General features: G+C 34.2%; 3 protein-coding genes across 7 annotated transcripts in view; all 3 read right to left on the bottom strand.

Annotated features, from left to right (window-relative positions):
• Window positions 1-644: 644 nt before the first annotated feature.
• On the bottom strand, window positions 645-62,341 carry LOC118196525 (uncharacterized). Of its 3 annotated transcripts, none has more exons than XM_035367988.2 (13): window positions 62,239-62,341; window positions 57,340-57,372; window positions 53,504-53,665; window positions 47,458-47,635; window positions 44,171-44,253; window positions 39,996-40,097; window positions 36,534-36,902; window positions 32,704-33,072; window positions 27,130-27,216; window positions 21,100-21,210; window positions 13,045-13,170; window positions 7,178-7,217; window positions 645-2,023 (listed from the first exon to the last, which is right to left on the bottom strand). In XM_035367988.2, the coding sequence occupies exons 2-13, from the start codon at window positions 57,364-57,366 to the stop codon at window positions 1,977-1,979; spliced, it is 1,701 nt and encodes a 566-aa protein (XP_035223879.2). In that variant the 5' UTR covers window positions 57,367-57,372; window positions 62,239-62,341; the 3' UTR covers window positions 645-1,976. The 3 variants fall into 3 exon arrangements, with proteins under 3 accessions (XP_035223879.2, XP_035223880.2, XP_035223878.2); XM_035367989.2 differs by lacking the exon at window positions 62,239-62,341 and adding an exon at window positions 57,830-57,974 and having other exon boundaries at window positions 645-2,020; XM_035367987.2 differs by lacking the exon at window positions 62,239-62,341 and adding an exon at window positions 57,830-57,972.
• Window positions 62,342-84,068: 21,727 nt separating this feature from the next.
• LOC118196529 (uncharacterized) lies at window positions 84,069-93,684 on the bottom strand. Of its 2 annotated transcripts, none has more exons than XM_035367994.2 (2): window positions 93,484-93,684; window positions 84,069-84,928 (listed from the first exon to the last, which is right to left on the bottom strand). In XM_035367994.2, exons 1-2 carry the CDS (start codon window positions 93,509-93,511, stop codon window positions 84,543-84,545), a joined length of 414 nt encoding a protein of 137 aa, XP_035223885.1. In that variant the 5' UTR covers window positions 93,512-93,684; the 3' UTR covers window positions 84,069-84,542. The 2 variants fall into 2 exon arrangements, with proteins under 2 accessions (XP_035223885.1, XP_035223884.1); XM_035367993.2 differs by lacking the exon at window positions 93,484-93,684 and adding an exon at window positions 93,231-93,427.
• Window positions 93,685-102,260: 8,576 nt separating this feature from the next.
• Window positions 102,261-114,592, bottom strand: part of LOC118196527 (uncharacterized) — a 19,002-nt gene continuing 6,670 nt past the window's right edge. For both annotated transcript variants that reach the window (XM_085812097.1, XM_085812096.1), the window contains exon 2: window positions 102,261-103,165. In XM_085812097.1, the coding sequence (XP_085668223.1) occupies window positions 102,528-103,165 (638 nt within the window). In that variant the 3' untranslated portion in view covers window positions 102,261-102,527. The remainder of the gene's footprint in view (window positions 103,166-114,592) is intronic.

Raw genomic sequence — 114,592 nt, 5'->3', positions numbered from 1 at the left:
TATATAGTGTGTAATCTGAGTAACAAATATTTATGGCTAAAACTTGCATCATCATCAAAGTCTAAAGCTCTAAATCCTAAAATAATTGTTATTTAGTTAAAAACATTCACAGCACATATATTCACTGAAATGTACCAGTATATAAAGAACATAGGCTGTAGCATTAGCAAAACCTATTATTTTACATTTTTTCCTCGTGTTTCAAATATTACAAGAAATACTAGACATTAACTACAATTTTAGGATTTAAACTGTCACATTTACATTACCTAACAGGTTTCGTATATTTTGCATTTTACATTTTTAAAAGTCTCTACCTTAATTAATTTTAATTGTTTCTAGCTTTTTAATCTCTTTGATTTCTTATCTTTCCTATAATCATTGCAATTCCATTCAATGTAAAATCTTGTTTTAGTCTTTATTTTGTGATAGTACTGGAATCTTCAATTTGTAACAGTACATTTATCACTCTAGCAAATTTATATATTTAAAACATTGCCCGTGTTCATGTAATCTGAATAGATAATAAAAACTATTTCTAGCATTTTCTAGAATCTGAATGTACAAATGTTTTGAACGCGGCTTCATAAGTAAATGGAAATTAATTACAGAAATATGAATTAAAGAAGAAAAGACTCCTAAAATTTTCTTTTTACAGAAATTTTTATTGTGAACAAATTATGTCACTTGCATTACATTTTGAAATTGCAACATTTTTCTCATTTTTACTTCGTTGTACGAAGTAAAGGAAGTATTGTAATCGCAAAATATTTATATGACATTTAAATTTTGATTTAAAATAAATAAACTCTGTATGAAACAAGTTCATTCAAATATTTCATTTAATTAGGTAAACAACGTACAAGAAAACCGTTTGAAATTACAAAGCATATGCATAAAATAAAATCAATCAAATTTAACATAGTAACTTTAAAACATTATAGTCATAATTTCCAATACTCTATTATAATTTACAATTATAATTTACAATGCTCTGTCATAATTTACAATGCTCTGTTATAATTTAAAATGCTCTGTTATAATTTAAAATTATAATTTACAATGCTGTGTTATAATTTACAATGTTCTGTTATAATTTACAATGCTTTGTTATAATTTACAATTATAGTTTACAAACCTCTGTTATAATTTACAATGTTCTGTTATAAGTTGATCACTCGCATTTGCAATTTTAATTATAAGGTTATACAGTAAAAACTGAACAAAATTAAACTATTCTAAGATACATGAGCAAGTCATAAAACGTAATAAAAACTTAAAATTAATGACACATTGTTACATAACATAATCAGCAAATTACCAATTTCTAAGAAACGCATTTGGTGTGTGTGATTATGGCAAAGCCTCGAGGGCTATCTGCCTAAGGGAAAGGATGCCTTCGTGGAGGACTTTCTAAGGGAAACTGGCTCGTATACACGTTATACATGGGGAAAACTACGAAAACGCACATGCAGCCAGCCCGTTCGTGGGATTCGAACCGAACTACCAGTGTTCAGCGACTTTACCGCTCGGCCGCTGGTGGGCACCAATTTCTGAGAAAAATCAGTACAAAATCTGTTTATATGAAATGTAAGCTTTTCTGTGATTATTTAATTTAATTATATAAAATTATTCACATTTTAAAAGTTACTTTGTGTATAACAGGAAAGTGACAATTTCAGTAAATTTATCGAATCTTATAAAAATCAAGACATATGACTTCTTCAATATGACCCTACAAACTTGAAACAAAATTTGGCAAGAAAATGCACACATCAATGTTTTACTAACATTTTCATATAACGCAAAATTTTAAATTCTAAATCTCTTTTTTTGCTGAGGTATTTTTCATTAGTTTGAACTTCAGAGTACATGGTCTTCTAGCAGGCTAATCTTTCATGCGCACATCTTGCTTTTTATAAAATGAATCTTTTACTTGGCAACTTTTCGAATCTTCATGTGTTATGAGTTAACTTTTATGTACCATCACAATTTTCCCGCTCCATGATTTCAAGTAAATCTTCTGAAAAACACATTTCTTTAAATATTATATTAAAGTTTGATTGCATACATTTTTTTAAATAAAAAAGTCAAGAAAGATTGTACATTGTTAAAAAAATTATTTTTCATTGACATTAAAGTAATTACTATTTCAAGTGATTAACGAGTGAAACGGAAAAGTACCTCCAAAACGAATTACTAAAATTAAAATCGCTTATTTTACATCTCTTAAGATGCTTGCTTACGAATTTTCGCAACAATCTGCGTCAAGTTCGGCGAATTTTACGAGAAAAAAGAAAGAATAATCACTTATGGTTATAAAAATTATTTATTATATGCATACATATTTTACGTTTAAACTAGGACTTAATTCACAAGAGAAAAAAATAATCAAACTACTTATTTATAAGAAGGTTCTTTTTTTCTTTTGTTTTAGTCGAAATTCCCTGCTGATCGCTTGAATCGCGAGAAGAGACTCGAAGTGTTGTTCTTTTAGCGATTTTCTTGCAAAGTACTGCTTTCCTATAGAAACTTCATTTTTTCTTTTCCCACATATTATAGCCTAATCCCACAAGCACAAATTTAAAAATCGAGTTTAAGACTTAAAATAAGCAAACGTTTTCTATAGAAACTGCTGAAACGCAAAAACAAAAACTTTCAAAATGGCGACATTAGTTGATGAAACTGAGGAAATGTTATGCACGTGGTTGCCAGAATTTGGAACATTCTAAGACTCTAGTGATTTCTGCTAAGGCGATTGCGATAATACGTAAGTACCGTATACTCCTGCGTATAACGTACAGTTTTAATACAAAATATAAATTTACGGGTATGCGTTATATGATATAAATTTGATAGATTTAAAAATAAGGAGAAGATGAGCATACAATAGTTATATTTCCGACACGAGTTTGTTTAAAAGAAATGGCATTCCTTAGGAACTTAAAAAAATTCCTTATCTTATAACATGAAAAGTTTTGTATTATTCGTCTTCCATTATAACTTCAGGCACATCATCGAATTCTGTTTCATCTTTATCATCAATGTTATTCTCATCCATACATAAATAACCATCTTCCATTCCAACTAGGTTGTTAGATAGACTACATTTTGAATGACTTTTGATTTATATCAGGTTTAATTTCCTTCCATGCTTTTAATATCCACTCAGACACTATTTCTAGACTGGCTATACTGGCATGGCTCGCTCGGCTTCCTTTACCTTCCTTGTTCCTTCTCTATATTCGATGTTCACTTCAAATGACTGCAGAAAGAGGAAACATTTAACTCCTAATTCTAAGCATTCATTTATGTCGGAAGTATATTCTTACTGCAAATAATATCCCCCTTTCTCGGAATTCTAGAAGAGCATTCTTGTGCACAGCTGCATTGAATACAAAGTCCCCTCTTTGCAGGATTATTTACTTCCTCAAGCCTTTCTCTCCCCACACCCTTATCGCTTGTCAATTCCGTATACAATTGTTCGAAAGCCCCTCGAAAAATCTCGAAATGGTGACTTAGGATATATATTAGACCTATACATAGCATTGTTTTAGCATGGGTATTTTGACACAAAATCTGACTTTTCAGAAATAACATACAAATTGTTTTCCACATTTCGATTGTACGACTCAAATTGTTCCTAAGTATTAAATTTTGTAAAATTTGGTGCGAAATTTACTGAGAAATCCAAAACTTTATCTTGGCGATTTTTTTCAGTTTGTGCCAAGAATAATTCACTTGGCGAACTTCTTAATATATGGCAACCCAATTTCCTTTTCCTTCCATTGTGAAGGAAAGGAAAAATATTCATATCGAGGCCTATTTTTTTACAATGTACATGAACCAGAAAAAAGTCACATCGTTCGTACTTTGAAAAAAATTTACCACAAAAGTGCGTAAACCACATTTAATGTAATTATCGCTTTCAACAAATACGCCAAATTTCAAAACGCGCCAATATATAAATAAACGTATATCTTCGGAAATAAGATTATGGTAAAAATTTTATACATTATAATTCAAATTGTTTTTCGAAATATTTATAAAAATCATTTAAAAACACAAATTTTAAAAATAAATCGTAAAAATGAGCGAATTTTATTTGGAATGAACCTAAATTTCGAAATGTGAAAGAGAAAATGATATAAGTTCAATAAAAAAGAGGTATTAATAAATATATACCAATCTCAACTAACATGGAGGAGCTAAAATTTTCAGAGCTAATATTTTAAAAACTACTCGTACGATTGTTACAGAGCTTGACAGTTTGGCATAATTTGAATTGTAGAATTAAAATATGGAAAAAAATGGAATGTAATTTCAGAAAAAATCCGATTTTGTGTCAAAATACCTACATTAGAACAATGCTATATATAAAACTAATACATATCCTAAGTCGGGCTTTCTAGACATGATAAATGCAAGTTGAATCTCGTCAATCCGCCCAGTATAAGGGGAGATATAGAACTGCCTCCTCCCCCCCCCACCTTTTTTTTTTTTTTTTTTCCTCTGCGCAGTGTACTTGTTTTCCCTAACATATATCTCCTGTAAAGTGCTTTTTCCAGGTTTGCACTTTCATCAGGAAAAAGCCAACTTTAAGTAAAAATGCTTTGTTTCCGCCGTAAGTAAAAATTATCTTAAATTAGTAAATGTAATTCTGAAAACAGTTTTGTCTGCGGATTTGAATTCATGTAATCAATTTGATTACAAAATATGCTTATTTTTGGTCACAGTATGGCATGAAAATGAAACTGGTAACTGGTAATTGGTTAAAGTGTACACTTCCGTAAAATTTATTATTTAGTTTATTTCTAACAAGAGGATCATTCTGATAAGGATTATTTAAGGCAAAAAGCTGCCTTAAATAATCATGCAAATTAGGAAATCATGGACGTTTTATTTCTCTTAACCAGCTCTCATTTAAGTTATATTTCCCACCGCTTCACTCAAATAGCTTTAGAAATTTCACCCTACCAAATAAAATAATAAGTTATTAAAGATATGTTAGGTTAGGTTATTTAATAACGGCAAAGCCTCGAGGGCTATCTGCCTAAGGGGAGGAATGCTTTCGTGGAGGACTTTCTAAGGGAAACTGGCTCGTATACACGTTATACATGGGGAAAACTACGAAAACACCCATGCAGCCAGCCCGTTCGCGGGATTCGAACCTCGTACCGAACTACCAGTGTTCAACGACTTTTACCGCTCGGCAGCTGGTGGGCTCTAAGGTACTAAAGAATGGAAGTAGTAATTATGAACTGAGTTGTAATAATGATACACTTTAGAGATTAACTTTTATCATATTCTAGTTACCGCGTGGAATATTTATTTTGCATCTTAAATTCCTGATAGAATTTTTAGAAGTCTAAATTAATATGTTAGACATTATTGCAGAAATGTTTGGGGGTAAAACAGCAAGAGAATAACAGAAATGTTGCAAAAAGAAACTTGTGACATCATACATTCCTGAGCCCACGTGATCTCCGACACTGCCGCAGTCTCCGTGGGTCCCGAATGTTGCGGACTGTAATTCGATGTTTCCTCGTTTTGTATAATTTTGACATCATCTTAAAACTATTATGATAACTTTCCATGTTTAAATTTCCATTTTTTTTGAATAGTTCTTAGTTAATTTAAGTTATTATTTTTCAATTACATTGTTCATTTTGATTGTTAGGTGCTTTCTGGCGCTACGATCGTTACCATTACTGAACTAATCCTTTTTAGGTTATTTTAATTTTTTTATATTTACACTTCTTACCTTACGTATGTTCTTTCATTACAGCTTTTGCCTTATATACCTTTATTCTTTGTAATCTGGTCTCAAATATGTGTATTTCAAGCCAATTATTTTGAAAAAAAGAGCTAAATGTTTTTCATGTTACTCATAATTCATGCTTTAATTAGGGCAGCATCGCAATCTGACTTTGGAATGTTACTCTTACAGCACCAAAATTTGAAACAAAGCAATCAATGAAAACACAGGAAATGCGTACACAACTAGTGCTGGAAACAAACTGCGCATGCGCTAGTGAGTTACGATTGAAGGAGTGCCAGTTATTTACTTTTATTTAAATCTAAATAACTTATTACATTTTATTATAAATTAATTTTAATAACTACAAAAAATTACTGAAAAAAATCTGAAAGTTTTCAGATTTAAATTGCGTCCAAAGGGGAGTTTTTTTAACGTTTTGTGTTAAACTTTATTTATTAAATATCATGTTCTTTGCACTTAAACCGTAAAATTCAGTTCAGTAGCAATGTCGCAAAATAATTTTTAAATGAGCCTATCTTTAGAATATCCGATACACAATTCCGCACCCGCTGGAGATAAAATGTCCCCCCCCCCACCGCAGAGTGTTGCCATTGCTCGCTTTTAAATCGTTGAGTTTGTTACTCAAAAATTCGTTAAAGTTTTACAAAATATGAAATCGATCATAAACAAATTTCAAATTTGGTCTTGCACATGACCATATTCGTAACAGGATTACGTCATTCAAAATTCGATGGCTCTATGTACCGTTGTTTTATCACAATGCGAGAAATAGACATACATTTATGCAGATTTTTCATTATTTAATTTCTTCAAATATAATGCAGGACTCTAACATTGAGTTTGAGTTTGAAAAGTGAAACGGACATTTGTAGTGATTCAACGCAAAATCGCAAAACGAAAACAGTAATCCTTCAGGGACAAAGCCCCTTTGGACTAATTATATCAGAATATGTGCATTTTATGATACATTAATTTTTTTCAATTAAAATTTTTAAGGTAGCATAAAAAATGAGGGTGTTGTAAAAAAATTAGCAAAAACACATATACATAAATTTTAGTAACAGAGGTCAAAAGTAGGATATTTTCGAAACATCGCGTGATCTGGCAACACCGATGTTATTAGAATAAGTGTTAAACTAAATAGTTAGCTTAAGTTTGTTTCCAAATCGATTCATGATTTTTGTTGATATTCAGAGAACGTAAATATATGCTTCGGCTGAAATTATTTTAAATGCAAAATGTCTTTTCTCGAATTTTGATAGAGAAACCAAATTAAAAATTTCACTATTTGACCGGTTTTAATTCCAAACATTTTTCATTTTAACTTGTTTTAAAGCAGCATATGAAAAACAGAAAATATATACAATATCATAAAAGCAAAAGGTATGAACTTACTAAAATCTTCGCACTTTGGTGAATCTGGCAAATGTATCTCCTGAAATAAAATAAAACCTAGTGTTAAGAAGTATATTTCTGTATGTATATTATATATATATGTATATGTATACATAATATATGTATGTAATATTCTGTGCATAATTATTATGAATATATGAAGCATATGAAAAGTAATTTCAGTGCAAGGATTTTAAAAACATTATTTCGCTAATTAACATACCTACGGGTGAAACGCATTAATGGAAGCAAAAGTAATAAAAATAATATGCAGAGCAAGTTCATTTTTTTACAAATTAAATTCTTCCCCGTAATTACATTTTTAAAATCATTATGTCAATATCCTTTTAAAAAGTAACAAACTATATTATAATTTATGGAATATCATTTAAGTTTCTATCGAGTTATTTTACGTAAATGTGCTACCCTATCACCACCCTAATTTCTATATCCCTGCCAGAATGTAAATTTCCAGCGCAAACGATATTCAAATTAGGCAGAAGGCAGGAAGTATTTTAAAAAACCTTTTGTAAATCAGAGCGTGTTCTGCTTGCTTGAAGACCACGTTGCTAACTTTGATTCTTTAGTGATCAGTATTCTGCGGCGTTGAGTTGCTCTTGTCATTAGGGTTTTTTACGCCGGCTTCGGCCACAGCCATCTTGCGCGCTAGTTATACTGTGAAGCATTATATATAGGCTATACTTAAATTTCATTAATTGTATTTCATCCATTATTTTTGATTTAAAATCCAAAGTTATTGGCTTCTCTAAGCACAAATTGGTGCCATTTGTTAAACTTTATTTGTATTAATAAAGAGCCTTTTACTTTTTTCCCCTGTGTTGTGATATTTATACTGAAATCTCACAAGGTGGCTTGTTTTAGTCTAATTGTATACTACCTAAGCAGGCTAGATCTTATAAATTACAATATTTATTATTAAATGTGCATGCATTAAAATTAAAAGGGAAAAATAAATTCAATTCAAACTAAATCGAGCAGCAGAGACTTTTTTTCTTATTCATTTCCACAGGAGAAAGGTTTCTTTGGGCGATTGAGAGACAAGGTATTAAGTGAAGATTTCATTATATGTTCCCAAAGGAAAAATGTGTACCTCCTTTTTACTTTGCGAACAATTTTTGTAGCACAAGAACAACGATTTTTCACACAATAAGTAAATAAATTGGTGCTACTTTGGTAGACGGTTGCACGGATTTTGGCGATTTTGGGCAATTTTTTTGGCGAGCACTACGACTTATGGTAAACCATTGCTGGACAAGTTATTTATGGTAACCGATACTTTGTTGTCGTTTTATTTAAAAAAATAATGCGTTTTATTATTCATAAATTCCGTGTTTTAAATATTATTTATGACTCCTAAGTAATAAAAATGAATTTAATTTTGGATTTTTATTTTAAATAAAAATTTTATTGTTTATGATATTTTATGGAATTTTATACTGTGAATGAAGTAATGAATGACGTAACATTATTTTAAAAGTAATTGGTTTTATTATCTATAAATTTAATCTAATGTTTTAAACATTATGTATGGCTGTTAAATATTAAAACACAATTTAATTTTGCATTTTTTTGTTTTGAAAAATGGTTTTATTATGAATGATTATTTGAATAATTTTAATTTTATGCGTGATGTAATCAGCTCCCTGATTGGTTACTGAATATTTGTGCATTACCGCGCCATTTTAAAATTTTATTATTCATCTCTTCGAATTCCTCAGATTTCAAATGGAATGGATATGTCCGTTTCGAAGATGAATGTTGTTATTGGTAATTACCAAGAATTATTGGTATCGGAATAAAAAAAATTGCCCTTTGAAACCTTATTTTGGAGAACCTGGCTTTCCTAATCAAATATTTACTTATAAATTGTTAATAGCGTCAGAGCAAATTTATTTTAAATTTTTGGAAAAAACCTCGCTAATTGCTTCTTCAATGAAGTGCGAGAGATGTGGATCACAGATGAAGATCGTTTTTTTTTTTTTTTTTTTTTGGTACTTATCAATATACGACAGGTAAAATACTTAAAAAAATTCAAGTATATATTTTTCTTTTACTTTATAATTGTATACTTGAATTTTTATTAAAAAATTAATACACTGTTTTCAAAAATTCCTGAGATATTTATTGCAACATATGTTTTAATGTTAAATAATTATATCCTATACAACTTATTTTAAAGGATTTAAATTTATGTAATTAAAAAATATTAATTCTTTTAAACGTTAGTATGATGTTTTTAATTCGATATTCAATTTACGTAATATTTTATTCCAATTAAATGTTGTCTCAATGTTTTTATAGCGATGTTTTTATTCTATTATATGAAAGTAATAATTTAACGTTACTTTAGCATTTTATTCTCTTAGTAAATGTATTTATTTACATTTGCGAGCCATCTTAAAAAATAACGTTTTCAACAAAAAATTAATCCATTATTTTTAAAGATATTTATTTTTTTAAAGTTTCGAATACTTTATTATGCGTGAAATACGTAAAAACAGCTTTTTTCAAGATGGCTGACGATTGTAAAAACCGCTCCAACAATTGCGCCAACGTAAATTGCCAAAAATCCGTGCAACCGTCTACAAAAGTAGCACGAATAAATTAAATGTTAATAGGGATAATATTATTTAAGTAACACGCCGAATAATGATTATTGGAGGAGTTAAAGCAACAAGATTCAACGTAGTATTCATAAATTCACAGAAATAGTTTCGAAGGTTTAAATAAGAGAGCCTGCTTCTTGAGCTAAAGACGTGCGAAACGAACTTGTGCAGTACTGTAGATGAAGCTTTGATTCTTCTGCAGTGCTTCTCTTGCACTACTGTCGTAGAGACATCAGGTTATTTCGAAACAGGAGAGATAAACATGAGCAATGCCCTCGTCGGGTCTCGAACCACAGATCTCTAGAATACGCGTCGAGCGTTTTAACCAGTACACCACGAAGGCACGCTAAGAAGGTGGGAGAGATACCTCATACTGTAGATGAAGCTTTGGTTCTTCTGCAGCATTTCTTTTGAACTTCTGCATTTCTTTTGCGCTTCTGCTGCTGAAGAAGAAGGTTCTATATTTAAACCTTCGAAACGAGTTCTGCAAATTTATTAACATCACCCTGATTTTAGTTGCTTTAACACCTCCAGTGAGATATAAGATTAACCTGAAGCACTAGGATTGTTTGCTTTGATAAGGGGTCTTTGGATAATTTTACTCATTTTCATAAACCTTAATACTCCTATTACAAAAACTTAAAACAGAAAACTATTTATTCATGTTAGAGAGAGTTTAAACTGTTTTTTAAAAATATGTTTCAAATTATTATATAAAAGCAAAATAAATATACTCTCAAGAGAATCATAGTTTATTACTACAAAGTAAGGAGTTCTAGCAGGAGAGAATCTAGGCATTGATTACATGCATTTTAAATTCTCAGATTTGATACTTCATGTAATAGTATTTGGTGCCTCCGATTGCAACCACAATACAAGGTGCACATCTGCATGTTATAGCAGTCCTCCTATATACAAAATTTCAACGTTCTGAGGCTACTCGTTTTTGAGTTATGCGAGATACATACATACGTACATACAGACACCCAAAAACATTCTCTTCAGAATTCATTTTAAAGCAGTTTTATAATTTTTTTGGAGGAAACGAGGCTTTCATTCTGTCCTTACGTACAGATGTTACGCAAAAACATTATTAAATTGCATTCGATAGCGGTCAAAATGAATATTTTCGTTGAAATATGATACCTGAAACTTTTCGCGATTACAATACTTCCTTTTTACTTCGTTCAAGGAAGTAAAAAGGGATAGGAAAATAGGTTGCTATAAATTAAGATGTCCACAAAGTACATATTCTTGGCGCAAACTGAAAAAATTCCGTCAAGATAAATTTCTAAATTTCTCACCAAAAATTACAAAATTTAATATCTAGGCATAGTTTGAGCGTAGAATCGAAATATGGAACAAAATAGGGATGCTATTTCAGAAAAAGTCCCATTTTGTGTCAAAATACCTAAGTTAGAATAATGATATATATAAATCTAATGTATATCATAAGTCGTGCTTTTTCAAACAATAGAAAACGCAAGTTAAACTTCGACAATCGGCCCAGTGGAACGGGAGATATAGAACAGTCCCTTTATTTTTGAATTTTTTTTTTTTTTTTTTTTCGTGTGTGCGTGTATGTGCAAGGTTATGTACAGAAGCATAGGATTCATTCTTTTATTTAGATTTTAGATTTTATAAAATATTTAGCATGATTTGATAGGTTTCTTTTAAATATGAAAAAGATTAAAATACATATCAATATGAATTACTGGTAACATCTTTGCTGTTCATCATTTTGGCTTACGAAACAATTCGTAAGAAAGCAGTACAATTCGTAAGCAATTCGTAGGAGAAACAATTCGTAAGAGAGCAATTCGCAGGAGCGAAACAATTCGTAAGAGAGCTCCTGGTTTGATTAAACGGAGAAAGCTTGTTGTAAAACAAACTTAACACTTACATTAGCTTGCTCTTGCAAAAGCCTTTTATGTTTTTTAAGTAATTTTTCAATTTTTGATATGTTCTAAAGGGTTACAGCCGAAAACATCGCGGCAAAAACATCGCGGACGATAACGTCGCGGAGAAAACAACGCAAAGCGAAAACGTCGTGCTACAAAACATCGTGGGAGAAAACATCGCAAAGAGAAAACATCGCAGTTCTAAAACATCGTGGTACAAAACATCGTCGTCGAAAATAAAGCGGTTCAAAAACTTCGCAATTTAAAAACATCGTCGTCGAAAATATCGTGGTAAAAAATAAAGTATCTACAAATCATCGCTTGACGATAACATCGCAGACATGCTTTTTTCATACATGCTTTTTGCAAACATGCGTTAATAACTGTAAATGGATATTCCCATAATGATTTGTGAGCGCAAAATGGAAAGAAGAATAATTTTTACTTTCACATTTTTTTATTAACTAATAAATTTTTTCTGAAAAAGTAAGAAGGAAACTTAAGCATAGCAAATTAATGCAACTTATAGCAATTAATATAATTTTAAACCGACATAGTTAACTAACAAAGGCCATTAATAAATAATTTTTTATAAAGTTTTTACTGGTAATTTTTCGTGAAAAGTATAATCTATAAGTTGCATTTAATTTTCTATGCTTAAGTTTCCTTCTTACTTTTTCAGAAAAAATTTATTAGTTAATAAAAAATGTGAAAGTAAAAATTATCCTTCTTTACATTTTGCGCTCACAAATCTTTATGGGAATATTCATTTACAGTTATTAAAGCATGTATGGAAAAAGCATGTCTGCTATGTTATCGTCATGCGATGATTTGTAGACACTTTATTTTTTACCACGATATTTTCGACGACGATGTTTTTAAACTGCGAAGATTTTGAACCGCTTTATTTTCGACGACGATGTTTTGTACCACGATGTTTTAGGACTGCGATGCTTTCTCTTTGCGATGGTTTCTCCCACGATGTTTTGTAGCACGATGTTTTCGCCTTGCGTTGTTTTCTCCGCGACGTTTTCGTCCGCGATGTTTTTGCCGCGATGTTATCGGCGGACACCGTTCTAAAGAACTGTGATTGTGTTAGTATTTACAAGCCAAGTAACTCTGCGCAGAAATGCTATGAATGCTTAATGTGATACATTATCTTCGCAGCACGCGTTTGAAGACAACGTTTCTACGCTTGATCTGGCAATCGATAAAAACTGTAAATAGATATTTCTTCATTGTATTCCTGCTTTGAAATTGACATCTGTATCATTTCTGGCATACATAGAAACTGCTACATATTTCTTAATACGGTTAAATAATAAGAAACGAAACTCACTCCAAATAATTCCATTCCAAAATCAGCAAGAGGAGACAAAGCAGAGTTTTCCCTTTCTAGATCTGATAAGGGCTGAGTTTCTGATGGTCTAATTGCAGTAGGCATAGAAAGGTTACTAAATAAATCCTGAGGAGAGAAGACAGGGAACCTTTAGTCATTATTCAACTTATAAATAATTGCAATAATAAGTAAGCTGGATAAAGAAAATTATTCTAGTTCTAGATTTCAACTTAAGGAGTAGCTGAAAAACAAAGGAGTAGTTGAAACTTTAGTACCTGAATAAAGAATTCTTAAGAATATCTGATAAATAAAAACGCTAACTTCTTCTGTTTCTGAGGGTTACAGACGAAAACATCGCGGAAGAAAACGTCGCGGAGAAAACAACGCAAGGCGAGAACATCGTGCTACAAAACATCGTGGGAGAAAACATCGCAAAGAGAAAACATCGCAGTTCTAAAACATCTTTGTAAAAAACATCGTCGTCGAAAATAAAGCGGTTCAAAAACTTCGCAGTTTAAAAACATCGTCACCGAAAATATCGTGATAAAAAATAAAGTATCTATAAATCATCGCATGACGATAACATCGCAGACATGCTTTTTTTCAGGTTTAAATAATTATAAGTGGATATTCCCATAATGATTCGTGAGCGCAAGATGGAAAGAAGGATAATTTTTACTTTCATATTTTTTTATTAATTAATACATTTTTGATGAGAAAATAAAAAGGAAACTTAAACATAGAAAATTAATGCAACTTATAGCACTTAATAGAATTTTAAACCGACATAGTTAATTAACAAAGGCCATTAATAAATCATTTTTATTAAGTTTTTACTGGTAATTTTTCATGAAAAATATAATCTATAAGTTGCATTTAATTTTCTATGCTTAAGTTTCCTTCTTACTTTTTCAGCAAAAATTTATTAGTTAATAAAAAAATGTGAAAGTAAAAATTATCCTTCTTTACACCTTTTGCTCACAAATCATTATGGGAATATCCATTTATAATTATTAAAACCTGAAAAAAAAGCATGTCTGCGATGTTATCATTATGCGATGATTTATAGATACTTTATTTTTTATCACGATATTTTCGGCGACGATGTTTTTAAACTGCGAAGTTTTTTAACCGCTTTATTTTCGACGACGATGTTTTATACCACGATGTTTTAAAACTGCGATGTTTTCTCTCACGATGTTTTGTAGCACGACGTTTTCGCCTTGCGTTGTTTTCTCCGCGACGTTTTCGTCCGCAATGTTTTTGCCGCGATTTTATCGACGGACACCGTTTCTGAGGTATCATTTTATTACTGTATGCAAATATCCCTATTTAATTTGGGCAGAAGAGAAAATATTCTTCCAAAATCCCTCAAAATGAGCCGATTTGATGGTAAATACCATATAAACATTAAGACTAATTCCATATTTATTTGTGAAATATATATCATTAGATTATTTATTTCGAAAAGCTTTCATATTACCTTCAGAGAGATATAATTACTTTTAAGAAGCTACTCTTGGAAAATAACTCCTTTAATATTAAATTTAGTTTAAATACAGGGCTTAATTTCTAAGATTAGAAATGACAGGAGCCCTATGGAAGACCGACAGCAAAGAGGAACAGGAGTAAATAAATAAATAAAATGACTATTCAACTCATTAGTAATTTAAAAATTAAATAGTTAATTATTATCAAATTAATTAAAAGTTATTTAATTAATATTTATAAATTGTTATTTAATCACTAATTATTATATAATTAATTAATTATTTTTGATAATTATTAGATAATTAATTAATTATTTTTGATAATTATTAGATAATTAATTATTATTTATTGAAATAATTAAAGATTGATGTAATTAAATAGTTAAAATTAAATAAAATGTAAAGAGATAAATTGAAATTTAATATAATTTTATTGTTAAAATAAAATTTTCGAGATAAAATTTCTACTGAAATTGTTATTCAGTTACATAAAAGAAGTTCCGCAGCCTTCTTATTCCGGTGCGTTCCGGCTAGAATTATGATTTATTACTAAAACTAAGAAGCACCGGAGCCGATATCCCGTGGGCTCCGGCCCAATATAAGCTTTGATCGTAGGGGGAGGGTAGTTCTTTTATCATCACAAAAATTAAATATACTTAAAGTATAGCTGTTGAAAATTCCAGGGAGAAACAGAATAAGGTATGAATGGGTGGAAACAAAAAATGAGGGGAATCTTGGTGAGAGAGAACGTTCTCTTTGACCGCGCCTCTCTGCTGATATAATTACAGCCAACAAGCAGATGTGTATCAGCGGTAAAGTGAGTCCTGAATCTGACTCCTAAGGACGAATTTAAAATTGCTGGTTACTCTTCCCCCCCCCATTAGCGGATACTGTGGGAAGACGATGTATAGGACATGATTGAGCAGTTTATCTCAGTAAACACTCTTATTGTACTCGCTGTCACTTAACGCACATTTCAGAACACAAATTTTCCTTCTTCCGATGGTAACTAACTGTAAGCATCGATAACAAAACACTAGATACGATATCACTGGCGAGAAATTTACGAGTCCCTAAACAAACTCCCCCAAATTTATTGCCTTTCTTAAAGGGAAAGATTTCCGCATGTGAGTGAGGCGACTTGACTTGAACGTCTCATGTTCTCATGAGTTCGTATTTCTAGGAAAATAGAGTATTGCAAAGTCTGCTTATTGTTAAACCAAAACGTTAGGAATTCTAAATTTTTTTCCCTTAAAGTCGTGGTTCAGTTTTATAAAAAGATGTAACGGAGCTCATCTCATTTAGGCCTCCGATGTGCTCCGGCTAGAATTGTAATTTATCTTAAAATTGAGAAGTACCGGCGCAAGCCATAATTTATTACTGAAATTATGGCAGGGAAGCCTAATGATTTTAAAATTCCATAAATGGGATAATAAAATAATCAATTTGTTTATAAAAAGTTATATTATATTTAAAAAATATCTCTATGTTAAATTAGCAACTTTGTAGCTGTCATTAGGTTAATTGGAAGCAGAAAATATGAAAAATATGCAACCGCCTTTGCCGGGAATCGAACCACGGACCTCTGGAATACCGGCTCAGCGTGCTACCGTTACACCACGAAGGCACGCTAGGGAAGTGGGAGAAATACCTTATATACTACCCTCTTAAAGGGCGACTAGGGTTTTAGGGGACCTAGTCGCCAAATCCTGGGTGCGGAGAATCATCATCTACAACCGTTTTAATTGGGCGCCACTTGAAGCTGTCATTGGGTTAATTTGGAAGCAGAAAAGATGAACAATATGCAACCGCCTTTTCCGGGAATCGAACCACGGACCTCTGGAATACCGGCTCAGCGTGCTACCGTTACACCACGAAGGCACGCTAGGCAGGTGGGAGAAATACCTTATAACTTAACAACGCCTTAAGCTCTAAATCCCATCAGCGGCCGAGCGGTAAAATATCTGAACACTGGCAGTTCCGACCTAGGTTCGATTCCAGGCGAATGGGCTGGATTTTGCCCATGTGTAATCTATGGATTTAAATGGGGACTGAACCCCCACATACAAAAGGTGCTGTATTCCACAGTGGTAGAAAGAATAGTCACGTATGCTGCTGCAGTATGGGCCTACCCAATGCAAGGGAGAAAGGTTAAACACCTTAATGCCATTCAACGACCCTTTGCATTGGGTATTACCCGGGCCTATCGCACCACTTCAAGCGACGCCATTAATGTGCTGGCAGGCTTACTCCATCTTCACATCCGTGCTGAGGAGGAGGCGGCACGACAGCAAGTATTACAACTCAAAAAAGTGGTCACATTTGATGAAGAAATTTACTCCCCTAAGGAGTATGAGGAAAGCTGCAACCCGTTGGATGTACACCCAGCGGCTAAAGGAAGAGGGGTATACGTCTCGGTGAAGCCTAAGGATAATAACCAGCCACTTGGCCTGACAGTTTACACGGACGGGTCAAAGTTGGAGGAGAAAGAGGGCTGTGCCTACGCTGCCATGAGGCAGGGGATCATCATAGAAAAATGGAAGGGCCGGCTCAGACAAAACAACAGCGTTTTCCAAAGTGAAGCCTTGGCCATATTGCAAGCAATCCATTATGTACATTCCATAAGATGCAGGCAGGCCACAGTAAAAACTGACAGCTTGTCAACATTACATGCGATTTGGAACCCCGACCATCCCTCTAAAATTATTCAAGAGATACAGAAGGCCCTTAGAAATAATCCAAATTTTAAGATTACATTAGAATGGATAAAAGCACACGCGGGCCATGAAGGGAATGAAATGGCAGATCAGCTTGCCAAGGAGGCCACCACAGAAACAGCAATAGCAGAGACAGTTATACCATGGCCGCGTTCTTACTTCAAGCGTACGCTGAGATTAAAAGCCATGGGGAAGTGGCAATGTGAATGGGACGAGAGCAACACAGGGAGGAGGACCTATTACTTCTGTGGTTATGTGGACACAGACAGAAATATAGCAAACACGCAGCTCGCAAGGTTTATCTCAGGGCATGGTCCCTTTCCTGACTATTTCTACAAACGTGGTTTCTGCAATACAAGTCAGTGCGCATGTGGAGGACCGGGCTCGCCAGAGCATTACTTGGAGACATGCCCGCTGACTGAGGGTCTCCACATTAGACTACCAGCCAATAACAGACAGCCGTTCTGTAAATATCTGATAAAGCAACGGCACCTAACTAAAAAGATTGTGCAATTAATGGACAAATTAGCGGAATTCAATCTGGATTTGTGCCAAATTTAGCTCCGTAACATAAAGCGTATGTTATCCTCAAAATAAAATACCCTATGCAACTATAAGATTTAATGTCAGCAGCAAAAATTATAGACCCAGAATCAATGAGAGTATTAAGAAAGTAAATATGTAAATAAATATAATAAGCTCGCGAGTAATACTATATAAATGTGCATGAGTCATACCTTCAACAAGCAATGCAAACAGAAATGTAGAGTGGTGCAAGCAAGCAATGTACAGTGCATCCCCCTCAAAGTACAACGCTATATACATGTAAATATGCTCAGTGCAAATGTGTTTATTAAGCAAGCGTGTTAATCAAGTGTGTTTCCAAGTGTACTCCAATTTACTGGCACACAGCATTATCACATATGTACCCGAAAATGTGCACTGTATACTCGAAAATGTGCATATAGTGCACATAGGCCATCCTTAATATAAGAAATCTTATGCAATCATAAGACCCAATGGTATCAGTAAAGATTATAAATCTAGTATTTAAGAGAATACTCAAGAATGTAAATATGTAAATAGATTTCATAAGCATCGCTTGTAATATGTAATATGCTCCGCGTATGTAAATATGTAAATATGATTGATGCAAAAGTATTAATCGAGTGCGTCGCAAATTGATTTCAGCATAAATAGTGCAAATATGTAATTAAGCCTCCTCAGTCTAGCAAGCAACATTACAAGTGATACCTCAATGTGGAAAGAAAGTTATGTAATGGTGTAAATATGTAAATAAGTTTCTATTGATAGCAAGCACCATTACAGGTGCAAAAGCAAACGTTCACAACAGGATATGAATATAATACTGCAGCAAATAAGGGATGTGAATATAAACTGCAGCAAATAAGTTTAGCAGGAACCCGAGGATGGACGACACTATGAATGTCTCAAAGCTTATAACACATGAACTACTACCAATGAACCGAACTAATAAACAGAAATCCAATGACTGTACTATATGTATCAGTAATTACAGACACTCATATGTAATAATCGAATAACAATGTAACAAACAGAATTATAATGTACTAGAAAGCAATATAATGTGCCAGAAAGCAAAATCTGTATGTAAAACCAGAAAATGCATGTAATCATATGAGTAGCCCTTGTAAGGCCATCTTTATATTAATTCTATGATTTAATAAATACTGGGCCCGGGCGGTAGGATGGAGTGAACTCCCGGGGGCAGTTTTGGTCAGTAGGCCGGGGTGAATTAGGCGTTGGGTTTGGGCGCCAGGTGTGGGGCCCTTGTGTGGCTTCAGGGGTTGTTTTAGATAAAGGTGGACGTGGTGCTACACCAATTAACCTATGGTAGAGGGGTGGTGCCCACGTCCTCCGTCGCATGTCGCATGTATACGTGGCAATTTATCTTAGAAAGTCCTCCCCAAAGGTATTCCTCCCTTTAGGCTGGTAGCCCTAGTGTGCTTGTCACAACCTACCAAACCAAATTTTAATTCTAGACGCTGTGTAATACTTTGCTTGTCATTCATCTCTGATAAACAATAAATCGATTCTCTCTACTTGTTTTACTTAAATAGAACTAGTCGTTATTCTTTTTATAATCCTGCGAATTGAAAATGTTCTTTGGACTACCTTTCTCTTATCCCCTAGAAAGCCTTTTTTCTGGTATGTTACATCTAGTAGACTTATACATTTAAAAGCATTTAATTATAATTCATACATTTTTGTGTTGTAGTTAATAGAAAAAAATTTATGTTTCATTTTAATAGTTCAAGATTATTAGAGTTGGAATAATCTGTGGCTTTTTAAATAAAAAATTATATAAAGATTGATGCACGCAATCTTAAGATGGATGAATCTGCTGATTCTTGCATAGTTTTTCTATGACTGGATGTATTGGATGCATGCTAGTTAGAAGCACTACATTCAGAGTGCTTTAAATCCCTCTTTTATTGCTGAAACTAAACCGAGAAATCCGTGTGTAGTTTCATAAAATAGCAGTCTTTGAGGAAACGTGAAAGATGATTGCCATATAAAATTTCCAAATAAAAAAGCCTCGAAGACCACTTATGGTCTTCGAACACAAACCTTGCATACTAATAATATGTTGCCTAGATATTTTTTGTTTTAAAATTTACTTCAGAACTATTATTACGTAATAAGCACTTATATAAACCATATAACTTTGTTTTACATAAAATTTCTATGCATATTAAATGTGCAAAATAGCTCAATTAAAACTAACAACACCTCTTAAATGTTTTGTAGCTGCATTAACTTATTGAAACAGAGTGAGATACCCATTGCCCAGATTAGAGCCATTGCATATGAAACTATTGAGAGAAGATATTCCAGTAATCTCTGGATCCATGATTGAGCGAGGTACTGGAGCTGGTGCAGGAACCTCTTGTAATCATTTTGCATTTTATAAGGCAGTGGGAAGAGATACTACCAATTTTGATGGTGAAGTTGAATCTGTAGTTATTGTTCTGAATAAATTAAGCTCTCGGAAGAGGAATTTCTTTGGGGCTGTTATTTTGTCCGATAGCGAAGCCGCCTTGCAAGCTATCTCCAACAATACATTTTGCACTTCTGCAAGAATTTACGAATGTAGGAAGATTCTCAACATTTTGGCTGACTCAATTGTCTTGTAGTGGATTCCTGAACACTGGGAATTGTGCAAGGTTCGAGGGAAATGAAAGAGCCGATTTTCTGGCAAAGAAAGGAACGACTATTCTACAAACCGCTAATAACCATACAACTTTTAATTTTGCACAACTCCTAATTAAATTAGAATTTAAGAGGAAGTTTGCCTCCTACCTATCGAATGAAGCTAAGGGAATGGCCTGCGAATGTCTGACTAATTCAAAGCCAGTTATTCCCGATTTTCCTCGTTATTTCGTCTTTGGACTGGGCAGGACTGCTTGCATGCGCATCTTTTTAAAATTCGTCCTAAGGACACTTCAGTAAGCACACTTTGTAACTGTGGACAGTCCATGGATAAGGATCTTATTGACGAATGCACTGCACCTATTATCTTTCAATTCTATTGTTCTTAAGTATTGGGAAGCAAGATCAAGATTAATGGCCTAGTGGTCAAATGCCTGGCATTTGTATAAATAACATGTTGAAACACGTGTTTGTAGGCAAAGATATTCCGAGTTTGATACGTCAAGCGATAAAACTGATTACTGATTTATACCAAAATTATAATTTCATCGATATATCTCTATCGAATTCTAAATTAGCATTTTTATAGTCTATCAAGTATTTCAGAAATTCACACACATTTAATTCAGATGCGCTTAAGAAATGAAACTGACCTTGAAGGTTTCCATTTGATTATCACCTAATGGTGAGCCGGCGGAATTTTCGATTTCTGCATTTGGTATGCATTGCGTCTCAGGAGGCAAATGAAGATTACTCCCTAAGTTCTGAAAAGAAAAGGAGGCAGCTAAGTAATTTCCAAATGGCAAAATATACATATTATATAGAAAGCAGAAAGCCAAATAAAAGTAATATTTTAGTATTACATTTAAACTTTAAAGTTTTGAACATAAAGAACTGAAAGTGTTACCTTTATGTATTAAATATCATGTTTTTTAAACTTTAAACCATAAAATTCAATTCAACAGCAATATCTCAAAATAATTTTTTAATGAGCAAAGCATTAGGATTTCCGATACACAGTCTCGCGCGCTGGAGTCAAAAATGTCTTTTTTTTTCGTACAATGTTGCCATTGCTCGCTTTGAAATCGTTGAGTTTGCTAATCAAAAACTCGTTAAAGTGTTAAAAAATATGATATCGATAATAAAACAAATTTCAAATTCCGAATTAGGGCTTCCAGATGACCATGTTCGGTAGAGGATTACGTTATTCAAAATTGGATGGCTTTAGGTACCGTTATTTTATCCCAATGCTAGAAACACACATACATTTAACGGAGATTCTTCATTATTCAATTTCTTTAAATATAACAGAAGGCCATAATATTTGGTGGCAATAATTTGCAAAAGTGAACCGATAGTTAGAATGAACCAACGCAAAATGCCAAAACGAAATTATAGGGAAAATTTCCCCTTTGTACTAAAAATTTTCTTCCATTTCTATAAATCATTGTATTTGTAAGAATTTAATGTTATTGTGTTCCGTTATTAATAAATAAATTTTAAATATACAAATTTGTAAATTACGAACAGTAATTAATTTTTTATTAACTGAGAATTAACGTTTTAATTTAAAGTTCTCCTTTCTAGCAACCAGCTTAATATATCTCGTATAGAAAGAGAATAAATAAAGAATAGATTATAATATATATGTTACGGTGAAACACCGAAATCTGGAGAATGTCGACTTTCACCGGTGAATGTCAACATTCACATAGTCGCTTGGTGTATGCCCGAAATATTTTCCAAATACTCCTATTTCTGACTTACACTGGTCAATGTCGACATTCACCATGTACTAATGGTGAATGTTGAACATATAACAATATTATATTTTCTTCTCCGCAATTCATTCGCGAAAAAACGCACTTGAGACTCGAAATAAGAACTTAAGAACATGAGAACCTAAAACACACAATACATTCAAAATGAGAAAGGAAAATAATATAAGTTAAAAACTTACTTAATTATACAGTACGTTCTAAGTGAGAAAATAAAATAACAGTCATGAAAAACTTACTAAATTATGTGATTCAAATCTTATTTATTGCAACAACTTAAACTTTTATGGCACTTTATGACCTCTCTTTTCGACTTTCACCAGAGCATATCTGTGATTGTCGACATACACCGGTGAGGGTCCGAATATACAAGAATGTAGTGAAATATTCGGTCTTTTCACCGACGCATTTGGTGAATGTTGATATTCTCCGGTGAAAGTCGACATTCTCCAATTTCGGTCTTTCACGGTAACATATACAAATAGAACGCAGAACCAAATATAGATTTTTTAAGGTACATTAATAATTCACACATAACTGTAATAAATTATATTTATTGGCTTGTAACATTTATTTCTAATTTTATTTGAAATATTATAATGCTTCATTATATGTACGCTTTGCACAAAAAATGGGGCTTAGTTCTATATCTCTTGTTCTACTGGGCCGATTGAAGAATTTAACTTGCATTTTTCATGTCTCGAAGGCGCGACTTATTATATATATAAGATTAGACTTAAGATTTAGCATTGTTCTGACGTAGGTACTTTGACAGAAAAATCGGACTTTTTCTTAAAATGACACACAGATTTTCTTCAATATTTCGATTCTATAACTCAAATTATGCCAAAGTGCCAAGTTCTGTAAAAAGTCGCACGATAAGTTCCTGAAACATCAGCTCTCAAATTTTGAGCTCCTCAGTATCAATTGAATTTTGGTATATATTAATTAATATATCCTCTTTTATTAAATTTACTCGATTCTTTCTTTCACACTTCTAAATTTAGATTCGATACAAATAAAATTTGTGAATTTTTATGATTTAATTTTGAAATTTGCACTTTTTAGTTATTTTTGTAAATTTCTCGAAACGTTTTTCAATTATAGCCTACAAAAGGTTTGCCATCACCATAAAGCAGATGCATTTCTAGGCCAAAAAAAATCACAATTTTTTATTCAAAATTAAAAAAGATACACTTGAATTCCTATTTTGGCGAGTTTCTAAGTTTGGCATATTTGTTATACGCGATAATAACGCCAAATGTGGTTAAAGCTTTTTATTAAAAAATATTTGAAAGAATGAATGATGCACCTTTTTTTTCCGTTCGTGCACAACGAAAGAGAAAGGAAAAATAGATTGCCATAAATTTAGAATTTCGTCAAGTGAATTATTCTCGGCGCAAACTGTAAAATGTGGGCCATGATAAATTTTCAAATTTCTCGAGAAATTTCTTACCAAAATTTATAAAATTTTATATTTAGGCATAATAAAAATCTTAGAATCGAAATATGGAAAATATCGGATGTCCCACAGAGGGACTTTTGAGATGACAAGAGCAATAAACTATATATAGTATATATATCCTAAGTTCGGGACTTGAAAACGCAAATTAAATTTCGTTAATCTGCCCGGTGGAAAGGAAGATTTAGAACTGACCCATTTTTTTGGGGGGGGAAGAGGAGAAGCACAGTGTACATATGATTGTACACAGAGGGACTTTTGAGATGACAAGAGCAATAAACTATATATAGTATATATATCCTAAGTTCGGGACTTGAAAAAGCAAATTAAATTTCGTTAATCTGCCCGGTGGAAAGGGATATTTAGAACTGACCCATTTTTTGGGGAGGAAGAGGAGAAGCTCAGTGTACATATGATTGTACACAGAGGGACTTTTGAGATGACAAGAGCAATAAACTATATATAGTATATATATCCTAAGTTCGGGACTTGTAAACGCAAATTAAATTTCGTTAATCTGCCCGGTGGAAAGGGAGATTTAGAACTGACCCATTTTTTGGGGGGAAGAGGAGAAGCACAGTGTATATATGATTGTACACAGAGGGACTTTTGAGATGACAAGAGCAATAAACTATATATAGTATATATATCCTAAGTTCGGGACTTGAAAACGCAAATTAAATTTCGTTAATCTGCCCGGTGGAACGGTAGATTTAGACTTGATCCATTTTTTGGGGGGCGGAGAGGAGAAGCACAGTGTACATATGATTGTACACAGAGGGACTTTTGAGATGACAAGAGCAATCATGAAAAGAAATGGTAATCTATGTGGTAATGAAGAGAATTCAGTATTTTAGCTTTTTTCTGTGTCTACGTTTAACACAGTAAGAATCATAATAAGTCTTAATTTGACACATAATTTCATTTTTTAAACAAAAGTGTATTTTAATTAATTTTACTTTGCCTTATAATTTAATTTTAAACCGTTAACAGAAATTTATAAATTTTCACTAAATCTGTAAACAAAATGCACAAAAAGTTAATCTTTTAATTTATGTATATGTATGCAATGCGTCTACAAATTTTTAGAATTAATCACTTCACCAAATCAAAGCAAGCTTCCCAGACAATAACTGACTGCATTTATGACTACCCAAACGATTGAGAATATGAAATTCGTTTCACACTAGTTGTCGATAAATCGTTACATGTCTCTTCGAATGATGAGAGACGAGCTTAACAGCGATAAAGGCACTGCTTATAAAAGTCTTGGGAAATAAACTCTCGAAAAAAAAATGTTTCCGTTTGATGTCTCACGCATAGACCACATAATATAAAGAAGACCGACTTTCTGTCAAATTTTAATCCAAAAACGCAATTATTAATCCTGACATTCATCAAAATAAAAGTATGATTGGAAAAGAATTTTGCTCCTTTGATCCTGATACAAAACGGCGGTAATTTGCTGCATAGGTTGGAGAAGACCTATGCAGCAGATACGACCGCAGAAACTTTGGTTTCAGAGATTTAGAGTTCAAGTAACAGTTACGTTGGTGACCTTTCGCTATTTCAAAACAAATGAGAAAATGGAAATTCAGGAGGAATTTTTTCCTAGGGAATAGGCGGTGACTCCATGTTTCATAAGGCATAATAGACAGACTTCTAAAGAGAATTCAACGAGTTATATCTCAGAAACTGATCTAAATAACTGCTTTCTGTTTCAAGGCCAATAGACAGTAGTACAAGTCTGTTATCTCGCCCCTTCAGCTATTATTCAGATTTGGCAAGCGCAACCAACTTTCTCTTCTGCAAAGTTAGAAGGTATTTCTCCCGCCTTCTTAACATGTCTTCGTAGTGCAGTGATCTGCACGTTGGGCGCGTATTACAGAGGTTCGTAGTTCGATTCCCGGGGAAGACGTTGCTCATTTTTCACTTCTTCCTCTTTCAAGAATAACCTAATATCTCTACAAAGTGAAATCTCATTTCTAAGATCATTAAACAATGAACCAGAGACTTAAACACTAAACTTAACAATGAACTAGAGACTTAAAAAATACAATCAGGGATTTAAACTATATTCTAAAAAATGAGTTTCCGAAGGAATCAACAGCTGAATGAAAGTTTCAAAAATAACCTGATGTCTCTAAAAAGTGAAATCTCATTCCCAAGATCAAGTTATTTTTCCTGTTTCAAAAATAACCTAATGTCTCTACAAAGTGAAATCTAATTTCTAAGATCATTCAACAATGAACCAGAGACTTAAACAATAAACTTAACAATGAAGTAGAGATTTAAAAAACACAATCAGGGATTTAAACGATATTCTAAAAGATGAATTTCCGAAGGAATCAATAGATGTATGAACGTTTCAAAAATAACCTGATGTCTCTACAAGGTGAAATCTCATTTCTAAGATCAAATTATTTTTTTCTGTTTCAAAAATAACCTAATGTCTCTACAACGTGAAATCTCATTTCTAAGATCATTAAACAATGAACCAGAGACTTAACAATGAACAAATAAACTTAACAGTGAACTTGACAATGAACTAGAGACTTAAAAAATACAATCAGTGATTTAAACGATATTCTAAAAGATGAGTTTTCGAAGGAATCAATAGCTGTATGAACGTTTCAAAAATAACCTGATGTCTCTACAAAGTGAAATCTCATTTCTGAGATCATCAAACAATGAACCAGAGACTTAAACAATAAACTTAACAATGAACTAGAGACTTAAAAAATACAATCAGGGATTTAAACGATATTCTAAAAGATGAGTTTTCGAAGAAATCAATAGCTGTATGAACGTTTCAAAAATAACCTGATGTCTCTACAAAGTGAAATCTCATTTCTAAGATCATCAAACAATGAACCAGAGACTTACAATAAACTTAAGAATGAACTAGAGACTTAAAAAATACAATCAGTGATTTAACCGATATTCTAAAAAATGAGTGTCCGAAGGATTCGGTAGCTATATGAACGTGAGAAGCGTTGTGTTAGATTATACGGCTTGCATATTGAGCACTAAAAAAAAATAATAATGCTTTTTTTAATTTCTAATTTTGTGTAAGCCAAGTCTTAAAATTTGTGGACGCATTGTGTACATACGTAAGGATACATGCTTTTAGAGATACAAATTTTTAGTTGCATTTATATGAATATATTAAAATCATTTAACTAAAATAGACATTAAAAATATTTGTATTAAATGAAATAGACATTAAAAATATTTGTATTTAACTAAAATAGACATTAAAAATATTTGTATTTAACTAAAATAGACATTAAAAATATTTGTATTTAACTAAAATAGACATTAAAAATATTTGTATTTAACTAAAATAGACATTAAAAATATTTGTATTTAACTAAAATAGACATTAAAAATATTTGTATTAAATATTTGTATTAAATGAAATAAACTTTTCCCTTTTTTACTTGGTTTCCTGCACTTGGAATTTCATGAACACTACAGTCCCATGTGTTCGTTTCGAACAGCGAACCATCTGGGGTAACATTAAGCAGCTAAGAATAAAGAAAAAGTTTCAGAAATGTATATAGAAACTAAATTCCATCTCTTCAGAACTATATGAATATTTATCAGTTTTAAAATAAAACATTTTTCTAAAATGTAGATATAAACTATAAAAATTTATCATTCATGCAGAATATATTATTTAACCAAAAAAAAACAAAAAAAAAGAAGTTTACAGAGTATTTTAATTCTCTATTATTTAAATGTTTGCGAACGATATTTAAATAACTTTTGCCTATTCTTAAAAGATGTTCATTAATTGTTTTGAAATGTTTTGAAGCAAAACAAATCTATCAGTTTAAAAATTTATAAAAAAAAATGCTTATCTGTTATAACTCAGTAAATCACAGGATTCACAGAATTGATAAATATTAATTAAAACTAGTAAAACTCAGCGTAAAAATGCTACATTTTCTCTATCTTCCTTTCTTTTTTTTTTAGCTCAAAACAGGCGTTAGTTCCGAATGGGATGTTAGTCTCAAAGCGGCCTTTTGTACTGAATCATTATAAACGGCGTATCTCTTTTCAAATTGTTGCCACCAAATATTATCACCGTATATTATACTTAAAGAAATTAAAAGAGAAAAGAGACATTAAGGAACAATTAAAAAATAAGGCAGGTTTTGTAGCGGCTGATGATGAATAATTGTTTTCATATGAATGCAGTAATTTATTTGATTGCAGAAACAGTAATTCGTATTCTTATTTTTTTTTTTTGGTATATATTTATTATTAGTCCAAAGTGGCTTTGTCCCTGAAGGACTATTGTTTTCGTTTTGCGATTTTGTGTCGAATCACTATAAATGTCCGTTTCACTTTTCAAACTGTTGCCACCAAATGTTAGAGTCCTGCATTATATTTGAAGAAATTAAATAATGAAGAATCTGCATGAATGTTTGCATGTTTCTCGCATTGTAAAAAGACAGCGGTAGCTAGCGCCATCAAATTCTGAATAACGTAGTCCGTAGTCCAGAACATGGGCACCTGCAAGCCCAAATTTTGAATCTAAAATTCGCTTTATTATCTATTTCATATTCTGTAAAAATTAAGCGAATTTTCGATTAACAACTCAACGATTTCAAAGCGAGCAGTGGCAACCCTGTACGGATTAAAACATTGGTATCTCCAGACCGCGAGACTGTGTATTGGAAATTCTTAAGGGTATGCTGTTTTTAAATATTTTATAATTTTGCCATTGAATCTATTTTTTCCCGACGTCAGCTCTAAGAACATTATAGTTAATAAATACAGTAAACACACGGAACTTTAATAATAAAAAAACAAAAACATTCTTTGCAAAGCCATTTTTGTAAGGAAACTGAACACTGAAATTATGAACAGAAAAACAACTGGAGAAGAAACAGAAAATGTATACCAACCACCAAACGCTAGAAAGGCAAAACAAAATGTGTTAGCAAGAGTGAGTGTAACAGCAGCGAAAGAGTAAAAAACCATAACAAACCCTTCTGAGCGACCATCAAAATCTGAAAACTTTCAGACTTTTTTCAAACTAAATTAACTACTTTCTGTCTTGAAACCATTAATTTTTGTTCTATACTGATATGGATTATAAGCTAACTGCACAAAAATTTTTATTAACTTTTATACGGTTTCTGTAATATACACTTGCCCACATTATTATGCAACTTCATTTACACTGGTTATCATAAATTAAGGAAAAATCACAAAAATAGCGATAACTTCCTCAAAAAAAAAAGCCAAACCGTGTAAAATTTGAATATGTTGCCAAGTAAGAGTAGCTGAGTAAAACTCCAATATGCAAATTAGGAATACGTCATCTGCGAGGAGCATAAATGCCCATGTTTGAGAGCAAGTCCACATGTTTCACTGTGATACTGACATCAGAAATCTGAGATAGCCGATTCGTAACAATGATCTCCAGGCATCATTAGTCTGGAGATCATTGTTACGAATCGGTTATCTCAGATGCCGATGATCATCATTAGTCTGCAGAACTACGATAGAAAGCCATTGGAAGATAGAAAGCCATTGGAAGACTAAATGCAGGACAAAGTCAAACAGAAGTGGCCAGATGGCTAAATGTGAGTTCTTCTGTGGTTCATAGACTTTGCAGGTAATTTCAAATCACAGAATCGGCACCTAGGAGGTTCATCCAAGGACGTCCAACTGCTACGATGAGCATTGATGACCGATAGTTGACATTATGGGCACTCAGGAATAGAACCGCTACTCCGACTCTTCTTAGATCCTCCCTTACTGCAGTCACCAGAAGGTTGGTGTGAACGTCAACTGTGCGTAGAAGGCTTCCCGAAGTTGGTCTGTATGCGAGGCGAACAACCATTTGCGTGCCGCTCAAGTCACGCCATAGCAGGGACCGTTTACAGTGGGCATGACAACGTGTCCACTGGACGCCTGAGCAATGGAGGGCTATTCTCTTTACGAATGAGTCCAGGTTTAGTCTAGAACGCGGTAATAGGCGTTATTTGATATGGAGAGAACCTGGCACCCGTTATCATCTGCCAATCATCCGAGAAAGAGATGCATTCGGAAGAAGCAGTGTCTGTGTTTGGGGTGGCATCTCTTTGGGTGGACGCACTGACCTCCATGTTTTTCCAAGGGGGACCGTGAATGCTGATGTTTATAGAGATGACATCCTTGATGCTTATGTGCGCCCATACGCCGGGGCAATAGGTGATGCTTTCCTGTTACAGGACGACAATGCAAGACCACACAGGAACCACACGTCGTATATGGTTATCTTCAACAGGAAACAATTATGCGCATGGAGTGGCCAGACCAATCCTATCGAGCACGTTTCGGATGCTTTAGGGAGACGTCTAGCTGCTCTCAATCCGCCCCTTTAGACCCTTGCCGCGCTTGCAACTGCTTTGCAAGAGCAATGGCTCTCGCTTCCTATGGAATTGATAGACCGTATAATTGAAAGCATCACACATCGCTGAATGTGCTGTATTGCTTCATCGCTGAATGTGCTGTAGAGGTGATTATATTCCATATTTTAGGTACTTTTACTATAGCAAAATGACATCTTCGATTTGTTCATTTTATACATGGGCTAATTTCTATACTACCATAATTGTCTGGTAATTTCTTTTTATGTTATTTGATACCTTTCTATGTGTTGTATATTGTGGGTAAGTTTCATAAAATTCTACATGTAACTTTTTCAGTAATCGTGATTTTTGTGATTTTTCCTTAATTTATGATAACCAGTGTATAAGCCAGAACTACACCAGACCGGTTTAATAAATAATGCATTTGGAAATTCTTTACGAAAATATAAATAATTCCAAAACTCAGCATTGGAGGAATGCATTGCGAGATAAAGAAAAGGACTGAGATTCTCATTCATCATGAAAATAACTCTGAAAGCAAAGGCAAATTTAATTTTTTGCCCAACCACAGACAGCAGAAAATGTTAATTAATTGCATACGAAGAATTATTACGCAACCGTAAAACCAAACTGGTTGTCTGTTGATGCATCGGGTATTATACCATATGACATGATTTTGGGGAATGAAAATTTTCTTTCGATTCCAGAATGTTCAGCTGCAGAATAGAGTATTTTTCAGGAATATTTCTCTTACACTAAATTAGGATTGCTCTTTAAACGGCCATTTTAAGAATTTGCTACGATAAACGTTTACTTGAAGTTCAAATAGCCTTAGAACAAATAATTGCATGGAATGAGTTATAGTAAACGAGGATCCTTTTTCGGATAATTTTTTTGCATGATTAAACTCTCCATCGTATTGCACGTTTCTACTAGATTTGGATGATTCTCAGAAAGACTTATTCAAAAACCGAATTTACTCTGATTCCATAAAATGGAGTTATAGCTCCTTTACAGTTTACGGGCTAGTGATGTTGGAAGCGTGCTAAGAATAACGATTTGCTATTCGCTCATGAACTTACTCACTTTGAGCTAACAAACGCCTGCTTTGCGAGAAAAAACGGAAGCTGTTGTTGGAAGCGGGTCAGTAAAGTTATATTCTTATTTTGAGGGAGAAAAGGATGTTTATTCGCCCATGTCAAATATGAGTCCAAATTTTATCATTTCCAAAAATTGGTGAAATTTTTTTATTATTAGTTCTGTGTAGAAGGAAAATTTTAGGGAACCTCAAAACTATAATTGAAAGAAACTAGTTCAGGGAATTACCCTTCGTATGAGTTCATTCTTCTGATTCCACTATTGGCTCGATTTTTTTGCTATTGTCTCATTTTTTCTAATCGCTCATTATTCACCCCTAGTTCCGGAATTATTCATTAGGTTATTATTAGTAAGCGGTGTGTCATAAAAAGAAACCCATTCATTTCAGTGAGCGAACTGTTCTGAGAAGAGGATTTTGTCCACCTCTAGTTTAAATTTTCTTAACTACCTAGTGCACCTATTATTAATCCATATGGCTTTGTAATGTGTTGATAGATCAAAGCAATGTTTGTTACATCAATAGTATTTCTAATTCTTCAAATACATGCAGTTTCTGATACAATTAGGCAATTAATTTGAATATTGTTTTCCGAACACTTGTCCAAGTGTCGCACTTTTCAATGCGGAAACACGGCTTATTGTGATCAACAGTTCGGTTAATAGGATCCAAATTATTGCAGAAGAATTTTTTAAACCAAAGAAAAGTCATTAGTAAAGTTTAAAATGCATTATAAAATTCTCAAATTACAGAGAAATGTTCCCAAATAAAGTGGCCAATCATCTTGGTTCCGATTCCATTCAAAAGTTTAAAATTAGGCGATACTCTAATCTTTGTTTTACGTAGATTTTCAATAAGTCTATCCCTTTTGAGGGTATCACACACTTTTGAGGTCCCTCTTTTTCAAGGGGGGAAACGTCGGTAGAATTCTTTTTCCCTGAAGCTATCAAAGCCAAAGTAATACCAAAGTTATTGTTTGTTTGTTTGTTTTTTGGCCTAATTTTTTATTTTGCATCGGCAAATTCTCTTCCAACTAAGTATGCCCTCCGATTATAGTGGTATAGCATCGGTCATATAATTTCCAGAAACTTTGTTAATAGTTCATAAGCAAATTTTTGCATTTCCCTACTAACATGCTGTGAAAATGCTTATGTATATGTTTCTAGTTATATTTACATTACATTAGTTATATTCCATTGCTGATTTCAGCGATATTTTTTCTCAGCTTTTAATGTTATCGCTCGGTAAAGATTATCAAAATAGCCGTGGACGAACATGATCACATTAAGCGGCGCATACTAAATTTCCATTTACAATTAAATGATTAAATAAATTTAAAAAACAAATTTACTATTAAAGAGATGCAAAAAAAAACTAAATTTATAATGAAATTAAAGTTTCGTGTGTAATACTGCTGTTACTTTGAAATGTTACCTATCATATATTAGCCCAAAACATTTTTACAAATAAAGACAACAGCTGGTACGATTTCGCAAAGTAAATAAAATGAAAGCCTTTTAGTTATGTTTAGTTAAAATATATCTTACGTTATTAGGTATTTCTTCCGGCTGCGTTTGAACTTCCCGGTCCGCTTCAGAGCAAACTGTAGAACTACTTAATGGTCTTTCTAAGTGTACCATACCGCTGGGCAATTGTGTTTCGTTTCTCATATTGCCTATCGCATACACAACGCTGTCGGAACCATTTGCGTTCAGACGATTGCTTGGCAATTTGTTTGAGTATATACTTGCATCAATTAATCCATTTCCATACATAATATTTTTTCTTAATTTATTGTCGTAGCTATCGTTGGTTTTGGTGCCGTTTGTGTGACTAGTACATCTACTATTAGTGTAAAATTCGTTCCTTTTCCCATTGTAGCTTGTAACTCCATTTATGGATGCATCCAAGAGACACTATGGAAAAATTAAAAGTAGAATTAACATAAAATTGAAATTGTAAAACATATATTAAACACACTTATCAAATAAAGTAATTGCATTTAGATATTTTTTTTATTTCCAATGGTAGAGAATAAGACAAATATTATACAAACAGAACAGAATTCTATGAAGATGTAACGTAAAAAGTGAAGCTTTCCATCTCGGAGGCTCCGCTCAACCCCGGGCACCCTCTGATGTGGGTCCCGTCCATTTCTTCATCTAAGCCGTAAAGTGGGTAGTTTGGGCTGGTAAGAACACCAGCACGATAGAGATGGTTCGCTAAACATTCGTGACTAGCATCGAACCTGAAACTAGACATAGCCATTCTCAGTGATTTGGTTGGTTATTTCCTTCCCAAGATATCCTTACATACGACTTAAATTGAACTCTCCATTCTTTTTCAAACATTTACAGCTGTTTTATTTTGAAGAATAGTAAGAGCAATTTGTAGATATTTAACAATTTATGTACCTTTTTTATAAGTTACTAGGCCCGATAAACGCTACAATAACCGATGATCCATCGCAATACAACCTCTTTACCACAGGTTTTAGTCACAGTTTCTATAAACGAATTTGGCATTCAAGAAGTTTCTCGGAGATAGAGTAGGTCTCTAATCCAATAGCCTGGAGTCCGAGTGGATATCACGTTTTCATAGCTGAAATTTGGGGTATTAATCGGTCTTAGGGTTGCACCAATTCGTAGTCGGTTGCAATAGTAGGCCTAGCTGCTCACGAAACACCTCGGAAACGTTTCTTAAAACAGATAAAAGGTCTATTACATTGGCATGCGGCAACTAATTGTAATTAGATCGAACGGGAACCGGTATTTCCAGCATGGTATGGCCGTTAAAAAATGTAATTAGATATACACACAGAGATGTTAATTTAATTTAATATTTTGAAGAGCAGTATAATGAAAACTCAGAATGTTATTCGCAAATGATAAGAGTACGAAGTTTACTAACAGCTACTAATTTATTCAGTGTTTTAAATACATAAAGGAAAGAATTTAAAAACGTTTTTCCTATCCTTGTTTATATGATGTTGTAGTTTCTTCTAATTTTGTTTATATGGAGTTGTAGGTCTTTACAGTTCATGGACAAATTCTCTTTGGAAGAGTGCCAGGAATAAAGATCTGCTTTTAGTTCACTAACAGTTGTAGCTCTTTTACAGTTCATGGACAATACTCTTTGGAAGAGTGCCAGGAATAAAGATCTGCTTTTAGTTCACTAACAGTTGTAGCTCTTTTACAGTTCATGGACAATACTCTTTGGAAGAGTTCCAGGAATAAAGATCTGCTTTTAGTTCACTAACAGTTGTAGCTCTTTTACAGTTCATGGACAATACTCTTTGGAAGAGTGCCAGGAATAAAGATCTGCTTTTAGTTCACTAACAGTTTTAGCTCTTTTACAGTTCATGGACAATACTCTTTGGAAGAGTACCAGGAATAAAGATCTGCTTTTAGTTCACTAACTGTTGTAGCTCTTTTACAGTTCATGGAGAATACTCTTTGGAAGAGTACCAGGAATAAAGATCTGCTTTTAGTTCACTAACTGATTCACATTGCTAAGCGAGCAAACGCCTACTTCGCAAAAAAAGAGCGCAGCTCTTCTTAGAGCTGTTCACTCTAAAAGCGTATAAGTGACTAAATACGAAAAAATTCCTTTCACGTGCACTCTGTTTTCTCTAAAGCTCAGACAGTAGACACCGTTTGATTGTACTCGAGGTTAATGTTATCTTCCCGATACTTTCTGAGTTGTTGTCCAAGTGGCACACTTTTCTATGCGAAAACATGGCTTATTGTGATAAAAAGTTCGGTTAATAGGATCAAAATATTACAGAATAATTTTTTAAACCCAAGTAAAATTAAGTAAGTAAGTAAGTTTAAAATGTACTAGGGCATCTCGAAAAGTAAAGATACACCGTACGCCAGAGGAAAATAAAAGTTTTGGTGAGCAAGTTGGCAACACAGGTGTTAACCTTGAACCGTTAGTTTTCTCCTCGCGGTCGTTCGACATTTCAACGTTGATTCTGGTTGGAGTAGGTCGTGTTTAAAATGGCTGCGCCGATTCAGAATCCCGCCAACTGCGAAGTGCGCTCCATCATACGTTTTCTTCATGCAAAAGGTCAACGACCAGCGGATATTCACAAAGAAATTGTTTCTGTGTATGGGAACATAAAGAATCGACAAAGTGTAACGAAATGGTGTCGTCATTTCTCTAACGGTAGAACCGATGTTCATGATGAACAAAGAACAGGTCGGCTATCTGTGATCTCTGATGCCCTTCTTCAGAGAACAGAGGAAGCAATTCGTGCGAATAGACGTCTCAAATAGAAATAATTGCATCAGATCATACCGGAAGTATCAATGACAACTCTTTATGAAGTTGTGACTGTCAAGTTAGGGTACAGGAAATTGTGTGCGCGCTGGGTTCCAACAGGCTGCAACCTTCTATGACTGTGGGACACAAAAACTTGTCCACCGACTTGACAAATGTTTGGATAACGGAGGTGATTATGTCGAAAAATAATAAATAATCTAGTTAATAAGATGTAACTGACGTTTTCTAAATAAATATTTTTAAGGAATGCGAGCCATTGTATTACACTTTTTGAAATGCCCTCGTATTAAAAAAATTGCTAAGTTACACAGAAATGCTCCGAAATAAAGTGGCCAAGCATCTTTTTCAATTCTACTCAATCGTTTAAAATTAGGCAATTCTCTAGTTTTAGTTTGACGTAGATTTTCAATAACTCTATAATATACAATTCCGTTTTGAGGGCATCACGCACAGGTCCCTCTTTCTCAGGAACAAAAAAGTCGGCAGAATTCTTTTCATTAAAGGCAAAATAAAACTAAGGTTTTTTTTTCCTAATTTTTAATTTTGTTTTGGCAAGCTCTCTTCCAATAAGGTCTCTTGCAGCTCTTAAACCTCTCCTCCGGAGATTAGTGGTATAGAATCGGTCAAATAAGTTCCAAAAACGTTTTGAACACTTCATAAATAAACTTCTTTAATTCCTTATTAAAATGTTGTGAAAGTGTTTATGTATATGTTTCTAGGTATATTTATATTCAATTAGTTACATTCCATTGCTGATTTGAGGGCTATTTTTTCTCATTGTATAATGTTATCATTCGGTTAGGGTTATTAAAATAGCCGTGGACAAATATGATCACATTAAACGGCACATACCAAATTTCCATTTACAAATAGAGATTTTTTGAAGATGGATAAATGAACTTAAAAAGCAAATTTACTATAACGGAGATGCGAAAAACTAAATTTATAATGCAATTAAAGTTCCGTATGCAATACTGATATTGCACCTATCATATATTGGGACAAAACATTTCTGCAAATAAAGACAACAATTCGTACGATTTGCAAAGTAAATAAAGTAAAAGACTTTTAGTTATAAAATGTATCTTACGTTATTCTGTATTCCTTCTGGCTTCGTTTGAACTTCCCGGTCCTCTTGACAGTAAAGTGGATCACTATTTAATGATTCTTCTAAGTGAGCCACACTTCTGGGCAATTTTGTTTCGTATCTCATATCGCCGTTCGCATTAACAACGCTGCTGGAACCATTTGCGTCCATACGATTGTTTGGCAATTTGTTTGAGTATATCCTTGCATCAGAAAATCCATTTCCATACATAGTATTTTTTATAATTTTATTGTCGTAAGTATCGTTTGCTTTCGAGCCATTTCCGTGACTAGTACTGCCACTATTAGCAGAAAAATCGTTCCTTTTCTCCTTGTTGCTTGTACCTCCATTTACAGAAGTAACCAGGAAACACTATGGAAAAATCAAAAATAGAATTACATAAACATGAAGTTGTAAAGCATACATTAAATACATTTATTAAATAATGTAACTGCAGTTAGATATTTTTTTTATTTCCAATAGTAGAGAATAAGACAAATATTATACAAGCAGAACAGAACTCTGGGAAGATATACCGTAAAAAGTCAAACTCTCCATCTCGAAGACTCCGCTCAGCCCCAGGCACCCTCTGATGTGGATCCTGTCCATTTCTTCATTTAATCCGCAAAGTGGACATTTTGGACTCGTAAGAACACTAACACGATAAAGGTGGTTGGCCGAACTGTCGTGACTAGCATCAAGCTTGAAACTAGCCACAGCTGTTCTTCGTGATTTGTTTGATAATGTCCTTACACGCCATTTAAGTTAAAATCCCCATTTTTATTTTAAACATTTATTGATGTATAATTTTGTAGAATATCAAGAGCAATTACTAGGTATTTCTTGAACAATTTCTGTATCTTTTTTTGCAAGCTTGTCGGCCTGATAGAGGCCACAATGACATCAAATACAACCTCTTTACCCTCTAGTCTGTTTCTCCAAACGAATTTGACATTGAAGGATTTTCTCGGAGATAGGACAGGTCTTTGATCCAGTTGCCTGTAAAGCCGGCATGGACTCCGAGAGGATGACGACTTTGTCATAGCTGAAATTTGGGGTGCACAAGTGCGTAGTCGCTTGCAATAGTAGACCTACGCCCTCACGGTGCACCTTGGAAGCACGATAAAAAGTTAAAACATTGATATGCGGCAACTAATTGTAATTAGGTATACGGCTAAAAAGTCTACTACATTGATATGCGGCAACTAATTGTAATTAGGTATACACGCACAGATATTAATTTAGTTTACTATTTTGAAGAGTAGAAAAATGAAAACTCACAATATTATTAGGAAAAGATTAGAATATGGATCATATTAATGGCTAGTAAATTGTTAAGTCTTTTAAATACATGATGAAAAGATATTCGTTCCGTAGATATTCGAGAAAAAAGAATTTGGCACGTAGCCAAATCCCTCTAATGGGAAAACCCAAGAAAGAAAGTGGAAAACGTAGGCAAAACGTAGCGGAAAATTAGTTTTTAATTAATATCTCGGCTAATTAAAGTCCTAAGAAGACGCGAATGGTCACAATGGCGTGGCACGGACCTGCGGAATCCAACGGTGTGCTTCGCTAAGCCTGGGAGCCAGCCGCTTCGGAGGAGATAATGTTGCTCCTCCCATATATATAGGCGGCTTAAGTCGCCGATAGTTTATTGGTTTGCTTGCGTAACTGTACTAGCCAAAGGGGTGAAGTTGCCACGGCACAGGGTTGCCGTTTCAATTGAGACGTAGACAATTTCCTGTAAAACTTGCCTTTGCTATCACCATCCATAAGTCTCAGGGCCAAACGCTTAAGCGTGTTGGCATCTTTTTACCTGAGCCTGCATTTGGACACGGTCAACTTTATGTTACCTGTTCAAGAGTTCGCGAAAGAACGGACGTAAAATTAAAAATAATGGACGGTCCTCTGCAAGGCGAGCTTAAAAATGATGGAAAGATCTACACAAGAAATGTTGTGTACAAAGTGATCTTTGACATGTGAATTAACATTTCATTATTTAAATCACCTTGATTGATTGAGCTAGCGGTGGCTGTTAAGAAATGTACCGCCAGTAGTTTCCTTCATTGCACTCTACTTTAAGCAATTAAGCAAGTAGAAGAGGGATAACCTGTGGGGCAGTAAACAAAGGGGTGTCCTCGCCGCCTGCCTTGGATAATTCAGTTTAAATTAGCAGACACCTTTGCACAAATCATTTTAATTACAATTTATAATGTCTAGAACAGCGGTCATTTCGTATGACCGCCGGGCTTTCTGGTTGTATAATATCCACACAAACTATTTATTGCGTAAGTAATAACTATGCCGCCCGGGTTGCAGCCGAAAACGTCGCGGACGAGATCGTCGCGGAGAAAACAACGCAAGGCGAAAACGTCGTGGTACAAAACATCATGGGAGGGTAAAAGCAAAGAGAAAACATCGCAGATCTAGAACATCGTGGTACACAATATCGTAGTCGAAAAAAAAAAGCAATACAAAAACTTCGTTGTTTAAAAACATAGTCGTCGAAAGTATCATGGTAAAAAATAAATTATCTACAAATCATCGCATGACGATAATATCGTAAATATGCGTCACATAATGATTTGGAAGCGCAAGAAGGAGAGAGGGTAAAAGTACAAGCGATACTTCAATAATAAAAGGAAACAAAACAAGATATAATTTTCACTAAAACAAGTAACGGATTAACAAACGTGAAAAAAAAATTAATAGGTAACCTCATGCAGCTATTTGTTTTCCTTTTTCTAAATATTTTTAGACTATATTTTTCATGAAAAGCTATGAGCAAAACATTAAAGAAAAGAATAATTTATTAATAACCTTTGTTAATTAACTATAAATTCAAAAATTCTATTAAGTGCTGCAAGTTGCATTAAATCTCTGCTAATTTTCAATTTTTAAATGCTTAATTTTCCTTCTTACATGTTCAGCAAAAATTTATTAGTTCACTCAAAAATACGAAATATGGATGTAAAGTTATCCCTCTTTCCTTCACCCCCTCCCAAATCATTACGAAAAAATGCACTTACAACATTTAAAACCTGAAAAACGCATACGTGCGATGTTATCGTCATGCGATGATTTGTAGGTACTTTATTTTTTACCGCGATATGTTCGAAGACGATGTTTTTAAACCGCGAAGTTTTTGAATCGCTTTATTTTCGATATTCAACCACGATATTTTGTACCACGATGTTTTAGAACTCTTTGCTTTCTTTTCTCCCACAATGATTTGTACTACGACATTTTCGCCTTGCGTTATTTTCTCCGCAATGTTTTCGGCGGAAACCGCCGCACGGACACTATACATTTACAAACATCCATGCCTCATCCGGGATTCGAACCCGAGCCCTTCGGCAATTTCTAAAGAACAGAAATTCATGTTTTCTAAAGCTATGAAATGCTATTTTCCACTTACGAACTGAAATTTCACTCATTTATAAATGATAAAGTTAGTGTCCTTACCGAATTCCCGACGATTAATACTGGGGAGTTGATAGGCACGACTTGAAGATTAACAAAGTCGGGTGTCCTTGGAGGACTTACGGTACAGACCGTGTCTTCAGGCTACAGAATGAAAGAAACTGTAATAAGAAACTTCGTGCTCATAAAAAATTTAATATGAAATTTAAGAACTCATAAATATGTATAACAATCATTTAAGTTTTTAATACATTCCCCCTTGAATGTATTTATGCAGTCATCTATTGCGAAAGGTATCGCATCTATATTTTCATTAGAAATAAAAATTATCCTTTCTGTTTTACAACTCTGCAGAAACACTAATTAACACAAGCGTTATCAGTTTAATTTTTTCCAAGTTATAGATAGACACTTAACTCTTTCGCATCGAAGTCGCCCGTAACGCCCGTTCATTCAGGCAGCGGCAAACCGCCCCAACGCCTCGTTTATTTTCTACCTACTTAGTGTATAGCTCATTGGTTTCGCGAATTGTTAAAAGACATGTCAATCATTCTTTTGAAGCAAATAAAGGAGAAATACGGAAAGCTATTGACATTCGCAGGTGCAATCCGGCCCTAAGGTGAAACTGCACACAATGGATCTACCAGGCAGGGGGAAAGGAAAAATATTCCAAGACAAATTCGTAAACACGGGCGTTTTCGATGTTTGTTGAAAACAGAGTTGGTCGTCTCTCGATGCGAAAGAGTTAAAGTTTTTTTATTATGGTTTAAATATAACATTGTTACGGATTTGGTATTTAAATAGCTTATGTTAGTTAAATTATAAATTAAATGGTTTTATTTCCCGTGCAGAGCAGCGCGTGACGAATGTTAAAAGAATGCTAAGCCGGAAAATTGAAAATACAACAGCGCGTGCATGTAACATTTAATAAATATCTCTTTTTGATTTCGAGAAAGTAGTAGAAAATTCTCGCGCGCGATTTTAAAATCTTATAAAAGGAGGAAAACCTCTCAGTTCGTTGTAGTTACTTAGTTTGTTGTTGTTTAGAAAACTGCTCTTGTTGACTGTAGCGCATTCGCGGAATAGCTTTCTTTAGCTGTTTTGAATTAAGTTCTCTTGAACGTTTGAGTAGTTAAAATATAACTTCTGTGAGATATTGTAATACTGCACGAATACTTATCACAATATCATTAAGGTGGCCTCCATTCTGGTCAATGCATTGAGATAGACGGGTTTTGAAATTTCTTTCTACTGTTACCAGCATATCAACGGGTATGTTGTCGATAGCAGCTTGAATATTGTTCTTCAGTTGAGCCAGGGTTTTTGGACGTTAGAGATTTTAGATAGCCCCACAAAAAGAAATCACACGAGGCTAAATCAGGCGAACGCGATGGCCACTGAAGATCACCCCGTAAGGAGATAAGGCGTCCAGGGAAACGATCTTCAAAAACCATGGTCCAATGGTGCCTATTCTAGGCAATGCACACCAAACAGTAACACATTCTGTATGGAGGGCCTGCTCATGAATTTCTTGGGGACCCGTCCCACTCCAGTATCGCATGTTTTGCTTATTCACGCAAACGAAAAGATAAAAATGAGCCTCATCGCTGAGGAACACAAGGGCATCATGAGGCATATTGTCAATAACAGCTTTGCATGCATTTTTTCGTGGAAAAAAAAACTCGTGGATTAAATTTTTGCACCATTGCCAATTTAAATGGATGAAAATGCAGTACGTTGAATAGTACAACTCCACGGCAAACGCGCCCTCCTCGCTCGTCCACTGCATAATCGGTACTAAACCTGCATGACACCGCTCTTTTCAATGAGCGCTACCCCACCCTTCTCGGAATAAATGTCGCTAGATGGCGTGCGTTTCAGATAAGAAAGTTCCCCTGCCGCACTCTATAACTTTGCATTTTTGTATCGCTTTATTTTTGTTTCTGATAACAAAGAAATCAAAAATAGAAAAGTAAATTCATAGTCAAGCATTCTATTAACAATCAATCAGTCATATTTATACCTATTATTCAATCAATATCAATTTCATTTCGTGCAGAATTTGACACGATATGTGACAAAAGCCAAAAAGATAATGCCTTTATTACATAGACTTGTCAGTGTGATATTTCATCTATTATCATCCGTATAACAACAACAAGATCCTATTTCTCCCCATCTGTGTTTTAAGCAACAATCCGTTTTGAATGCAAAATTAATTTAAGCATTTAATTTTAAGCAAAATTAATTTACTGAAGAGATTACATTAGCATAGAATAAATCTGTATCTTAAAATAATAATAAAAAGTTAAATTTCTTAAACCTGCGAATAACAGAAAATTATAATTTTCTGTCAGAATACTGGCTTTTTAAAGAAGCTAAAACTCCACATTTTGAAAAATCACTTCTCACGTAAAAAAATGATTGAGTAATTATTTTGTTTTGTCAGTTTTTAAGGAAATATTTGTTAAGGTATTTCAGAATTCTTCTGACTGATTTTCGTGTAATCTTTATTTAGGAATCAAGTATCCTTAGTAATCAAATTTCCCATTTTCCGCTATAAAGGTATGATCGAACATAGACAGTCTTTAATAAATGAGCTAAAAATCAAACTACAGAATTTTTCGAAAAGAAAAAGAAATTACTGAAAGAATTTTTCGGTTACACCCGAAAACATCGCGAAAGAAAATGTCACGAAGAAAACAATTCAAGGCGAAAACATCGTGGTATAAAACACCGAGGGAGAAAAGAAAGTAAATAGAAAACATTGCAGTTCGTAAAACATAAAGATACAAAATATCGTAGTGTAATATAAAGCGGTTCAAAAACTTCGCAGTTTAAAAACATCGTAATCGAAAATATCGTGACATAAATTAAAGCACCTACAAATCATCGCATGACAATAACATCGCAGGAAAGCATTTTACCTCATTACTTATCTCAGTTATTTGCCTCAGTTACTTATCTGCCTTTTTGTAATCTTGTTTAAACTATTTTTTCTATGTAAAACTACTAGTAAAACTTTGTAAAAAATTAATTTATTAATGACCCTTATGATCTAAATTAAGTAAGTTTAAAAGTCTATTAAGTGCTATAAATTGCATTAATTTTCTACTCATTTTCAGTTTTTAAATGCCTAAGATTCTTTCTTACTTTTTCAACTAAAATTTATTAGTTAATTCAAAAATATGAAATATAAAAGTAAAAATACTCCTCTTTTCTTCTTGCATTCACTACAACTTTTAAAGCCTGAAAAACTGCATGTCTGCGATGTTACAGTCATGCAATGGTTTTTTGTAGGTGTTTTATTTTTTTTTTTTTTTTTTTTTCTTTTTTTTAGTCCAAAGGGATTTGAATCCCGAAGGACTATTAGTTTCGTTTTGGCATTTTGCGTCGGACTCATAAATGTCGGTTCACTTTTCAAACTGTTGCCACAAAATGTTAGAGTCCTGCATTATATTTGAAGAAATTAAATAATGAAAAATCTGCATAAATGTATGTATATTTCTCGTACTGTGATAAAACAACGGTACATAGAGTCATCGAATTTTAAATAACGTAATCCTCCAACGAATATGAGCATGTGGAAGACCAAATTTGAAATTTGAAATTTGTTTTATGATCGATTTCCTATTTTTTAAAACTTTGACGAATTTTTGATTAACAAACTCAAGGATTTCAAAGCGAGCAATTGCAACGTTGTGCAGAAAAAAACATTTTTATCTCCAGCGCGTGAGTCCCTGTATCGGAAATTCTAAAGATATGCTCGTTTTAAAACTATTTTGCGATATTGCTGTTGCACTGGATCTTATGGTTTAAGTGCGAGGAACATGATATTTAATAAAGAAAGGTAACACACAAAATGTTAAAAAACGCCCCTTTGGATGTAATTTAAAATCTGAAACATTTCAGTTTTTTTTTTTTTTTTTTTTTTTTTTTTTTTTTTTTTTTTTTTTTTTTTTGCCACTTTACTTTACCCCTTTACGATATTTTCGACGATAATGTTTTAAAACTGCGATGTTCTCGAATCACTGTATTTTGACGACAATATTTTGCACAACGATGTGAACTGCGATGCTTTTTCTTTGCTTTCTTTTTTTCTCCCATGATGCTTTATACTATCCCATTTTCGTTTTGTATTGTTTTCTCCAAGATATTTTCGTCCGCGATGTTTTCGGTAAACATCTATACTACAGTCTTTCAAAAGTATGATTTACCTGAGTTTCCATAGCCTCTTCATTTTCCTGCAGACCATGCTTTTGCTTAGGTGTAGAATTATTCAATTCTTTTATCTTCCAACCTGCAATTAATGGAAATAACGCCATTAGGAGAAAAACTTCCATTTGCTTTAACTGAATGTAATTTCTTACCCAGTCCTTTTTTATTCATTTTAATTTCTCCCTTAATTTTCTTTTAAAACAATTAACATATAATTAGTAAAATGTGAAGATTTCAAAATTTCTTTCCGAAATTTCATAACTCTTCAAAGTCTTCGGCATAAAATATATTCAGTGAGACAATATCACACATTTTCTTGAATAAACGATACCTAATTTATTATTGGATGATGATAATGAATTAATTTATGATTGAATAAACGATACCTACGTTATGATTGGATCCAGAAGCTGACTTAAAATTCATTTAACTATATAAAATCGTGTCGAATAGTTAAGCAATAAAAAGGAAGAATAACATATTGACAGCAGACGAAACAGCATGTAACCGTGAAATTTACATTCGTAAGAAAGTATCCAAGAGAAAATTAGGCCTCAGGAAAAATTTCTCATATCAATATTTTTACTGGAAACTATGTTAGTTGTAAAAACCGCTAGATGTGGGCAAATTCTATGCCTCTCTTCGTTGTTTAATTAGAAAGAAACCTAAATATTGAAATTTTGAGAATGAGTGAAGCGATATTGTCTCATTAGTAGCAAGTGATGCAAGTTGACAAACAGTCCCTAAAAAAGGACAAAGCCCTAATGTGTTCTATAATTCCTGTTTGTAAAACCAATGTCAAACCAACTGAAGTGAGCAGCCAAAGGCCCAGAATGACCGCTGCTTGTATTTGCAAGCATAACACCAAGGTCAGTCTCTGAACATGAGACCTCGCAGCTGTCTTAAAGGCCGTATCTCAAACACCTCGGAAAGGAAATCGATAAACACAATGAGTTTCTGTCCAAAAGAGGCACTGACTTATGCAACACAGCAAGGGCTGGCAAGACCCCATGCGGGAGAGTTATTTGGATAATTAGTGAGCCCGGATGGATAATACCCATATTGCCTAAAGTTAAATAATTGGTATCCACCACACTTCACCTTATCCATAGGTTACAGCCGAAAACATCGCGGACGATAACGTCGCGGAGAAAACAACGCAAGGCGAAAACGTCGTGCTACAAAACATCGTGAGAGAAAACATCGCAAAGAGAAAACATCGCAAAGAGAAAACATCGCAGTTCTAAAACATCGTGGTACAAAACATCGTCATCGAAAATAAAGCGGTTCAAAAACTTCGCAATTTAAAAACATCGTCGTCGAAAATATCGTGGTAAAAAATAAAGTATCTACAAATCATCGCTTTACGATAACATCGCAGACATGCTTTTTTCATACATGCTTTTTGCAAACATGCGTTAATAACTGTAAATGGATATTCCCATAATGATTTGTGAGCGCAAAATGGAAAGAAGAATAATTTTTACTTTCACATTTTTTTATTAACTAATAAATTTTTTCTGAAAAAGTAAGAAGGAAACTTAAGCATAGCAAATTAATGCAACTTATAGCAATTAATATAATTTTAAACCGACATAGTTAACTAACAAAGGCCATTAATAAATAATTTTTTATAAAGTTTTTACTGGTAATTTTTCGTGAAAAGTATAATCTATAAGTTGCATTTAATTTTCTATGCTTAAGTTTCCTTCTTACTTTTTCAGAAAAAATTTATTAGTTAATAAAAAATGTGAAAGTAAAAATTATCCTTCTTTACATTTTGCGCTCACAAATCTTTATGGGAATATTCATTTACAGTTATTAAAGCATGTATGGAAAAAGCATGTCTGCTATGTTATCGTCATGCGATGATTTGTAGACACTTTATTTTTTACCACGATATTTTCGACGACGATGTTTTTAAACTGCGAAGATTTTGAACCGCTTTATTTTCGACGACGATGTTTTGTACCACGATGTTTTAGGACTGCGATGCTTTCTCTTTGCGATGGTTTCTCCCACGATGTTTTGTAGCACGATGTTTTCGCCTTGCGTTGTTTTCTCCGCGACGTTTTCGTCCGCGATGTTTTTGCCGCGATGTTATCGGCGGACACTTATCCATATATACTACCCAGCTGTGTATAAGAAACAAATCCTTTGGGAAGAAGACGTTTCTGTCCTGGCATCTTCACACAGAGGCCTACTTTAACAGGATCCAGATAACAGCTTGATTTCATAGAAAGGGGGGATTTTATAGATGATTCATCATTGTTTGATCTACTGACTGATTCCAGTGGTTACTGCACTAAAGAACGCCTGGAACGCCATCTCCTTCTCTTCTCTGAAAACGTTCTCTAGCTAAGTTCTTCATTAATGTTTGAAATCTTAATAGCTCCTGGCTTCTGGAGGAATAACGTTTCTTACTCTTCAAGTGTGAGATTAATTTTAAAACAAAAATAATATGACATTTTTTTCGGAGGAACCAGAAATGCGAAAATTCAACCGTGCTCCAGCCTGATATCTACATCAAGAACTTTTGTAGGGTTCTAGTTGTGTGGAAACATAAATCAGTTCTTCAGACTCTACCAGACTGACAAAGCGAGATGACAAAATCTTGTGAAGATTAAAATAAACATTTTATCAAGTGAAATTATAATTTAATTAACGTAGTCTAAGACTGCACAGAGGGTTTACTTGAGCTGGCTCAAATATTTTAACGGTGCGATTAAAATATCGGCCAGCAAAGTGGCTAAAGCCGGAATATTCTCGGGCAAAGCTGGCGAGAGGACGTAAATTTTTAGGTTAGGCTGTCGAAGGCTCTAATGCTAAAACATTCAAAACCCTTTACTTAAATACTTTAACAACTAATTTTCATTCTCACGCGGACTGCGGAAAGAAAACTATGGGAATGGTTTAAATCACAATAACTGGATAATTAATATAAAATCCTTATACGTCAAGTGATAGCTGGATAAGCTTGCTACCAATTATAAAGACTCAAAGAAAAAATGTCTTAAATTCCTTGTAATATAAAAATAATCGTCAAATCGTGAAATATCGGTCAAAAGTTTTACAGAATATATCCCAAATTCCATGTGTTGGTACAACAGTTTTTTTTTTTTTTTTTTTTTTTTTTTTTTCAAAAGTCTCATTAAATTCTTTAATTTTAAATTCTTTAATTTTTCTCATGATTTTCATCAAAAATACTAAAGATTTTCAGTAAAAAAATATTTCTCATGCCGTATATTGCTTTTGAATTATATAAAAAAAAAATTTTTAAACTCACCGCTTTCAGTAATTTTATATCTTGCTATTCGGATGGATTTAGTTTCTTTTTTCTCGCATATTTTTTTCAGCAAACCTCTTTCACATAAATTATTCAAATTTGATTGAGCTCTGCGCCTGCAGTTTTCTTCATAATTTTTCTGACCTTTATATCTATCTCCGAAAAGTTGGTCCAGTTCCTAAAGTAAATGTAAATCATGTTAATAGGAAATATTTCTAAAATATTTAGGATTAAATCCAAGTACTCAAATAAAATTAAATTATTCAAATATTAGTCATTCTTTTTAATCATTAACTGATTGATGAACCAAATATCATATTGATGTTTTAGCTAGCTACAGGGCCTTATATAATATAATAAAGACATACTTTACAACTAGTGTCTAAGGCTTTTTAAATTTTTATAAAATTTCCGGATTACGAATCTTTTTTTTTATCTTAGAGTGTTGTGTACGTTTATATGTATATGTTATCGTGAAAGGCAGAAATTGGAGAATGTCGACTTTCACCGGAGAATATCAACATTCACCAAATACGTCGATGAAAGACCGAATATTTCACTACATTCTTGTATATTCGGACCCTCACCGGTGTATGTCGACAATCACAGATATGCTCTGGTGAAAGTCGAAAAGAGAGGTCATAAAGTGCTATAATAGTTTAAGTTGTTGCAATAAATAAGATTTGAATCACATAATTTAGTAAGTTTTTTATCACTGTTATTTTATTTTCTCATTTAAAACGCACTGTATAATTAAGTAAGTTTTTAATTTCTATTATTTTCCTTTCTCATTTTGAATGTATTGTGTGTTTTAGGTTCTCATGTTCTTAAGTTCTTATTTCAAGTTTCAAGTGCGTTTATTCGCGACTGAATTACGGAGAAGAAAATATAATATTGTTATATGTTCAACATTCACCATTAGTACATGGTGAATGTCGACATTGACCGGTGTAAGTCAGAAATAAGAGTATTTGGAAAATATTTCGGACATACACCAAGAGACTATGTGAATGTTGACATTCTCCAGATTTCGGTGTTTCTCCGTAACATATACAAATATATTGCTAGGGCCTCTGAGGCCAGATAGTGTGTGTGTGATTATGGCAAAGCCTCGAGGGCTATCTGCCTACGGGGAGGGATGCATTCGTGGAGGACTTTCTAAGGGAAACTGACTCGTATACACGTTACACATGGAGAAAACCACGAAAACGCCCATGCAACCAGCCCGTTCGCGGGATTCGAACCTCGGACCGAACTACCAGTGTTCAGCAACTTTACCGCTTAGCCGCTGGTGGGCCTGAGGCCAGAAAGCCTACTAAGGCTTTGTGCGCCTAGAAGGCCCAACTGTTAATTCATTTCAAGTTGGAATAATGGGTAAATTAGCCTTTCTTTGGCCTTGTCACTTTGTAAGGATCTTAAGTTTTACTAACGTTTATTTTATTTTATATCTTTACTATCACTTCTTATTTTCTACTTCCGGCCAGAATTAAAAGCTTTAACTTATTTATGCAAATTTGTTGGCGAACGCCAAGTACTTAAGTTGTGGCTTTTTGCCAAGCAAGGAAGAGGAAGGAGTTAGTAGTTTTACTCGGTTGCTGGTTGCCTTCCAGGCCAGAGGTTTAATCCTCTTGATAATTTTAAACGTATTGTAGTGTTAACAGTTCTCTGTACTACATACGGCTTCCTGTTAATATACGGCCAATCTTCCACGTTTATTATTCCAAAGTTAGTTAGAGTTTAGTTAATATTTTTATATTCTTACGTTCAGACCACAAGTGGTTGGTCTCTGTATTCCGAAGTCCGGAAATCATTGTAAAGAGAGAAAAATAAAGGGTTTCGTATACCCTTCCTGTGTATCTTGTCTACTTCCCACATTTATTGAACATAGCTTTAGTAAGCTCCCTGTTCCGAGTCAGGTCTTTGAATGTTCCCAAAGCAAGTAAGGCGGAACATTGAACCTGATAACTTACGCTAGCAGAATTTAGCGAATAGTCGCTACACATTTCTTCAATATTCTAGCTTACGAGGAAATCTAGTTTAGCTAGAATATTACATTTTTAAGGGGTATACATTTTGATCTATATAAGAGTCAGAAGACGATATGAAAAGTTAGATTCCGTAATTTTTACGAAATGATTCTGTATGTTAAAAAACACCAAAACAATAATTACAATAAATTTTTCTTCGTTTAAAACACTTTTGTGATTGGGATTATGTATCTACGACCAAAGGGTGCGAAATAAATCCGAGTAAGGATTTTATTCATTCGGAGAAAAAGATTTTATGTGTGTGTATGTGCATGTAGGTAAGTCTGTGTGCTTGTGTGTGTGTAGCAATTGTTTTTATAACATGCAACTTTTCAGCCAACAGAGGCGTTAGCCCAAATGGCTGTTAATCTCGAAACGGGAAGTTGCGTTGTATCACTCTAAATACTTGAATCGCTTCTTTGATTGTTGCCACAAAATATTATCGCCCTGCAATATATGTAAAGAATTTAAATAATGAAGAAGCTGCATGCATGTACACTACCGCAAAAAAAAGGCATATTTCTATATCTCCCGTTTTACAGGGCCAATTGACGAAATTCAAATTGCGTCATATCTGGAAAGCCCGAATCAGGATATATTTAGCATTGGTCTAATATAAGTATTTTGACAGAAAAATCAGACTTTTTCTGAAATGACAGGCCAATATTTTTCTATCTTTTGATTCTACGGCTCAAATTATGCCAAACTGCCAAGTTTTGTAAACTTCGCGCGAGTAGTTTTTAACAAATTAGAATTAGCTCTCAAAATTTTAGTTCCCCCATGTTAATTGAATTTGATATATAATTATTAATATATCTCTTTTTTTATTAAACTTATTTTATTCTTCCTTACACATTTCAAAATTTAGGTTCATTCCAAATAAAATTCGCCCATTTTTTACGATTTACTTTTAAAATTTGTATTTTTAAATAGCTTTTAAAACTTTTTCGGAAAACATTTTGGTTTATAACCTATAAAAGTTTTACCGTCATCTTAGATGTATTTCTAAGCATACCGGCAAAAAAAAACAGAGTTTTTTATTCAAAATTTCCTAAGATATACTTGAATTTGCACATTGACGCGTTTTGAAATTTAGCATATTTGTTATTAGCAATAATAACGCAAAATGTAGCTTACGCATTTCTTTAAAATTATTTGAAAGTATGAATGATGACTTTTTCCGCTCCTGTGCAGTGAAAAAAGGGAAATGAAAATAGGTTGCCATAAATTAAGAAGCTCTTGGCGCAAACTGAAAAAATTCACCAAGTTAAATTTTTAAATTTCTCCATAAATTTCTCACCAAAAGTTATGAAATTTTACATCTAGGCATAATTTGAGTCATAAAATCGAAACATGGAAAAATATTGGTATGTTATTTCAGGAAAAACACGATTTTGTGCCAAAATACCTGTGTTAGAACAATACTATATATAAATCTAATATATATCCTAAGTCACGCTTTCGAGACATGAAAAACTCAATTTGAATTTCGTCAAGCGGCCCAGTAGAACGGTAGATATAGAACTTTCCTATATTTTTTCTTCGCAGTTTACGTATATCTCTCGCACTGTAAAAAAACGGCGGTACCCAGACCCATCCAATTCTGAATAACGTTGTCTTCCAACCGAATATCGGAACCTGAAAACCGGAATTTGGATTTGTTTTATTATCTGTTCAATATTTTCTAAACCTTTAATGAATTTATGATTAACAAATTCAGCGATTTGAAAGCGAACAGTGGCAATACTGTACGGTATAAAGTACTTTTTTGTATTATCTATCGAGAGTGTCTATCGGAAATTTTAAAAATTTGCTGTTTTTAAGTATTTTATGATTTTTCTGTTGGGTTAAATTTTAAGTGACGTAAGTGCGAAGAACATTACATTTAATTAATAAATTTAACACAGAGAGCATAAATGAAAGGACACAAAAAAAATTCGCGAATTATCTTTCTAATAAAACTGAACAGTGATATGATGAACTGAGAAAAGGCTAAAAATATAGAAAAATGTATGCTAACACTGAACACTGCATTGAGAATTCTAAAAGCATGCTGCTTGTTTGTAATTTTGCTGTTGAATAGTATAGTGCATAAGTGCGAAGAAAATGGTGCTTAGTAATAAAGCTAAAACGAGAAAACAAAAGTGTATCAGATGAAGTGTATCCAACAGCAGATTAATACAGAGGCTGTTCACACATTTTTTAGACGATATATATTGTATTCACAAAACTAACATAAAATTCTTGTGTTTTAAATGTTCTATTTGACATCCCTTATTCTGAACTATCTTTCGACACCGCAATTTTCAGGATAATAATGCATTTTGAAGTGGCAGAGGAGATATTCTATCCCATTCCTCCCGAACAGCTTTCCAGAGTCCTGTTAGGGTTTTGGGACAACATTTGGATAATGCAGCTTTTAAAAGTCCGAAAGCACAAAAAGCCATAGGTGACACATCGGGAGATTTAGTAGGGATACCTTGATAGTAGTTTTTTGTTCCATTTCTGTTAGGAAATTTACAGTGGATTTTGATGTGTGACTGCTAGCTTTTTCCTGATAAACTCTCACAGATTGTTGGCACTGTGGGTAAAGAGATGGTATTTCATTCAGAAACATTGGCGATAAAATATATTCCTGATAGTATTTGGAGTTAATCTTGACATTTTTTTGCACTCTCTTTATTTTTAACTTGCCATTATAAGAAAAACCAGCAACAATCATGAATCCCTTACAAAAACTTTCTTTCGATTCTTTGAACCATGTACTTAAATTTTTTCTCCCCTTTCATGATAATACATGGCTCTTTTTTTGTTACAATCATTTAAATACACCCATGCTTCATCTATTGTGACAATTGTTTTCCGTTTTTCTTTGGATACGTGCTTCTCATATAGAATTCTGCAGCGTATCCTGCGTTGAGCGATATGTTTTGGAAGAAGACGATGCACATTGCATTTTTTCGCTTTCTTAAGATTTAAATCAACGTTTATCATTTTGTTTACAATGGACACCGAGCATTTTAATGATTTTGCAACTGTCCTTTGACTAGGGGGATTTTCTTTTAACATTAAACAACGTACCTTTGTAATAGTCGAAGATGTCCGTTTTTCCCTTGGATACATGTTTGGAATTTTTGTCCCACTTGAGGCTCCAATTTGACGTTTTTTTCCTTTCTTGTTGATGATATTACCTATCGACGCTTTAGATATCACAAAACCATGACTCTCACATCGTTTTTTGGATAACGGAGTATCCAAAAACATACTTCTCTTCAGAAAGAGCGCAAATGTAGCCTTCGAACCACTGCTTTGTTAAATTCGCCATTTTTAATAAAAAAAACTTTCAAGCCACAGACGATAATATTAACTTTTAAAAATATAGTACAATTGCAATTACTTCTTTTTCAGCAAACGAATTTTTATTACCGCTTACCAAAATCGTCTAAAAAATGTGCGAACAGCCTCTGTAGTCTGCGAGTTCAGCGAGAGCATAAAATAAACCTTAGCAAACCCTTTTAGGCGACCAGTAAAATCTGAAACCTTTCAGATTTTTTATTATTATAAAATTAAATTATAAGCATAATAAAATTAAAAACTAAAAATGTAAAAATAAAACCTATTTAAGTTGCTTAACTTGCTATCAAGCCAATATTAATAAAATATAAGAGAGCAGATTGTTGTTGAATTTTTATCTTTGCAAGATGCCTAATTCTAAAAAAATGCATAAATATTTAATTAGTAATAGATTAAAAATCATCGTAATGTGCAGTTCAAGATATTAATCTTCGAAATGAATGAATAAATAATCGGATACAATTTAAACCTAATTTTATCATAAAAACAAAATAATCATCTGTGTGTGTGCATGTGTGTTTTCCCCCTAAACAGCAGCCGAAAACAGTATAAACGGAGTTATGTTGCGGTTGTCAGAAATCATGTCAACCCTGTCAGTAATACACTGCCCTGTCACTGTATTCCAATAAAAACAATGAGAAAAATTTTATTACTGAATAATTTACCTTCAAAAGACTGATGTCTTTATCTTCCCATTTTGAACTTGACCTATGAACAAGCTTAATTTCAAATATCTTGTTCTTCTTATCCACCCAGTACAGCATATGCGGATGTATTGAATTAAGCAGACACATTATATAGTGGCCTAATATTCTGGAACTGTGAATCTAATGAACACAACAGTTATCATAATTAGTATTTCAAGATTGTAGTAAGCTTTAAATACAATTTAGAAATGGGATATCTCACAAACATCTCCACGTAACGCAGATAAATGTTAATAAAAAATTTTCTGACATTATGCAAAATTCATATTAAGCACTAAAATTGATTTTATAGTCTTTGAATTCATTCATATTCGTGTTCTTGAGCACTGTTAGGAATTAAATCCATTTTTAGTAAAAATGTTTTATTCTTTTGCTAATTTTGTGCAAATGAAAGTAGTTGTAGTGAAAAAATATGCTTGAAATCTTTTATATTTTTACGTTTTTCTTTTTCTGACACCAGTTGTTTTGTTATTTTCTTCCTTCGCGTTCGTACGGGGTTCGTAGGTTTGGAGTGAATAACGACGATACTTGATGAAGTATCGAAATACACTTTATTAGGGTATCCGCCGATAACATCGCGGCAAAAACATCGGGGACGAAAACGTCGCGGAGAAAACAACGCAAGGGCAAAACGTCGTGCTACAAAACATCGTAGGAGAAAACATCGCAATTCTAAAACATCGTGGTACAAAACATCGTCGTAGAAAATAAAGCGGTTCAAAAACATCGCAGTTTAAAAACATCGTCGTCGAAAATATCGTGGTAAAAAATAAAGTATCTACAAATCATCGCATGACGATAACATCGCAGACATGCTTTTTTCAGGTTTTAATAATTGTAAATGGATATTCCCATAATGATTTGTGAGCGCAAGGTGTAAAGAAGGATAAATTTTACTTTCACATATTTTATTAACTAATAAATTTTTGCTGAAAACGTAAGAAGGAAACTTAAGCATAGAAAATTAAATGTAACTTATAGATTATACTTTTCATGAAATATTACCACTAAAAACTTTATAAAAATGATTTATTAATGGCCTTTGTTAGTTAACTATGTCTGTTTAAAATTCTATTAAGTGCTATAAGTTGCATTAATTTTTTATGTTTAAGTTTCCTTTTTATTTTCTCAGCAAAAATTTATTAATTAATAAAAAATATGAAAGTAAAAATTATCCTTCTTTCCATCTTGCGCTCACAAATCATTATGGGAATATCCATTTACACTTATTAAAGCATGCCTGAAAAAAGCATGTCTGCGATGTTATCGTCATGCGATGATTTGTAGATACTTTATTTTTTACCACGATATTTTCCACGACGATGTTTTTAAACTGCGATGTTTTTGAACCGCTTTATTTTCGACGACGATGTTTTGTACCACGATGTTTTAGAACTGCGATGTTTTCTCTTTGCGATGTTTTCTCCCACGATGTTTTGTAGCACGACGTTTTCGCCTTGCGTTGTTTTCTCCGCGACATTTTCGTCTGCGATGTTTTTGCCGCGATGTTTTCGGCTGTAACCCTTTATTAGCCAGTATTGTCAGGACAGCTCCAAAACACGTTTTACAGTAGTCGATGAACTACTATAAACACGCTGACACGATCAGCGACACGGCCTTCAGGTTATCAGGCTATCACTGTGGAGACAGCTTCACTGCAAAGCACCAGAGTACAGCTTTCGACTCTGCTTCGTCGTTCTCGTAGCTCCACGTACTCTCGAGACTCTCCACGCTACAACTCGCGATGCACTCGACGATACACAAGAGTATAGCTCTCGACCCAGCACAGTCTAAGACAAAACTCGACGATGCACTAATTCGCGATACACTAAAAGACTCTCTCGATGCACTCGACGACCAACTCGGCGCTAGACTTCGAGACACACGCTCAGTGATTGACTATCAGCTCGCTAGATGAGGCACACACACTAACTGCGGACCAGCAGGGTTTATATAGCTTTCGGCTCGTGTTCGAGAACATTATGGGCTAAACCGGTAAGAATTCGTTCCAGAAGGTTCTCCATTCGTCCATGGTATATCGCCAATTTTGTCGCCAAATGTGGCAACCCTGCTTTCCCTTGCCATTTTATGGCAACCCTAAAACTGCTTTGCAGGGAAGCCATCTTACCGCGCTTGTGCATTTCGTAACAATATTATACGATGAAATATTTATGTACTTTTAACCGGCAGAATGGAACGTAACCGCAAACTGGCTCAGAAGCAGTATGGTTACTTTACGATTAAACGAGATATTGAAAATACTGTGTCAAATTAAGTGTTATTGCATAACATATATAAAAAAATCTAAGAGATTTTCACTAAAGTGACTTAACCTTGGAATTTAGAATTTTTCCAGCTACATTTTTCTGAAAAAAAAAAGGGCTTTATTATGTATAAAATTTTCATTCAATGCAACAAATCATATTTAATTACCGTATTTCTGAAAAATGGTTTGCGTCTTATACGCTGATACCTCGTTCTGAATGGGTTAAAGCTTCATGGGACGCTGTGGAAACAGAGACAGTGGTTAAATAATTTAAGAAGTTTGGCATTAGTATTGCACTGGATCGTACAGAGGACAATTTGTTGTACGAGGATTCAGATGCCGATTTAGAAGAGGTTTCAAATGACTCTTCATTTAGCTCTGAAGATGTGTGTCTGCGTTTTGACGAAGAAGATTGAAAAATTTGAAAGGTGTTCGTTCCCAGACAGATTGGGTATTTGAAGAAAGTATTACGTTGTATTTGTATTACTTTATTTTTAAATATAAATATTTATGAATAAATATTTAAAAAAATTTAATTTAAGAAAGATTTAAATCTAAGAAAGATTTAAATATTTAATAATTTCGGAAAAAATGAAGCTTTCTTAGAATAAATATTTTTTAAATATTTATTCTAAGAAAGATTTAAATATTTAATAATTTTTATTAATTATTAATTATTTATTTATTTTTTCCGAAATCCTTTTGCGTAGTGATGCATTTTACTATTCAAACTTAAAATATTATTTTAAGTCTTACTAATCAAGTGATTTATTCATTATTGCTTAGAACGGAAGCTTTGTAAAAATCACAACTTTTAAATAATTTAAATTCATTATAAAGTTTTATCCTTCAAAATGTGTGTAAACACGTGGGTGCGTCTTATACACCGGCAAATATGGTAATTTGAAAGAATTTTGCTTCATTTTAATGTAAGATGTAAAGTAATTTAACATGTGATTCTAATTCTTAAAAAGGAGGAAGTATCTTTAGCTGATGAGTATTAACATATAACTGAACAATTCCTTTATTTATTACTAATTACTAAGTTCTAAAGCCAAAACTTTAGCAGTATATTACATGAGAGAAAGATTTTAGAGTTTTGAAAAATATCGCAGTAAAATTAACATTTTACAAACATCTTACAATACATGTTTTTATTAAATTAAAAAAATATATATATTACTACAAACACCATTCATCTAACATGGTATCATCATTAAAATTCTTCCTTCACTTTATTAATTGGAATTACAGAATTTATAGCTTCACCATATTAATAAATTAAACATATTTTTGTCAGAATAATAATTTGTAAAAGACTATTAACCAAAATAGACAAAATAAAGCTTCTGAATGTTAATGTAAATAAATAATTGTGTAGGAAACTGTAAGAACAACCGTATTAGATAGGGGGGAAACTTAAATCCCATGCAATAATTATTATTATTCACAGCTGTAGATTGCTGCTTAGTGTTATTGCATAACAGACATAAAACAAAATAAGAGACTTTCCACTGAAATGACTTACCCTTGAATTTGGATTTTTTTTACCCATATTTCTCTGAAAAAAAAGGAATTTATTACGTATCGAATTTTCGTTCAATGCAACAAATTCATATTTAGTTAATTACAGATGTATACATTATACAAAGTCACATATACTAATATGCTCTTAATATATAGATTTACCTCAGATCTAAGTTCTAATTTTAAAATATATGCTCAAATAAAGAGTAATATGGCATACATTAACGCATAAAATTAAGTAATTATAAATTATAAAACAAATTACAAAAAAATATTTATTCTAAGAAAGCTTCATTTTTTCCGAAATCCTTTTGCGTAGTGATGCATTTTACTATTCAAACTTAAAATATTATTTTAAGTCTTACTAATCAAGTGATTTATTCATTATTGCTTAGAACGGAAGCTTTGTAAAAATCACAACTTTTAAATAATTTAAATTATCATGATTAAGGCATTTGATTATTTAAGTAAGGAGTTGATATCATGCTTACCAGTCTTTCACTGGAGTGCAGAGGAAAACACAATCTTCAAATTTACTAAGATTTCACAAATCTTTGAGCTCAAAAGTATTTTATTTAGAGTAGAAACTCTTCAAAAATTGTCTTTATTTAGAGTAAAATCTCAAACATAAAAAGTTAGGAGTGCGGTATGAAATCAAAAGTTCTTTCACGATATTTATAGCTTTTTAATTCTTTCTGTTGCGATAAAGAGTTCTTCTGATTGGAAAAAATAGTTTGAGTTTCGATACATATTTAATTTTTATTGGCTACGTTCGATTGACTAATATCATCTTATCATACAGTTCTGTAATGCACAGGTAGCATGCACCTGATAAGAACATGATTGCACCAGATTTAGTGCTTAGACGAGTGTTAAAAAAGAGATGGAGAATTTAAATAAATTTTTTATTTTATGCAAATTAAGAATAGAAATTATAAATTTTCTACAATTAAATTCATCAGTACTCTTAAACTGTGGTGAAACTGCCTATTTTATTCTTTTGTCTAATAAACATGATAGTAAAAATCTTGTTGACGGACATTTAAATGAAAAATCCAATTCATTTCTTAGTTTATTTGGAAATATGTGTATTGTTTTAACAATCCGGACTAGATACAAAAATGGAAAACAATTAATTTTTTAAACATTACCGACATTTCCTTTCCACCCTTTTTTATTTTGTTTATTAATTTATTAGAATAAGTTATTTTTCAGAGCGGTTCTCAAAATTTTAATTAATTGTATTTTAAGATATAGAACAGCATGCTCACATCGTGACAATTAAAAGAAATAGAAGTAGGAGATATGTTTATGATAAGCATTTACAGGATTGTTAATCATTAAATTTACATTAAAACTTGTTGGACATACTTTTTCCTCTGTCACTAACTTAAAATTATCATAGAATTAGCACTGAATATTTATGGTTCATTTTTTTTGAATAATGACTATGCATTTGATAAGACGTATAAATGACTTTATACGTGATTGTTTTAACCTTATGAAAATATCTGATGTGAACACCACGGGACTTCCTTGTACATCGTATCAAATTGTACACATATTTTGCTGCATTTCATTGAAACTTAATTCCTCAAATTTCGTTAGATATATATTTCTCATTCAATCAATTCAGTTGTAATATCGCGGCAAGGCAAAAGTACATAAAAACTCAAAACATCTTCATTTAAAAAAATTGGAAAATATAGAAATACCTAAAACACTAAATACAGTTAAAAAATAATTTTAACAATTAAAATTAAGGTTTGTACACAAAAGCAAACAATTCCGCAGATGGCCAGGAAGACCAAATTTTAGATGCATAAAATTCTAAGTTAACTTCTCATCCCAGTGCGCATGTGTATATATTCGCACATATCTATCAGTCTATCTATTTATATATATATATATATTCCCACATAGCATTCTATCTATTTTTATATATATGAGAGAAGTTCCCAACTGCATGTTATAGCAGTCCCATATACAAGATTTCAACGTTCTGCGGCTATTTATGTGAGATATAACCATTTGTACGTATAGACGTCATGAAAAAATCTCTTCGGAATCCATTTTACAATCCGTTTGGAGAAAAAGAGTCCTTTATTCTATCCATGTGTATAAATGAAACTAAAAGAAGCTCGTTCAGGTAGATTCCACAGCGATTAAAATATGATAGCCGAAATTTTTCGCAATTACAGTTCTTGGTACAAGGAAGTAAATATGAAAGCCAAAGTATAAATGGTAACAAAATTCATCAACACAAAACTAAAAAAATGTACTCACTTCATTTATTAGAACGAATAGTTTTTAGTTTAGAATGTATAAGAATAATTGCATCATTCTTTAACATATAATGAATTCATAATTATTAATTTCAATAAGATATAAAATCGCATTCTTGTATTTCTAAATATATACTAAAGAACATTTACGTTAAAATGTTATTTTATTTGCTGTAAGAAATTTACTTTCAGTTTAACGTAACGCGTAAAGCATTATACGTGATTCTAATTTTTAAAAGAAAGTGATGCCACCTTTAAATGAAAAGTATTAATATGACTTTAAAATTCCTTTATTTCTTACTAACTATTAAATTCCAAAGCCAAGAATTCAGCAGATATTACGTAAGAGATGGTTTTCAGATTTTTGAAAAAGATCGCAGTAAAATTAAGGTTTTACGGGCATTTCTTATCCGTTTTATATTAAATTTTAAAAATTATTTTACTACAATTAAAATTCATCTCACATAGTATCGTAATTAAAATTACTGAAACTGTTATATCTTTAATTAAGCAGCATTTTCCATTTCAACCTTTTGCAGTGCTAATAGAATTTAAAGTATAATTTATCCTACAAAGCTTGGGCCCACCAGCGGCCGAGCGGTAAAATCGCTGAACACTGGTAGTTCGATCCGAGGTTCGAATCCCGCGAACGGGCTGGCTGCATGGGCGTATTCGTGGTTTTCCCCATGTGTAACGTGTATACGAGCCAGTTTCCCTTAAAAAGTCCTCCACGAAGGCATCCCTCCCTTAAGGCAAATAGCCTCGAGTGCTTTGCCGTAATCTAATAAACCAAACCGTGTAAAGCTTGAATATCCAACACTAGTTTTTTTACCTAAAATTTAGAATCCGCAACTGATATGCAAAAGTAAATACTGATTTGTGAATGCTATAAATCATTTTTAAATCTTATCCGAATGTAAACATGTATGTCAAAGTTGCATAGCAAAGGTATGTAATTTATTAAATACGATTACTAGAGGCAAAACCGATGAAGTTTCAATACCTTCTAATTGAGTTTTAAGATTAGAATGCTATATACAAATCTAATATATATCGTGAGTCATGCTTTTGAGACATGAGAAACGCAAGTTAAATTTCGTCAATCGCGAGTTAAATTTCGCAACGCAAATTAAATTTCGTAAAACGGTAAATACAGAACATTTTTTGTGTGGAGCAGGGCATGTGGTACTTCCTGAAATTGTAAGTCATTTATAAACCTGGAATTTCATATAACCTTAAGTCACAGCAAGGACAACACATTTTCCTTCAGCAAAACAATTCCCTTTATAAAAATGTTTCAATAGACGGTCTAATAATATTACTGATTACAATAAAGAAAATAAATCACGAAAAATGTTAATAATTTCACTGAGTAACGATAAATTTATTTTATTATTTAGCCTTTGAAAAAAGAACTTGAGTTGGCATATCTATGAATCCCCATTTAAAAAATTTATTCAAATTCTGTAATTTTATACATCATTTAAAAAATTTACTTATATAATCTTTCTGTTAGTGTAAAATCGGAATAGTTACAGAAGAAATAATTCCATGCTAATAAATCTTAAAGCGCAAGCTTTCGTTAGGTAGTATAGCAATTTACATACATAGTTAATTACAAACAGATAAGGTCAATCTTCGAATTATGATAACTTGGCGATTTTCGGCGAAAATTTGGCGACCAACCCTGCTACAGCAACCTGCAAGTTTTTTTCTGGACGCCATTTTGTTTTCACGAAGCACTTTTTTTTTTTTTTTTTTTTTTTTTTTTTTTTTTTTTATACTTAACATTTTTTTCAACAATCTGCTAGCCGAATTACGCTTTTACTAGAACTTTTATGGAACAAAAATGCTTAATCATGACGAAAATTAGGTGCGAAATTGGCAGAAAGTGCAGAATCGCCCATTGCTTGCCGCGTTTTTAAGAATTGCACATACACGATATCCATGTGCACGTCGACCTATTTTCACTTAAAAAAAAAGTCTCAGAATTGCACAAAAAATGGCATTGCGCACACTCGTGACTTTATCTATGTACACATCGACCTATTTTCACCTAGAAATTCAAAGAAAATTGACAAAAATCCAATTCTTCTTACTCTTGTAAAAAGCGCCAAACAAACAAGTGGGCAATTCAGCACTTTAGCAGCGAAATTTTTCTAAGTGCTTATTAGCTAAAATCGCGATCGGAATTTTCCGGAAAATGTCAATGACATGTCTCATGATCTCTCATTTCTCTGAGACAAAATAATCTGTGATTCGAACTGTGTACTTCTCAGATTATTGCTAAAGTCCTAGCTAGTAACCTTTATCGCCTTACCAAAACGTCGCCAAACTACCTGTTACCATATTCCAAAGATTAGCTACAGATAATTATAAAGCTTACATAATTATGTATTATTCTAAAACACTCAGTTGTAATGTGAACTTAAGCTGAAAAATTCACTTATAGTTAGAACTGTTTAGAGATTAAAGCGTTTAAAGTTAGAATATTTTTATAATTAAATAAAAAAGCTACATATTATTGTTGGAATTTATATAATTTATATTGTTTCAAATTTCCCTATATTTCATGTTTATTGGCATGTGCAAAAAAAATCGAAATAATTACTTACTGTATTCGTTTTATGAAAGAACTCAAAAGTAATCCTACTTCGTGTAACTGAAGAATTAAACTTCGTACCTATTTCCGCGTTGATACTAAAATTTTATCTAACCTTTTTCTGTATCGCACACCTGTCGACTAAAGAGGTTTTGAGCTGAACGTGGGATAGATAAAATCAAACAGAATATTCCAATCAGATATTTTTATCTTGACTTTATAAACATTGGTATAGAAAATGTACACTTTCTATTATGAATTTTTATTGTTACTTATGATGCAGGAAGGAAATATTTTTCTCAACACAATTATCCAATACAATGAATAATATTGTTGGGTGCGCACGGGTTTCTTACGAAATGAATGCACAAGACCGATAAAAAAATTAAGAACATTTATTATTATCACAACAAATATTATTAAATGTCCTCAAATAATCATGCAGTATCACAATATATCACAGTAGTTATCTTCTAACTACTCAAACGTTCAATAGAACTTAATTCAAAACAGCTAAAGAAAGCTAATCCGCGAATTTGCTACAGTCAACAAGAGCAGTTTTCTAAACAACAAACTAAGTAACTTCTACGAACTGAGAGGTTTTCCTCCTTTTATAAGTGTGTGTGTGTGATTATGGTAAGCCTCGAGGGCTATCTGCCTAAGGGGAGGAATGCCTTCGTGGAGGACTCTCTAAGGGAAACTCGCTCGTATACACGTTACACATGGGGAAAACCACGAAAACGCCCATGCAGCCAGCCCGTTTGCGGGATCCGAACCTCGGAACTACCAGTGTTCAGCGACTTTACCGCTCGGCCGCTGGTGGGCCCCTCCTTTTATAAGATTTTTAAATCGCGTGCGAGAATTTTCTGGTACTTTCTCAAAATCAAAAGGACATATTTATTTATTTAATGTTAAATGCACGTGCTCTTGTATTTTTAATTTGCCGGCTTAGCTTTCTTCTTTTAATATTCGTCACGTGCTGCACTGCGCGGGAAATAAAACCATTTAATTTATAATCGAACTAACATTAGCCTTTTAAATACCAAATTCGTCACACTGCCCCCTTCCCAAGTACTGCACGTCCCGGGCAGTACAATCTCTGGACAGGAAGCTAAACTTACAACTCTGGCATAAATGCATTAATAAGCATTACATTACAATAATAAACAACATGAACAATAAATGCAATAAATAAAGCAAATCTGCTATCAAATACAAATCAAATGCAAATCAAATACTAAATGCAAATCAAATACTAAATACAAATCAAATCAAATACACATTTAAAAACAAAAAGGACCATGGTCTTATACTCTTTACAATTATTTACATTACGTACTATGGCCATAGTAATGAGCTAACCTGTCGTAATGAACGACTTTAGGCTTAGAGTTCGAAGACTTACGGATCCGAACCACGACGTCATTCAGTCTGTTCAGCACTGTATATGGACCATCCGAAGGTGACTGTAATTTAGGACTGAATCCTTTTCGTTGAAACTCCTACGAACTGAGAGGTTTTCCTCTTTTTATAAGATTTTTAAATCGCGTGCGAGAATTTTCTGGTACTTTCTCGAAATCAAAAAGACATATTTGTTTATTTTATGTTAAATGCACGTGCTCTTGTATTTTTACTTTTCCGGCTTAGCTTTCTTCTTTTAATATTCGTCACGCGCTGCACTGCGCGGGAAATAAAACCATTTAATTTATAATTGAACTAACATTAGCTTTTTAAATACCAAATTCGTAACAATATGATTCACAGCTCATATAATCAAATTCAACAGTTCGTAAAAGTCACTTTTAAGTTTCTAATAGTTTAAACAAGTTTAAACACACTCTACAGTCTATTCTCGTTTCTCATCTACTATTCGCTACAAGTATATGCTTTTAGTATCGCGTTATACGCAAATCGGGCGGAGTATTTTTAAGAAAAGTTCAGTTTACTTCAAGAAGAAGAAGAAGAAGATTAAGGCATTCCAGCACCAGTCGTCTAATGCTCCTACCAGTCGCTTGGGCGAGCCCGTCGCAGCGGGACATTACCCAGCGACCCCGGGGAACAACCCCGGGTTACTAGTACTACGCCGCGCTAGGACGTGCCAGACTCCGGGGCCGGCCAATAAGTGACCTTTCCCAGAGCCTTCAGAACCACCAAGTTCATAAATTTTATACCCCCGTGGCCGAGACTGCCTAGGTACAGATCCTAGCCAGTAGCTTCGCAGAGTTCAGTTTACTTCAAGAGAGAGAGAGTTTAGGAGTTCTTAGTGGCGTGTGTTTGCCGTCTGGCTACTTCGTTCTTAAATCTACTACGCTAGGCCCAGCAGCGGCCGAGCAGTAAAAGCCGCTGAACACTGGTAATTCGGTCCGGGGTTCAAGTCCCTGCGAACAGGCTAGCTGCATGGACGTTTTCGTGTTTTTTTCCGATGTGTAATGTGGATACGAGCCAGTTTCCCTTAAAAAGACCTCCACGGGGCAACCCTCCCTTTTCGTGCAGTGCCTAAAGGCGGAGCACGCAATAAGAAAAAATATCTAATACGTTCGGCCGTACGGTACGTGCCTAATGATAATCGCTGGCTAGGTTAAATTAAGGGCCAACTACGTTACGTATTTGTGTCTAGCTTTGGATAAGTCTACTTAGTTCAGCATTAAATTAGTGTCTTATCTTGATTTTAAGCCCGAGTGGAGGCTTCCCTCTACGCCCGAGAAGGGGCCGTCTGTTATCATTTCTTTGAGTGAATAAAGGGTATTTTAACCCTTCTCTAGATTTTGTTGTTACACACATGAACTCAGCGATAAATCGCTCCACAGTTCATTAGGTTCCTCTACATTTAACATAGACCAAAAAACGAGGAACATTATAAGTTGCTGAATACTGAGAAGAATTGAGGCGTGTTGTATACATTTCTTACAATAAAAATTTTAGTTTCTAAATTAAACGTGTTATAAGCTGACAATGTGAATATGGTCTTAAAAACTGAACAAGGTTTAGATTAGGGGATTTTATGAATTTTTAAAAAAGGCATTTTTCATCCAATAGCTTAAAGGTTTTAAGAATGAGAGGTGATATGCTTCGATAGCTCCCTTCCAAAATTATATCAGGAGTTTAAAATACGATCTACAACCGAAAAAACAAAAATAAAACGTATAACGAACCAACTTCTGAAATCTGACCAAAAGATTAAACTCACGCGGACTCTTTCTGTGAAAAATGCTTTCCCCAAAAATGGAGCTGTCAAGTGACTTAATATTAGATAATGAGGTATACAGCACTAAGTAAAAAGTCCTTAGCAAATGTACAGGCAAGACTCCACATTTATTCAGCGTCGTGTATTAACTGCAACAGCAGAATGACAAGGCGAAATTGATTGCTACAACCGGTTTCTCCTTCATCTGCTGCTGGGTTCCGAAGGTGTAGGACGGCTCTGGCTGTCCTCACCACGGCTGATGTGTGTGCCATTTTTCTTCTTTCTTCTCGTTTTTGACTGTCATCTCCGTTGCTGGATGTAGAGCCATGGTATTCCTTCTAGCAAAAAATTGGAATTGAAGATTCAACTAAACAGATCCATATACCTAGCATCTGCCGAAAATTAATGATGTTCTACAACTTATAAACGTCGAGTTGTCTTTGTATGCACGTGCTTTAATCTTTTCTGATGATTTAAGAATTTGCCTTGTTCTTCTTCGAAAAATATATTGGTATAGCGAGCTAACTCAATTTCTGCCGTTAAATTTTCACTGTTGTTTCTCACCGAGACTTTGTTTCACGTTGATGGAGTGAGATCTACTTTTATTGAGTACAACGCATAACTCGTATGAGATGTTCCCATTCAAATTTGTAGGACTGATATTCGTCTGTCTGACCTATAATTGCTTAATTTATGCTAATACTTACTCAAAATTTAATGATGTCAAACATATAATAAATATTAATTGATTCGTGTTATTTAAATTGTCATCCTTTGGGGTAAGTTATTTTGATTTCATATTTCTCTTTCAGATAACACATTTCTATCTGCATAATTGTAAGTATTTATGGGTTATTGTGTCCACAATGCCAGCAATTTCTTAGATTTCACATTTATTAATCTTTAATTCACACCACCCTTTATCCCATTTTGTAACAGCAAACCAGTTAGATCCTAGCTAAAAGTAGCAGCTAATAAAACACACAAGAAGTTTTTTTACGTTGTACTATATAGAGAGCTACGCAATGGGAAATGAGCGTGTATCCCGTCTGAAAGTGTTGTTTCGCATATCTTATGCTGATTGTCAAAAGAAAATAAAAAGTATGAAAAGCCCACTGAAGCAAATCTCACCAAAACAAAACCGTTTCAAAAGTACAAGTTATCCACCTAATATTATGATAGGATTCGGAATGTTGTTACTAAGCCTAACTAAGCCAGTTATTTCCAAGCTAACCGTAGAAGTTTACAATCCATCATATCAAAATTATGTTAGCCTGCATTCAAAGATTTTGCTCAGGTAGGAAATGCATTTTTTCCAAAACTCTTTACTCTCCAGTTGTTTAAGTCCGCTATAAAACAACTTAAAGTAGCCTCCTCATTATTCAGTATCATTCTTACAGAAACATTCCGTTCCAGCCATTTCTTTTCGCTTCCTTACACGAAGTATTGTCATTGTCAAAGATTTCCGGGTATCATATTTCAAAATATAATAACCATTTGACCTTCCTCGAATCCATTTGGACGATTTTTTTGCCTGATATCTGCAGGTACGAACAGAATAAAGGACTCATTTTACCAAAACGGATTGTAAAATGGATTCAGAAGTGATATTTCTTTTTCGTGACGTATACACGTACGTAGTATGTATCTCGCATACCTCAAAAAACGATTAGACGTATACAGAAGGTTAAAGAAGAACATTTTAAAGGATTTCATAGTGTGTGTATATATATGCATATATTTGTATTACTGTACATTTCTTCTTGCCTATACTTTTAATAACAGATGGTCTATTCTATTCTAAGTCGTCATAAGCCCATGACTTTTAATACTTTATTATTTTCAACTTCGTTTCTTTTTTCTTTTTTCTTACTGTTTGCCTTCCTGATTTTAAAAAATTTAAAAATTACTTGATTTTAATTAACCTTTTGAGGGATTTCAAACTTCTCATCGCCAAGCAGTTTCGCCAACGACGCCAAATTGGCAACCATTTTTAACTATTAAATTCAAAAATTAAAACCCCAGCGTCCTCACTGAGAGTTTTCTCTAACACTCGTAAATTTATGCGATCTGAGCTTTCCTTGAGAGTGGTGGTGGTAGTGGTACTTTGTAGTGGTGGTACTAAAGGTTTCCTATTCTTATTTAGATGGTACGCGTTAGTCAAAAGTTTGAGAACCGCTGCTGTAATGTATGCAAGTGCGTGTGAAAATGTGCAGAGTTTATAATAAAATATACATCTGTTCTGTAAACTGTGCTGAAATTTTCTTAATACAGTCTCCTTGTCTAAAATAATAGTATCATTCTCATATTAAAAAATTAAATAGCCTTCAAAATAAATGCAGAATTAAATTAATACGTTTCTTGCTGAGTAAAATGTAGAACGCCCTCTCTTCAGGCAAAATAACGTACATGGTAGTTCTTGCACTAAAACTTAAAATCAACTGAATATTCAAAGAAAATAATTTTAATGTTCACTTAATCATTATTATTTTGGAACTCCTCCATTTTTTTTTTGGGCAGAAGTTCTTGCCAGAAATTGAAAGTACTCATGAGGGGAATCCTTATTTTCCGTCTGGGCCATTGAATTCCTGGTTCGTCAAGTCGTAGTCTTCGTTTCTGGGCTTTGTCCCTTATTCATCTGGATTTCCTTTGAGGCTATCAGAATTCTGGTGTAGCCGACTTTATACCTGACACGCCGTTGGAGCTCCACCTCTTGCCTTGGCTTGTCATCCAGTGGTCGCTTACTTGGGGAAAATTCTGGTTTAGTTGCCTTGATCTATTCTCGTCGTGAGCCTGTCTCCTAACTCGGCTTTTCGCTGGCTTCCCAACAGTCCTTTCTGGTGATTCCGTTGCTCACCATATCTGCGGGATCTTTGTATTTTTCTTTGTCTTTTAAATAAGTTTCTTTTCTGAATTCCTGGCCCTTCGTTCTCTGTAGCTTTGCCTTTAAAAAACTAGTCCAACTTCGGGTTTTGTTTTCTTTTTCACTATTTTCGGCCTCTTCTCTTTGCGGATCTTGTACTCTGGATTTTGACGTTGCATCCTTCGCATTCTTAGATGGCCCTCGCTGCTCACATATGGTGAGCAACAGCAAAACATCTCGTAACAAGGCAATACCCTAGCGCTCAGTATACATTAGCTTTGGCACTTTCGCTATTTTGCTATCTCTTATTCCTTCAATTAGAAAATGGGCTTTCGAACTTGTTACTAAACCTCTCAATCTTTCTTCTGATGGCCACGAAAGAGAATATTTAATTTTGAATACCATAATCTCCCACATTAAAATCGACTTCTACCCTTTTCTTGTGACAGTAAAACTTTTGTTTCATCTGGGCCATGTCAAAATTTCTAGTTGCCTTGTCCACTAATTTCTAAATGTTTGCCTTTTTAAATTCTGCAGACTTCTTATGAACAAAAAAAAAGTTAATTAACTCTCTGCCAAGAAATAATTTAGCTGATGTCTTCCCATTTGTATCGTGTTTTAGCCGTTCTCAAGGTAAGTGCGAGTTCATTGACGCAGTCATTCCAAAGGTGGTGATAATTGCTTGCGTAGATGCGGATCATTTTAACTCTATTTCTACTCACCCGCTCTGCAATTACTCGACTGTGGTTCACAAGGAAACGTCTTAAAATGCTTTATGCGAAGAACAGTGCACATATGCTCAATTTGACTTTTGAACTGTTTTCAATTGTTGATATTATTTTAACTGGAGCTCTTCCATACTTTAATATAAATTTATTTAAATGGAAAATTGCAATAGTGTTAGTTGAAGCTCTTTTGAGAGGAATTATTTCTACCCACTATGAGAAATGCTCAGCGATTACGAGCAAATATCTGTTTTCATTTTTCCCTACTTTGCTGGAGTTTAATTATATGGTACTATTCGGTTTCGAGGGCCGTAAAAAAATCGCCAAACTATTGTTGTTGCCAATACTGCCAAAAACAATTCCTGCAACCCTAATAATTGCGGCAAGAAAGGAAGTATAATAGTAAATAGCTATCTAAGATTCATGTTTTAATTTAGATGAAAGGTTAATTTCATATAATACATTTTTATTATTGTAATTTATATGAAAAAGGCTAAACATGACTGAATGGAAGCATAAGAGTAAATAACTATTTCAGATCATTATGATAATTTATATAAAAATTGCTAAACATAACTGAATGATGCCTGCATCGCTATTTCGCTACCGACTTATCGCTAAAGCATAATTTCATCTCCTTGGTTGTTCAAACGTAATTTTCTATAATGAATGATGCCTTTTCTTTGAAACTATTCTCGGTAAAGTGCAGAATCGCCCACTTATTTGTTCGCCGCTTTTTACAAGGGTAAAAACAATTGGAAATTGGGAATTTTTTTTTATTTTTTAAGTGAAAATAGGTCGCTGTGTACATAGATAAAGTCAAGGGTGTGCGCAGTGCCATTTTTGTGCAATTATAGGATTTTTTTTAAGTGAAAATAGGTCGATGTGCACATGGATATCGAGTATGTGCAATTCTCAAAAAAGCGTCAAAAAAGCAATGGGTAATTCTGCACTTTAACCAAAATTCTATTGCCGACTTTTCGTCATGGGCAATTCCCAAATTGTTAAATCCATAGGATATCAAAAAAAAAGGATTTAAAATCAAAAAAGGATTTAAAAATTAAACTAGTATTTCAATGGCGTCTTAAGAAATATAGAACTATATAAACTTACGCAATCTGAAATCAAAGTGTACGCTAGATTTGGCGCGCTGTTAAATGGGCGCGTTTGCCAGATTTGGCACTTTAGCGCATACATTTTCTCAGCACATTTTTTACGGCCCTCAAAACGGAATAGTATCAATTATATTTATCAATTCCTATTAATACGTTAGGATATGTAGCTTTTATGCTATCCGGTTGGGCTATAATTAATATCGTTAATTAAATGACAAATGCACGTAGTAACAGTAAATTAATGCAGGTTTTCCGAGGAGAGATTGTGAGATTTGTTCTTTTTTGCTATCATACGGTTAGTGCGATCTTACTAGGAAACCTTGCGACTTCTTGCACAGGCGTGAATAATACCAGCACAGGAGAAGGGTAAATCAAACACTTTATTATTCATCAAACTCTTAACAAAAATGCACGTAATTCATGCTCACAAGTACTACTTAAGACTAACAGTTTGACTCAGCAAACTACACCCGCGATAGCCTTGAACTAAACGGCCAGAAATCCTAACAGCAACTCGGAGTAACATCAAAAAGGTCAAAACAGCAACGTGCTCTGGCTAGCGAAATCACGCTCTGACTAACTTTCTCCTTTCGCCCGTTTAAATACTGTTTTTCGCTTTAACTAAATTTGCATCCTGGGGAGGAAAAATGCTAGGGGAAGTTGAGGAGTTCAGAAAAGCTAACAAAAAAGCAGAATACTTGGTTATTCAAACTAAGGGAAACTCTACAAGATCTTAGAATAATGTCCATGGTTCTTTGAAACGTGGCTGATGTTCTTTCTGCATAAGCCAAACCGGTCAGGAAGACATAAATTACGTAATAAACGTGGATTTTAGCACGTCGTCTGGCTTTACACATACCAGAAAGTATCCAGAGGTTAGATCTAGGATGGTCATGTATTTTGTGGGTTTGATTTCGCTAATTATTTCTTCAGTTATTAACAAGGGATAAACTAAATATTTTGTTATGATATTTAATATTTAATTTATAGTCAATAGCAAAATTCTATGGTTTAAAATCAGAAGAGAGACTATTTTTCTTTCAGCGCAGTACTACAGGACTGGCGTAAGAGCTACTTATGTGGATTATAATTTTACATTAGCATTTCTGTATTTTTCCCCCAATGCCTATAACGGCATTGGCCACTCTTAACCTTTTGAGGCCGGGGCTTTGGTAGCAGTAAAAGTTACCAAAGGACGGGGAATCTTGCACCGAATGCCCCCCTTTAAGAAATCACCTCCTATTTGCAACAAAGATTCTTGTGTGTAGTTTAATGGATTCTCAGATAGGTGCATCTATGTCGCAAAAGGAAGACCTTTGAAAGAGATAAGTGGTTAAAACCCTAGGGACGTCGAATTTGACATTTCACCTCACTTTTCGGCCTGGAAAATGAGTAAAAAAGACATGGCCTCTAAAATGGACAACCCCGTCTTTTCAAAGAGAGGACTCTATGGCCAGTATAATGGCCATCCCGTCTTCAAAAGGTTAAGGCCAGAAGTGGTGGCCGTTTTATTGTGGAGGCACCTAATCGGGGACCATCGTTACCTCCTATGAAGGGACAGACAATATTACATCCATGTCTTCTCCGGGATTCGAATCCAGGGTATCGCAATCAGGCTTCCCTAACGACTTTGGGAATGAGATTATATACTCTTCTCCCTGTGGAGGCTCTGTCCTAGCGTTCAGCACTTAACAGCCTCAAGCAGCCAGGACCCAGATTCTGGAAAACCTGGTTCCAGAATCTACAAAGTAACAGAGTTGTCCAGCGTAAATTGAAAACAATAATTGACTACTGTACTAGCAATTACTCTTCTGACACTCGAAGATAGTATCCATAAAGTACAAACTTGTGTCGTAGCTACCATACATTAGGTTCTAACAACGCCATTTCTAAGCACAATTCTCTTAGAATTAGACATCACACTTTCAATATGGAATTAACTCTTCTTGAACTGGAACATTTACTAACCCGAAGGCAAATTACTTGCTCTGCAAAGTATAGCAGTATGCATGCACGTTAGAATTATATATGCTATCTCAGTATGTCAGCAACAGAGTATGTAATACGTCAGATCAATATATAATTTTGTATTTATGCAAAGCTTGGTTTTCATCCACAAATTTTGTACTATATCTGAATGCTGTACTGTATATGTACATGTTAATATCTTTTATTTATGGTACCTAATCTATACTAAAGATCACTCGTACCTCAATGGCATGCTTCATGTAAACTTTAACTATCATGATAAAGTGTATTTTGTATAGATGTATATATGAATATGCTTGAATGTATGTATACTTTTATTTGCTTCGAAATATATCTTCGAAATATATCTTAAGTGTCTGTTTGGGGCCGATAGTTTGGTTGCTTGCGTAACTGTACTAGCCAATGGGGTGAAGTTGCCACGGCATTCAAATAGTCCATATACACTGATACCATACATGCAGTTATCATTGTTTTAATTAGATTATCATGGTATTTAAGAACATTTAAATATTTTTAATTCATACAATTGTTGCTTATTATGCACTTAACTATATTTACATATGAATATCCTAGAAACTTGCAAACGTTAAGAAATTAAATGAGACGAAACCAACTAACGAGTTGTGTGTAGTACATCTGATCAGGCAGATTTACCCAAACTCCTATGCTAAATATCCTTTCGCGTAAAGAGTTTAAAATTTTGCCCAATTTTATTTCGACATTGTATTTTAAACTGAATTTTTAGCTGAACGCAAATTGGGCGTGTCAGCATTTGTTTGCATTAGCCATCATTTGTTTATAATCAATTTATAATCATCAATTTATAATATCTAGAACAACTGTCATTTCGTATGACCGCCGGGCTTTCTAGTATGTATATATCCTGTATCTGAGTTGATATTTATATATATATATGCACATATTTGTAATAATAAAATTCCATGGTCAAGAATACAATTAAAATTCTAACTGTATGTAGTTTTCATTTTTAATGGCGACGATCTCTTATTTGAAAGTACGTGGAATTAAATCCACAGCCCCGTAGTCAAGTTGTTTTTCCCTCCTTTTCTACACGTACAGTTATAGAATGTTCTGGAAATATTTAAAGCGAACTGGATTGGCTGACGTCATTCTTGGAAGCTCCGCCTTTCCTGAGGCTATAAAAGGACTCGCAAAGGAATATCGCGGGCTTTTTCTTAAATGTCACGATGCAGTAAACTTCATACAAAAAGTTATTAGTAATTATTTTTATTTACTCCGGATATCTGATTTTGTAACTGCTATTTCTCTTGAATAATAATAAATGGATCCTGTTTTTTTTTTAAACTTATCGTCTGCTAATTTAAGCTACGACTAAAGCTGGTACATCACATACATATATATATATATATATATATATATATATATATATCCTTCAATATAGTCAGTCTATATATATATATATATATTGACTGTCTGCTGGGGTGGCTCAGGGCTGCAGCCTGGCAGCTAGTGGTTAACTCCCGCTGGGTTGTAACCAATTCTGCATAGATATATCAAGTATACCTGGGTCGGAAGCCAAATCAGCGGTTTACCTCCCCTAGCTACTATACCGTCTGGGCGGCATTTCTGTAATGTGTTCATTATTTATTTCTTCCTTGACCTAATCATAGCAGTGAGGTTTCGCTTGGCAAGAACAGTGATTCACACTTTCTATTGTGTTCTATTGTGTGATTTACCACCTGAGTCATCCCTGGGGCTCCATCAAATAAATCAGAAAAATTTCCTGCCGACAGCTGCATCTTCGTTCTGTTGTCTGTGTTCAGTTTCTGCAAGTCCAGCCTGCTTATGGACTTCTTTTTCCACCAGCTTATTCATTTCCAACTGCACAATAGCTTCCTAATAATTCACGTCTTCATGCTTTTAACAAATTCATTTCCAAAATTACTTTAGCCTATATAGGTTTTCTCACTCTAAAGAAAACCATTTTCTGATGCTCATTTTTCCCATGCATATTTAAGGTTACTTTACCTACACGTTCACACTGCTTGCCATTGGCGGCTATCACTTTTGTTCCCACTACACCAAACAATCTACACGTTTAAAAGAATTATTCTTAATTATTTTTTTTCTTTTTGCCAAATATTTGCCTTGCATCCAATATCCAACTGGTTTTCTGGTTCATTGGATTTATCAATACTGATATCAGGTCCCCTTATGTGTTCCCAAAGAAAAACTTAGTACCTCCTTTTTACTTTCTTGCACGACGTAAAAAGGAAGTATTGTAATCGCGAAAAGTTTCAGCCAGCATATTTCTACGAAATATCTATTTTGACCGCTATCGAATGTAATTTAACGACGTTTTAGCGTGACATCTGTACGTAAGGAGAGAATAAAAGCCTGTTTCTCTCAAAAAAAAATTATAAAACTGCTTAAAATTAATTCTGAAGAGAATTAAGCCTAATTTTTAAATAACATGGCGGAAATGTCTGTTTACATTTAAAACAGCAGAACAGTAGATTTGTTGCCAATCTAGAGAGACTAAGCTTCGCAACAAGAAAGATAACGCCTTCATTTATTATTGCCAATTAAACCATCTTAATCCTTCCTGGAATTTTTTCGAGAAAATAAATGTTTAAGATTTACATCGTAATTTTTAATATAGATATTTTGAATTTTTATGTATTTTTGCCTTGTCGCGAAGCGAAAACTGAATTAATTGAATGAGAAATACTGAATCGTCTGTGAAAAACTGTTCCATTTTTGTTTTGTTTGCTTAATTTCTTTTATACATCGTTCTAGATTTATTATAGTATTTGATAGAACGTGTGGCAACGATTAGATAACTCTTCTAATGATATAAATTTTGTGCATTCTGAGTTATAATATGAACGAAATATAACGCTGTTAAGTGAATCTATCGCGAGAGTGTCGCTATGGGAAACAAATGTAGTGAATTTTAAAGAGTGCATTTATTTTATTGTGGTTTATGCGCTATCGACGTAGATTTAATTCAATACAATAAATTTAAATGAAATGCAAGGAAAAATGCGTATAATTTAATATTCCGTACAAGGAAGTCATGTGGTGTACACATCAGTTTTTTAAACAGTTTTTGAATGCACACAGAACCGATGATAGCTTGAGAATATCAATTTTACTAAAAGAAAACACTTCTCAGTTCTGGAAGTTTCCTGCAAATGCCCTCTCTGGGCTTATAAAATTTCAGCCACTCGCCGAGAAATCTCCGGTACTTTCCATTTCTTGAAATTACTGGAAGGCATATACGCTTGAAGTTACATATTAGGGCCGGATGCGGTTACAGTTACATACATGGATCAATTACAGTTATTCAATTACAATACCAATTATAGATATACAGGGACCGAGCTCAAATGTCTCCAGGTGGTCGCTAAAGTTGGGACGTTTTGTTAATTTTCGCCAAACCTTGCGAGAAACATTAGTAGCCAAAAGTATGTCCGGCTTGGCGATATCTCTCCAATTTAGCGAGATAGCTATTCACTCAGTGTTCCATAGATTTGCCCCTTTAATCTTATTTTTCCTTCACAATTTCGTCTTTTTCTCATGTTAGACTGTACAAAAATATACTGCAGTTTCACGTATAATTTCACGAAAGTTATTTACATATATACAAAATTGGTAACATTATTATGAGCTTTTTATAAACGAATGATGAAAAATAATTAAGATTATAAATAAACAGAAGGCACATTTTAATAGACTCATAGTGACTCTAAAATGTTATATATACTGTTTTAAGAGAATAGAATACATACATTCACTGCATGTAAGGAAGTTACTCATCTCATTTCCTTTAAACTTGACGGACAAAAATCTAAATATTAAAAATATTTATTGATTCTGTATGTATATTCGCCCCTCCATTGGTTTCCGACCTTTCCATTTCATAATATTTTCCACTTTTTTAATTAAAAGATTTTTAATATTTTCCGCTTTTTTAGGATTGTGCAATTTATATTACCACGCTTTAAAATATAAAATTGCTCAATAGATATGCAGAATTATTATGTAGATTATTAAACCACACTAAATTAGCAAATTTTGAAGCAAATAGCCTTTCCACGTGCCATAGTTTAGTCGGAAGAGAAATTCACGAATTTGTATTTCAAGCGGATGCTGAAATATTTCATCATCTTACATGTTTTGATGATTCTATATTATTTCATAGGTTTCCCTGTTTGTTCAGGCAATCTTTTCTGCCTAACAACACGAAAAAAAAAGGCTTTACCTTCATATGAATGGTTGACAGGAAATGCCTTATCTGGGTATCAGCTGAAAATAAAGCCTATTTTGAAAATTCTTTCAAAATAACCTTTATCAAACATGACTTTGAACACTGTCACATTAAGGGCATAATGTAATTTTTAAACAAAGTTTGATGCATGACTTTGCATCGAATTAAACTAGAAAACTTAATTTTGCCCCCGATGTCACTTCTAATGGAAGCTTCAAGAAAAAAGCCTAAAAATGGAGATTAAATTCTAAAACCTTAAGGCAGGGGATCCCCAATCTTTTCAGCCCTAACAGCACATTCTGAAGTATCTGTTGGCCGGCTGGTACCATTTAATTTTTCAAGGTGAATTTATAGTTGGGTAGATTTAATAATTCATGTATATAATGTACAAAAAATATTTAATTCAAAAAATAAAGTTTAACATATGAAAATTATACTTTTTATTCTTGAGCAAAATAATTATCAAGTAATGCATACAAAATCTAGGCTTATGAAATATCGCCCAAATCTGCCAAACTGGCTGCATTCAAGTTCTACACCATAGGTGAGACTCAGTGGTGTAATATTCTATTTGCAGAGAACGCAACTATATTTTTATACCGCGTCCTTAAAAGCTATTAATTTGCTAACTTTTTATCGCCCAATTTGGGAACCCTGCTATCGTGATCAACCGATTCATTGCATTTTGCATTTTAGGTATATGAAATTAGGTTGGTGAATGGGTGAGAAAAAATAGAGATCGGTCACATTTCGCTTTGTGTTGGTGTTGGAAGTAATTTCTATTTCATTACAAATGAGAAAACATTCACATAGAATTTTATTAAAAACTAAACAAAAATCTGAGAGCTTTCAAATTTATATATATAAAATTTTAGAATTATATATATTTTATATATACAATTTTTTTAACATTTTGTGTATTACCTTTACTTATTAAATATCACGTTCTTCCTACTTAAACCATAAAATTCAATTCAACAGCAATATCATAAAATATTTAAAAGAGCATATCTTTAGAATTTCCGATACACAGTCTCGTGCATTGGAGGTAAAATGTTTTTTTTTTTTTTTTTTTTTTTTTTTTAGTACAGTGTCGCCATGGCTCGCTTTGAAATCACTGAATTTATTAACGAACAAATGCTTTACTGTTTTGATAAAATATAAAATATTTAATAAAATAAATTCCAAATTCCAAATTTGGGCTTCCAGATAGCCATATTCGAATGTAGAACTACGTTATTCAAAATTGGATGTCTAGGTATCGTCGTTTCATCACAGTGCGAGAAAGTTACATACAGTTATGCAGATTCTTTATTATTTAATTTCTTTAAATATAATACAGGGCTGCAACATTTGGTGGCAACAATTTGAAAAGTGGACCGACGCAAAATGCCAAAACGAAATTAATAGCCGTTCTGGGCAAATTGCTTCTTTGGGCTACAAACATTTTTATTGTGATCTCACAGCAGCGGGCACTCGTTAAACCATCGGCAGGTACCATGGTGCCCTCGGGTATAGGGTTGAAACCCCCTATCTTAAGACATCAATTAAATAAAAGGTTGATTACGCAATGACAGCATTTATTTTAAACCATGGTCTTGTATATATGAGCCATTTAGTGTGATCCTTTGCGCTTATTATAAAGGCTTTTTAGTAATTAGTATTTTATCAAATATTTTTGATAAAATACTAATTTATACTAATTTATTATCTCTCCTCATGGCTAAACAGGTCGACGGGGGATGACCCCCGTCGACCTGTTTAGCCATGAGGAGAGAGAGAACGTTTTGATCCGCCGCCCGTAAGTGTGGGACGTGGCGGCAGTGTAGCTAAGATATTTTTGGCTCTCAAGCTGAGATATTTTTTGGCTCTCAAGCTGAGATATTTTTGGCTCTTTTGTCTAATGACCACCTCCCGCCTAATACGGAGGCCATAAGGGGTTCAGACCCGGTAGTATGGCCTGTCTAGGCTGTGGAGCCAGTAATTCAATTGATCTTACACCTTAGCTACTCCCCGCGGGGGTCGATGTAGAGATCTCTGCGAAGCTACTGGCTAGGATCTGTACCTAGGTAGTCTCAGCCACGGAGGTATAAAATTTATGAACCTAGTGGTTCTGGAAGCCTCGGAAAGGTCACTCATTGACCGGCCCGGTGGCCTGGCGAGTCCTAGATCGGAGTGGCTCTAGTAGCCCGGAGGTAGCGTCCCGGGTACGCTGGGTAATGTCCCTCTGCGATGGGCAGCCCGAGCGACTGGCAGGTAGCAAATAGACGACCGGCGTCGATTGGTGCCAATATTCTCTAAGATGCGGAAAAGGGGGTTGAACTCCCGGACCTCTTCTAAGCGTGTATTTGCCATGCCAGCCTCTATGGCATGGCGGAGCATGTAATCCACAAATCTAATTACACCTTAGCTAATTTATATAATGGCGGGGAAAAGCGAGGGGAATAAAAGAAGGCAGAAAAGGCTAACAAATTAAATTAACTATTAGTATATAAAAATGAAACCCTACAGTGCAATGAGAATACAAGCCAGTTTCCTTAGTAAGCTGTCCATGAAGGTTACTCTAGCCCTGTTTTTTATAACCAAGTGTTTTTTATAATCCCTTCCATGCAATGAATTAGCATAAAATGTTACAAGATTTTTAAGCTAAAATAAAAACATAATTTACACTTGAATATTTCAAGTGTATGTTTTATTATTCAGATTCTGTATTTATATTTTTCAAACTATCATAAAATGTTTAAGATGAAAACTAAGTCTGAACTTCGAATCATTTCCAATAGTATAACCTCTAAGCGAAAAATACTTTTCAAATAAGAAACAAATAAGTAACAAGACAAGTAGATTTTAGAACTTGTATGTCAGATATATTTCAAAAGTTCAAACAAGAGAGTGAGGCGAAATTAAACATTCCACAGCTCTTGGAAAAAGATCCAGTACCCAGTTCAAAAGGTTTGGTACCAGCTGCTTAATTGTGGCAATTTTTAATCCTACATTCAGAATTTAAAGGAATATTTTTCAAAGGTTGTATCTTTCGGTATTGCTGAAGAGGCATGTACAATTTGCGCAAGAAAAGGAGGAGACACTTCTATATCTCCCGTTCTACTGAGACGACTGACGAAATTGACTTTGCGTTTTTCATGTCTCGAAAGCGCGACATAGGATATGTATTATATTATATATAACATTGTTGTAACATAGGTATTTTGACACAAAATCGAAGTTTGTCTCAAATGATATTCCGATTTTATTGCATATTCGATTTTACGACTCAAATTATTCCTAAACAATAAATTTTGTAAAATATGGTGAGAAACTTAGCAAAAAATTCAAAAATTTATCTTGGCGCAATTTTTTCAGTTTCCGCCAGGAATAATTCACTTGGCGAAATTCTTGGTTTACGGTAATCTATTTTCTTTCCCCTTCTTTCATTGTGCACGAACGGGAAAAAAGTTACATTATTCATTCTTTCAAATAATTTTAAAAAACTGCGTAAATCACATTTCTCGTTATTATTGCTTTTAACAAAGGTGTCAAATTTCAAACCGCGCCAATATAAAAAATTACGTATATCTGTGGATATTTTGAATAAAAAAAATCGAATTTTTCACAGGTATGCCTAGAAACACATTTACTTTAAGGTGATGGTAACAATTTTGTAGGATATAATTCAAAAATTCTTCGAAAAATTTATAAAATTACTGAAAAATACAAATTTTAAAAATAAATCAGAAAATATCTGGGAATTTTATTTGCATTGAACGTATATTTCGGGGTGTGAAAGAATGAGTTAAATAAGTTTAATAAAAAAGAGATAATATCACGATTTCTCATTCATCACGTCACGTGCCAGAATACGCCGCCTGCCTTCCCGGTGAACACTTGCTTCCCCCCCCCCCTCTGCAGCAGGTCATATACAGGCTGATGTTGCTGGTATTGTGCTTTAGGAGACGTTCTCATGGGCGACTTGAGACCCTTAATTGTGAGAGAACAGTCCATGGACTATCTGAACATAACTGTGAATGAGTTGCACCCTTACGTGATGTCTGTGTTCCTAACTGGAAATGGAATCTTCCAGCAGGACAACGCCCACTGCCACAAGGCTCGTATTCTGTTGTAGTGGTTGAGGAGCACAAGGATGATTCCAGTTAATGTCCTGGCCACTTAACTCACCGATTCTTAATCCGATAGACTACATTACGGATGTCATGGAGCGGCAGCTCAGAGCTCAAATACCACCATGTGGAAATATCTCTACTTTGCGTGACCGCTGCTTAAGGGCCATTCACCTGAGCTAACGGAGTCAGTTCCGTGTGTCTACTAGCTCCGCTGTAGCTGCAGTTCAGATTTTTCAGCTCGCTGCGCTGTGGGGGAAAATTGGTTTTGGAGATGAGTCGACTATGTCCGATGTCTCCGTTATCCCAGATAAACCGGTAGTCTGAAAGGCCCTTTAGAGGTTTGGTACAACCTGTCTCCAGTCACCTACCAGGAACTTATCGGATCCATGCCAAGGCGAGTTGCTGCTGTATTGCAAGCCAAAGGTCCTTTAAAGCGTCATTGATTAGGCAATCATAAAGTTTTGTCTCTTCAGTGCACATGTTTGTTCAAATCGACAGTCAGAATACATCAAAAAATCTGAGTACATATAAGTAGTTTTCTATGATACGTGATGAGAAAGTCCAATTGATTCATTAAAGATCTTAAAGTGTAATTTGTCCGTTGTTTATTAAACACTGGGAGAAATATCTGGTATAATAATGACAGCTTGTGTGCACTAAGCAAATAGATTTCTATAAATTTTATTCATCTTTTATAATGTTTGAAGAATTTAAATTATGCCCAAAATTGTACAACTGATATAAAAAAATGAACAAAATCTGAAGTTGGAAAAGTAAATTAACTGGAAAAAGAAATATTAACTTATCAGGTTCTATGTTCCTCCTTACTTGCTTTGGGAACATTAAATGACCTGACTCGGAACAGGGAGCTTACTAAAGCTATGTTCAATAAATGTGGGAAGTAGACAAGATACACAGGAAGGGTATACGAAACCCTTTATTTTTCTTTCTTTACAATGATTTCCGGACTTCGGAATACAGAGACCAACCACTTGTGGTCTGAACGTAAGAATATAAAAATATTAACTAAATTCTAACTAAACTAACTTTGGATTAATAAACAAGTGTCTACTTGAAGATTGGCCGTATATTAACAGAAAGGCCGTATGTAGTACAGAGAACTGTTAACACTACGATACGTTTAAAATTATCAAGAGGATTAAACCTCTGGCCTTGAAGGCAACCAGCAACCGAGTAAAACTGCTATGGCAAGCGGCCTGCTCCTAATCACTCCTTCCTCTCTCTTGCTTGGCAAAAAGCCACAACTTAAGTACTTGGCGTTCGCAAGACAAATTTGCGTAAATAAGTTAAAGCTTTTAATTTTGGCCGGAAGTAGAAAATAAGAAGTGATAGTAAAGATTTAAAATAAAATAAACGTTAGTAAAACTTAAGATCCTTACAAACTGATAAGGACAAAATGTTGGCGTCATAGGTGGGACCTCTAAATCCATTTGGGAGGAAAAACAATTGAATTAATTAAACAAAAAGTTAATATGTGTATGAAGTACAGAATAAATTCATAACAGATTTTAAACAAAAATTAAAAGAAACTTTGTTTTCCAGTATTAATACGGCAATTAACGTTTGACGGAAAAATTCAAGTACTCGTAGTTGTAAACAACAATCAAGGGATTATTTTTCATCAAAAATTGTGTACAATTTAAGAGATTCTGTGTGCGATTTAACCCTCTCACTGCGTACTTTTTTTTATCAAAATATTTTCAAAAATTGAGTATATTTTTTATTACATATTTCAAATCTACATATATTTTAAAGTTAAAATATACAAAAAATTTTTGTAAAAGAGTTTTTGTTTTATTTATTATTTTTCAATATAGAATTAGATCATAGAAAAAGGTTGTCAGAATACTGAAATTGAAGAATAATGATATAAAAGGAAAATTTTGAAAATTAATATTGGTTAAATTATGATTTATTTTATAAAATAAAAAGGTAAAACATATATACTCATGAAAATATGTGCATAATGTAATACTTTGCATATCAATTTTGTACCACTGTCGAACGTTTTCAATAGAAACTGAATTTTCAGATTCATCAATCACTATCTGCAGAGGAATCCGAGAAATTCTCATCAGTTTCGCAATAACTATCTTTAACATACTTGAAATCAGATTCAGAACTGCAATCAATGTCGGAAATATCGTCAGGAATATAGGTTATATCACTCGCAAAACGCTTCCTGTCAGACATCTTTGAGCTCTGAAAAGCACGCACAAAATGCTACATTAGCGTATTTTTGTATATTTGACAGAAATGTGGACAACTAACGCCATCTGTTAGCCCACATCTAAATAAACAATTAAACATCACAGAAATGCCGAAAGGAAACCTTGAACGGAGAAACAGCGGGTTGCATAGTTAAATAGACGACAAAAATTCATCCCCACGGAAATCGCGGGTTGCGTATATTTTACTACTTCTACGTTGACCGTGGAAATCGCGGGATGCGCAAATCTTACTACTTCTACGTTGCCCGTGGAAATCGCGGGTTGCGCAAATTTTACTACTTCTACGTTGCCCGTGGAAATCGCGGGTTGCACAAATTTTACTAGTTCTACGTTGCCCGTGGAAATCGCGGATTGCGCAAAATTTACTACTTCTACGTTGCCCGTGGAAATCGCGGATTGCGCAAAATTTACTACTTCTACGTTGCCCGTGGAAATCGCGGGTTGCGCAAATTTTACTACTTCTACGTTGCTCGTGGAAATTGCGGGATGCGCAGTGAAAGGGTTAAATGTATACAATTAATTTAATGCGTACAATTAACAAGAATTCATGGTGCACACGTCAGATTTTTTTTTCCAAGTCAAATCGTACAAACGAAGTTTGTAGAATCACTAGGTTATTTTGAAACTGAAGACGCGAAAAATGAGCATTGCCCTCGCATGAACTTGAACCTGGACTTCTAGAATACGCGCCGAGTGTTCTACTGGTACACAACGAAGGCATGCAGAAAAGAGGGAGAAAATATCTTCTAAGTTTTTATACCCTTTTTAATATCATACTAGTTACAAGAAACCGTTGCTTTAGCAGAACTGCAGGTAAAAGTACCCGGTAATCCACAACAAGATGAACTAAAATGCTTCTTCATTAAAAGTTCTCTAATCCAGAGAAATAATTAATTTAAAAATAACATTCCGAGTATGTAAATTGCGCTGAAAATCAGCTGTAGATTATCTGGAGTGTTTGTTATGTATGTTACGGTGAAACACCGAAATCCGGAGAATGTCGGCTTTCACCGGGGAATGTCAACAATCACCTAGTCGCTTGGTGTATGTCCGAAATATTTTCCAAATACTCTTATTTCTGACTTACACCGGTGAATGTCGACATTCACCATGTACTAATGGTGAATGTTGAACATATAACAATATTATATTTTCTTCTCCGTAATTCAGTCGCGAAAAAAACGCACTTAAGAGTTAAAATAAGAACTTAAGAATATAAGAACTTAAAACCCACGGTACATTCAAAATGAGAAAGGAAAATAATAGAAGTTAAAAACTTACTTAATTATAGAGTACGTTCTAAATGAGAAAATAAAATAATAGTAATAAAAAACTTACTAAATTATGTGATTCAAATCTTATTTATTGCAACAATTTAAACTATTATGATACTTTATGACCTCTCTTTTGGACCGACACCAGAACATATTTGTGACTGTCGACATACACCGGTGAGGGTCCGAATGTTCAAGAATGTAATGCAATATTCGATCTTTCACCGACGTATTTGGTGAATGTTCACATTCTCCGGTGAAAGCCGACATTCTCCAATATCGGTCTTTCACGGTAACAGGTATAACACTTGTCTCAAACTGATGATTCTCGGGCAGAATACGGTCCTCGAAACAATGTGGAGTAGGCTGCGGATACATTTCATGTATTTGTTGCAAATAAGGATGTTGCAAAAATTTAAAAAATTTAAGTATTTGTTTGAAATTTAATGCCATTTCAATAATTACAATAATATGGTAATAAAATTTTTCAACGTATTTTACTTTTGCGTATGTCAATTAGTTTCATATATACCAATATATTTCTAGTCTTTAAAAGTTTCTGCTAAGCTATTTTTTTCATTAACATAATTCAAATATGCGTAAGCAAGAAAGCCTATCAATAAGCTTCCTCCAATTATTCCTAGAATAATCAAAACGTAAGTAGGTACAGGTCCTGAGCCGTGTTTCGTGTTGTAATTGCGGTATCGATAATGATGGTAAGATTTGCCTCCACCAGTTCCGATTTTGTTCTTTCCTGTTTTGCTGCCTCCACCACTTCCGATTTTGCTCTTTCCTACTTTGATGCGTCCAACTTTAATGGCACCATCCATAACTTTGGTCTGTGACTTGGGCCATGCTTCATCAGATGTGAATTCTGAAGAACTCTCTTCTGTTTCGTTGCGGGTTGAAATGATTCTCGTGTCATTTTCTGAAAAAAATTTTTAAAAATGTAGTAATTATAAAAAAAAAAATCTTTCAAAACTGCATACTGCATTTTCATGCATAATTTTCCCGTAGCATTTAGTGACAAGTTTTAAAAGTATTTGTGTAATTTTTACCTTCCGAAATGCGTTCAGAAAATGAGCTTCCCTGAATTTTAAAACGCATTCGTCTACACAGGGACTCTATTCATCTTGCATAAGCTACTTGCGAAGGTAACGCCCATTTGTTTCCGAATTGTTAAGTAAGTTGTCCAGTCTACAGTAAAAGACTTGTAAAAACAAAGCCAGCACGAACTGACATTTATTCTAGAATTTCGCTGCGACAGCTGCACACTCACCTTCTCCACTTACACTGGATATCATTAATTAAGGAAAAATCCCAAAAATTAAGATTACTCAAAATGTTACATGCAGAATTCAATGAAACTGGTCCACAATATATAACATATAGTAAGGTATAAAAAGACATAAAAGGAAATTGCCATACAGTTATGGCGTTATATAAATTAGCATTGTAGAGACATTAGGTATATTTTTGGAAGTAGGAGAATTGGAAAATTAGCAACCGCCTCCGCCGGGAATCGAACCATGGACCTCTGAAATACCGGCTCAGTGTACTGACCACTACACCACGAAGGCACGCTAAGAAGACGGAAGAAATGCTTTATAACATATTTATATAATGAACAATTCAGACGTCAGTTCGGCATAGGAAATTTGCATTAAATATGTAATATGATCTCCCCTAGAAGCAACACAGCAAATACAGGTGACTGCAGGCCTGGACACCCGCACGACTTTGCAAAAGACTACTCGGGTAATGTCCAGGACCCGCAACTATCTAGAGAGTAACCTCATGGGGCCACACCAACGTACCACACCGGGCTCCCAGACCCAGAGCCTAGTCCATGCCACTTGCAGTTGTGCCTATCGAAGGAGGATTGCCCACCTTCTGCACCGACATCCAGCCGCCCAGGCCTCAGTATTTATTTGAACTAGTAAAAGAAGATACATGGCCATACAAGGGCTTGATGGCTCTATATGGTCTTCAATACTTGGAAACATACACATTGCCATACAAGGGCCAGTGCAGGTGCAATACATTTAGAGAGACGTATTACATTAGTTTGCTATTAACATTTGACATAGGGATACACAACAAATACAGGTGACAGGTGACAGCAGGACAGGGCACCCGGACGGCTTTCTATGACTACTCGGGTGTTACCCTGGCCCTGCAACCATCTAGAGACTTCACAGTTGTAAGACGCTTAACAGATGTGTGCTTAATACATGTCACGTTACATCTACAGTATTATATGTGCACTGTCCATTACTGTGCTAATAGCCTTGAATGGCACGTCGGCTCGTGGATAACTAAAAACAGTTACATTTCCATACTTCGGATATACATACCATTGCTGTCCTAGCTACTTTAATAAGCTCTGAGAATCGTTATGCCAGTTGTGTTTATTGCATGTGCCCTATTCCGGCCTGCAGAGGTCTATGCCCATTTTTTCTAGCTTGTCCATTATGCTTTTAAGCTTTTGCCGCGTGCCTCGATGTTTTACGAGAAGGCGTTTGAAAGGCACAACATTGGTGGTTGGGAATTTGATGTGCTATTCTGCTGTTAAAGGGCACTCCGTGACTTAGTGGTCTGGTGAGCCCAAGTTGTCACAGACACACATATTAGTTGTTGCTAGACCCCTTTCTGCAAAGTATGTCGGAAAGGGGTCTAGCAACAACTAATACAGTGATGTATGATGTTGTCAATTACGCGGTCTTTCAGTTATGTATGAAGTGAAAGCCATTGCTCTTGCAAAACTGTTGCAACCATCGCGGGGATCCAAAGAGGATGATTAAGAGTAGCTCTACATCTTCATGGAGCTTTTCGAACATGCTCGATATTATTCAGGTCCAGTGATTGAGCTGGCCCCTCCATGCGCTGAATTGCTTGTTGTTGAGGATAATCATCCGCTATGCGAGCCCTATGCGTCTAGAATTTCATCCTGTAGCAGGAAATCGTCACCTATAGCTCCGCATAAGAGTCACGTAAGCATCAAGGATGTCATCTCTTTAGGCCTGAGCATTCACGATTCCACGTGGAAAGACATGGAGGTCTGTGAATCCACCCAGAGATACTGCTCCAAACACAGACACTGCTTCCTCCGTATGCATCTCTTTCAAGCATGTATGACGGATGTCATTATTACCAGGTTTTCTCCAAATCACATAACGCCTACTATCGCTTTGGAATCTAAACCAAGACTCATCGGTAGAGAAAGGTAACCCGTCCTTTCTCTACCGATGAGTATAGAGAAAGGTAATGGATTGACGCGCCCAAATGAAACGTTCCCTTCTATCACATGATATTAGCTGCACGCAAATGGCTGATCTCCTTGCGTACAGACATCCTTTGTGAAGCCTTCTATGCACGGCTGACGTCGACACCAAGCTTAGCTGCAGCAAGGGAGAATCTGAGATGAGTCGGAGTTGGGGTTCTATTCCTTCGTTCGCATAACAACAAATATCGGTTATTTATTTATTATCGGTTAAATATTTCAGCCAAGGACGGGCAGCTGCCCGTCCTTGGCTGAACCTTCTGGAATGCCGAATCTGTGTTTAGAAAATATTCACAAAGTCTATAAATAACAGAAGTGCTGACATTTAGCCATCTGGTCATTTCTATCTGACTTGCCCCGCCTTTAGTCTCCCGAAAGCTTTCAGTCGCAGTTCTTCGGCCAAATGGTGCGTGGAGTTCATTATTTGGAATTGACTATCTCAGATTTCTTACGTCGGTAACATAGCGAAATTTGGAGGCTTGCTCTGAAACATGCAATTTTGTGCTCCTCACAGAGACTCTTCACTGACTGCGGACCATCAGGGTTTATATAGCTTTCAGCTTGTGTTCGAGAACATTCTGGGCTAAACCGGTAAGAATTCTTTCCAGAAGGTTCTCCATCCAACCATGGCATATCGCCAATTATGTCGCCAAATGGGCGATTTCGTGCCAGTGGATGTTCAAATATGGCAACCCTGCCTTCCCTTGCCATTTTTGGCAACCCTAAAACTGTTTTGCGGGAAAGCCATCTTACCGCGCCTGGACATTTCGTAACAATACGTACACACACGTTAAAAAAATCACTTCTAAATTCATTTTAATTCCATTTTACAATCCTTTTTTGGCAAAAGCAGGTTTTTATTTTGCTCGTACGTGCAGATGTCACGCAAAAACTTAATTCAAATAGTTTGGAAAGCGGTTGAAGTAGACATTTTCGTTGAAATACGATACCCGAAATTCTTCGGGAATACAATACTTCGTACATGGAAGTAAAAAGGCAAGTGTATATGATCTTCCATTTGATGTAATTAGAGATTCTCTCCATCCTTGTGTACATAAATATTCAGACCATATTTTTCTGAATCACACGCATTCTAAATAATATTTTATTGATTGTGTTGTTATGCTCAGTATTCAACAAATTCCATTGATAAAATACTTAAGCTAAGCGTGCTAAAAAATAGAGAAGCAGGTTAGCATATTAATTTTACTCGTTTATGTCAGAATATTTAGAATTTTATATTAAAATTCAAATCGAAGCTCTTTCTGCAGATCTGGGATCTTAATTTTGGAAAGAGAAAATTTAGAAAGAGGATACGGATCAAAACAGAAGGGTTAAAACATGTATATATATATATATATATATATGTGTGTGTGTGTGTGTGTGTGTGTGTGTGTGTGTGTGTGTGTTTTAACACTTCTGTTATATATATATAATACACAATTCTGCTATTGGACACTTTGAACCTTATCGCATACTTTTTCCAAGACCTACAAATTTTTGCTTCTCCAGAGCAGATTTGAATTCTCCTTTGCAAGGAACACAGTTGGGTCGTTTTAAGGATTCAATTAGTTTACGTTAAGAAGATTCTTTTAAGGGGACAGTGGATGTTCAAATACTTTTTTAAATTATTGTCATAGAGATATGAAACTTTGCATGCATGTATATTACTATAGTTATATCAAATATCTTTGAAAAACTTTCTGGCTCATTGCAATTTAATTTTTTTAAACTTTGTTTTAATTTTTAAATTTTTTTAAAATGCTCCATGCGACTTAATTTTTTTTCTGTTTCTTGTTATTTTTGATTATGAAAAAGAAATTTGGATTTGAAATCCAATTTGTTCAAATGTACCTAAAATTTTATGTCGTGAAGAAAAGGAATAATTGCCAGAAATTTCCTGAGATCAAACTGTTAGAATGAATGTGTGTAATTTTTGCATAATGAAATTCTGCAAAGTCAAAAACAAAGGAGTGCCAATTAGCGAGAGAGGATTCTACTTATGTTTTGATGCAAGAAGTCTTAATCGTTTGCGACACAGTGTGTCCGGTCTGGACACACCTAAAAATTTCCTTCTGTACGCACAGAAAAGTTGAATGAAAAAAGGATTTATGGGTTACTCTGAAGCTTCTTTATTTATAGTAGATGGCAGCTCAACACAAACCAGTCCATATATTTTAGCCATGTTTAGTTTTTTAAGACCCTCATTTTTCAAAGAAATCTTCCAGACATTTTTAGGGTATAAAAGGAATTGTTTGAAAATAAATTTCTATGTCATTTTTTGGATGTATGCTAATCTCCTTATTCTATATTAATTTTAAATTTTTACCTTGAAATCTTGCGTAAAATCAAACGAACCCTAGATGTGCCCAGACCGGGCTCACCGATAATCTAGGACAACTGAGAGTCTATATTCTTTGTTTCTCCGCATCTTATCGGTCAGTTCACTGACAACAATGCTCGTTTCAGCACTCTTTTCGAAGCTCTATTCAATCAGTGTGCCACTTTGGGCACACTTACAGAATTAGAACGATAAATGCTATCTTCACAAAATTTTACTTGTGTACTCCTCTAAACCTATTAAAACTGCCTACCTTTTTTTTTATCAAAAATCCGACTTTAAAAGGTAGCGTGCCGGAAAGGGTTAAAGGATTTTGTGCTAACGTTGTGTTTATGGTTTGGCATGGTACTTTTTTTATGGAATATACTCCTCGTAACATTGCTTATTAGGTAATCTTGAAGATATTTAAAGCTTATGAATATTTTGCAAGTTATTTATTTCATAACTTTTGTTTAGATGTTTGTAAAGACTGTTAACTTTGATTTGTATTCTATTTGTGTTCTGTTTGAGTTAGGCAAACTCTCTAACTTGTTAAATATAGATTTCACAGGTATTCTATTTTATGATTCTTTAATAAAACTGTGTTAAATAGAGGATAGTGTACTGAATCGCCTTAACTGTGTTAAATGCACGCGATATCACAAAATCTAACTGAAGATTTCAAAACTAATACGTTGTTAACTTTTGGGTGAACCGAAAAAAAAAAAAAAGAATTTAAAGGCATTTCAAATAAAGCTATTAAGTTTTTATTGCCTTTTCGCACAACCTATTTGTGTGAATAAAGATTTCTTCCGTGTTATATTTAAAAAATAAATACAGAACAAAATTAAAAGTGGATCTTAGTTTACTGTTAAAACTAAGTGAAATAGACCATACATAAAGAGATTGATCTCTCTTAAACAGGTTCAAATTTCCCATTAAAATGTTAGAATTAAACTTTCGGTTACTAAAATGGAAGCCAATTTTTAACCTCATATTTTTTGGATGTGCACATTTAATACAAGCAGCCCAAATTTTGTTTAGCTGGCACGCGTTTGAGGACCGCTGGTTTAGTGTGTTAAGTAATAACAGACAGATTAAATATGAAAGAATAATATCTTATATTTTTTCGAATAAAAGCAGACTCGAATGAAAAGTGAAAAAACGTATTAAAGTGAAAAAAATATTTGAAGAATGACAAAAAATATACAACATAATTCCATAAAATTATTTCATGCTTTTAATTAGACATATCGTAAATTAAATGAATATTTTTTATGAATCAGACTCAAAGATTAAAAAAATACTATTCATAATAACTGCATCTATTGCTTTTAAATAGCCTAGTTTATTCATGCCTAACAGACAGATTAAATTTGCAAACTAAATTTCTCTTATTTTTCCGAATGAATAAATGGCAACAGACTTAAATGAAAAGTGGAACAACTCCATAAGGTGAAGCAACAAAAAATTGCGTTTCGGGACTAAGAGGACTTTTAGGCTAAAAAAACCTGAAATCATCTAACAATAGATTTTGAAAAACGAATAGGGAAAAACTTAGCTAGATTAATTCAAGATTCTTTAATAAGTGGGACTATATTGATCATGGTACTAACTAAATACGAGTATACCCAACAGAATATAAATGAAGATGTAAGTTTAATATGTTCACAGATTAAATAAGCTTTTAGAGGGAAAAAAATAAAAACATACATCTAAATTAGTTCTGTAAAAGCAAATGCGGTGTTTTGATATCTCTACACGTTAAAGGCGCTCCCTCTACAGTTAATTTAATTTCTCAGTTTAAGTTGAATAATACTTTAGCCATAAAACGTAACACTAAAACGTCTCGAAAGGAATTTCACTAGATGAACTGAAGTTACGCATTTACATGAAATATACAAATCATAATGAAAACTCAATACAGTAATAATGTATTTAATTACTCTAACTTTGTGGTCTTCAACCCGGGGCCGCGGGCCATGGGCGGCCCACTGAAGGTATTTTAGTGGCCCCGCATCTGGATTTGAAGAATTTTAAGAAATTTTGATTTCAAGAAAAAATGCCTTGTCAGCTTTTTGTCGTAAAAAAACTTTTTTTCTCTTATTCTTGATATTCAAAACATTTTATTGACAACGCCTGATATTATTTGAGATAAAATTTTCTGAAAATGACAAATTTTTCAAAAATTTCAATTTAGCTTATGTAATTTATCTTATGTAATATGTACCAGAACTTCAATTAGAATTTATAGATTTACAGTGTGACTCTGCAGTAAAATGCAAGTTTCTTGAAAATCTTGCAGTAATTGATTTTTTATTGGAAGTAAGTGACCGAAGACAAGTATCCAGGAATTCGTAAACATGCACTCTTTTCATGTCTTCTGTCTTTGGTAGTACCTACATATATGCACAGCTTTTTAGTAAAATAAAAATCCTAAAATCAAAAACAAGAACACGGCTGACAGACAGACATTTGGAGGACACATTATGAATTGCTACAACACAGATTAAACCGAATATTGATGTTTAATCAAGCAAAAACAATGTTAAATTCCACTTAAAATTAAAGTAACTACCATCTTCTGCCAGTAATGTAATTTTTTTTTCTTTTTTATTGTAAATGCATTTTGTAGCATCATTCTGTACAATCATCTTTATACTTTTTTCATAGTTAAAAAAAGTTTTAAAACAATTTGATTCGATTTCCATTTTACTTTTTGGAACCAATGTATATGTTACGGTGAAACACCGAAACCTGGAGAATGTCGACTTTCATCGGTGAATGTCAGCATTCACATAGTCTCTTGGTGTATGTCCGAAATATTTTCCAAATATTCTTATTTCTGACTTACACCGGTCAATGTCGACATTCACCATGTACTAATGGTGAATGTTGAACATATAACAATATTATATTTTCTTCTCCGTAATTCAATCGCGAATAAACGCACTTGAGACTTGAAATAAGAACTTAAAAACATGAGAACCTAAAACACATAATACATTCAAAATGAGAAAGGAAAATAATAGAAGTTAAAAACTTACTTAATTATACAGTAAGTTCTAAATGAGAAAATAAAATAACAGTCATAAAAATCTTAATAAATTATGTGATTCAAATCTTATTTATTGCAACAAAGTAGTATTATGGCACTTTATAGCCTCTCTCTTCGACTTTCACCAGAGCATATCTGTGATTGTCGACATACACCGGTGAGGGTCCGAATATAAAAGAATGTAGTGCAATATTCGGTCTTTCACCGACGTATTTGGTGAATGTTGACATTCTCCGGTGAAAGTCGATATTCTCCAATTTCGGTTTTTCACGGTAACACATACATATGGAAATCTGTAACACTATCTTTTCGTTTAGAATCGATTGTAGTCTTGCAAAACAAACCTCCCTCTTTTCTGTAAATTTTCTGACTACACAATTTTTTGACAGGCATGTGGCCCGCCGATCTTTGTGAATTTATGGATGTGGCTCTCAGACGTTAAAGGTTGAAGACCCCTACTCTAACTGAACAATTTCGCAGTTTTATATAATTGTTTGCTGTATATAAAATTAAAATAATTTAAATATTTGATATGATTAGAAAAAATTAAAATAATTTGACATAAGTACCATTAGTAGAGTATCCATAACAACAGGCGTAGTATACCAGCAAACATAAGCACGCAACTAATAGATTGAACTTCGTATTTTTACAAAAATTAACCTTCATAACTACGCAATTTTAAAACTGCAAACGGTAGGAGAATTCAGTTTAATTCTAAATGGAGCTAATTTTTTAAGCAAACGATCTCGGAAGTAGGAGGGACATAAAAGATAAATATGCGTTGCAATATTTTCAATACATTCAGAAATAACTTATTACCTGTGACCTTGAAATGAACCCTCCTCATTTCTGTTGATAAAGATGTGACAGAATCACAGATAATCGTTTCGAGATACTAGGAGTTATTTAAACGAACATAAGCATACAAAATGAGCTGTTCTGAGTTTTATGTTTAAAATATTTGTTTCACAGCAAATAATAAGTCCTACTGTCAACATAATAAATCATATCCTTCTATAACTTGAAAATGTTTGTTGCGTTTCATAATCTTTCTTTTTTGTATGAAACGAAGGGATTTGGTGTTCGATTGATAATAAGTAAAGTGATAATAACGGGTAAATAATCAGACACAGAGAAGCGCATCATGATTATCGATGTTAATTGTTATATCTTGTTTTTAGCGTTTATTTAACGTTAAATGTAGAACAATAGCTGTTCGGAATTATAATTCTCTACAAAATAAATAGATTAGGTGCTCAATATTTCGTTAAGAAAAGTATCATTACTGAGATAGTAACCATATCGAAACAGTGTTTTGCAACATTAATAATATCATATGTCTACTTCAGAAAAGGAAACAATTATTATCGTGTCTTTGAAAATTACACTGAAAAGTATACATACGAATATCCAACAGTAGCATTTCAACAAAATTAATTCCTGCACTGGTAGCGTAGCGTCTTCAACCTTAAGGAATCAAAAGCATGGAATAGAACGTAAAAATTAAACGCAGAATAACCACCATACTACTAAAAATATCTTCATATAGAATTAACAACTAAAATATGAATTTGAAATCTAGAAATTGGTGAGATTTACCAGCGGAGCCAAAAAATAATTCATTATTACATACTTATTATACACTGAAGTGACAAAAGTCATGGGATACCTCCTAATATTTTGTCGGTCCTCCTTTTGCCCGGCGAAGTGCAGCAACTCGACGTGGCATGGACTCAACAAGTCGTTGGAAGTCCCCTGCAGGAATATTGAGCCATGCTGCCTCTATAGACGTCCATAATTGTGAAAGTGTTGACGGTGCAGGGTTTTGGGTACGAACTGACCTCTCGATGATGTCCCATAAATGTGCGATGGGATTCATGTCGGGCGATCTAGGTGGCCGGATCATTTGCTGGAATTGTGCAGAATGTTCTTCTAACCAATCGCGAATAATTGTGGCCCGGTGACATGGCGCATTGTCATCCATAAAAATCTTATCATTGTTTGAGTCCGTGAAGTCCATGAATGGCTGTAAGTGATCTCCAAGTAGCTGAAGGTATACATTTCCAGTCAATGCTCGGTTCAGTTGCTCCAGAGGACCGAGTCCATGCCATGTAAAAACAGACGTCCCTCACTTAAGAGTTGAGATTAAATAATATGTGAATCTTCCTTTAGAATCTGGATCGTTATACTTTGCCAGCCAAAAAGTCGAACTTATTCTTTTCAACAAAGATTTCAAACTATCAAAGGAAGTCCTCAGCTTGAAATCAATGCTTTGATTTTCAATGGTAGCCTTTGCCAATCTATCTGCTAACTCATTACTAATACATTTAAAAGTCTTTAATCCGGAAATACATAATCCGGAATGATCTATAATCCGGACCTCAAAGCTACAAACTTTCTGCGCATGCGTCAATGCATAATGCGTTCACGCAGCGCGCAATACTGTTACGTATGCGCGTTTAATATATAACAGACGGTATAAGCTAAGCTAAAATTATCTAATTATCTATTTCAGTTAATGTTGCAGATTAAGTTGTTCCTTAATCTTCTAATAGGATCCGGCTTATTATTTTTTGCAGACTGTTAGAGCAATTTTATAAAAGTAAGCTTGAACTTTCGATTATGTCAAAAAGAATTTCCGATTCTGGAGCTGCCAAAGGATCTACAAAGCGAAAGCATGTTTCGATGTCCATCAAATAAAAAGTGGAATTGCTGCAAAAAATGGATAAAGGCATATCCTTTGTTTCTCTAACCATTCCGAAATCTGTTTATCAATTTCACGCTGCTCTGCGGGGGGGAACGTCGCGGCGCGCAATGAACTGGAACTTGATCTGACAGCATTATCTTTATCTTCAGGGCAGATGTTTTTATTTTATTCGGCTTATAATTCCTTACTAAATGTAGTATTTCATCTCGATGTACTCCATCTTTGACATGATTTAAATCAAATTCCTCGTCGTTATAAATATCACGAATACACATCAAATAGTTTTCTGGTTGCAATTTTCTAATTTCGACTATGCGTAATGTATGCTATACGCATGCGCGCGTTAAAAGAAATGTTTACTAAAGTAAACAAATAAATATTAAGCCTTTTTTTTTTTGTAAATATCGATATCCTTTAGATCATAATTGCTCTTTATTTCATAAATTACGGTTTCATATTTTTAATTTTATAATTTCTGCATGCCATCCTACCTGATTTAAACTGATGATTTTTAATCCGGAAAAATCGATAATCCGGAATCGCCGAAGTCCCGACGAGTCCGGATTAACGACTTTTGACTGTATTTCATCTCGATGTACTCCGTCTTTGATATGATTTAAATCAAATTCCTCGTCATTATAATTCGCTTCCGATACAGAAGAAAGTGACATAGGTTATTGAAAACGAAAAAATTTCGATTGATAAATTAGTCGGTATTCTCGACACAGCAATTATAGGACTTGAACAGCGGAACTTTATAACTGAACAAGAAATTATGTCTGTTTATAGAATTAAAGAGAATGCATTATCACATAAAAAACGAAGCAACTTAAACAACTGACATTGAAAGAAATGTTTACTAAAGTAAACAAATAAATATTAAGCCTTTTTTTTTTTTTTTTTTTTTTTTTTTTTTTTTTTTTTTGTAAATTTCGATACCCTTTAGATCATAATTACTCTTTATTTCATAAATTACGGTTTCATATTTTTAATTTTATAATTTCTGCAAACCATCTTACCAGATTCAAACTGATGATCTGTAATCCGGACAAACCGATAATCCGGAATCGCCGAAGTCCCGACGAGTCCGGATTAAAGACTTTTGACTGTAGTTACAATGTGACTCTTCGTCCAAAAGTGTTTAATATCTCTGAAAGAGCTAAAAAATGAGCATACCTTTTATATGTTTAATTAAATCGTTCCTAGAACAAACGTCCGTATAATTGAAACAATAGCACTCTCGCAATGGCTATAGATTTCTACAGGATCTTGCGTAAAATTAGAAAAAAAAGCCAATATAAGCTAGTAACTCTGCCTGATAGACAGAGGCATTGTCAGAAAGTCTATATTTTCTTTGTGTGCTTAATTTCTCGCGTGAGAACGCGCAAGAGGCTGCTCTCATATGATCATTTAATTTAGATCCGTCTGTAAAAACAGTGTAGTCTGTCATATTCGGTAGGCTTTTATGCCAACTCAACTTTTTCAATAAAGCCGGATGATAGTTTGTAAAATTCTCTATTGTCTACCTTAAGTTACAGTTGAATGTTAAGAATCTTAAGAACTAGTAAGCGAATTATCGTTTGAGTTCGTGAGACAGTAATTAATAATTGGAAAGAGTTAAAAGACCCGACCCTTTATTATTCAAATAAGATTGAACAGAACTCCGTCTTGGAGTTTTACAATAAAGCCAACATTCGGGTTTGAACTTAGGAAACTAAGAATTAAAACTTAACTAATCTTAATTAAAAAGATGTAGCCAAATCTATCACGATTCTAATGGAGTTGGCCTCTTAACGCTAATTGGCTGCGAAGCTATCAAGGGCCTAAAGTACGGCCGAGCGTAATAATAGCTTAAGAGAGAGTAGCCTAAAAAGGCGGACGCGTGCTAGCCAGAAACTCTGGTTCTTCCTCTGACTAAGACAGTAGAACTTCGCGGTTAAATACCGCTCTTCCGCAATTTGCATTCAAACGTGATTCTAAAATTTTGTTCTGGCCAGAAGTAGTAAGCTGAAATTAAGGAGCGATAGGACAGGAAGTTTAACTCAAACTTTAACTGTTAGCTAAATAAATATAATCCTTACAAGTTTAAACCTTTATCTAAGTCTAAATCTCTAGCTGAGAAGATCTCACCGAAGAAATCGACAATTTCATTACCAGGTTTTTATGAACTTAGCCGGATGATAGTCTTAAAGATAGCATATTCTTTTTCCACTAAAATATCGATCGGAATACATCCAGACAAAATATGAAGAGCTACTGTCGAAACAGTTCTAAAACCCTTGGTAACCCCCAAGAGAGCAATTCTTTGAATTTGCAAAATTTTATTTCGCATTCGGACCGATCCAGTTCATCATTCTCCACATGCATACAAGATCTTTCTCTCTATAGCTCTTTTATATAGACTGAGCTTTCCATCAATTGTAACGCCCAAATATTTGATTGTCCTAGAAACTCTAATTCGTTGTTCATACAGTTTGCACCTAGGATGTATTGATCTGGTATTAGTTTTGGCAATACCCAAAAGAAAGCTCTTCTTGAAAGACCACTTCTCTCATCTTGAGTGGCGAAACTTAAAGCTTTATCAATAGTATGAACTGAAGGTGTATGTACGGATTCAGAAAAAGTGCCAGCAGTTAAAAGTTGAAGACCCGCGAAAATGTCCATCAGCTGAGAAGTTTCCTGGAGCTTTGGATCTCCTATAGAAGATTCGTGATGACTTTTCTTCCACCGCAACACACCTTCACAAGCTGACCAACAGCAAGAATAAGTTTCTGGTAATAATAGAATGTGAAGATATATTTAATAACCTGAAGAAACCTTTAACATCATGCTCCAAGAAATAAACGGTCAAGAACGTCTACTGCAGATACTGCTTATCTAAACCGGACAGGAATTACTGAGTCACCAGGAAAGAGTTGTTCTCAATATTTAAGAGCCATAGAACATTTCCATCATTATTTCTAAGGCAGAAAATTCCTGCACGGTTAATGCATCGTTGATCTGGCTTTTAAATTTCAAGAATCCTGAAGACCAAATAGCCAGGTGGATACAGAGACTCCAAGAATATTACGTCATTATCCATCATCGGAAGAGATCATCACACGGAAACGCCGAAGCCCTGTCTAGAAGACCCTGTCCAGAAAGCTGCCGATATTGTTCCAGGATGGAAGCGAAATATGAGCTCCTTAATTCGGTCGCACGACAAGTTACTAAATCAACATCGGCTGATCGAGACCCATGGAGTGACAAAGAAGTCAGCAAAGGCCAGCTGGAAGGCGACGACATTAAAGCCATAATCGACTTAATGCAGTCTTCAAACAGAAATCCTACCTGGCAGGATATTTCAATCTATGGCCATATGACAAAACAATACTGGATTCTCTGGGACTCATTCCATAGTCCAGGGTTTCTTAAACTGTGGGTCGCGACCGCCAAGGGGGCCCAGGGACCTGCAGTTATGGCTCGCCAAAACTTTTAGCAGTTTGACTATTTCTTTAACGTATTATAATATACCAAATATTTTTACATAATGTATCTGAAAATAGATAAAGATAAGACGATACAGATAAAGAAAAAAACGAAAACGTTTCGACGCGTTCTTTCTATAATATAAATATTCATTTTTCTTGCTTTGCACGTGACATTGTCATTTCGTCTGTTACTTATTTAAAATTTTCCCATTGTTCTATGTCTTAAAATTAGAAATTAAAGTTAATGATCTAAAACTGCAATAGTATATCACAGTGCAAGTGAAAAAATTAACAATTTCACTCACGTGTGTGTCACATTTGCGCAATATGTATGGGATCCCACAATATTTTTGTAAATATTATGGGGCCCCGGGGGGTCGCGAAAAATTTTTTATGATAAAAAGGGGTATCGACTGAAAAGTTTAAGAAACCCTGCCATAGTCGAATTGAGTCTTGTACCGCAAATGCGAATCGGGTGATAAAAAGCCTTTTCCTTGCCAGCTGATACCCCGAAGATCCCCGATATCGGATGTTCTTAAAGAACTATGTAGCAGCCCTACAGGAGGCTACTTCTGAATAATGAAGACTTTGCAGAGAGTCTGAAAGCGCAAAAACACTGGAGATAACTGGAGTACCGCAAAAATTAGATGTGCAAAAGTGATGCCGATCTTGCGATATGTGTACGGGTCGGAATGGACCGAAGAAACGCAGCCGAGGCATGATGCAACGTTACAATTTAGGAGCACCTTTTGAATGTATCGCCTTTGACATCCTGGGACCTCTCCCACGAACTACTAATGGCAACAAATACATCATCATTTTCACTGATTACTTCACCAAGAGGCCTGAAGAATATCCTATTCGTGATATGGTAGGTAGCCACGGTAGCAAACGTAATCATACATCCTTGGATTTCCACTTTCGGAGTGCCGCTTCAGTTACATTCGAATCAAGGAAGAACTTTTGAATTGCCTGCAATAAACGAACTCTGCAAGCTACTAAACATTGACAAAACACAGACTACATCTTTACATCACCAGGCAGACGGCATGTTGTAGAGGTTTAATCCGGCCATAATAACCTCTCATTGGTGGTTTCTAATAACCAACAGGGCAGGGACAAGAAGTTACCTCTGTTTTTACTAGCTTATCAAAAGCAATTCAAAAGTGCTGTCCACTAGACTACCAGTTATTCCCAATTCCATAAGATACTCTTTGATCGTAACCTTCGCCTGTCTTGGGATCTCTTGCTTGGTCGCCCTCCGGATGCGCCTTCATCACCTGGAAAGTACATCCAAGTGCAGCTCGAAGTGATGCATAGTTTTGCACGAGAGCGAGTCAACTTGGCGACGGAGAAGATGAAGATCCGATACGACACGAAAGCTACAGGACATCGATTCAACGAAGAAGATAAGGTATGGTTGTGGAATACCATTCGACCGAAAGGACTCTCTCCTCAGCTGCAATCACCTTGAGATGATCTTTACACAGTCCTAAACAGGCTGAAAGACGTCATAGTTCGGATCTGTAAGTCATCAAATTATAAACCTAAAGTCGTTCATTAAGACAGGCAAGCTTCTTACTATGGTCATTGTAATTAGTGTATATAATGTAAATAGTGTAAGACCATGGTCCTATTTATTTCTAAATTTGTAAATCAGCGCATTCATTTATTCAGTATTTGATTTATTTTAAGTTACTTATTGCAACTAGTGTTTATGTTATTTGGTATTGTATTGTAATGTTTATCATTGCATCGATGCCTTAGTTTGTAAGTATAGCTTCCTGTCTAGGAATTGTACTGCCCGGAACGTGCAGTCCTTGGAAAGGAGACAATGTTACGAATTTTGAGCTTAGATAGGTAATTTTAATAGAATTATAAGTAAAATTGTTGTATTTTTCTGTGGAATGTAGAGCGATACAAATTTTAAACGAAAACTATGCCGAAAAAGGGTACAGGGGCAAGTGCATTTAACATTGAGTAAATAGATACCTCGGTAACTTGGCGAAATATCGCCAAGCTGACAACGGTTTTGGCGGTTTATCTTTGTTGCCAAATTTGGCGGCCTTTTGGTCAGGTCCCTGTATAACCGTAATAAGTATTGTAACTGAATTAATGTAATTGACCACTAAGTTAACTGTAACCGTAATTCTACCCTCGTGTTGCTTTCCAGTAATTTCGAGAAGCAGAAAGTCCGAGAAATATCTCAGCGGTCGGTTGAAAATTATAAAAGCTGGGAGAGAGAGCATCTGGAGAGAGAGTTGCTTAAGTATTATTATTGTGAGTTGTTTAGTTCCGCCTGAATGAGGATATACGAGTTAGCCTTCTCTTCAGATGCGCTTTGCATTGCGTTGTGTTTAACATTCTTAGTTGTTTGAAGTGTAACTACTGATTACACTATGTGATACTGTGAATACTTGTACGAAAATTTCTGTGGATTATTCCAGCTTTCTGAAATATTTCTTTTGATAAAAATACATTTTTATTAACCTATTATCGGACTTGTGCATTCAATCTATTGCGAACCCATACGCACGCAACGGTTAATCTTTGGATTATGGTAACTTGGCGATTTTTTGGCGAAAATTTGGCGACCAACCTTGCTATAGCAATCTGCTAGCTTTTTTCGGACGCCATTTTGTTTTCACGAAGTAAAAGCATGTTTTTTTTTTTTTTTTTTTTTTTTTAACTCAACATGTTTTTTTCCAACAATCTGCTAGCCGAATTACGCTTATGCTAGAACTTTTATGGAACAAAAGTGCTTAATCATGACGAAGATTAGGTGCGAGACTTTATCCATGTACACTGCTAAAGTCCTAGCTAATAACCTTTATCGCCTTACCAAAATATTGCCAAACTACCTGTTACCATATTCCAGAGATTAGCCCACGCAACTGTTAGAGTTCAGTGCTGCTGTTATTGATGACCTAAAGACGACTCAATCATTTGAAAATTTGAAAATTTGAATGATGTCCAAAACGCTATCTTGAGATATATTACTCAAAAACCAATTGATTTATATCGGTCCGGGGATTGAAAATCTGCACACTAGATGGCAAAAGGTTGTTGATAACGAGGGTGATTACATTATTGATTAAAAATAAAAACGTGTTAAAAATTTATTCGTGTGAATTTAATGTAAGAAAGCGACATTATTGTTACATAAACACACCAGGTAAACTTCCTTATCCCGCCTTTATTTTCCCAATCATTGGTTGTAGTCATACATTCCAATTACAGAAATGCTTAAATATTCATGTTTTGGTAATGTCAAATTAAAAAATAGCAATGATAATTTTGGACAAATAACGAAATCTAACTTTTAGTGCGGTCTCCGGTTCCTGTATTTATATTTGGGGAAGTTTTAATACCCATTAAGAAAAAATAAAAATACAAGAATTGACTTCCGACGACAAAAATTGACCGGAATATTTAATTTCTAAATTTACAATGTTGGATAACACTTTCAACTTGATTTGAGGGATCGGTTAGTTCGTTAGAATAATTCCAATAAATAAATTTAAATAACTGTCCGTGCAAGGAAGCCATCTGATGTCCACACCAGATATTTGTTTCAATATTTACAATAATACGGATAATGAAATTTTTCCATGCATTATACATTTGTGTGTAAATTGTTTTCATATATCTCAATATATTCTTAATGTTTAACAGTTTCTGATAAATTATTTCGATTTATTAGTACAATGCCAATATTCGTAACCAATAATGCCAACGAATAAAGCTCCTACCACTGTTATTATCATAATCGTAACGTAAGTAGGTACGGGGGCCGAGCCATAGGATGTCGTGCTGTTATTGCGATATTGATAACGATTGTAAGATTTGCCCCCAACACTTCCGATTTTGTTTTTTCCTATTTTGCTGCCTCCACCACTTCCGATTTTATTGTTTCCTGTTTTGTTGCCTCCACCACTACCGATTTTATTGTTTCCTGTTTTGTTGCCTCCACCACTTCCGATTTTATTGTTTCCTGTTTTGTTGCCTCCACTACTTCCGATTTTATTGTTTCCTGTTTTGTTGCCTCCACCACTTCCGATTTTATTGTTTCCTGTTTTGTTGCCTCCACCACTTCCGATCTTGTCCTTTCCTGTTTTGCTACCTCCACCAGTTCCGATATTGTTCTTTCCAGTTCCGCTTCCTCCACTAGTTCCGTTTTTGCTCTTTCCTGTTTTATTGCGCACAACTTTAATGGCACCATCCATAATTTTCATTTGCGACTTGGACCATGCTTCATCAGAAGTGAACTCTGAAGAACTCCCCTGTGTTTCATTGCGGGATGAAATGATTCTCGTGTCATTTTCTGAAAAAAAAATGAAATAATGTAGTAAGCATGAAAAAGAAAAAACTTTTATAATTGCATACCGTATTTTCTTGCGTATCCATCCCCCCAGTATTTAGTGCCATGTCCTGAAATTTTTAAAATTATTCGCGTAATTTTTACCTTCCGTAATACGCTCGGAGAAGGGCTTCCCTTAAATTTTAAAATGAACTCGTCCACGCAGTGATTGTATTAGTCTTACTACCAAACTACCGGCGAAGGTTACCCGGAACCTTTGTCTTCGAACTACTGAGCTTTATTCCAATCTATTCACGACCAGATCATTCACAAGAAAGCCAACACGAACTGATATTCAGTCTAACATTTGGCTCAGCCGCTAACTCACCTTCACACTATTTACAAATTATATGAGGACGAAGGAGCAGTAAAGGCAACATTAAAGAACGGGTGAAATTCACATTACAGGGAAATAGAAATAATAACGGATTATATATTGTAGTGTTATTATTATTATGTTTTCTTAACGGAATGTAGGTTTCTTTTTTAAAAACAACTACTGTGATAGTTACCTGTAGTTTATCCATAATTACTTTTCACTTGTGGTGTTACCGTGTTTAACGTGAATTGAATCATTGGTATAATTTCTCCTTTTCGATTTTCCTGCTATGAGCTGAGCGAGAAAAGGCGGGAAAATACGGTGTATTAATACTAACTAATTAGACGGAACATTAGAAATACAAGGTGTCCCACTCGAAAGAGGCCCCGGGAAAAGTATGATAAAAATCTCATAACAGAAGAAATAAAAATCCCATAACATGCCTTTGTGTTTGAGAAGTGAAAGTGCGTTAGAAAACATGCTGGAAATGACCTTCTCCCACCTGTATGCACACGATGTTGCATTTTCGTGTATGTTGATCCCAGATTACAGGTGAGAGAGTGACGAAGCGTAGTTCCACTTCTCAGGATACGTAAACTAACGAAACACAAGTTTATGGATTACTAACAACCACCATGCAGCCATCGAAGAACCCTCACAGAAATGTCACGTCACAGAAAATGGGTGTGTTTTGTACATTACCACAGCGGAGCATTATTGTCACCAGTAATATTCTAATCTTTATTGTCACCATAACCATAATCTTTATTGTCACCATTCACCATAATCATAATCATTCTTGTCACCATAATCATAATCATTCTTGTCACCATAATCATAATCATTATTGTCACCATTGTAATCTTTTTACATTATTGTCACCAGTGAAGTGTACCAGGTACTTTTTCATAAATCTATGAACCAGTTGGATCATGAAGCTTACATTTGACTTACCATAAACATAAAAGTGGATTATCCGATCCTCACCTCAGAGTAGAGGTAGGTATCACCGGAGCCATAGGCTAATTAGACAACAAATCTATAAAAGTGCTAAAGGAAATCTTATTAGTGAATTTAGTAAACCCAGCACAAATTTTGAAGTCTTCTGACCTGAAGATAAATTGGCCTTACCAACATCTTTATTGAATTCTATTTACAGTATATATGTTACCGTGAAAGACCGAAATTGGAGAATGTCGACTTTCACCGGAGAATGTCAACATTTACCAAATACGTCGGTGATTGATCGAATATTACATTCTCATACATTCGGACGCTCACCGGTGTATGTCGACAATCACAGATATGCTCTGGTGTAGTTCGAAAAGAGAGGAGTATATGTACACGCTGCCATTCCAAAAGGAAGTGTTCCACAAATAAATGCCGTTGTAAAAGCAAGGGCCTCTTGTGCAATTCAAAGTGTCATAATAGTTTACGTTGTTGCAATAAATAAGATTTGAATCACATAATTGAATAACTTTTTTAACTTCTATTATTTTCCTTTCTCGTTTTTAATGCACTGCGTGTTTTAAGTTCGTATGTTCTTAAGTTCTTATTTTAAGTCTCAAGTGCGTTTTTTAGCGACTGACTGACGAAGAAGAAAATATAATGTTGTTATATGTTCAACATTCACCATTACTACATGGTGAATGTCTACATTGACCGGTGTAAGTCAGAAATAAGAGTATTTGGAAAATATTTCGGACATACACCAAGCGACTATGTGAATGTTGACATTCACCGGTGAAAGTCGACATTCTCCAGATTTCGGTGTTTCACCGTAACATATACATTGATCCAATTGCATACTATAACATTGCTTCAAATCTTAGAACAATACAATTATTAGAATTCTTAAAAGGATTATATAATGAAGAGTACTTTTGTTACATAGATTCAAGAAGATCGAAAATATAATATAACATTGGATAATATTTTAAAACGCAAGAGAAAGGATGCAAATCATGGGGTAAATAATAATACATATAGATACATACAATATTGCATATATATAAATATTCATAAGGCAATTGAAAACAATGTCTCACTGAAGGAATTTTAATCAGTACAAAGGATGCTATGTATTTATACAGGGTGTCCCAAAACGACGGCATAAACTCTGCACAGCTAGATTCCTCGTTTTGTGTACATAAAAACTGCCCAAAGAAGCGTTCCTGTACGATCCATAGTTTACGAGAAAAATATGAAAAACAAAGTATGACGTCACTGCCGGTGCAAGAAAAAAACACTTCATTGGACATATCAACAACAGTATTGGCATATCTTTCCAGACGATAATGTTTAAAACGTTCTCCGCGCATATCACGTCATGCATGCGCGCGCGCCATGTATCCAGATGGTGTCCGCCGATAACATCGCGGCAAAAACATCGCGGATGAAAACGTCGCGGAGAAAACAACGCAAGGCGAAAACGTCGTGCTACAAAACATCGTGGGAGAAAACATCGTGGTACAAAACATCGTCGTCGAAAATAAAGCGGTCCAAAAACTTCGCAGTTTAAAATCATCGCCGTCGAAAATATCGTGGTAAAAAATAAAGTATCTACAAATCATCGCATGACGATAACATCGCAGACATGCTTTTTTCAGGCTTTAATAACTTTAAATGGATATTCCCATAATGATTTGTGAGCGCAAGATGTAAAGAAGGATAATTTTTACTTTCATATTTTTTATTAAATATTAAATTTTTGCTGAGAAAATAAGAAGAAAACTTAAGCATAGAAAATTAATGCAACTTATAGCACTTAATAGAATTTTAAATCGACAGTTAACTAACAAAGACCATTAATAAATCATTTTTATAAATATTTTATAGATAATTTTTCATAAAAAGTATAATCTATTAAGTTGCATTTAATTTTCTATGCTTAAGTTTCCTTCTTACTTTTCAGCATAAATTTATTAGTTAATAAAAAAAAATGTGAAAGTAAAAATTATCCTTCCTTACATCACTTGCGCTCACAAATCATTATGGGAATATCCATTTACAGTTATTAAAGCCTGAAAAAAGCATGTCTGCGATGTTATCGTCACGCGATGATTTGTAAATACTTTATTTTTTACCACGATATTTTCGACGGCGATGTTTTTAAACTGCGAAGTTTTTGAACCGCTTTATTTTCGACGACGATGTTTTGTACCACGATGTTTTAGAACTGCGATGTTTTCTCTTTGGGATGTTTTCTCCCACGATGTTTTGTAGCACGACGTTTTCGCCTTGCGTTGTTTTCTCCCGACGATTTCGTCCGCGATGTTTTCGGCTGTAACCATCCAGATATAGTGACAACACCAATGAACTTAGTTGCTCGTCTGCATGCTGCTTGTACCCGCGATGCTGCAAGGTGTGATGACAGCCATTCCACGGCGTGCTCAAGCCTGCCTCGACATGCACGGAGGACACTTTGAACATCTGCTTTAAATTGTGCATATACTGCAGTCGATATGTTCAACAAAGTGTTTTTTCTTGCACCGGCAGTGACGTCATACTTTGTTTTTTGTATTTTCCCGTAAACTATGGATCGTACAGGAACGCTTCTTTGGGCAGTTCTTATGTACTCCCAACGAGGAATCTAGCTGTGCAGAGTTTATGCGGTCGTTTTGGGACACCCTGTATAAGTACGAAGTTTTACATTGATCATTAGAAAAACACTGAGTGAAAATTTATACATTATTCATATAACATACAGTGGATGGACAAAAATATGGAAACACCTTTTGAAATGCATGTTTAAAAAAAAAAGATTGATTTTAATGAAATATGTAGGTGGCGCTGACGTTTTTGACTACTGACGCCACCTATACAACTTCGTAAATGTACTAAACAGTTCAGTTGTTGTCGGAGTACTGTTATGTGGGGTTGCCATTGCATTATGTCAGAGTTAACAGACTTCGAACGTGGGCAAATTGTTGGAGCACGTATGGTAGGTGCTTCCGTAAGCAAGGTAGCCGAGGTGTTTAGTGTTTCAAGAGGTACTGTATCGAAGATTTATTCCGCATATTTGAAAAGCGGGAAAACATCATCTGCTAAATCACAGCGCGGACGAAAGTGTGTCCTGAGTGATCGTGACAGACGATCATTAAGGGCAATTGTGACGAAAAATAAGAAGACCACAGCTGCAAAAGTTACTGCTGAAATGAATGTTGTGTTAGCGAACCCTGTGAGTACCAAAACAATTAGAAGGGAGCTTCATAAACAGGGAATTGCTGGCCATGCTGCAATTGAGAAGCCACTCATCAGTGATGCTAATCCCCGTAACAGGAAAAGGTGGTGTTTAAGTCATAAAGCCTGGACTATAGAGCAGTGGAAGCGAGTAATATGGTCTGACGAGTCTTCTTTCACATTGTTTCCCACTTCTGGCCGAGTTTACGTCTGGAGAACGCCATCTCAAGCCTATAATACAGACTGCTTGTTGCCAAGAGTGAAACATGGCGGGGGTTCTGTTATGGTTTGGGCAGCCATATCGGGGTTCTCTGCTAGCCCCATGATAACTGTGTCCGGGAGCATGACTGCCAAGACTTATGTGAACATTTTGGCCGATCAAGTTCATCCCATGGTACAAACTTTGTTCCCCGATGGTGTGGTGTCTTCCAAGACGACAAAGCCCCTATTCACACAGCTGACATTGTCCAGGACTGGTTTTCTGAGCACGAGGATGAGTTGTTCCATCTCCCCTGGCCACCACAGTCACCAGACCTGAATATTATCGAACCTTTGTGGTCTACATTGGAACGGAAAGTGCGTTCTCGTTATCCACCGCCAACATCGTTATCTGAACTTGCCACCGTTTTGCAGGAAGAATGGTATAATATTCCCTTGGCAAACATACAGGAACTGTATTTATCCATTCCGAGAAGACTGCAAGCTGTTTCGGATGCCAACGGGTTTCCTACACCATATTACGTAAAGAAACATTTTTTTTAAAGGTGTTTCCATATTTTTGTCCAACTCCTGTATCTTCATTATGGTAGATATATTCCATTAGCATAGACAAAATTGTCCGCCCCTTATCATTTAATACGAGTTTACGTAGCAGTTCAAAAGATAAATCAGGATTGAGTAGTTTTGCGTTAAGTGGTAACGCTTGGGCACTCTATTCATATGAACAACGGAGCAACTTGCCACACAGCTGTTGCCACACATGAACGCGGTGGAATCACTTTTTGCATTTTTCCAGACTTCATCTCCTTTCAGTTTTTTTTTATGCGGTCGTGTTAACCCTTTGCGGCACATTGTGTCGGGTCTGGACACACCTAAAATTTTCCTTCTGTACGCACAGAAAAATTGAATGAAAAAAGGATTTATGGGTTACTCTGAAGCTTCTTTATTTATAGTAGATGGCAGCTCAACACAAACCAGTCCATATATTTTAGCCATGTTTAGTTTTTTTAAGACCCTCATTTTTCAAAGAAATCTTCCAGATATTTTTAGGGTATAAAAGGAACTGTTTGAAAAGTTGCTATGTTATGTTTTTGGGTGTATACTAATCTCCTTATACTATATTAGTTTTAAATTTTTAGCTTGAAATCTTTCCTAAAATCAAACTACGTATCTCGCATAACTCAAAAACGAGTAGCCTCAGAACGTTGAAATTTTGTATATAGGACTGCTATAACATACAGACGTGCACCTCGTATTTTGGTTGCAATCGGCCGCACCAAACGCATATAAATATTATATATATCCACTCTGTTACCCGCCTCAGTGATCTCAGTTTCTTTACTCTTATATGTTTGTTAATTGTACATTTTTTGCTTTAAAAATGATTGAATTATGTTGTTTTTATCTTCCGGTTAAGGTTTTTATGCCTTTAGTAAATCTGTATGCAATATTTTCAGAATTATCAACAATTTTAAAGTTATTTAAGTGCCGCTAAGCCTAATATATTTTTTTTCGGCGGTCATTGCTTGTTTACATTTGAAACAGCAGACTAGTGGATTTGTTGCCAATCTAGAGAAACTTAGCTTCGCAACAACAAAGATAACGCCTTCATTTATTATTGCCAATTAAATCATGCTTAATCCTTTCTGGAATTTTTTCGAGGAAATAAGTGTTTAAGATTTATTTCGTATTTTTTAATATAGATATTTTGAGTTTTTATGTATTTTTGCCTTCTCGCGAAGTAAGAACTGTATTAATTAAATGAGAAATACTCAATCGTCTGTGAAAAATTTTCTTTTTTGTTTTGTTTGCTTAATTTCTTTTATACATCTTTCTAGCTTTATTATAGTATTTGAATAGAACATGTGGGAACGATTGGATAATTCTATTCTTTAAAGGATATAAATTTGGGGCATTGTGAGTTATAATATGAACGAAATATAATACTGTTAAGTGAATCTAGCGCCAGAGTGTCGCTGTGGTAAACAAATACTAGAGTGAATTTTAAAGAATGCATTTATTCTATCGTACTTTATGCGCTGTCGGGGAAGTATATTTAATTCTATCCAATAAGTTTAAATGAAATAATATTAATTAATAATAATATTAATATTGCGTACACATGTGGTGTACACATCAGATTTTTTTTCCCAGTGCGAGAAACATACATACATTCATACAGATTCTCCATTGTTTAATTTCATTAAATATAATACAGGGCGATAATATTTGGTGACAACAATTTGAATAGTGATACGGCGTTTGTAGTTATTCAGCTCAAAACGCGGTTTCGAGATTAATATTCAGTTCCAGACTAATGTCGGTTTTGGGCTAATAACATAAAAAAAAAAATATTGTGAATTAAGAATAGGAAAGTCCAAACACTTTAGAAAAGTTATCAGATTTTTCAAAAAAATGAAACAAAATAATATATCAAATTTTTAAAGGGTTCAATTTTAACAATTACTCAAAAGCGCTCTTTTAAAGTTTAATCTGGTTTATCAGTGCAGATTATCGATAGAGATGGTTCAGGTGGAATCATTCTGCAGGATGTTAGATGAATATCCATGTAAACTAGCATGGAAACTTTATACATCTTTGTACATTTTAAAAGGGAAAAACAAATATGCAAAGTAATTCTATAAAAATATGCCATGGTTTTAATTCGATCCATCGTGAGTTAAACGCACTTTTAATTCACCACCACTTTTATTTATATTATTTAAATTAGGGGTCTTCAACCTTTCTCGTCCGAGGGCCAAATGGATAAATTCAAATAAATCCGCGGACCACATGTCTGTCAAAAATTAGTGTAATCAGAAAATTTACATGAAAAAGGGAGGTTTGTTTTGCAAGTCTACAATTGATTCTAAGCGAAGAGATAGTGTTACACATTTGTGTTACACATACGCATTGGTTCCAAAAAGTCAAATGGAAATCAAATTAAAATCTTTTGCAAGATATTTATCTAAGAAAAAAAAAGTATAAATATGATTGTACAGAACGATGTTACAAAATGCATTTACAAATAAAAAAAACTTACATTACTGGCGGGAGATGGTAGTTACTTTAATTTTTAATGCGAAATTTGATATTGTTTTTGCTTGATTAAAGCTCCAATATCCGGTTTAATCTGTGTTGTTGCGATTCGCGAAGTTTGCTCCAAATGTCTGTCTGTCAGCCGTGTTTTTGTTTCTGATTGTAGGATTTTCATTTTACTAAAATTTTATTCACATATGTAGGAACTGCCAAAGAAGACATGACGAGTGCATGTTTACAAATTCCTCGATATTTATCTTCGTCACGTACGTCGAATAAAAATCAAGTTGTAAGGATTATGTTAATTTTATTAACAGTTAAATTTCAAGTTCCTTTCCTGTCAAATTCTTAACTTCAACTTACTATTTCCGGCCAGAACGTAGTTTTGGAATCTTGCTGAATATTTAATGAGGATGAGCGGTATTTAAACCACGAAGTTACTTACAGAGTGAGAGAGAATCAGAGTTTCTGATATACGCGCGTCTGCCTCTTTGGCCACTCTCTCTCTCAAAGCTGTTATTACGCTCGGCCGTATTGGCCTTTGATAAGCTTCGTAGTCAAATAAGGTAAGGATCCAACTCGATTTGAATCTTGATAGCTTCGGCTATACTTCTTTAGTTAATCTTAGTTTTAGTTTAATTCTTAGTTTCTTCTTAAGTTCAAGCCCAAGTGAGGGCTTTGTTTGTACACTCCCAGGCGGACTTTTGTTAAATCTTATTGGAATAATAAAGGGTTAGTTACCCTTCCATCTTGTTGTTTCTTGTCCCCGAACTTAAGCGATTATTCGCTTAACAGTTCTTAAGATTCTTCACTTCCAACATTAACTTAAAATTACAAAGTGAGAAATTCTACAAAGTAATGTAGGATTTTCGAGAAACTTACATTTTACTGTGACCCAGTGTTACGGCAGTAAAATGACACTGTAAATCTATAAATTGTAATTGACGTTCGGGTGGAACACTTCCAACGTCTACTGAAAATGGCGACATTCTCATCAAAATTTCATTTCCACAAAAATCGAAAAATCTGCTTTTGAACTCCTCTTTCAAATTTTAAATGCCATTGTACATAATTATTTGAATTCCATGCTGTAAAGTTCTTCACACACTCCATCAATTTTAGAAAGTGAGTAGAATTCTTATTTAGCAACTGACTTTCCAACAGGATTAATTTTGTCTCAAAAGCTTTCACAAAGTAATAAAGATTATGAACAGGTAGATTCTTTTCCCAGTAAGCGGTTATTCATATCATTGAGATGACCTGTAATATCGACAAGACATGCAGTCTCTCAACCATTTCTCATCACTCAACTCGTGAATAGATTTCCCTTTAGATTCCATGAATTGTTGAACTTCGCTCTTCAAAGAAACAGGCTCTGAAGCATCTTTCCTCGGCTCAACCAACGTACATAAGAGTTACACACAAACTCACCATATTCAGCTTATAAGGTAATTCTCCCACTTTCCTAGCGTGCCTTCGTGGTATAACGGTAGCACGCTGGGCCGGTACTACAGAGGTCTGTGGTTCGATTCCCGGCGAAGGCGGTTACATATTTTTCATATTTTCTGCTTCCAGTTAACCTAATGACTATACAAGCTTCCAAATCACTCAAGAACTGTTGAAATTGCCTGTGTTTAAGTCCTTTAGACCGAATGGAATGAACCACTTTTGCAACAGAGATAAGAATCTACCCTTTTTAAGGAACTGAGATTTTATACGTAGTCAAATTTTTAAAATTACGTAAAGTGAAATTTTTGAAAAATTCGTCATTTTTAGATAATTTCATCTCAGATAATCTCAGGCATGTCCATAAAATGTTTTAAATATTATGAATAAGAGAAAAAGAATTTTTTTACGACGAAAAGCTGACAAGGCTATTTTCTTGAAATCAAAATTGTTTAAAATTCTTCAATTTTCTTCCAATTGAAAAGTGGGGACACTAAAATGCCTTCAGCGGGCTACTCGTGGCCCGCGGGCCACTGGTTGCAGACCCCTAATTTAAATCAATCAAAATAAAAAAATTTAATTCAATCAAACTAAAAGACTTTAAATCAATCAAACTAAAAGACTTTAAATCAATCAAACTAAAAGACTTTAAATCAATCAGACTAAAAGACTTTAAATCAATCAAACTAAAAGACTTTAAATCAATCAAACTAAAAGACTTTAATCAATCAGACTAAAAGACTTTAAATCAATCAGACTAAAAGACTTTAAATCTATCAGACTAAAAGACTTTAAATCAATCAGACTAAAAGGTTAAAAGTAGTATTTTGGTTAATCTTTGGATTATGGTAAATGGGCGATTTTTTGACGAAAATTTGGCGACCAACCCTGCTACAGCAACCTGCCAGTTTTTGTTTGGAAGCCATTTTGTTTTCACAAAGTAAAGGCATGTTTTTTTTTTTTTTTTTTTTTTTTTTTTTTTTTTTTTTTAGAACTTTTATGGAACAAAAGTGCTTAATCATGACGAAGATTAGGTGCGAAATTGGGACAAAATGCAGAATCGCCCACTGCTTGCCGCATTTTTCAGAATTGCACATACACGGTATCATCCATGTACACGTCGACCTATTTTCACTTGAAAAAAACTCCCAGAATTGCACAAAAATGGCATTGCGTCCTAGCTAGTAACCTTTAGCGCCTTACCAAAATGTTGCCAAACTACCTGTTACAATATTCCAAAGATTAGCCAATATTTCTATTGCTTTTAGATAGTTTAGTTTGTAAATTAATAACAAACAAAGTAAGTATGAAATAATAATATCTTACAATTTTCCGAATGGCTATAGACTCGAATGAAAAGTGACACAAAGCATCAAAGTGAAAAAATGTATTTGAAAAGTAAAAACGTGTATAAAGCAATTCTATAAAAATACTTAATGTTTCATTTAGATATGCTATGAATTGAATACACTTTTATTAAAATCAACGACTTAAAAACTAAAAAAGAATTGAATCCATTGTTTCTAAATAGTTTAGTATGTTAATTAATAACAAACAGATTAAATATAAAGGCATGATATCTTACATATTTCGGAATGGCAGCAGAATCGAATGAAAAGTGAAGCAACGCATTAAAGTGAAGAAATATGATTGAAGAAGTGAAAAACATATAACAGAATTCTTTAAAAATATTTAATGCTTTTAATTAGATATATCATGAATTAAATGCATTTTTTAAAGAATCAAATTCAACGGTAAAGAAAATGCTATTCTTAGAAATTGCATCTATTGCTTTTCAACTGCTTTGTATATTCATAAGTAACAGACAGATTAAATTTGAAAGCTAAATATCTTCCAGTGCTCCGAATAGCAACAGACTTAAAGTTAAACAATTAAAAAATCGCGTGCCAGACTAATAGCCCTTTTAGGCTAAAAAGGCCTGAAATCAGCCAAGACTATACTTTTAAAAAAATCTGAATGCTTTCAGATTTTACATTACGTCCAAAACGGAGTTTTTTTTTAACGATTTGTGTGTTACCTTTATTTATTAAATATCACGTTCTTCGCACTTAAACCATAAAATTCAATCCAAGAGCAATATCGCAAAATAATTTTAAAATCTTAAATTTTATGTTTACAATTTCCAATACACAGTCTCCCTCGCTGGGAATAAAAATGTTATTTTT

This window comes from Stegodyphus dumicola, chromosome 2 (assembly GCF_044657685.1).
Source record: "Stegodyphus dumicola isolate Sdum_Otavi_A_Nest chromosome 2, ASM4465768v1".
NCBI lineage: Eukaryota > Metazoa > Arthropoda > Arachnida > Araneae > Eresidae > Stegodyphus > Stegodyphus dumicola.
This window is presented reverse-complemented; position numbering and strand designations above follow the sequence as displayed.

Bases quoted from the DNA above. Each gene is read 5' to 3' on its own strand.
- LOC118196525 (XM_035367988.2), bottom strand. From the start codon at position 57,366: ATGGGTAAAAAAAATCCAAATTCAAGG. The intron at 40,098-44,170 runs GTAAATCATACT...TTCATTCTGTAG, and splicing joins AAGAGGCTATGGAAACTCAG to CCTGAAGACACGGTCTGTAC. The intron at 33,073-36,533 runs GTAAGATACATT...ATTTTTCCATAG, and splicing joins CAGAAGGAATACAGAATAAC to TGTCTCTTGGATGCATCCAT.
- LOC118196529 (XM_035367993.2), bottom strand. From the start codon at position 93,330: ATGAAGGTTAATTTTTGTAAAAATACGAAGTTCAATCTATTAGTTGCG. The intron at 84,929-93,230 runs GTACTTATGTCA...AATTTTTTTCAG, and splicing joins TTATGGATACTCTACTAATG to AAAATGACACGAGAATCATT.